We start from the raw sequence: 123,766 nt of genomic DNA on the forward strand, positions 1-123,766 counted from the left end.
AGCCTACTCCATCCTGCTGGGAGGTGATTAGTTCAGGCCAGGGCACATGACCCAACTCAGGCCAATGAGAGGCGAGATGCTTGCTGGGCTTTCTGGGAAAAGGATTCACCTCTCCTCTCTGAGGGTCTTCCATGGTGGCTCGGATGGTAAAAGAATCTGCCTACAATGCAGGAGACCTGGATTTGATCCCTGGGTGGGGAAGATCCCCTGGAGGAGGAAGTGGCTAGAGAGTTCCATGGACAGAGGAGCCTGGCAGGCTACAGTCCATGGGGGTCACAAAGAGTCTGACACAATTGAGCGACTTTCACTTTTCACTTTCTCCCCTCTGAGAGAGCTCCCTGAAGGGTGTTCTGGCTCCGCAGAGTGAGGGGGTAAGGAGCCAGGGGCGAAGATGACACTGGAGGAGAGAATGTCAGAGAAATGGAGCCTGACTGGACCTACCTTGTGGGTCTCAGTTCTCTGAGCCAGCAAGCTTCCACATTTGTTTAACCCATGTATTGTGCCTGTCAGTGCAGGAGACATAAGAAACATGGGTTCAATCCCTGTGTCAGGAAGATCCTCTGGAGAAGGGAATGGCAACCCACTCCAGTATTCTTGCCTGGAGAATCCCATGGACAGAGGAGCCTGGCAGGCTGCAGTCCATGGGGTCACAAAGAGTCAGACACAACTGAAGTGACTTAGTACATTGTTACCTTCAAGGGAAAAGTTCCTAACTGAAGCAGGGCATTTCTGGAGGAGAGACTTGGATAGAACTGGAAAAGGGGTGCCACAACCTGGGGTAGGGTGGAGATGGTCAGATCCTGTTTCTCTTTGATCCCATCTCCATGAATAGTACTTAGGAGTCAAGATCTTTCCCCAGAAAATATCCCCTGACCCCTATCACTGCCCTATGTGTGATGGACAGAGAAGCCTGGCATGCTGCAGGCCATGGGGTCGCAAAGAGTCAGACATGACTTGGCGACTGAACAACTACGTCACTGCTCTGACTCCTGGTCAGGGAGCCCAGGTGTCAGGAGTCCTGGGTTCCATCCCAAGCCAGCCAATTGCCTGACTGTGGGGCTCTGTGAGAATCATACTCCCTTTCTGATCCTCCATTTGTGATTCACCCACCAGCCCCTAGACTGAGCTCTGGGCGATGTCCAACCAGCCCCAGAGCCCAGGGCAAGCCTGACCAGAGCAGGTATCAGTTGTCTTGTTGACCAATCAGTATGGGAGCTGCACCTTCTGGCTCTAACCTCCTATGGAAGGGACCAGTTTTTCCTCTCTTCACCCAAAATGTCTCCTGGGGACCCCAGCCCCATCTTACAGCAGCAGAAAGAGATTTCACAGGGAGAGATTCAGCATGCAACCTGCATGGTTCAGCTCACACAGAACCTCTAATGCTATTGAAGGCTCACTGAAACACAGTTCATCTGTAGAGTGAGAAAACAAATTCCCCCAAAGCTCAACCCTTTACTTTCCAGCTGCAGCTGACCTGGGGCGGTAAAGCTCTAAGACTCTTTCCTCAGTCTGCTCATTGCAGGCAATGATGAAGAGCTCATGCTTTGGCAAGAGTCAAAGAGCAAAATAAATCAATGAAATGAGCTGTGTTTGGGGGGAGGCGGCAGAGGGTCAGCCTAGGTTTATTCCTTTGCTGGGTGGCATGGGTTGCATCTCAGAATGTAGGACATGTGTCTGTATTCACAGACAGGCTCAGAGAAGGCAGGGGTGGAGGAAATCATCTTCTCCCAGGAAGAAAAGCTACAACCCAAAGAGCACTGAAGGGTGAGTTAGAGGTTCAGTAGGATGCTATATATGTGTGGTATGTGTGTGTGTGATATGTAGCCCTTGTGTGAGATGTGAGGGTGGGGTGGCCGTGAAGTGGTAGAGGAAAAGGAGGAAGTAGCAGATGATGGTGTGAATTCCAAGATAAGTATCTTGAACTTCACCCTGTGAGCACTGTACCCCATCACACACACACACATAATATACTTGCCAGAGGAATTTTTCAGGTGCGCCTAGCAGTAAAAGAAGCCATAACATAGGCATAGGACATCTTCCCTCTGTTGCAGTTTTACTCTAATACATGAAAAATACCATTGTTTTGTATTTTGTATTTTTTTAACATTTATTTATTTGGCAGCATTGAATCTTAGTTGTGGCACACAGGATCTTCGTTGTGTCATGCAGGATCTTTCATTGCAGCACATGGACTCTCTAGTTGTGGTACGCAGGCTCAGTATTTGTGGCACATGGGCTCCAGAGTACTTGGGCTCAGTAGTTGGGGCACTCAGGCTTATTGATAGTTGCTCTGTAGCATGTGGGACCTCAATTCCCTGACCAAGGATCGAACTCGCATCCCCTGCATTGCAAGGTGAATTCTTAACCACTGGACCACCAGGGAAGTCCCTGTATTTTGTATTAAAACAATCATGGGTATAATATAGATAGCAAAATATGTAGATTTTTGAAATATTTAATTGGAGAATTCAAAGAACCTGTGATCCTGCTTCTTGATGAAGCACTGTCTGCATTCAGACCTTTTGGTAACCAGGGTGTTCCCATGTCATGCCATTAGCAAGAAACTTCCAATTCTTCTCTGGGGCAGGCTAGGGGGCGGGGCCGGGCTGTTGGAGGGCTCTGTCCATGGTGCTGAAGAAGGATTAAATCATTTCAACAGGTAAGTTCAGATCTTTAAGTCTCTGGTCTATCTCTATCTCGTGGAAGGGGATGAAGAAGGCAAGCTCAGATCTCAAGAAGCTGAGCAACCCTAAGGGCTGGGAGGTGAATATTCCTTACTGCTCACTCTTCAGTTCAGGAGACAGAATCCTCAGGGCAAGGTAGGGATGGAAGTTAAGGAGGAAAGCTGGAGAACAAGATTAAAGCAATTGTGTGTGGCATTCACAGACTTCAGGGTAAATATTTTATTGATTTTGGAGACTTTTCTCAGCTTCCTAAGAACCATCCAGGGTTCTTGAAGAAGCAAGAAGTCCAAAGTTGTCTGTGTGTGTGTGTGTGTGTGTGTGTGTGTGTGTACATGCATGGGTATGTATCTGACTAACTGCATGTAATAGATTCTCCAAGATGACACATCTCTCATATTAAACAACTGGCATCTCATAATTCAGTTACTCAAGAGGGAAAATCTAGGACAAATATTTAGCTGGAATTTTATCCCAATTCAAAAATGTAAGCATTCCATGATCATTTTTAAATGTATGAAAATAGCGAATCACTATGCTGTATAACAGGAACTAACATAGTGTTGTAGGCCAATACACGTCAAAAACAAGCAAACAAACTCATAGAAAAAGAGATCAGATTTGTGTTACCAGAGGCAAGGGATGGGGTGAGGGGGAACTGGATGAAGGCAGTCAAAAGTTACAAACTTCCAGTTATAAGATGAATAAATACTAAGGATGTAATGTACAGTATAATAAATATAACACTGCTGTGTGTTAAGAGAATAAATCTTAAGTTCTCATCACAAGGAAACATTTTTTTTTCTGTTTGTTTAATTCTATATCTATATGAGATGATGAATGTTCACTAAACTTATCATGATAATCATTTCATGATGTATACAAGTCATTATGCTGTACACCTTAAACTTATACAGTGCTGCATGTCAACTCTATTTCAATAGAACTGAAAGAAAATTTAATAAAAATAAAAATTAATTATTTATTTAAATGTGTTAAACACATTTAATTTTAACAGTATGAGTTTTTTCAGCTTCACCCATAGCTTTCTGGTCATAGCAACCAGGTAGACATGCTAAAAAGAGAAAGTTCTGTCATCCCCGAGAGAAGGGTTCCCCTCTTGGTGAGTGCCAAGGGGAAAGCCTGCAAGAGTTTCATAATCCCAGGAAGCTGGAAAACCCACAGCTCAGGGCATCCTTCCTTCTGGCAGGCACTATCCATGGTTGTACTTCCTGTCCAGCCCATCAGGACTACAGGGAAGGTCCCCTCCCCCCAGCCCCTCAGTCCTCAGCTGCTCTGCCCCCCAATCTTGCTAGGCCTTCGACTCCTGGGAAACTCCAGCCTAGAGATGTGGTGCTGGTCAACTCTGACGGGTGGTCAGAGCCTCAGCTTCAGACATCTGGGTAGGAGTCTGGGCTCCGCTCACCCCCTGGGGAATTTGGGGGATGTTGTTTCACCTGCTGCTTCTCGTTCGATATCAGTGCTGACTCCAGTGAGTGCCCAGGGTGTCTGCATATGGTCAATGCCCTGTCACCCCCTCTCCCATCTCTCTAACACCATACCCATTGTTAATACATATGACAGTCATTTGATCATTGACACTGATATTACTTCCTGATTGATCTAATGACGTTAAATCTGCCTTCTTGTTAATCAATTTAGCCATCATTAGCATATGAATTGCCCTTACTAATATAATTGCTGTTAACCAGATAAGAATAATTCCTGCTATAATCAGCACAATAAATATGTGTTAACTATATTTCTCTGCCTGTGTGACCTGAGTTTCTGTGCTTTTTCAGGCTTCTGTCAACTTGGACAAACCCACTTGCTCCTTTACTTGAACAAGGCTCTCGTCTTCCTGTATCCAGTCACTGGGATGGATTCTGCATCCCCTTCTGAAGAATAGTAATTTGTAGATTTACAGTTACTGCTCTGTTTATGTGGCCACTCTAGTTACTGTGTGTTGAGAACTTACTCTGGGCCAGCTGTGGTGCTAAGTGCTTTGTCAAGATTATCCCTAAGAAAGAGGCACCATTCTTATCCCCGTGTTACAGATGTGGGAACAGGTTTAGAATGGTTGAATGACTAGTGCAGAGTTCCTCCATATGATGAGTAGATGAGATGGCCTTTGATGTCAGGTCTTTCTGATTCTAGAGCCCACAGTTTCTGCTTGCATTTTGCACCATTGAAAGGAGATAGTCACCCCCCTATCCAGATACTCCATCTCCTCCTCTTTGCCCTCTTCTTCCTCTCCTCCTCTTCCCTTCACCCCTCTCTCTTCCTCCCTACCCCCTTGTAAATCACCACTTTCTCTGTTTCCCTTCCTTCAGCTCTTGCCTACAGCCCAGGCCTGCCAAGATCCCTTTTGACAGACACCCTGAGATTTGACATTCCACCTCACTTGCTGCAACAGCAAGAAGGAAATGGCTTCAGAGACAACCTCACCTCATGGGGAGGGAATACAGATTTAACCCTTTCCCTGGCTCCAGGGCCACTTGGGAAACCACACATGGGTTTCTCTTCCCTCCTTCTACAGACTAGATGTGGACCTAGCTCTATCCTCAGTATCACCTTGCTGCAGACGTGGGAGTGATGGTAACGCTGACCCTGAGGTTACTTTCACACGACTGTGTCAAGGAGCTTCTGGACATCAAGCGATTCTCATAGCACCCTAGGAAGAAGAGCACTGTACCCCTTAAATGAGGAAACTGAGGCTCAAAGTGATTTTTGGAAGCTGAAGGATTCTAGAGGCCATTAATCTTCTATTTAACAGATAAAGAAACTGAAACCAAGAGAGGGGTCACCAGCAAGAAAGAGGCAAAACCAGCATCTGATCCCAGAGTCTCCAATCTTCCGGTCAGTGTCTACAACAAAATGGCAGGCACAACCTGTGAGTCTGTCCAAGTGTTCGTGTTTCTTTGTTTGGTTGGTTTGGGTTTTAGTTTCATCATGATTTCCATCCTTCCTAATCTTCTGAGAAGTTGGGGGGTGGTTGGGGGCAGATCTGTGTGGATTCAGACTTAGGGGTCTGAGGTCTACCACCAACTCACTGTGTGTGACCTTGGGCAGCCTCTTCTTTGCCTCTGAGCTCCTCAGTTTTCTTATGTGTATGACAGAACCAGGTCGCCGAGTTTGAGTTCCCCAGGTATTCTGGATGTACTCAGAGCATCCCGTTCCCCCAGGGGTTTCAAAACTGGACATGGTCTCCATGAACTCTTGGCTTGGCAGCAGCTGCTTCACTTCCCCAGCCATGATTTTATTTCCTCCTGCTGGAAACTCAGTTCCATGCACTTGGGCTGAATAAGTTGATTTGTAGAAATTAACATTTCCTGGGGCTATTCACATCAGAAGCAGCAGGCAGTTGTTCTGAGTACTTCTGAATGAGCTCGGTAGTCCAGCCGGGACAAATTCATCCCTCCAGTGTGACATCTGCTGGACGGTGACATTGAATTATGTCACATTATAATAGCATCTCCCCAGGTTCCCGGAACCTTTATTTAACTGGAGTCGGAGTCTCCCACCAAGAGACCCACTCCGCTCAATGAGGACTTTTCCTGGCGGGCAGCTTCCTGGGAACTGATTGCAGTGGCATTATAGAGGGCAGAACAGGTGTTGATGGCAGAGGGAGGGGCCTCAGGACCCCCAGGAAGCAGGAATAGACCCCCCTGACAGGAGAGGAGAAGGTGGGGATTGAGAGGGCCACACTGATGGGATAATTCACTTCACAGGGTCTGTCATCCAGGGTAAGTGCCTTCGAGATTCATGTCCATCATTTACCCAATTACTTTCTCACTCCCTCAATCAGCAAATTTCTTGGCTGGTGATGGGCCAGGTAATGTGCCAGGTGAAGGGGACACAGGGGTGATGAAGAGCTTGCCTTTACCCTCAGTGGGGCTCACAGTCTGGTACAGGAAACAGAGGCACTGCCTCAAGAAGTGCAATAGGAGACCCCAGGGAGCAGGAGGAGAGAGCTCTGAACTTTCTTGGGGGGCAGGTAGGGCAGGCGTGGGTCTTACGGTGGGGGCTCCCAACTGGACCCTGAGGCGAGGGCTCTAGTGCCAGTGGTTCATCTGGGAGGTGGGCCCCGGGAGCACACGTGAGGACATGGAGAGGCTGAGCAGGACAGGGAGGGGGGCCAGGGAGCCTGGGTTCATGAGTGGGCTTGGTCCTGCTGGGGACCCTCTGAGGAAAGGATAAAAGAAATGCAGTCACTTGAGTGGGAAGCTGTAAGCAGGCCTGGAACTTTCTGTAGCTGAAGGAGAATTCAGAAAGTTGAGGGGGGGGGACGGTGGTGAGGTGGGAGATCAATAGCATCTGCTATGGCTTCTTCGAAAAGCTGACATTTGAGCTGGATTTGAAGCGTGACTAGGAGTTTTGCAGCTGGAGCAGGCGTGGGGAGCGGCTAATCCAGGCGACTTGAAGAGTATATGGATGAGAATGTGTTAGTCATTCAGTCGTGTCCAACGCTTTGTGAACCCATGGACTATAGCCCGCCAGGCTCCTCGGTCCATGGGATTCTCCAGGCAAGAATACTGGAGCGGGTAGCCATTCCCTTCTCCGGGGGATCTTCCCCACCCAGGAATCGAACCCAGCTGTCCTGCACTGCAGGCAAGTTCTTTACCGTCTGAGCCATCAAAGTGGCTTAAAGGGCCAGAGGGTTTCAAGAAAACAATTTATTTTAAAATTAATTATGGGGGAGATTTGAGCAGCCTTTATGCAGGGAAGCCATAGGTAGTAGAGTTGGGGAAGTTGACAAATGTGAGAGACAAAAATTACTCAGTAGGGACAAGCCCTGGAAAATGCAGAAAGGAATGGATCCAGGGGATGGGAAGGGATGCCTTCCATCAGAAGAGAATATTTTCTGTTTCTGAGATGGTTAAGAATGCTTTTTCTGAGCTGAGTGAAAATAGGTTTAGCTGTAGGAGCAAAAGAAGTACCCAAGAAACTCAGTTACCTGTTGAGAGTGAAAGAGTCGATGATTGGGATGGGTGAGGGCTTGTGAAGGTGGAGGACTTGAATAGTCCTTGAAGGTAGCAGAGTAGAGCAGACTATGGGAAGGCCAGAAGAAGGATGGACGATGCTGGAGCCAGCTTATGTTGGCACTTACTCCCTGGCAGTGTTGCCAGTACTCATTGAGTACAGTTTTCTTGATGGCTTCCTGGCAGCTCAGAACAAAAGTTGAGAAAGCAGATGGCTGCATTGGAAAATGGTTGGGATTTGGCAGGACAGGGTGGCAAGAAAAGAATGCCAGCCCCCTGCAGGCACACAGGATTCAAGGCAGGGGGATAGGACTTACTGGCTTCCTATCTCCTTTGCTGTCCTTGAACCAAAAAGAATGGGTGATAGTGGACTGTCATTCAAGTTCCGCTGCCCACTTTCTGTGTGACCCTAGGCAAATCATTTCGCTTCTTTTGGACCTCCATTTCTGTATGTTACTTCAGGACTTCTCAATCTCAGCCCTACTGGCATTTGGGGGCAGATAATTCCTTATTGTGGGGAACTGTCCTGAACATTATAGGATGTTAGCAGTATCCTTGGCCTCTATCCACTGGATGCCAATAGCAGAAACACACACCCATTGTGACAACCAAATGTCTTCTCAGAAGCAAACTGCTCCAGTTGAGAACCACTGTCCTAATTGGAATAAGAGACCTATGCAGTCAAACCATGTGAATTTATGTGTTCCCAAGAGGAACACATAAAATAATGGGAACTGAAGCCAGCAGAAAACCTTTGACAGCTGATTAGAGATGTATGAGTAGTTATTTATCACAACTTCTGCCGCATTTTCCCATGTAAAATACATGGCTCAGAGGCTGCACTGGGTCTAGAACCCAGGCACCCTGCTTCTAAGATCCAGGCTCTTTCTAGACTACCGGTTTTATGAAATTCCATCTTTTGGCAAGACATCCTTAGAGGATGCTACATCCTTGTCTTTGTACAGTGACTGGATGTTCAAGATGGATCTGAAAGAGGCAGAGGTGAGAAGAAAGGCCAAGGACAGAACAGAAGGGAGGGACTTCGCTGGTGGTCCAGTGGTTAAGACGCCATACTCCCAATGCAGGAGGTTTGATCCCTGGTCAGGAGTTAGATCCCACATGCTGCAACTAAGACCCAGGGCAGCCAATTTTTTTTTAATGTATTTTTAAAGAACAAAAGAGAGCTCATATCTTCCAAGGGTTAACATGGAGAGAGCAAAGGAAACCAGGGTGGCGTGTACTTGAGTAAGAGTCTGTTCAGGAAGCAGAGACCACACGAGTCATTTGAACATGGAAAATTTACTGTAAATAAATGTTAATTAGAAAAAGAGGGTTATCTACTAAAAGGAGTAAAAAGGATACTAAAGAGCAGAGAACAGCAAACGTAGGGAAATTTTACTACCTCTAGCAATGTCCGAGGGTGTGGCTGAAGCTGGTCTGGAAACACGGCTGCTGGGTGAGGAGAGCATCGCCATGGAGTTGGTCCCCGCGGCTGCTCAGGTGAGTGCCACCACCGGGCAGCTCCCACTGAAGGAGGGCTGAACCCAGAAAAGTGCCTTTTGATGCCATCGCTTGGCAGTATCCCTCTAGATATTGGCATTGCACCAGCTGGCAGAGAGAAATGTTAACAGGGTCCAGCTCCAGCATCGCAAAGCAGAGCAAAGAAGGGTGGATATGGAGCTGAGAGAACATAAAGTAACAGCTGCCACAGTCCTTACCTTGGGCTACCCAGCTTCCACATACACCTTCCATGCACTCCGGAACTTCCACTCGCAACACCACTCTGTTACCACCTAACGGCCCAGTTATCCACTGTATGAACACAGCAATTCTCACACATGCCTCGATGTGAGGAGATATATAGCTCCAATGTCATTGTCTCCATTACTGGCTATGTGAATGACTCCTCAAATACAGCACAGTCACACTGAATATTCTGTTTTCTACACATTAAATTGTACAGTTAACCTCCAATGACTTATATACAGATAATAATAGGAAGGAGAGAAGAGAAGAAAATGATTAACATACAGACATAAACTTATAAACATAACAAGCAAAGCTACTCTAGTCCTCATTTCTGTAACTAGTCAAGCTATAATTTATATTAATATCTATAGCTTCCTGTTCCACATTTCCTCCCCCCTCAGCCAGAACCTCAGCTAGTTGGAGTTTTGGCTTTGTTTTTTTTTTTTTAAAAGGAAGAGTAAACCAAAACTTCATTCTTGAATGGTATGACTCCTCAATTATTCTGCTTTTTTGTGTTGCTTTAAGTTTGTCAGTTATATTTACAAGTGGATGTGGAAGTATTAAGAGGTGCCCCAGACAATTGTTTGAGTTCTATACACAGTCCTCTGTACACTCACTGTGTAGCAGCAACCCAATTTCCCCTTGGAAAAGATCCTGATGCTGGGAAAGATTGAAAGCAGGAGGAGACGGGGACGACAGAGGATGAGATGGTTGGATGGCATCACTGACTCAATGGACATGAGTTTGAGCAAGCTCCAGGAGCTGGTGATGGACAGGGAGGCCTGGCGTGCTGCAGTCCTCGGGGTCTCGAAGAGTCGGACACAACTGAGAGACTGAACTGAATCAGGATCCATCCTTCTGTCCAGTAGAATAACCCTTTTTTGGCTTTAATGTTCATTCAGTGACACAAGGATCTCACATGGCTACATGGCAGTCTCCTCCTTCTGTTCACTGGAACCATCATGGCATCCTCTAGTATGCTCTCTCAGGAAAAAAGATCTCCAAGCTGGAAAAGCTCAAATTTGCTACAAGAAGAAGCAACAATTCTGCAAGTGGGTGAGCATGAGAGTGAGAAGTACCAGTCATCATTTACCGCTTCTCAGCTCCAAATCCACCCTTCAGGGCCTGCTCATGATACTGGAATAGTTATCCTTACAAACATAATGTTGATCTTTGTCAATAGATGGCACTGGTAATATACAGGACGCACTATCTGATTTCACTGCCCTCTGCTTCTTGCTCCTGCAGGGCTAGGTTGTGGGCAGGACACTCAGGAGGCCACACCCCTCATGGTATCAGCAGCAATTCCCCAGCTGGCTTCACAAAGGCAAAGTTGATGGGAGCCCCAGCTCATTTCCAAGAAGGTTCCCAGTCTTCCCTAATCCTAAACCTAATTCTGATTCTGTGGGAAACTTCTTAGCAGCCCGTTCCCCAGCTGGCTTCTCAGGGAGTTCAACAGCAGTTACCCACAGGCAACTTCAGAAATTCATCAGCACCCCAGCAGGCCATTCTCTACCCACTAACCTTGGCCTGCTTGCAGAGCCAGATCACCTCTGCCATGGGCAATCCAGTGAACTTTTCTGCCATCCAATGGGCTGCATCCACACTCCCCAGGGTCTAAATTCCACTCTTGGGGAGGATCCTCCCTCCCTCTCAAGTTTTATTCCTTGCATACTCTCCTTGCAGCTTAGTGGTATTCTTTAGAGTTCTTTCTTGTTCCTCTCTAGTTAATTTAATGTAGTTTACGTCTCCTGGTTGGACCTTGGCTGACACAGAACACTCCCATTTCCACACCTTGATTAATGGATCCATGTATTCTAATGATGAAGGAGGCAGCCTTATACAATGGTGTCTGATTCAAAACATATATTACATCCTTTCAGGATTTGTCTGCCAACTGGTGCCCTACCTGAGCCTTCAACATGTCATTCCACCTTTCAATTAGGCCATTCACTTCCAGGGGATGAGTTATACTGTAAAAACTAATGAATTTCATGAGGATGAGCCTACTGCTCCACTTCCTTTGTTACAAAATGAATTCTTTGAGAAGAGGCAATTCTGGGTAGAATACCATGATAGTGGTATGCTGCAAGTATTTGGATGATGGTGAGGACAAAAACATTACAGACAGAGACAGCATATTTATATCCAGAAAAAAATATTTTCCAATAAGAAAGTATCTCTGTGCTGTACATGATAGAGGAAATAAAATGAAATCAACCTGCCACCAGGTAAACAGCTGGCGTATCCAGGGAAAGGTGCCATATCATAGGCTTATGTTGGTCTTTTCTACTGAAAGACTGAGCACCCAGCAATGGCAATATTCAAGACAGCCACTGTTGTTGTTATTCAGTCTCTCAGTCGTGTCTGACTCTTTGTGACCCCACGGACTGTAGCACGCCAGGCTTCCCTGTCCTTCACTATCTCCTGGAGTTCGCTCAAACTCATGTCCATTGAGCTAATGATGCCATCCAACCATTTCATCCTCTGTCGCCCGCTTCTCCTCCTGCCCTCAGTCTTTCCCAGCATCAGGGTCTTTTCCATTGAGTCGGCTCTTCATATCAGGTGGTCGAAATTTTAGAGCTTCAGCTTCGGCATCAGTCCTTCCAATGAATATTCAGGATTGATTTCCTCTAGGATGGACTGGTTTGATTTCCTTGCATCCAAGGGACTCTCAAAAGTCTTCTCCAGCACCACAGTCCAAAAGCATCAATTCTTCGGCACTCTGCCTTCTTTATGGTCTAATTTTTTTGAGCCCATGTATGTCCTCCATTCCTGCTACTAAGGACACTTTATTCACAGTACCACTGGACAGGAACAGGGACAGCTAGGTAAGCAGGGTAACTGATAACCACAAAGCATGACATACTGTTCCTTGGATAATTGAAAGCCTCCAGGGCAGCAGATTCCCATCAGTGAGCATTCACGTGGGACACAAATCTTCACAGTCTGTACCCATCCTGAAGAGTCCATCCCTGTACTTCTTCCCCAGAATTCCTTGTCACCAATTTTCCAATCCCATTCCTTCCAAGTCCCTGACCATCCAGGCAAACCATACCATTAACAACTGCTCATAAATCTGTGTAGATTCCTACTTCTGCCATAACTAATCCCCAAATGGGCAACCAAATGTACTGCTTAAAGTTCTACTCACTGAAAAAATTTTCCTTTACCACTCTCCTTCAGGGTCACCCCCTGGTGGTGTTTTAATGCTGCCACGTTCTATTTTGAGGTGGTACTGACATATCATGGAACAGTATCTGTAAACCAGCCTTGAATCTGTATTCCTCAGCTAACTGGCCATAAGGCACTCCCCACAAAGCCATCAGCAGGATTTGAGAAAGAGGAGGCAATGAAGCAGGAGTCTGAATCATTGATTCATACAGCTTACTCATATCTCCCAGACTTGCCCAAGCGTGGTCTCTTTTATACCACTTCTATCTGATGATAGATTGCTGCTGCACAAAGTTAAATTTATGGCTAGCTGTGTCAAGAGATCCTAAATGGGGATCTCAGGCAGCATGGTCACCTGCTGTAGTCTCCTAAGCACTGTTGAGTAGAAAACTAGAAACTGTTTTTCAGAAAGAAAAGTGTTTTACGCAAAAGAGGGCATAGATTTACTCTAAAATCCTAGAAGGGACTTCCCTGGTAGTACAGAAGATAAGAATCCACTGGCCAATGCAGGAGAAATGAGTTCAATCCCTGGGCTGGGAAGATTCCTCATGCTGCAGAGCAACTAAGCCCGTGTGCCACAACTACTGAGCCCGAGATCTAGGGCCCAGAGGCTGCAACTACTGAGCTCCTGTGCTGCAACTACTGAAGCCTATGCACCTAGAGCCTGTGCTCCACAGCAAGAGAAGCCACCACAATGAGAAGCCCGTGTATCACAACGAAGAATAGCCCCCACTTGCCACAACTGGAGAAATCTTGTGATCAGCAACGTAGGCCCACAGCAGCCGTAAATAAACATATCAATACATAAATAAAAAAGACTGTGAAGGTGTATTGTTGGTCTTTCCAGGTAAAGGAAGACTGGTTTTGGTGGTCCTCACAACTTGGTTTGGGCAAAAAGGCAGTAACAAGGTCAATGGCTACATACTGAGTGCCATACTGAGTTGCTCCAGTAAAGATACTAGATCTGGGATGGCAGCTGCAATAGGACTTACTTCCCTGGTGAAGTAGATGAAAAACCTAGTCATTCTTCAAAATTCATCATATGTCTGCCCAGGCCAAACAGACAAGCTAAATGGGAATGGGATGGGAATCACCCCTTCTGTATATTTCAGCCTTCTTCAGTCTCTGAACTTTCCCCAGAGAGAGAGAATTGTTTTCAGTTTACTGTCACAGGTAGAGAGGAAGTTCCAGGAACTTCTACTGAGCCCTGCCTTTCACAGCTTCCCTCACTTCATGAGTCAGAGATCCAAAGTGGAGATTTCTTCCAGCTGCCAAGTGTGTGTACTTCAATTACACATTCTGGAAATGGGGAAGTGACCACTGGACACACCTGAGCTAAGGATCTATTGCCTGACTCCCTAAGTTTTCACCTTGACCGGTGGGCCTCAGTGGCATTTTGCATCCCCAGTGGCATTCTGAATTATCATAAATTCAGAGCAGTATCTAATAATCTCCGAGGTCTGCGTACCTTCTTTTCCCAAGTGCTTAGTCACTCAGTCACGTCCAACACTTTGCGACCCTTTGAACTGTAGCCCTCCAAGCTCCTCTATCCATGGGATTTCCCAGACAAGAATACTGGAGTAGGTTGTCATTTTCCTCCTCCAGGGGATCTTCCTGACCCAGGGATCGAACCTGCGTCTCCTGTGTCTCTTGCACTGCAGGCAGATTCTTTACCCACTAAGCCATGGGGGAAGCCCCTTCCCAAGTGCAGTCATCTAGTAAATGGCCACAGACCTCTCTGGTGAAAGCTTGGAGGAAGATTTATGGTACTTACTCAGAGCACTGCTGCAGGAAGCTTCTTCGAGGGGCCTGGCCTCCTCTTCAATCATGGGGCTCTAATCTGTCTCTAAACTGATGAAAGGCCACTACTCTCCAATGTGGTGAGTCAACTCAGGCTTGGGCCACCAGTCTCAGAGGTCGGTTGGCTGGTTTTTTTCTTTTATGTAAATCAAGCGATACTCTAGTAGCCTGTCCACCTGGCTCATTTCTAGGGCTGCAATGATCAATTAATTACTACTAATTGATCTCTATTGGCCAAGGCATTCTGATTACTGCTACATTTCTGCTTCCATTTATGGTAAATGCACTCACCTTGTCTTTGGCTGTTAAGTACTTAAGTTAAATACTGTCTACCACTCCAGGACCCTACCATCCCCGTGAAATCAGGGAGCCCATCTGACTATAGCATCGCAACATCTGGTCTACAAAGATGAACATCCACAGAGTATCTTAAGGATGTAGGTTCTCACCTATTAATACACCTTTCAAAGACTTATTTAGGAAAGTGTCTGTTTTGGAATGTTCATGGAACATAGGTTGAGGGTGGCTGTGCAGGTCACATATAATAAATCCACTACAAAATCCTATATCCTTAAGCCTTTGGATCAGAGGAAAACATAGGCAGAAAACTCTTTGATAGAAATTGCAGCAATATCTATTTCAACCCATCTCCCAGAGTAATGGAAATAAAAACAAAAATAAACAAACAGAACCTAATTAAATTCAAAAGCTTTTGCACAGCAAAGGAAACCACAAACAAAACAAAAAGACAACCCACAGAATGGGAGAAAATATTTGCAAACGATGCGACTGACAGAGGATTAGTCTCCAAAATTTACAAACAGCTCATGTGGCTCAATACCCAAAACACAAAAAACCCAATCAAAAAAATAGGCAGACAACCTAAATAGACATGTCTCCAGAGAAGACATACAGATGGCCAAGAGGCACGTGAAAAGATGCTCCACATCATTAATTATTAGAGAAACGCAAATCAAAACTACAATGAAACGTCACCTCCTGTCAGTCAGAATGGCCATCAGCAAAAAATCTACAAACAATAAATGCTGGAGAGGGTATGGAGAAAAGGGAACACTCCTGCACTGTTGGTGGGAATGTAAATTGGTGCAGCCATGATGCAGAACAGAATGAAGGGTCCTTAAAAACTAAAAACAGAGCTACCATATGATCCAGCCATCCCACTCCTGGGCATATAGTTAGAGAAAACACAGTTCAAAGGGATACATGCACCCCAATGTTCACTGCAGTACTGTTTATAACAGCCAATACATGGAAGCAACCAGCAGATGAATAGGTAAAAAAGATGTGGTGCATATACATACAATGGAATATTACTCCACATTAAAAAGAATGAAATAATGCCCTCTGCAGCAACATGAATGGGTCTGGAGATGATCATACTAAGTGAAATAAGACAGAGAAAGACAAATATCGTTTATCATATGATATCACACATGCGAATCTAAAAATAATGATATAAATGAACTTGTTTACAAAATAGAAACAGACACACAGACTTAAAGAATGAACTTATGGTTACCAGAGGGGAAGGGAGGGGTGGAGATAGATTGAGAGTTTGGGATTGACATGTACACATTGCTATATTTAAAATGGATAACAAAAAAGGATCTCCTGTAAAAAATTTAAAATAAAATAGATTATCCTTTTTTAAAAAGTCTTTGGAGTCCTTCTTCCAAATTATTCTTTGGAAACTCTAGTCTCTCCACTCTTTAAATGTAAGCCACTTTCAAGCCCAAGTTTCAGTCAACCAACTAAAATGTTAGAGCCACCTTCAGCTGCACAAGCTGACACTCTAAATCTCAAATCTACATCCATGAATTCAGAATGATTTAGTATTCTTCCCCACCCTTAGAATCAACTCCCATATACATTCCCCAGGATTATGTCAAATCTTGGCATTCTTCTATTGTATAAACCATCTCCCCCTGGATCGCAGTGTATACCCTTGGAGCATGTTGAGATTTGACCTTTGTGATGGATCTAATGACAACAAAGGATGCTTGTGTTATGTCTTCAGGAGAATGGTCATCCTTTTTCAAGGTATCTGTCCCATATCACAGGGTTTTCAAACAAAGGAAAACTAGTCTGTTCAGATACAAGAGGGAGAGTTCTTTCCATTGGTAAAGGGAGGCTCAGAGTGACTCTCCATTTCGTCTGAGTCCAACCAGATGTCTCTACCAGATGTTTCAGGATCCCATTCTTTCCTAACTTATGTTCAAGCTCTCATGTGAGAAACTTGGCAATGCTATAAATCTCACTGACATTTAAATTCCATGACCCACACCATTAAATTTTATATTTTCTTTTCAGCAATATCAGTCCTGTGGCTACATGAAATAAGATTTTTTCAAAGATGCCGTGGAAGCTCTGTGGTTCTCAAACCATGATTTGAGCTGAGAATTAAATGACCTGAACTTATTTTCTTTCGCGTAAGTGCTCCAGTGCCTTCAAGAATCCATCCCACATCACAGTCTTTGCAGTCATAATTACTGACATGATGGTCAAGTGTAGTAGTCAGTTGGGCTCCCCAGACATTTGCTTCAGTTAGCATTCCATCAAAATCCATCACAGGTGATCACATAATTATGATGCCACTACGCTGCTGATTAGTAGCATCCCAAGTCCCATTGGCAAGGTGCTTAGCGCTATGCTCAAGCCCAAGGGCACAATGAAACCAATCAAAATTCCACCATTGAAGGTCTGTCTCCTGGGACCACCCCTGCTCCCAATTCTATATCAATTAGAACCCAGTCAAGAGGCAGAGTTCAGAACCCATAAAATGAGCATGAAGATTTTTAATATAAAGAATTATTAACTAGCATAGGGTCGTTAATTACCAACAGGGGTAAAAGAGGACTCTAAAGGACCTAAAAGCTGCAAGAGATACCCAGAAGAGGAACTTCCCTGGTGGTCCAGTGATTAAGATTTCACCTTCCACTGCAGGGGGTGAGGGTTTGATCCCTGGTTGGGGAGCTTAGATCCCACATGGCAAAAACCCCAAATATAAAACAGAAGCAATGTTGTAACAAATTCAATAAAGACTTTTAAAATGGCCTACATCAAAAGAAAATGTATGTTTTAAAGAAAGAAATATTCAGAAGAAAAAGTGGTCTGCGGAAAGAAAGAAAAAAAGTTGCTAATGTAACTAGGCTGAGGGAGAGTGAATAATGATGGAACTAAAAGACTGAGGGAAAAGTCCTCCCTCAAGAGGGAAATTCAGACCGCCTCAGGGAGGGCGTGAGGAACACAAGCACATGCAGCCTCCAGGGGCTAAGAAATTTGTCAAGGAGTATGGGCTAGAACTGGAGAATGAAGCTTTGGGATATATCAGAGCTGGTCCACAAAGGCCACTGAGGTCGTGGCTCCTGTGCCTGAGGGAAAAAAAAAGAAAGATGGTGGAGGATCAGAACCTGAAAGAGTCGCCCAGGCCATCACCTCACAGTGTCCCCCTAGTGCCCCCTACTGGCAAAGCCGAGCATTGCTCCTGCTGGCAAAAGAGAACTCTTCACAGGGTCCAGCAGCAGTATCTCAAAGCAGGGCAAAAAAGGGTGGATTTGAACCTCAGAGACAAAAAAGAAAAAAAAAAATAGATAACTGGTATTGTGGGAGAGACAGACATGGAGGGGAGCAACGAGTCTGTCAGGCAAAGAGGCTAGAGGGGCAAGGGTTTCTCTGCCTTTGGCAGAGGAGGGGCAGACGGGGGCTGTAATCCTGCAGAGCAAACTCTGTCCCCAACCCACTTCAAAAGGAGAATGCAGTCACAAAATAAACACAGCTCAACAAAGCCACATTGTTCAGCTTTCAAATGAACAGAAAATAAAATTCCTGGACAGGTTCCCTCTTCCCACCCCTGGGAGCAAGTAGGAAGTGAGCTGAGATGCATTTCATTTTTCTTGAAGAGGCTTTCTCAGTTCCTTGGTTCCTGCTGACTCAGGCCACCTCCACCATCCGCAGATTCAACAGACATTCAAACGTTCATTCAACAGGGCTGTCAGCAGGCCTACTAGGTGCCAAGCAGTGAGTCTGGGAGGCTCTTTAACTGTGGGCCTCAGCTAGGCCTGCCTACATCTTTCTGTGGCTGAGCCCGGCTTGAGCGAGTGTTGAGAGGGGAGATTGATCCGTGGACAAGAGAAATTACAAGTTAATGTGGTTCAGCTTCAGACTCTCCAAAATGTCTATGAGGATTATAAGAGCAAGGGCTTTGGAGTCAATTGACATGGGTTCTCATTCTGTCTCGTTTCTCCTTTTTTTAACCACCCCACCCAGCCCCCCCGATACCCTCTGTCTTGGCTCTTTAGTGACTGTGTGACCTTAAGCAATTCACTTCAATTCTCTGAGCCTGTTTCCTCATTTATCAAGTGATTTTGGCAATATCTTCCTCAGGGTTGCTGGGAAGATCAGGGATAATGTCTGTATTAAATATAATCCAAGGACCTGCCAGCATAGGTGCCCAGGTCTATCAAACCAAAGCCCAAACCACACCCTAGGTTTCAACAGACCCACAGAGCAGATGCTTAGGCCAGGGGCCTGGCACCACCCCCAAACAATGCCAGCCCATCGTCTCTGATATTGAACCACTGGTGCCCCACCTAGTTCTACCTCCTCATTGGACAGATCAGAATACTGAACCCCAGAGAGGGCAGGTGATGATCCAAGGCAGCACAGCATGGTGGTGGCCAAGCCCACACTAGAACCAGGCCTCAAATGGCATCAAGCCACTTGACCATCTGAAAAACTAAAAATAATGTGCTTCAGGGTATGGACTCTGGAACAAGACAGGCCTGAGTTCAAGTCCTCTCTCTGAAACTTCCATTCATTCAACAAATATTCATTGAGTATCCGGTACAAGCCAGGCACCCAGGCTAGTACAGGGGACACGGGGGGATCCGATCTACACAACTCTGGCCCTTGCACAGTCTGGAGGGTGAGACAGTGAATAAATAATCAATGAATAACCAAGGTCCTCACCAACTTCGGGAGAGTGAGGAGGGACATACAAAGGGTGGGGCCCTGAGACGACAGGACAGTGGGGCAGGGGTCCCCCTTGGGGCCCATCAGGGAGGGGCTCGTGGTGGGGGGGTGGCATCTGAACTGGGACCTGAACACCAAGAAGGACCAGCCATGCAGAGGCCCAGCAGAGGGCACCCAGGCAGAGAGCTCGGAGCCATGAGAAGGGAGGCCCAAGTGAGCAGAGAAGCAGGAAGGACACACGGAGAGGAGGCAGAGCCCATCAGGCAGGGCCTCTGAGGTCACCCCAGGAGCTCAGCTTCGCCCACCGGGTGGTGGGAGGTTGCAGGGGGTCTGAGCAGGCCAGTGACGCGACCTGGTATAGTTGTTCGAGCGACCACTCTGGCCGCCACTGTCTGTCAGTCACTCCAGGGCTCTGTGACCTTGGGCAGGTCACTTAAACTCTCGGAGCCCCAATCTTCTCACCTCTAGAATGGGGATGACAATTCCCCCCTACCTCACAGGTCTCCTCGGAGGCCAACAGGACCGTCCACACAGAGCAGTTGGCAACATGCCCCGGGCCTTCCAAGCACCAACTGAAGCTTTGCTCTTTCATTTCACCACGTCCAAAGCTCTCATCCTCCACCAACAGGACATCACTTGGCCTGAACCTGTTGAAATCATAGGTCCCTCTAACCCTATGCACCATCCAGTCCCCCCTGCCCTGGGAGCACCACAGCCCCTGGTTGTTTCTTGTCCCATTTCTCAGATGAGGCCCCCGAGGCTGACCGAAGGTCAGGACCAGCCGCAGTTCCCCCACGGAGAGGAGGCCTGTGGACCAAGGGCCTTGGACATCAGAGTCTCTTCCACCACCGCATCACAGGGCAGTTCTGCCCACATAACGACACCTTTATTTCTGCACTGGCCTCCACCCTGAGGGTGTCTATTAAGCCCCTGTCCAGTAGAGGTTGCCAGGGGAGGTCAGTAGGAGCCTGGTAACAGGGAACAGCCAGGCACCACTCTCAATCAGGGCCTTGGAAATGGCCCTAGCATCCATCAAAGTCACGGCTCCATCTCCTGGGTGTCCAGGATGCATAACATGTCCCAATCAGGGCCCGGCAGAGAGGTAGTGAGAGGTAATAATTACCTTGGCAGGTTCCTACAGCCAGATTTATGATGACATAAAGAAAAAAATTTAGCTCGAGGCAGTAAATAGGCAGCTGGCCCCTCTGAACTTGTAGAGATTCTAATTACTGGAGTGGGACGGGCGGGGGCCTCTACCCCACGTCTGCTCCGCCTGCAGCCCTGGGCAGAGCCAGGCTGGCCCATTCAATTTCTTGTGCTCCAGGCCACCTTGTCCAAGAGGCCACCGCCTCTGACACATTTCACAGCCTTTGAAAGTCAGCGCCCAGGCCACGGATCACATTTGGCATTGCATCAAAGGATCCCCTGGTTTCCAACACCCCCCAGGCAGACCACAGCACAGCTACAGGCGCAGCCTTTGGAGTCAGCCTGATGTAGGTTCAAGTCTGAGCTCTGCCGGGCAAAGGCTATGACTTTGGGTGAGGAAACTGCCTTCCTGAGCCTCCGTTTCCTCATCTCTAAAATGGGGAGGGAGGTGGGTGGGGGGTCCAGGAAGGGGAACACATGTAAACCCATGGCTGATTCATGTCAATGTATGGCAAAAACTATTACAATATTGTAAAGTAATTAGCCCCCAACTAAAATAAATAAATGTATAAAAAAAAATAAAATAAAATGAAGGGGTGGCCTCTACTTTGAAGGGCTGTTGTGTGGATTAAGTAAGAGACAAAGCCTACAGGTGCTAAACAACAGCCATTGGCAAACACCTTTACTATCCGGGCATTTCAGGATTATGATAAGAGATGGTGACTCTGAGGGCCAGTGATGTCACGGGGGCTCTGCTAGTTCTTTTCAAACATTTTATCTCTAGACTTTGCAACCAGTCCTGCAAGGAGGTGATGTTATGTCCATTCTCTAGATGAAGAAACTGAGCCTGGGGTAGTTCAGGGACTCGAGCAAGGTCACCAGCCGGGGGGATGTGGGAGTTTGGCTTATTGATTCTGAAGCCTGCACTCCTCCTAACACACAGCCCACCCTCCCAGCTCCTCTGAAAGCACAAGTAAGGCCAGACAGACAGGCAGGACCTCCCTCTCTCCCTCCCTCCCTCCTTCCCTCAGGCCAACATTTCCTAAGCATCAGCTTCAAGTCCAGTCCTTTGCCAAGCAGAGGACACAATCAAGTGAACACGGAAACCCTTCCTGCCCTTAAGGAACTCAGCACCTGATGGAGGGAGAAGCAGGACCGCTGACCCACTGCACAGAACTCATATGTATTAGGTAGCTTGTGCTGCATAACAAAACAATCTCCAAACCTACTGGCTTAAAAGAACAATTTGTTATTTCTTCCAGTTCTGGGGGTCGGTTGAGCAGTTTTGGCTAAGCTTAATCATGTGGCTACGCTCACCTGACAGGTCAGCCTGACCAGAAGGCCCGAGATGGCCTCATTCACCACATGTTGGTTCTTCTCCATGTGCCCCCAAATCTCCCAGTAGGCAAGACAAGCTTCATTACATGGCAGAGTGCCAAGAGGGCAAAAGCAAAAGCTGCAATGCCTCTTGAGGTCTAGAAGCCAGAGCTCATGCTACATGCTAAGTTGCTTCAGTCGTGTCCGATTCTCTGTGACCCCATGGACTGCAGCCTACCAGGCTCCTCTGTCTGTGTGATTCTCCAGGCTAGAATACTGGAGTGGGTTGCCATGCCCTTTGGCAGGGGATCTTCCGGACCCAGGGATCGAACTCATGACTCTTATGTCTCCAGCATTGGCAGATGGGTTCTTTACCACTAGCGCCACTTGGGAAGCCCAAAAGTTCACCTGTTTTTAATTCTGCCACATTCTGTTGGTCAAAGCAAGTCCCAGTCTATTGCTTGGACAGTATCTATGATATATATTTGTGGCCCATCAGGTAAGTCTTAGTGGTCAGTTCAGAATGAATGGGAAGGTCAGCTTGTGCCCTCACAAAGTGGGATCATAACCGTCTAAAAGTTTTTAATTCGGATCAAAGGATGTTGAATTGTGAGGGTTTTAGAATGGGCTGTATCCTTCAACCAATGGAGAAAATGAGGCAGAGCCACTCAGTGAGGACAAAATCAGTATATCATAGAGCCAGTCTCCACATGAAGACACTGAGGCCCAGAAACCGAAAGAGTCTTGCCCACATCCTACAGCAAGTTTGTGACAGAGCCAGGGGTGACTCGGGTCCCGGCCAGGCAGCCCACTCCTCCTCTGAGACTGGGGATGGGCTGAACTCGGGCAGCTGAAGTGGGCCCACTCTGTGGATGTGGGTCCACCCTGTCCTGTCTGTGTTGTGTCTTAAATGGAGCTCTTTCCACACACCCGCCACCACACAGGCACTTAACCACTGTCTCATTTCATCCTAAATAGAACTGTCTCCATTTTACAGATGGGAAAGAAACCAAGGTCGGAAGAGGCAGCTGATTGGCCCAGAGTCTCACAGCCCTGGGGGACCGTCTGTCTGACACCGAAGCCTGAGCTTCTCAGGAAGGACCCAAAGGAGCTCAACCTGGATCCAGGCCCACAGGGGCTGAGAGGCAGCTCCGTGGCTGTCAGAGGTCTCAGGATAAAGCTCCCTTACATTGAGTAAGTGCTTCAGAGGCTTGGGTGGAGCCAGCTCTGCAAGTGCAAGGCCCCTGAACGATGCTCAGGTCCATGCCTCTCCCCCCATTTTATGGATGGAAATTCCAAAACCAGACCGGGGCCCTCCCATGGCACTGGGAGGCTGGGGGCAGGTTCCAGTCAGGCTGGTCAGACACACACAAGGCTGCTCGGTGGCATTCAGAGAGTATATTTATTTACAAAGCGCTTTACAAACAACCAGTTTATGCCTCCCCACAGCCCCCTGCGAGGTAGGTCAGTAGTCATATCTACAGTTTACAGATGGGGAAATTGAGGCACGGAATGGGGGTGTGGCCCGCCCCATTTTAAAGAGACCTTCCCACCCACCCATCAAAAAATAAACAGAAAAGCATTGATCTTCCATCTCAAAATATACCTTCTTTCTCCAAACCCTAGGGGGTGGTGAGCACCCCTGATTTAACAGCGCCCCAGGAGGCACCCTGACCAGGAGGCACAGGGACCTCAACCTCAGGGGCTGTCGTTCAGCCTTGCCGATTGTCACTGACCCAGGTGGATCAGGACCCAGCCAGTGAGGCCTGAAGTGACAGGCAGAGGGGGCTGAGGCGACTTCATTCTGCAGACATTGGGTCAAGCAGGGAAGGGACCCCACACAGGACAGGGTAGGGATGGGCAGATCCTGGTTCGGGGGAGCTCAGGGCACATTCAGGGAAGCAGAAATTCGGGGTTGGAGGGGGCGGAAACCATGAGCAAAATATCCCCAGGGCTGCAGGGATGTGGGGGGTGGAGAAGGGAGCTGAAGTTGCCCCTGCAAGGACCAGTCTGAAGTGCCCACTGGAGAATCAGGGCAGAGTGTGTGGTCTCCCCAGAACCCGCAGGGGCTGGCCAGATGGGATATTAGATACCAAGCCCCAGTGCACGCTCTCCCCATGTCGGGCCAAGCTGGGTGGAAACCCTGGCCTGCCATTTGCTCTGCAGGGCTTCACTCATCTCTGCCAAGGGCTGGGATGCAGTCCAGGGGCTTGGGCCTGGGTCCCCCTAAGCTGGCAGTTCCAAGCCGGTCACTCAGCCAGGCAGTGCCAGGCCTCTCAGCAGGCCTGCAGGACTCTGCGGAGGCGGGCTGGGCTGCAGTCCTGCTAAGCTCCTCCTTGGCCTGCAGCCTGCTCACGGCCGTGCTGAAAGGCCCTGCCCACAGTGGAAGGGGGCACCAGGCTGGCCCAGCACCTACTCCGGTGCTTTCCCTGGGGGCGCAGGTCTTCCTCTTCGGTCCGTTGGGGATGGTGGGCCTGGCCCTGAGTGCGCAGTGGGTGCCCCAGGCCAGGGGCCCCTGCTATCTTGACTCTAGCCCCTCCAGGTACTCCAGGGCCACATCATAGCAGAAGTGGTACTGATCCTGGAAGAGGGAGAGAAGGAGTCACCAGCCGGGTCCCTCTCTGCCCCATGGTTGTGGAGAAGGGGAGAAATGGGGGTGACATTTTCACACCACAGGACTAGACCCCAAGGCCCAAATGTGGGGCCCAGATACGGGAGAGGGTATCTGACGCGGGCCTGGTTGGGTGTGGACCGGGAAGTTGGAAGCGGACGGGCAAAGGGTACAGAGCTCCTCACCAGGGTCTCCACCATATTGGGTTTGTAGTTCCTAAGCGTTTTGGCAGCAAAGAAAACGTCCACCAGGTTGTGGCAGCGGATCATTTCCAGGACCGTGGCGCAGGCGCAGAAGGTGCCGCTGCGGCCGCCCCCATTTCTAAAGGAGAGACATGAAAAGATTTGGGGTTGGGCTTGTGGGATAGGGTGAACTCAAAGATGAAGGGCAGGGCCTAGGAACCCAGAAGAGAGGAGTCAGGGAACCCAGAAGGGGGGAGTCAGGGAACCCAGAAGGGAGGGGCTAGGACACCCAGAAGGGAGGGGCAGGGCCTGGGAACCCAGATGGGAGAGGTCAGGGAGCCCAAAGGTGGGCAGCAGGAAGCAGGCAGCTGGTTAAGGGGGCGGAGCCAGAGGATAAAAGACTAGCATCCGAAGCTGAAGGTATCTAGAACAGAACCTCTAAGAGAAACAGAGCAGATTCTGAGAACAAGGAGTCGAGACACACTCCAGGAGAAAGACACCCAGACAAAGCCAGTGACAGAGGAGCGCTGCAGAACAGCAAGCAAAAAACCAGACAGCAGAGTGGAAAACAAACACTGAGGTCACCCGTCACCCCCAGCATCACAGACACAGCCTCAAACACACAGAGACACTCCCAGTCAAACGAGCCTGCCCCCCCAGGCAGACCCTCTGATTCCCCCAGCCCTCTCCCTCCTCTGCTCTCTGTGACGCGGGGTGTGGGGCTCCTCTTGGGAGATGGGGGACAGACCAGGCCCTCTGTCCCCTTCCCAAGGAGCATCTCCCACTAAAACCAAAAGCCCTTGAGAGGGCCAGCCCCTGCCTGACTCAGCTCCCTGCCCCTGCATCCTGTGTGCCCAGCCTGGCACTGGGGTCAGTAAGTGCTGAAAGCATGAAAACGTAGGGGGCAAAGGAATGAGTGCACCCAGATGTGAGTGAATAGATGAATCTGTGAATGAAGCATGTAAATGAATGCATGAGGAAGGAAAGGAAGAAAGTACACGCATGCAGGCATGAACAAAGGCCAGGATTCCACTGGCTTAAAAAATGTACCACTACCGTATCACGGGTTCAACTATTTAGACAGGACTCTCTCCAATTAAACTGGCAAAGTCAAACATCACACAGAGGCTATACTGTTCACGTGTTTAGGATGGAGTCCACACCCTGGAAAGTGACAGGGCTCCTCCAAGGAAGGCAGGGTCAGCTTCACCTGGTCATGCTGTCTGGAAGCTCAGGGCTTGGGTGCCAGCCCTGAAGCCCTCTCTCACCCTGACTTCTGCCCCTGGTCCATGGCACCCCAAGCCCCCTTCCCAGCCGAGGGAGGGCCGACACTCACAGGCAGTGCACGATGGTGCGCCCGTCTCCGCTCTCCGCCTGCCACTTGTCCACCGCTGCCAGCAGGTGCAGGAAGGCCTTCTTGGAGTCAGGTGTGTCCCGGTAGGCGGACCAGCGCAGGAACTGGAAGTGTCGCACCAGTAGGTGCCCCTCCTGCATCTGGGGCGGGAGCAGTCAGCCAGGGGACGTGAGTGCCAGAGTTCCATGGTCCCCTGGGGACCTCAAGAGGGTCATTCAAGGCCACCCAGCCCCCACCCAGGTTCTCATCCTGGGGCTCCCACCTCACTCACCCGAGAGATGTTCTGCACCCGGAAAACTCGGGCCACCAAATCCTCGTCTGCTGTGCCCGACACGAACTCTACCTCCATGAGGCCATACTGCTGCCGGCCTGGCTCTGGCCAGTACTGCAGGCAGGGCTGGGAGTGTGGGACGGGGAGGCAAGCTGAGCTGAGCAGAGCTGGTGGGGCAGCTTCTGCTCATACCCACCCCCAGACCTCCATGCTTGCCCAGGAGCCCACCACTCACTCCAGACTCATGTTCAGTTCCCCCCCGCCCCCCAACATCCCACCGCTCACCTATCAAATCACAGTGCATACCCGGCCCGGTGTGTTTGTACTGATACACTCAAGTCAGCCGAGACAAACCTTTTGTTGTGGGTTCATTGACACCGCCTGCCTGCCGCTAGACAGCTACACCTAACACCGTCACAAGCACATACACTTCCCCCAGGCCACCTTCTTCCAAGGACAGGCCTCAAATGAGCCCCGCCCGCCCCAGCACCCCTGCTCTGTGGCCTTCTCACTCGCTGCCTCAGCCCTCCAGCATCAGCTCACAGACATGGGGTGTCCCTCTGCTGCAGCACAGCTTAGCACCCCCCTACTCCTGCCCTAGGACCCCTCCATGGAGTCAGGGTCCTAAAGGTACCCCCCTCCAGGTCACATTCTCAAGCCAGTGGAGGGACAGGGAAGGCACAGCCCCCTTACACACATATATGTGGGTCTTCCGGGGAGTTGGTCTGAGGCCCCAGCCTTCTAGTAGAGCCTTCTAGTGAGGCTCTTCCTTTCTCTGAGCCCCAGTTTCTCCAGCTGTGAAATGGTCCCCGGGCCCCTCCCAGACAATACCCTGCTCCATCTGCCTCCCTCTCTGACCACGAAGGGAAGATTACCTTCCTCTTTCTCCTGGGGTCCTGGAAACTCCTTGCATTCAGGCCTGAGCACATGCTGCTCCCTCCCCATGGACCACTTGTCCCCATCTCTTCACCAATTCAACTCTACCCCTCAGCTATTACCTCCTCCAGGAAGCCCTCCCTGATACACCATCCCCCAGGCTCCTCTGTGTACCTGTACCAGCTCCATGGTAGCCCTCTGCCTCTGTTGTCATGATCAGCTTGAGTACCTGCTTCCCCTAAACCATGAGATCTGGGAAGGGCCACGTGTTCCCCTTCTACCTCCCCACCAGGCTGACAGGGAGTGGCCCGTGAGCAAAGGTGGTTGAATGAATGAACAAATGTGTCACTAGTGAATGACATCTCTGTGAGACTCCCTCTGGGTCCCTCCTGTCCATCTTAGTAAGGGCAGGGTCCATGCAACATGGGATTCCCCTAGACCCCTGCCCAGGTCCTGGAGCCCATTACCCTGAAGTCCTAGGTCATTTATACCAACTGCCTGACTTGCAAGGAGCCCGGTTAACAATCTTCTCCAGGTGGTCATCTCCAGGCTGTCATGCCCATCTTATAGCAATGGTCATACGGAGCCAGAAGGTGGGGTGTCTGGACCTCCCAGGAGTTCCAGCTTTCGGAGCCCCAGAAAGAAATGAGGGGAGCTGCCTCAGGCCGAGATCACTGACTACCATCTGGACCATCCTCAGAAGTGACAGTCACCTTCATCATCTTCACCCCTGCCATGTACTGAGCACCTGCTACGTGCCAGTCACAGCACAGTGCTAAGCATCCCACGTACATCTCACACAATCCTGATAATAATCTCGTGAGAGAATGGGTGCTGAGATAGCCCCCATTCTCAGAGAAAAGGAGACTGAGGCTTGAAGAGGTATATTAACTTACCCTAGATCAAACTGTCAGAAAGTAAGGAGGCTGGACTTCTACTCTGCCTCAAAGGCCCCCATGATTAGCTGAGTGACAGAAAGCAGAGGCTCTGGGAGGAGGCAGCCCCAGGAAAGAGGCATGGCTCTGCCACTTTCCAGCTGTGTGACCTGGGAGAAGTCACTTCACCTCTCTGGGTCTTAATTTTCTCACCTGAAGCCCATAAGTGCAAAGCAGAGTCCCTAGTACACATCAGGTGCTCCATAAAGAGCAGCTACTTTTCTCCAGGTTGAGCCCTGTTTTACAGACAAGGAAACCGAGGCTCTGGGAGGGAGTAGGACACATCTGAGGCAACTCAGCAAGTAGCAGGCAGAGCTGGGGTCCAACCCCTGACTTTTGCCATGTGCCCTTGAACAGACTGAGGTTCTGGGCAGCAGGCGGCAAGCCTGCCTGGCCAGCGGAGCCCTCACCCAGGCGGAGTTGGACTGGTGCAGCTGGTTGAGCATGACGATGGAGGTGCACCCGTAGTCGTAGACCAGCCGCCAGAAGTCGGGAGTGGTGCTCTGCAGTGGGTGGAGGGTCACAATGAAGGCCGCGCTCCGGGTGTAGCTCTGCAGGGAAACCGGCACTCAGCACCCAACACTGCCTGCCCCACTGTCCTCCTGCCCTGCCCACCCCAGCTCCACCCCACAGGACCAGGCTGCCTCCAGGGACCCAATGTGGAGGTTGGCCGGCACAGTGGGGCCTGAATTGACAGGGTGAGCCCCCAGGCCTCTAAGGCCCAAGCCCACGGCCCCCCTGAGCTAAATAGCCAAAGGTTCCCAATAGGCGGCAATGGGAACTTGGGCATGGTAGGCAGAGGCTGGCCAAGCTTGCTCCCTGCTATTCCTGTTACCTGGAACAAATTTCCCAGGTGTACAAGGCTCTCTCCCTCACTTCTTTCTGGCCATTGCTTAACTTCAACCTCTTCAAAAAGGCCCTCTTTACCCATTCATCAAAAATAACCACATGCATACCCCAAAACCCACATTAAACACTTCCTCTATCTGGTTGTTTCTTTAAGAAATTAAAGTAACTGACAGTCTACTGTATACTTGTTTGTTGACTGTCTCAACCCATTTCCCCAAAGGCAATGTTCAGGAGAGCAGATTTTTTCAGGGTCTGGCCTGTAACCAGAACTTTATAGGAGTTCAGGAAATATTTTTTAAATAAACAAATATCTAGGTGCCTTCCAACTCCATGGATGAAGGGCCTGAGACCCAAACCCAAGCCCCTAGATCAGTGACCAGTACTGACCCCACTCCCCACCCCTGACGTTGCCCCACCAGGTGAACCAGCCACAGCCCTCCCCCCATTTCAGTACTCCAGGCCCAAGTCTCCTCCTGTACCCTGTGCCCCCCTGTGCCATGTCCCCTCCCTCTCCTGATGCTCTTCTCTTACCACCACCACCTCCCCAGGACCCACCGAAGGCTCCCCCTGATTGGCAGCTCCCCAACGCCGGGCCCAGCCAGACTCCAAAACTCAGGCCTGGGCGCCCAGTGGGGTTCCCTGCAGACATAACCACCAAAAACGGCCCCCACCTGGCCCCCAGACAAGCTCACCGCAATGCAAGTAGCAGGGCCTGGCTCACAAGCCTCAGGCCCTGCATGGCTGGGATCAAGTGTGAGATATCACGGCCCCAAGGAAGCTTCTCCACCTGATCAGGCCATTCCCACCAGGGACAAGGAGCTCAATGTGACCTTCTCCAGCTCAGGGGCTCAGGACCTCAGAGAACCTCCCCTCCATCGCCCCTATGTGCAGACGGGTACACTGAGGCCAGAGAGCAAGCTGAGAGTGAGGCCACAGATTCCTACGTCCCCCTCCAAAGCTCACCGGCACCCTAGGCCACCTCCCCAGGACCCCAGCCGCCTCTCCGTTCACTCCCTTCAGTGGCTGGGACTGCTGGCCCCTGCTAGCCTTCAGCTCACTCCAGGAAGCCCCCGGGGAAGGAAGTGTGGGAGCCTTCTCTCTTTAGAGAAACTCCACTGTCCCCTACACCGTTGTGCCAAGGGGCTCTGGCTAAGAACTGGGCCAAGAAAGGTCCATCTGCTTCATCACTGTGGTGGGAGAAGCTCTGTCCCAAAAGCTCTCATCTCCACATGGAGGGACATCCAGTGGTGACAGGCCTGGCCTCGGCCCACCTTCCTGTACTCCTCCCACGGGTGGGTTTGGGACAAGACCGGAAGTGCTCAGATTCCGAAGGGAAGGCCCTCCCCTTCTGTTTCCAGGCCAGCTCTTCCTCAGAAGCTGTGCATTCAACTGTTGCCACTCCCTGCCAGCGTGTAAAGGCCTGCCCCCTGCGGGGGGGGCTCCAGCTGGACCGCTGTGTCTGAGAGGACAGGTCTGCCTGCCCGAGGTTGAAGGAGTAGCTGTCCAAGTAGCCACACAGCTGAAGTCACCTTCTCCAGTCTCACCAGTTTCCTTAGAACAGTAACATCTTACCTCCACCTGTCTGCCCCCTGCACCTCTCAAACTGGTTCCATTTGGGAAAGAATAGGGGGACACTCACAAGACTTGTCCCCCTCAGGCAGTGGCACCCTGAAGTTATTCACTGGACCCTAAATCCCCTGGCTCTGTTTGCAAAGCCCAATAAAGGGGGTGGAGCCTCCTGAGCTGGGAGTAGAGGCTTCTAAACAGCTCCTGAGCCCTCAGACAGCTGGGCGTGGGAGCAAGTCGCTACTCCAGGCCAGGTTCCTGGGCAGACTCTAGCTCCACCACCCCAGGACAAGCTCCCCTGGCTCCAAATACCAAATCTCACGTTCCAACCCCAAACCCTCCCAGCCTCCCCAGCCAAAGCCCTTGAATCACTCATCCTACCCTAGACTCCGCTGGGCCTGACCCTGGAGAGAGCCCTGCCTGAACTCCACCACCCAGATCCCTACTCAGACCGAGGGTAAAACCTGAGGGGGAGCACTGGTTCTTGAGTGCCCTGAATAGAAGATCCTTGGGTGGCGGGGGGAGGAAGGCCACCCAAGGGGCCGCCCCAGACAGGCAGAGGGCTCCCCTAACCTGAGTCCTCAGCTCTGTCTCCCTGGCTCCTGCACCTTCCCAGACACTGGTGTCCCCGAGCCCGGCCCACCCCCGCGCCTCACGTCAGTCAGGGCCGCATTGATGTAGTTGTTGGGGTCCCCGTCCGTGGAGACGAGGAAGGGCAGGCAGCGGTCAGGCGGCAGGACATCCATGCTGCGGTTCTTATCCCGGTTCCGGGGCAGCAGGGCGATGCTGCACTCCTCCACATCCAGCGGCGGTGTGACTGAGTTCAGAGTCTACAAAGAGGGAGAGGAAGGGAAAGTGATGTCCCGTGTTTGTGGGGTCTCCTCCCCACATGAAGCCCCATGAAGGAGACTAGGCTGGGTTATTATGCCCATTTTATGGATGGAGAAACTGAGGTCCAGAAAGAAGAGAAAGAGGGAGGGACCCAGGCTCCCTGGGTTCAGGCTGTGAAGGGCCCGGACGGAGCTCTGGAGACTGGAGTCTACCTCCTCGCCACCTGTATACTGTAGACAAGCTACTCTAAGCCTCGTTTTCCCTCTGCTGTAAAATGGAATAATTATTTGCCTACCCCAAGGGATTGCTGGGAGAATAAAGTGAGATAACACCAAGCCTGGCATGTGCACCACCTTCAATACACAGAAGGCACCATGAGGATCATTACCAGGAGCTAAGCCCTGAAAACCCCACATCTTCCACAAAGCAGACTCCAGGGACCTGGCACAGGTGGTCACCTTCCCGGCCCTGTCAAGGAACACCTGGCACAGGAGCAAACCAAGGACTCTGGGCCACGTCCCCTCCCCTCCTGCCTTCCTGCCTCAGGCATCCTGATCCATGGGAGTCTCCGTGTCTTCCTCTTGTTCTTCTTGTTGTTGTTGTTTAGTCTCCCAGTTGTGTCTGACTCTTTGCGGCCCCATGGACAGTAGCCCACCAGGCTCCTCTGTCCGTGGGATTCTCCAGGCAAGAATATTGGAGTGGGTTGCCATTGCCTTCTCCAGGAGATCTTCCCAACCCAGGGATCGAACCCAGGTCTCCCTCATTGCAGGCGGATTCTTTACCAGCTGAGCCACAAGGGAGGCCCAAGAAGAATGGAGTGGGCTGCCACTGCCTTCTCCAGGAGATTTTCCCAACCCAGGGATCGAACCCAGGTCTCCCTCATTGCAGGCAGATTCTTTTCTGAGCCACCAGGGAAGCCCCCTACAGCACTCAGGGCCTCCCAGTATCACACACATGCTCACTCACTCACAAGCCACACCTGTACACGTACACTCATGCCCCACCTGGAACTCCTCCCGCAGCTGGGAGGAATTACTCTGAGGGTCAATGCGGATCATTTCTTTGTACGTGGCCTTGAATTCGCTGACAGGGATGGTGGTCTCCCCACACAGGCAGGCCTCCAGGATTGCATCATGGATAAAGATGTACTGCTCCTGGAACAGGAGGAGATAATATGAGGAACCAGGAGGGGAGCAGAAGTGAGAGACTTCAGGCTCAGGAGGAGGCAAGTTCAAAGTTGCGGCTGGGGTGCTCTGAGGTGGAATCCAACCATGTGTTACTACATGTGGGACCCACCATACTTGAAACAGTCTGCAGGGATATTTGCTCATTGATCTCACATTTCATCCCGTAATAACCCTATGAGAAGCTCTGAAGGTGAGGGGACAGCCCAGGGTCACACATCTAGAGAGGAGACAAACCCAATAAGCATTACGTCTTGACTGTAGAACTTATGACCTTGGCCCAGTGCTGTGTGACCTCACCCAAGTGAACACAGTGGAGTTGAGCTTGGGAAGACCCTGAGAGGTTGGCAGCTCTGCGATGACCTAGAGGCATGGGATGGCATGGGATGAGGAGGGAGGCTCTAGAGAGAGGGGATATATGTGTACTTATGGCTGATTCAGATGGTTGTACAGCAAAAACTAACACAACATTGTAAAGCAATTATCCTCCAATCTTAAAAGATATCCTATGATAAAACCATTATAGAAAACAACATTCAAAAAAACAATGTATATATGTATAACCAAATCACTTTGCTGTACAATAGGAATTGACAACATTGTAAATCAACTATGCTGTTGTTCAGTCGCCAAGTCGTGTCTGACTCGTTGCGACCCCATGGACTGCATGCAGCGTGCCAGGCTTCCCTGAACCTCACCATCTCCCGAAGTTTGCCCAAGTTCATGTCCACTGCCTTGGTGATGCCATCCAACCATCTCATCCAAATCAACTGACTTCAACAAAAATAAATTAAAAAATAAAAGAGGCTGGCAGGCCAAGTCCAGGGATGGGAAAGGACAGGAGGCCATCCTAGGACACCATTCTGACACCCTCCACCAGCTTCAAGCTCCTACACGAGGGACTCTTGTCCTGGAGGGGCTGTGGGGGGAGGGCCGCACCCCCACCTCGGTCTGGATCATGTTGACGCGCCGGGAGCAGAGGGTCTTCACACAGTTGTAGATGTCCACGACGCCCTCACACTCTGCCATGTCCAGCATCACATCCAGAACGATGTAACACCCTGTGCGGCCAGTGCCCGCGCTGGGGAGAGAGCACCCGGGGCCAGGTCAGAGGCTTGGGGAGGGAGCCCAGGACCTCAAAGAAGAACAGAGGAGACCTGGGGCCCTGGGCCATATCTACACCACACAGGAGATGGGGGACACTGGCGGAGCCTGGGAGGAGGCTGCTAGAAGAGTTCCGGGGAAATGTGACAGAGGACAGAGCGGAAGTTGGGCCTTGGGGATGGAGAGGAAAGAAAGGGTGGAGAGAATGCAGACCTGAAACCAGCTCAACTTGGCAGCCCTGACAGGGGAAGAGGAACAAAAGTGATGCTCAGCTTAATCCAAGAATGTTCTGGTCTCCTGGATGTCTGGAAATCTCCTACACATCCTTCAAAGCCCTACACACTTAAACCCACTCACATAGTCAGTGGAGCCTCCAGGAAATGTCAGGCTTTTGAGTTCCCAGAGCAAGCTGGGTGGACTCTTACCAAAACCCCTTCCCTGCTCCGTGGTCACTGTTTATGGGGCTGTCTCCCTACCCCACTGTGAGCTCCTTGAGAGCTGGATGGGGTCAGACCCACCTCTGGGATCCTCACAGTTAGCACCAGGTGGAGCAGAGTTGAGAGGAGAGGGGAGGACAAAGATGACACCAAGATCTCAAGCGTGAAAATGGTGAAAGCGACATGTTGGCCAGGACACACAGTGGTAGGTATCCCATATACCACTGATACGGGCTGGAATTAGTGAAACCATTTTGGAAAACTGTCCACAGTATCTAGTAAGGCTGAACAATCACAAAGCAATTCCACTCCTACGTACCTACCTCCCAGAAATGCGAGTGTGTGTGTCAGCAAAAAGACATGTAAGAGAATGTCCTTAGCAGCACTGTTCATAAAAGCTCAAAGCTGGAAACCACCCAAATGCCTACCCACAGCAGAACGGATAAACACATGGTGGTTTGTTCACCCAGTGGAATAGGATACAATATGGATGAACCTCACAAGCATAAGGTTGAGAGAAAGTCAGACTCCAAGGAGCACCTGGTGTGTGATTCCATTGATACAAAGTTCAAAAGCATGCACAATGAATCTCAGGCTTGGAAGTCAGGAGAGCGATCACTCTGGAAGGAAGGAGGTGGGGTACAGGCCAGAAGGGAGCTCCAGGGACTTCTGGATTCTGTTAATGTTCTGTTTCTTGATCTGAGTAGTGCTGAGTCCTTCACAGTGAATCTGGGGAAATTCCTCAAGCTTACTTATTATTATAGCAGCTTATAACAATAAGCTACACTTCTCAGTGTGCACAGGACGGTGCCAATCCCAGAGCCGAAGCTCAAAGGGCAAAGGGTGTCAGGGGGTCATTCTCCCCTGTCCTCTGTCTCTGAGCAGGATGGACTTGGGCCAGTCTCCTTTAGGGACCTCGAACAACCTCGTTCCCCACCCCCTTCCCCCTGGGCTCCCCAGCACCCCACCTGCAGTGGATGACCACGGGCCCAGCGTCAGGGGGTGTGGAGGCCTTCACACGCCGGATGAAGGCCAGCAACCCCGTGGCGTGGTAGGGGACACCGTGCTCCGGCCAGGCCGTGAAGTGGAACTGGCGGACCTCGTGGCGGGCAGAGTAGCCTCTCTGGAGAGACAACAGAAGTGACAGTCAGGGTCCCTGCCAGCATCTACCAGACACTTGCAGTGTGCCAGGCACGAGAGTGAGCGTCTCACCGCAGGAACTCAGTTCACCCCCAGTGAGACTCAACAGGTGGGTATTAATGACTCATTGTACAAGCAAGAAACCTAAGCCTCAAAGACGAGAAACCGCTTGCCCGAAGAAGACAAGACACACATTCGGCAGGGGTTTGGCATCTGCCTGATGCCAAATCTGCACTGTAAGTCACCCACTTCCGCCACCTGCTACACAACTGCCCTAAGAGATCATTTTGATGCTCCCAGTCTTAGTTCAAAGGGGAAAAACTATCTTTCCTCTGAGGATGTTATAGACAATCAAATAGGACTGTGGACCAGAAGACTTAGCCATCCCTCGCCTGTGGCCTTTCGTGAGTGATGTAACCACTCTGGGCCTCACTTTTCCTATCTGTAAAATGAGGCTAATGACAAAGGCCTAACCCACAGACTGAAACAGGGCTGAAACAGTACGCATAACGGGCTGAGAGCAGCGCCTGGCTCAGAGCAGGACCGACACCTGGCAGTTATCATCAGCATCCTCATCATTCTCTACATTCTCACCATCCTCATCATCTTGACTTCCTCTTGCAGTCACCAGTCAAGACGGCCACCTTTCCATCCTTTCACAGTGCCTTTCACAGTTACAGAGTGGCTGCCCTGCTTGGGATGCAGAGTGCCATCCCCACCCTCCACTCCTGGGCTGGGGTGGGTAGGGGGGTGGTGTGGGCTCTACCCCACCTTCTCAGGCACCCTGGAGGGGCCTGGTGACCACAGGAGACTCACCCGCTCCAGGGCAAAGCTGCGCACGACATACTCGGCTAGAGTCTCTGTCTTCACCAGCGTGATCTTGATGTCCCCGTACATGTCAGAGTCCTCCGGCCAATACCGCGAGCATTTCACCTGGAGGCCCCAAGGGGCAGGCTCAGCGGGCTCTTCACTGCCCCTGGCCTGCCACGCCCCCTCCCCCGGGGCCCCACTTACCCTGCCCACCTCCACCAGTTTGGTGATCATGACGATGCTGGAACAGTGCTCCTGCCATACCATGCGCCAAAAGTCGTAGACCATCTCAGGCTTTGGCCCTGGGGCACAGAGAAGGCTTGTCTCTAAGGCCAGGTCTCCACCCAGGCCCAGCACACCGCTGCCCCACACTACCGATGCAGGCCAGGAGGGTCCTGAGCCCCAGTGGGGGCTTCATGCTCACCCCTACACACCCCCCTCAACTGCCGCCTCATGCCTGCTGGGCCCTTGGGGTGGTCATTATCAGGGAGAGCCTGCCTGGAGACCCTGGTCATCCTGAGTGGAACCCAGGAGGAAGAGCTGGAGGGCCATGGCACAAGCCTCCAGGAGGGATGGACAGATGGACAGTAGAGAGGATAAGACACAGCCCGAGGGACCCAGGCAGCCCCCAGACCAAGAGGCACAATCCACACCCATGAGGACCGAGGCTGGCTGGCCCTTTTGCATGCAGACAGACAGGTGGACCAGGAGCTACACGCGGACAGCAGACATCGGGCGACACAAACACAAAGACGGAACAGATATGGGTGTCCAGATTCCAGAAGCCCCAGACAGACAGACAGATGGAAGGCAGACAGGGAGGGAGGCAGATCAGCAGGGAAGGCAGGCAGAGGGCACTCAGCACACTGGGGCAGGGGGTGAGGGGAAACACGGGCGGAGGTGCCAGGTACCTTGAGTGGCTATGAAGTGATTTGACCTGTGGTAACCCTGGAACAGGAGAAGAGGGCGTGTTAAGACCCCGGGGATTGGCCCCTCATTTGCTCAGGCCCCTCTGCCCTCCTCTCCCAGAAGCTGCACACAACAGCCCCCACTCAGGGAAGTGCCCACCCTCTTGACCTGTCCTCCCCATCCCCAAGTAAGGATGGAATTAGAGCCTGGATACCAGGGTCGTGGGTTTAAACCCATCTTTGCTACATGACCCAAGGGAAGACATGACTCCTTCATGGGCCTAGAGGGTCTCCCCTTTCATAACTGGGGATAATTGCCCTTAATCTGCTTCTAACCCAGCTGCTCTTTGGAGACAAATACATTGCAAGGTGACCCTACCCTGTTTCCAAAGCCCCAGAGACCCTAAGCAACCCCAGGCCCCAGGCTGGGTCTTGTCAGTTATCTCAGCCCTGCTCAGGGCGACCAGAATGGGCACCGTCCCTCCCCATGAACCGGTCACCCAGGGCTTGGGGTAGCCCAACGAAGGCTTCAGGTTAGGAGCGAGTGAGCACAGGAGTTGCTCATGGCCCTTAGATAAAATGTTTTTTAAAATCTTTAAAATCAATAATAATGATAATAGCAATAATAAATAACTTGAATAGTTATTTATTAAAATAATAATAAATGTTTGAGGCCCTGTTATGGACACATACTGTGCTAAGCACTTTACCTGTTTTATCTCCCACAGAAGAGGCCAAGAGTTACTTTCATCTTCCATCCCCAGAGCCCCCAGGCTGAGAAGTGGAACCAGCCAGACTCCACTCCCACCCTGAAGCAGGACCCACCCGTGAGATCTTGCCCACATGAGACACCCAGGGAATCAATGCAGGTGACACGGGATAAGTAAGAAGCACTGCAGAGCTGGTGCAAGAGAAACAACCAAGATCAGCTACTGGCCTCAAGTTCACACCCTCAACACAGCTCCCACCTTTGACCCGATGGGCTTCCCAGGCCCAAAGGGCCCTGCAGTCAGACTGCCAGAGTACAAATCCCAATTCTACACAACTCCTGCTAAGTGTTGGGCAAATTCCTTTATTTCTCTATGTCTGTATTTTCGCATCTATACAATGGGAATAATTATAGTATTTATCTCCTTGCGCTGTTGTGAAGGGTAAAGTTACACACATTAAGGGCTTGGCACATGGCAAACACAAAGCCAGTAGTCAATCAATAGTCACCATTATTATTGCTACCACTTTAACAAATATCTCTGAAGATCTCATTGGTGTGAACATCAAGAATTACTGGGCAGACAGCAGTGTACAACAGGAGTTAACAATACGAATCTTGGATCAAGTTGAGCTGGGTCTCTGCTGCCAAATAGTAACTGTGTGATTCTAGGCACTAAGCAGGCATGTCTCAGCCTTTAATGTGCATGCAAATATCCTGGAGATCTTGTTAAAAGGCAGATTCAGATTCAGACGGTCTGGGGCGGGGCCTGGGATTGTGCATTTCCAACCAGATCCCAGGTGGTGACAAGGCAGGGCCTCAAAACACACTTGGAGTAGCCAGGCTCTCTGACTCTCTAAGCCTTTGTTCTCCTCCAGAATATGAGGATAATACCAAGACACACACGTGCTGTATACCTACACGTTCCCATGAAAATGACCAAAACATAGTCAAAGTTACCAAGAATGAAGAGCCTCCCAGAGTCACTCAAGCCTCACTACCGGAATCTCTCCAGGTCTAACCTAATTCCTTCCCACTGTCTCCCCAGCTATGCCTCTGCTTCATGTCTTTAGGGGAGCTGCTGGGCAACTGGGGTCAGGGTTGCTCTGCAGAGGTGCTGCCTTTGTTGCCCTCCACCCCCAGCCTCAGTCAAGCTGGGAACAGGCTACTCCACCTAAAGCCAGTTTGCTCGAGACTCTCACATGAGAGCCAGAGTCTCCAGTGCCCAGCATATTGCCAGCACCCAACGGCTAATCAATATATACAGCAAACAGCTCAGTAATTTTTCAGATAGATGGCTTTCAATATCTGCATATTCACTTTTTAGTTGCACATGTGCATTATTGCACAATTACATCACACAGAGGACAGTGAAATGGAAAGTTTTAAATGATCAGATGTTAAAGGAAGATAAGGAGACCGCCTTGGGCACACCCGCTTTAGAGACCAGGATCAGAGAGCAGGGTGCTCCTACTCTGGGGCATCAGCATGTCCTAGGAGCCTGTTCCCGGGCAGACACTCACCCCTCCTTGGTGCCTTTGAGTGGGCAGAGCTAGGAGACTGACCACCTGCACAGTGGGCAAGGCCCCTGGGGCATCCTAATGCCCCCAAAGAGAGATTCAGGGTCTCATGTAAGGCTGGGGGTCTCAAGGGTGGAGGATCTCATGTATGGGTACAGGGCTCAGGTTGGATTTGAGGCCCCAGCTCTGCTAATCCAGAGCCTTGGGGCCATGAGTAAGCCACTCAATCTTTCTAAGCCTCTGTTTTGTCATCTGCCAAATGCAGGTCTCAACCTCATAGAGTGTGGCAAAGACGATATGAGGTGCCAGAAGTGCCTGGCACAGAGCACATACTCAGCCAATAATGTTTTTGGTAACAGGCATTTGAAAATGAAATAAGCCATGTCCCCTCAGGGTATTTCATAAGAGTCTGGCAACAATTAAATGAATGTGTTATATGGAGATTGAGATGTAAAAACGGATAATGATCTAGGAACTTGCTCAGCGGTCCAGTAGTTAAGACTCCAACACTCCCAATGCAGGCAGCATGGGTTCAATCCCTGATTGGGAAACTGATTGGGGAACTAAGATCCTATAGGCCACGGCGTGTGGCCAAAAAATTTAAAATAAAAAAAATTTTTAAGTAAAAAAAATATATAATGATCTATATTCATCACCTCCTAATGGGGTTGTTAATGCTGAGTACACCCATTGCCTTCTGTGGGCCTAATATTCCATGTAAGTTTAGCAACTTTACAAATCAACCGTGTAAAGAAACTCAAAATAAGGCGGAGGGTATCTAGGAGCACATGAGGAACAACTATCATCTCCAGCAGATGCGACAGCAGAGACCTTACGCTTTATATATTAGTGTAAGGTCCCAAGCATATACATGTTGTCTAAAAGTCTAATAATGAGTTGTATTTTTGCAATCATAAAAAAGCCAGACATACATTTGTCAAAGAAAAAAGAAGATAAAATAGACAAGGTACCCCCCACAAATACTATCAGGCATCAATTAAAAAAATCAAATGAGAGGACTGCTAGGTGAAATTGTTTTTTAATTCTTATGAGGCCCAAACATAGCACAGTTTTTAAAGATAAAATACCCAACAGCTCCCCCAAAATAAAACATTCAAATTAGGGCTAAATTTGAGGGCAAAGCAGTGAGGGTTGAATTTCAAGGAAACTGATCACATGGGGATTGGAACACAAGGGAAACTACTATTAAAGGGGAGTGCCCGGGGCCTTCCCTGCTTCCTGGAGGGCCCGGACTCCCAAGCAGTGGGGGGACAGGGCACCCAGGGCAGCTCCTCCCACCCCACCCCTCCCAGACCCACAGAAGGTAGGGCTAATGAGGACTCATCGGGCACAGGGAGCTGGGGAGAAGGGTGACAGAAGTGGTGGCCAGGGAGGTGGCTGGGGCCTGGGGAGGCACCTGGACACTGAAGGCCCCCCTCAGAGTAGAGGAGATGGAGGGCATTGTTTACAACAGGGGTCGTGTCAAACTTTCAGCCCCGGCGGCCCCTGGCCAGGCTCCTGAAGTGGACAGTTGGTGCTGGGCACACAAGTGGAGGAGAAGGAGCACAGAGACGAGAGAGAGAGAGCCAGAGACTGTGAGAGAGGCTGAGATATGGCCGGTCAGACAGACAGAAGGAGGAGGAAACGGGAGAGAGATACTTACTTCACGGTTTATCCGAATCTTAATGATTCCAGTGAGGGAACAGGACAAAGCAAAAGAGACAGATATTAGGCCAGAGGCAGATGGAGGTGGACGGCAGAGCACAGGAGTGGCTGGAATGGGTGATGCCCAGCAGGCGAGGCAGAGCAGAGACGGGTGGCCGGGCCTGGGCAAGAGAAGGGCAGGGGCCCCAGGAGAAGCCAACTAGAGCCTTGAGGACACCGAGGCGAGGCCCCTGTCTCTGTCCCCAAAGCTGCCCAAGTCTGAGAGGCGAGGCCAGGTCGGACCATACTGCAGCCCGGGGAGAGGGTGGGAGAGCGGGTGGGGGAGAAAGCAAGGGATTCTGGCAAATATGAGCAAGCGCATCTGGCCACCAGGAGGAAGTGAAGAAGGAGAGGAGAAGTCACCTCCACCGTCCCTGATTGCCCCCCACTCCCAGATACACGCCTCCTCCACCTCTGACCTGGCATGCTGCTCCTGCCTGAGATTACCCTTCCCTTCTTCCCTCTCCAGCCACCCAAAGCCAGTGCAAGCCCTCTGCCTCCATGCAGCCCAACACAGCTAAACCTGGCCCCACCACTACCTTGCAGTACGATGCTGAGAAAGTCATTCATTCCTCTTTCCTGGCCTGTGATTGCCCATCTAACCTGAATTCATTTTACTTGTATGTTTATGAGCCTCCCCGACTAGAATCTACAGATTCAAGGAAAGCAGGGACTGGCTCCTTTATCACAGGTGTATTCCCGGTGGCCAGCAGGATGCCTGGTACACAATAGATGCTCAAAATATATTTAACATCTAATGAATGAAGAAGTGGTTCTCTGCACATTTGACTTGCTGCCAGTCGGGGAGTCTGATCAGCATCCCTGGGCCTGTCCTGTCCCACTCTCATCCACACTTGGGAGCGGATTCATCACCTCTTCTTCACACCCAAGCCCAGGCCCCCTGGCTGCCTGCACTGTCTCCGGCCCCTCCCTCTGGTCCAGCCTGACCAGTGGCTGCTGAGGCTGGCAGGACAGACTTGTCGTCAGCAGCAAAGGCTCTGGAGACCCTGACCAGCTGAGATGCGGCTCCCTTCTTGACCACTCGCTAGCTGGTTCACCTAGGAAAAGTAGCTTCATCTCTCTGAGCCCCGGTTTTCCTCACCTGTAAAGTGAGGCCACGATGCTGACCACAGCATAGGGTGGTTGTCGGGATTATAGACGATTAAATATTTGGCATAAAGTGCTTAGCACAGTGCTTGGCACACAGTACATGGTCAATTAACCTGAGTTTGTCACAGTCCAACACTTCCAATGCTCCCTGATGCCCCTAGGAAAAAGCCCAGCTCCTCAGCCTGCCATTCGAGGCCTTCAGAGTCCAGCCCCGGCCTGACTCGGCCTCACTGTGTGCCACGAGAACCCCACCTCCAGCCTCGGGGCCCCTTACCGAGAGGGGACCTGTCCTTACGTCTAGGCCTGGCTGTCTGTCTCTTGCCTCCATTCTGCTTCACTCACACCCCCACCCTAGGGAAGCCCTCCTGACAGCCGCTGCCCACCCTGTCCTCCCCTCCGCTGAGCTCCCTGGCACTGACTGCAGGAGGTGGGGGCACCCAGAAATCCAGCCACGTGAACCCCAACTTCTTCCCTGCCGGGTCCAGCCCTGCCTGGACAGTGAGCCTGGAGCGGCCAGGGCTAGTCTGTGGACACACGGGGCGAGGCACTCACGTCTATGTAGTTGGCGTTAATGTAGTCGGCGTCGGGATCTCCCAGCATCGGATGCAGTTTCACTCGGTGCCGATCATCTGGAAACACAGAGCACATGGCCATGGGGCGGGCAGGGGCTGCACTGGGGAGCCCAGCGCTGGGGCAGCGGGGGGGAGGCTTCCTGGAGGCCAGAGCCGGGGCACAGGCAGGGCTGTCAGGGAACCTAGAGACTCAGGGCTGACCAGCAGGCCCTCCGTATTGCTGGAGGTAGGACAGGCCAGTGGTTAGTTGGGGCTGCAGCGTAAAGGAGGCCCGAGGCCCTGTGCTGATCCGGCAAGTATCCGCTGTGTGACCCGGGGAGGGGGGCTTAACCTCCCAAGCCTCAGTTTCCTCATCTGTAAAGTGGGAGTTCTACTACATCCCACGTCACAGGACGATGCTGCTACTGCTAAGTCGCTTCAGTCGTGTCCGACTCTGTGCGACCCCATAGACGGCAGCCCACTAGGCTCCCCCGTCCCTGGGATTCTCCAGGCAAGAATACTGGGGTGGGTTGCCATTTCCTTCTCCAGTGCATGAAAGGGAAAAGTGAAAGTGAAGTCGCTCAGTCGTGTCCGACTCTTAGCGACCCCATGGACTGTAGCCTACCAGGCTCCTCCGTCCATGGGATTTACCAGGCAAGAGTACTGGAGTGGGGTGCCATTGCCTTCTCCGTCACAGGACGATGGAGAACAGTAAATCAGACGAGAAGTGTGGTGCTCAGCACACAGCCCGGCCTGTGACAGGCCCTCCATAAATGGCTCACTCTGCTCTCCTCCTGCTTCCCGCTTCCTCCCACCCACTGCCCCAGACCGCAGGCCCTCCAGCAGGACTCACAGGCAGGCATGGGCTCCTGCCGGCCACCTTTGACCTTGTCTTTCTTCTTTGTAGCATCCCAGCCTTCAAAGAAGCTCTGCCAGAAGGGAAAGGGGTAGTTAGTGGAGCGAGGGAAGCCCCTCCCCTCCCAAGAGCCCGACCCTGTCGGAGGTAGGACCGCATAAGGGCCAGGTTCAGGGATTCAACTTGGGGCCTGAGATTAAGTCACTGTATATTCCCTTATATGTGAGGGACTAAGTTTAATACCGAGCAGCGGGGGAGGGGAAGTGAGAAAAAGAGGGGAAAAGAGGTAATTATAGTTCAGAGACATTTCAGAATGAAGGTCAGGTTTAGGTCAAATCCAGGTCTGAGCTGGGATGTAGGTAAAGGGTCAAATTAAGTCCAGACGGAGGTAGGATGGGACTCAAGTCAGAGTTCAAACGGAGCTTAGGATGAGAGTCAGTGTCAAAGTCACACTGGGGATTAGTTGGAGGTCAGGGTCAGTGTTGGTGGTCAGGTTCATATCAGGGATAGAAAAAGGATCCTGGCAGGGTCCAGATAAAGACCGACATAAGATTCAGACACTTTTTAAGTCAGGGTTAGGATGAAGGAGAAACCAGGTCAGCCTGAGATTAGGGTCAAGGTCAAGGTCAACAAATTAGCTTGAGATGAGGACTGTCAGGACAAGGATCCATCCAGGGACCGGCTGAGGGCTGCCAGGGTCCACAGTGAGGAGGAGCCAGGGAAGGCCCTGGCGAGGGGTCCCAGCTGGACGGGGCCAGGCACCTCGTACTCCTGCTTGAAGCCGTAGCCCTCGGCCGTCTTCATCTGGTTGATGTGCTGCAGGAGGTCGGCCACGCGCACCGCGGGGTGCAGCTGCCCCGTGTGATACGGGGAGCCCTTCCGGCCGCATGGCCGCCGTGGTGAGCCCCCCAGGAGGCTGCTGGCCTCAGTGACCCCACCACCGCGTTGGTCTCCTGCAGTCAGAGAAAGGGAAAAGGGGCTCTTGACATGCACAGGCCCCAGCTGGGGGAACCCCACATGGACTCAGGGGAGCCGAGGGAGGGATGGGAGCACAGCCAGCGTGGAGGATGCCCGGGCTGTTTGCTGGAGCCACGCAGCTGGCTGGGCTGCCCTGGATGACCCTGGATGAGCCCCTTCCCTGGGGCATCCTGGTCTTCCCATTGGTAGAATGAGGGGATCAGGTCACATGACCTCTGGGGGCCCTTCTGGCCCAGCCCTGGGGGCTGGCATCCCTGGTCCCCTCACCCTCCCAGGCTTCCCAGCGAGGGTCCCCTCTGTGACTTCACCCACTGCCTGCAGCAGGCAGCGCTCAGCAGAGTCCACGACATCCCCTCCTTCCTCCCCTTCTTCCTCCCAGGGCACAATCTGGAACACTGGCAACTCCCAGCAATCACCCCATTCAAAGACAAGCAAGTCCCGAAATTAGCTTCCGTCGCCACCCCCTCCATAAATGAACGGGAAGCACCTGAATAGAGGCGTTTCTCCAGCACAAGCATTTCCATTGTCAGCCTGTGCAGCAGCTCAGCCCATGGGGAGCAGGTGGAGAGGTTCATGCTGCCCCACATCCCAGAAAACCATCCCCTCCCTGCAGACCACCACTCCCCGGCTCTCCTGGCCAGCCTCCCTAAGGACATCCCACCCTGGTCCCCAAGATCAGGTCCTGGGATGGAGGAACAGTCCCGCTCAGCCACACTCAGCTTCCAACACTCCCACACACTCAGCCGTATTCCCTCCTCCTGGCCTGGCTGCAGTGCAGGGGATTTCTTCGCGTGCCTCACCACTGTTCTCTGCCCAGCTCTGAGCGGGCCAGGGTGGGTGGAGGACTCCCAGCGGGGCCTCCCTTCCCAAGCCTTCACACATGCTCTTCCTCTGCCCCACTCTCCCCTGATGCCCAGTGAACTCATATCCATCCTTCAGGTCTTGACTGTTAATTCCCAATCTTGACTAATGGGTGGAATGAATGCAATACCCGGACAGACACCGCCACCCCACCCCGGGCAGCTCCACTTCCCCAAACTCCAATCTCTGCCTCCTCAAACTGGGGAGACTGCAGGCCCTGCTTGGGTTCCACTTCCTGTGCCAAGGTTTGAAAGCTGCCTCCAGGTAGAGGGGCGATGCAAGGCAGGCACTTCAGTTTGTTTCGCTTTTCTCAGGAATCACAGTGGCAGACAGCCTGGTGCCCAATGTCTGCAAACAATTGTTTCACATGTTTTATCCAGATTTCCAGTTGCTTACAGCCGGAGGGCAAGTCATGTACCAGTTACACGTGTGTGTGTGTGTGTGTGAGTTACTCATGTCTGACTCTTTGTGGCCTCCCGATGTGAAGAGCTGACTCATTTGAAAAGACCTTGATGTTGGGAAAGATTGAAGGCAGGAGAAGAAGGGGACAACAGAGGATGAGATGGTTAGATGGCATCACCGACTCAATGGACATGAGCTTGGGTAAACTCCGGGAGGTGGTGATGGACAGGGAGGCCTGGCATGCTGCGGTTCATGGGGTTGCAAAGAGTTGGACATGACTGAGTGACTGAACTGAACTGAACTGACTCTTTGTGACCCCATGAACTGTAGCCCACCAGGCTCCTCTGTTCATGGAATTCTCCACGCAAGAATACTGGGGTGGGTTGCCATTTTCTTCTCCAGGGGATCTTCCCAACCCAGGGATTGAACCCAGGTCTCCTGCATTGCAGGCAGATTCTTTACTGTCTGAGGCACCAGGGGAGCCCACCCATTACACATTTGTGGTCAAATGCCTCAAGCCCTTCATTTTTCAGGTAGAGAAACTGAGGTCTGAAGAGGAGAGATTTGCCTAAAGTAGTGGCTGCCCAAGTGTGTTCCAGAAAATACTGGTTGTGCCAGATGACTCACGTATTCAACAAAGAGAAGGATAATGGGGAGGGGTTCTGTGTTTTAAAGGAGTTTGTGAAATTCTGGTTTAAATAAAAATAAGTAGGGTTTTTTTCCCCTGTGAAAGCTCCCAGGGTTTCCAACAAGTTAGTGTATATTTTAAATCTCCAAGAGATGGGTGGGAATAGCAAGGTTTCACCTCCGTCTTTCACCAAAAGCTTGCTTGTTTCATGAAATATCCTCAGGGGAATATATTATACTATGGCAATTAAGAGACAGGATCTGGTGTCAGACAGGCTTCAGATCAAACCTCAGCTCTGTATGTAACCTTGAGGATGTTATTTACTCTCCAGAAATTTCCCTTTTCAAATGGCAGATGAAGATTAAAACTGTTACTCTCCAATATGATGGTATAAATATTCAATGTGCATGCATGCTAAATCACTTCAGTCGTGTCCGACTCTTTGAGACCCTAGGGACTGTAGCACACCAGGCTCCTCTGTCCATGTGATTCTTCAGGCAACAATACTGGAGTGGGTTGCCATTCCCTTCTCCAGGAGATCTTCCCGACCCAGGGATCAAGCCCAGGTCTCCTGCGTCTCCTGCACTGCAGGCAGATTTTTTACCAAGATTGTGCATATACAGCACACAGCCCAGTGCCTGGCACATGAGCACCTGCAGATGGGGCTGTGGACATCATCGGGAGTTTCCAGGAAAATGAGGATCCCCTTGAGTCTCAGAAAGCCGGCCAGATGGTTCATAAGAGATGGCCTTTCTGCCTGGATCTTTTTCCATGGTCTGATCCTGGTCCAAGACATGACAATTCTAAAGAGCATTCACAACAAGCACACAAGACAAGCACACAAATTTCAAGCAAAAAAAGATTTCTGCTGGTTCAAAGATCTCAGAGATGAAGAGGTCCTAAGTGTTCTTCATGGAAACCATGTTGACAGCTCCATAGTGAGCCCTCCAGGCAGAGAATCCAGCAGCTCATCTCAGAGATCTTGAAAGGCTGAAAGCCCTGCTATGGCCTCACAAGTAGGCACAGAATCATCTGGCAATGGCTGAAGACAAGCAAATGCCCCCAATGGCTGGGAGGAAGTCAGAGCCAAATCTGGGCAGCTTCCAGGTGAGCCCGAGAGCAACACAAGCTCTTCTCCAAACAAGACCACCAGAGGTCAAAGGATGATGAATGACGATGTTGCCAAGAAGATGCTCCATTTCCTGGGCCCAGAGAAGACACGTCCTTACTCTTCTCACCCATGCATTCCCATGGGATCTCTCTCTCCCTCTCTCTAACGCGTGTGCACACACACACAGATCCTGAGGACTAGCTTGCCCACACAGCTGGAAGCCTGAAAAGGATGATGAGAGGAAGCAAAGTAAGAGCCAGCCCTCAGCTTCAAGGTGGGCAAGCAGGCGCTGGCCTTGGCTTTCCCCAGCTTCATGATGACTGTGGGATAATTTGGGGGAGTAACCACTGGACGCTTGCTCCTTGGAAGAAAAGCTATGACCAACCTAGACAGCATATTAAAAAGCAGAGACATTACTTTGCCAACAAAGGTCCATCTAGTCAAAGCTATAGTTTTCCCAGTAGTCATGTATGGATGTGAGAGTTGGACTATAAAGAAAGCTGAGTGCCAAAGAATTGATGCTTTTGAAGTGTCGTGTTGGAGAAGACTCTTGAGAGTCCCTTGGACTGGAAGGAGATCCAACCAGTCCATCCTAAAGGAAATCAGTCCTGAATATTCATTGGAAGGACTGATGCTGAAGCTGAAGCTCAAATACTTTGGCCACTTGATGCAAAGAACTGACTCACTGGAAAAGACCCTGATGCTGGGAAAGATTGAAGGCGGGAGGAGAAGGGGATGACAGAGGATGAGATGGTTGGATGGCATCACCGACTCAATGGACATGAGTTTGAGTAAACTCCAGGAGCTGGTGATGGACACGGAGGCCTGGTATACTACAGTCCATAGGGTTTCAAAGAGTTAGACACAACTGAGCGACTGAAATGAACTGAACTGAACTGAACCACTGGACAGCTGATGTTTTGCAGGGAGGACTGGAGGCCTAGAGGAAAGAACACTGGGTGTGGAGTCAGAGAAGCCTGAATGTGAATTCTGACTCAAGTCACTTGACCGCTCTGGACCTTGGTTTCCTAATTTGAAATGAGGATCCTCAGACTTCCCTCAAAGATAGGCACTCCCCCAAATCCCATCCACCCTTGATGAAGACAGGCCACCAGTTATGCAACCAACAGCACGCTATTCTTCTCCTTCACTATTTGCAATTAGCAAGCACCTTTAAAGAAACACAACCTGTAACAATAGCTAACAATATCTAATATACTGAGGGCTTTCATATGCCTGGCATGATTCTTAAGCCATTCAATCCTTAGAATAAGCCTATGATGTAGGTGTTATTGTTATTCCCCCTATTACATAGGGGCTTCCCTGGTGGCTCAGAGAGTAAAGAATCTGCCTGCAATGCAAGAGACCTGGTTCAGTCCCCAAGTTGGGAAGATTCCCTGGAGAAGGGAATGGCTACACACTCCAGTATTCTTGCCTGGAGAATTCCATGGACAGAGGAGTGTGGCAGGCTATACATGGGGTCACAAAGGGTCAGACACAACTGAGTGACTAACACTTTCACTTTTATGGGCTTCCCAGGTGGCACTGGAGGTAAAGAACCCACCTGCCAATGCAGGAGACATAAGAGACACAGGTTTGATATCTGGGTCAGGAAGATCCCCTTGAGTAGGGCATGGCAACCCACTCTATATTCTGAGGCCCAGAAGGGTTAAGTGACTTGCTCCTTAAGTGGCAGCATTAGGATTCACACTCAGGCCCATCTGACTCCGGGATCCTACTGTTTTCCTCTTCCTGATAAAAGGGCATTTGCAGTGTCAAATAAGGGGTATTTATTTGACAAATCATTTGGCCGGAACCCTCTGGTTCCCACTGTGGTCAACAGCTCTAGAAGGATAAGAACCCAGAGAGTTTGAGGGTTTCACGGCAGGATCAGGATCCACAGGGGCACATTCCAACAACTTGGGAACATCCCAGCTCAATATTTACTCAGCATGGGAAGTCCCTATTTAAAATTTCCATATTGAGGTTGCATCTAATCAACATGATTCTAAACCACAAAAATCTGGCCTCCCTGTTAGGAAAAGAAAAGTAGCAGCTAGACCAGGACGGGGCATAAAGAGAGAATCCTTAAGACTGAGCTTTAGTCTCCTGAATACGTCTTGAGCTTCCCAGCCATCACACCTTGCCCCTGTGTCCAGCATCCTGCCTTCAGTGTCCACCCCTCCTCACAGTTCATCAAATCTTATCCATTACAGCTGAAACCCTGACCTCCCCTGCCCAAAGCTGTGTCTTCTCAAGACTATGGCAACACTAACCGTCCCCACTACTCCCCCAGCAGTTAGCCCGGTGCTGACTTTCTTGGGTCCATCTCACCTCCCAACTAGTCAGTGAGCTCCTTGGGTGCAGAGTCCGTGTTTCCTGCCTCTCTCCGTCTTTCCCTAGGACTCAGCAGCAAGATGTGTGCCCACACCACCCCTACCTCCCACTCTCCACAAAACCCACTTGAGTTTTCAGCCCAAGCAGACCTCACCAGGTCGTCCTCTGTGCATTTACACATGCTGTTCCTTGTGCACAGATGCCTTTCCTTCCCGGTCTCTGCCAACCCAAATCCTACCCGGTCCACCAGGCCTGTGTGGTACAGCCGAGAAACAGCAATTTGCAATTCAAAAAGTCCTGCATTTAAACCCTGACTCTGCCACCTTCTGGCGGTTTGACCCAGACAAGTGATTCTCCTCTCTGGGTCTCTGTTTCCTTGTTTGTAAGATGAAGAGTTGATTAACAGCTTCTATGCAGGGCTGTAGTTAAATTTAATGAGGGAAGGTCACGAAGAACATCATGCAGAAATGCAAGTCAATGGACTTGAAAGCATAAATGAAATGGACACATTCCTAGACAAATATAACTTACTAAGAATGTCTTGAAAAAATAAAAAGCTTGAATGGCCCTTTATTCCTTTAAATAAATTGAATTAAAAGTTTTAAATGTTTCCATAAATAAAACAAAAAAAAGGACTGTTTTGGTTTTACAGATGAATTCCACCCAACTTTCAGGGAGTTGGAGTCAATGACTCCAATCTTCTGTGATAAGGAAAAAAAGAGATAAGACCCCTGTGCATTTTATAAGACAAGTAGAATCTGGATACCAGAAACAAGACAAAAATTACACAAAAAAGAAAATTACAGGCCAATCCCACTGGGGAATACAGCTTTAGAATCTTGAACAATATTATAATTATACTAAATCCAATAATTCATAAAAAAATATTATGCATCAATACCAAGTTGAATTTACCCCAGAAATGAAAGGTTATTTTAACATTAGAAAATCAATCAACACAATATTGTAAAGCAATTATCTTCAAATTAAAAATAAATAATTTTTTAAAAAGAGAAAAAAAGGAAAATCTAAAACTGTCACTCACCTCACTAACAAACTAAAGGAAGAAAAATGACATTATGAGTAGCATCTAAAGAGTCAAACAAATAGACAAATATAACAATACAGAAATAGACTCACAGACATGGAGAACAAACTAGGGTTTGCCAGAGGGGAAAGGGGTGGGAAGAAGGGCAAAATAGATGAAGAGGATTTAGAGGCACAAACTAGCAGTTATAAATGTAAAAAGCCACAGGGATGCAATATACAGCACAGAGAATATAGTCAATAATATTGTAATAACTGTCCATGGTGTATAAATCTGTAAAAATATCCGATCACTATGTTATATACCTGAAACTAACAATACTGTAAGCCAGCTATACTTCAATAAAAAAAGAAAGTTTATCAAGGTGTATGGATATAAGACCAATATCTATTCACGCAAAAATCAACTGCATTTCTCTATATGACCAATACTTAGAAATATAATATTCTAAAAATGTACCGCATGTATGCTGGGAAAACTGGACATCTATATGCAAAAGAATGAAGTTGGACCCTTATCTAACATCATACACAAAAATTAACTCAGAAAGGGCTAAAAACCTAAATGTAAGGCCTAAACATAGAGCAAAAGCTTCATGACATCAGATTTGGCAAGAATTTCTGGGCTATGACACCAAAGGCATAAGCAACAAAAGAAAAACAGACAAAATGGACGACATCAAAATATAAACATTTGTTCATCAAAAGATACTAATCACAGAGTAAAAAGGCAACCCACAGAATGAGATAAAAAATGTTTGTAAATCATTTATCTGATAAGGATTAATATCCAGAATATAGAACTCCTAAATCTCAACAGCAAAAGGACAAGCAGCCCAATTCAAAAATTCTCCAAATAAAGTACACAAACAGCCAATAAACACATGAAAGGATGCTCAACATCACATCACTCCAGCATTAGGGAAAAGAAAATCGAAACTACAAGACACCGTCTCACATCCATGAGGATGGCTGCTATAAAATTTTTTTTTCTTTAACAGAAAACAAGTACTGGAAAGGATGTGGGGAAAACTGGAACCCCTGTGCGCTACTAGGGGGAATGCAAAATGGTGAAGGCACAGTGGAAAACAGTATGGCAGGCCCTCAAAAAATTAAAAATAGAACTACTATATGATCCAGCAATTCCATTTCTGGGTATATACCCAAAAGTACTGAAAGCAGGGACCCAGAGAGATATTTGTATATACCCATGTTCATAGCAGGCTTCCCTGGTGGCTCAGACAGTAAAGAATCTGCCTACAGTGCAGGAGACCTGGGTTCCATTCCTGGGTCAGGAAGATCCTCTGGAGAAGGGAATGGCAACCCACTCCAGTATTCTTGCCTGGAGCATTATTCACAATAGCTAAAACTTGGAAACCACCCAAGTGTCCATCAACAGGCAAATGGGTCAGAAAAGCGAGCATATACATACAATAGAATATTATTCAGCCTTAAAAAGAAAGGCAATTTTGGAAGCTCCTTGGCAACCCAGTGGTTAGGACTCTGAACTTCCACTGCAGGAGGCACAGGTATGATCCCTGGCCAGGGAATTAAGATCCCTCATGTCACTCGGTGCAGCCAAAAACTAAAAGTTAACAAAATTAATTTCTTCAAAAAGCAATTTTAAAAAAGGCATTCCTAAAAGATGCTACGACATGGATGAACTCTGAGGACATTACGCTAAGTGAAATAAGCTAGTCCCTAAAGACAAGTACTGCATGATTCCACTTATATGAGACAGTAATCAAAGTCATAGAAAGTAGAATGCTGGTGGCCAGGAACTGAGAAGAAGGGAACAGGGAGTTTAATGGATGCCGAGTTTCAGTTTTACAAAATGAAAACCAATCCTTAGATTCAATACAAATTGCGCCAACAAAGTTTTCCAAGGAATTTGAAGAGATGATTCTAAAATTTGTAAGAAAAAGAACGAGGGCAAATATAGCCAAGACATCCTTGGTGAGGAACAAGGTTGGGAGGGCTTGATGTTTCAGATATCAAGACCTAGATACCTATGGTAATTAGCTAGTTTGGTACTGACACAGGAATCACCAAACTGGCCTATGATAAAGAACAGGAAGCCAAAACATAACCCACATATATATATGGAAATGTGCTATATGATACGGGGTGGCTCTGCAAATCAGTGGTGAAAATATGAACTATAATACCCGATGCTGGGACAGTTGGTTTTCTCTATAGAAAAAAATAATTTATATCACATACAAAAATTACCTACAAATGGATAAAGATGTAAAAGTGAAATGCAAAATATTAAAAGTTTTCGAAAAAAGTAAAAATGTCTCATGACCTTGCATACAGAAGAATTCATTAAACAAACACAAAAATAGAAATCAAAAAGGAAAAGACTGATGAACTTGACTAAATCGACACAAAAATCTGTTCATCCAAAGACACTATAAATAACCAGTGAAGATGAGCCACAAATTGGGAGAAGATATTTGCAATTCATAAGAGACAAATGAGTCTCATCCTAAATATATAAAGAACTCCTAAAAACCACTAAGAAAGCAACAGAAAACCAAACAGAAAATTAGGTAAAAGACATGAACAGGCATTTTATGGAAGAAGAAACCTGAATGGCCGATGATGATTTGCAAATATGTTCAACTTCATTAGTAATCAGAGAAATGCAAATGAAGGCTATAGAGAATTACCATCTTTATACAAACTAGTTTGGCAAAAGTGGAGAAGCCTGGCAAGTTTTGATCTCGATGTGGAGCGATGGAAACTCTTACACCCTGCTGCTAGAAATGAACACAGGCAAAGCTGCTTTGGAAAACAATTTGGCCCCGTCCCAGAAAGCAGAACAAGCACATAGTTTATAATCCAGCAGCTCTTATTTCCAGAAGCTGCTGTGCAGGTGGATCTAGAGATTCATTTAAGAACGTTCACAGCAGCCTCGTTTGTAATAACAGGAAAACTAGGAACAAATCAAATGCCCGTGGATGGCAGGATGGAGAAATAAATTGTGATATATTCATACAATGGAAAACTATACATCAGAGAAAATAAATGAACTATAGCAAAACATCCACCTGGGTAAATGTTGGAAACATGGTGTTGAGCTGAAAAATAGAGAGCAATTTCATTTTTATCAAGCTCAGAAATGAGCGAAATTATAGAATGCACTGTTTGGGGACGCATGCACACATGGTAAAAATTACTCCCCAAAAGCCCAGAAAGTTATAAACATAAACTTCAAGGGAATATTTACATCTAAGAGGGAGGTAGGGGCTATGAGAGACACATTCAGATGACTTTCAAATTCACCAGTGGGCTTCACCAGTGTTTATTGTATTGTTACCTCTTCATGGTTTTCATAAGTATTCTATTTCCTTTTGTACAAATCAGCACTAAGTCGAATAAAAAGATGTGTGATGAAGCGATTGATGACAAGCTCCTAGCATATACAGCTGACTCACTCTCCTCTCCCTGCAGGCCAGCCATAGCACTAAATGATGTGTACACCTTCTCATTTAGTCTTCCAGCAGCACCACCAGCAGAGATGATCTTCATCCTCATTTTATACATGAGGAAGCAGACAACCAGAGAGGTTAAGCCACTTGCCTCAGGTCACACAGCTCAGGGGACCTGAGATGCAAACTGAGGTCTAACTCCATAGCACTTCCTTTTACACAGCAAGAAGGAGGTGGCTCTGACCCCACAGCAGCGCTCCCTCCCGAGTCCCCAGAACACTTCTCACAATTAACATGTGAACTCACACTCCTTTTAGATGAATCTAAGACCTTGATTTTCATAAAGCTCCTCCAGTGCAAAGATAACACGGGTGCCTTCTCTGTATTCCCAGGGCGCATGCTGGTACCCAGCAGGATGCCAAGTCCTGTTGGTTCGAGGTGTTACAGAATCCGCTGATGGGGGGCTCTGTGTTGTTGGCTCAGGAGTCTGGGGCAGGAGCACCTGGGGACCATGGGGAAGGGGCAGGCACTCACCCCGGGGGCTGTAGCCATGGGCGTCCATGAAGGAGAGGCCCAGCCGCTCATCATCCTGCAGGGTGCTCTGGTCCGTGAAGCTCCGGTCCACGGCACTCATCATGTGGGTCTTCTCCTGGCGGTAGTTGACGGTGGCCTTGGTCATGTTCACTGGCTTCCTGCAGAGGAGGGTTAATGGGAGATATGGGTGCTCAGCTGGGCAGGACAGCAACCAGAGGTGGATGGGGAGACTGGGCAGCCAGGGGCCCTTGAGGCCAGGAGCCAGTCTAGAAGCATCTCTGGATGCTGAAGGGACTCTGGCCCCATCCTTTGCTCACCAGACCCGGAAAGCTGCCTCTTCGCCCAAAAGGGACTGGGTGGGGTCCCTGATGCTGGGAAAGATTGAAGGCAGAAGGAGAAGAGGGCTACAGAGGATGAGATGGTTGCATGGCATCACCAATTCAATGGACATTAGTTTGAGCAAACCCTGGGAGATGGCGAGGGACAGGGAGGCCTGGCACACTGCAGTCCATGGGGTCGCAAAGAATCAGACACAACTTGGGGACTGAACAACAAGGGTCCATATCCTGTGGACCTCTGCTGGGAGCAAGGGATGGAGCAGCAGTGGCCCCAGGCTGGGATTGGCCTAACTCTCACTGGGCCTGAGGGCTCAGGAAATGGGGAGGACAGTCACTCTAGGCCTATTTTGGTGTCACAACAATCACCACGTCCACAAGGAGGAAGATGACGGCCCAGCTCCGGCCCCTGCAGGCCCCACACGTAACCCTCCTTCCTCTGGCCTCACCAGGCAGCTGCCCTGGGGCCTCTGCCTCCTGCATGAGAAAGTATTGAACTTCTCCTTCAGGCAGAGGGTCTGGCTAGAGCTCGGCCAGTCTTAGTATCCAGTGGGCACAGAATAAATTCCAATCACAACTTTTTCTTACCCCCAGGATCCCCAGGATGGTCCTACACAGGCCACACTAGACTTAAGTAATCCACACAGTAATCCATATTCCTGTCGCTACCCACCAGCCCATCCAGCCGCCGGAAAGAGCAGAGGGAGAAGGCCCCGGGTCCCTCCCGAGAGGGGGAGCTTCTGGAGAAGACCCTGGGCAGCGACCCCGGCACAGCCCAGGTCTCCAGCCCAGCTTCACAGATGAGGATGGCAGTTGGCAACCCCAGGGAACTCGGAGGAAAGTGGGAGGGAGAACAGGGGTGGGGAGGCAGGGATCAAGGCTCTATGTCCGAGGGGCTGAAACACAGGCAAAGGGAAAGGACGTGGGAACGGCACTGAGACTGGAGAAGGGCCGGGCCCGATCACAGGGAAGGCTCGAGACCAGAGAGCCGTTCACTTGCCCAGCCCTACAGCATGCAGGACGCGGGGCAGACCTGAGAGAGGACTTCCCGGTCAGGCGGGCTCAGGGACACTGTCATCGTGGAGATGAAGAGGGTAGTGTAGGACACCCCCAGAGAGACAGGCAAACTCCACTCAGCCCGTCCTGGCCCCAGAGCTGCTGGGGGCAGGGGGAGGGACAGGATGACCTCTGGATGCCCCTCCTGCCAGGACAACAATGTGTTTCCTCTGGGAAACACAGGAAAGAGGGCTCTGTGTCCATGCTGGGGACCAGTGTGGCTATGCACTGCAGTGGGTGTGACTTTCCCAATCTGAGAGACGGCTCAGCGGGCCCACGCCTCCGACTCCCACCCACCCTTCAGGCTCTGGATATCTCTCTCACTGTGGCCCAGGGCGGAGCCAAAGACCCTTTGGGGGCAGATGAGGAGAGGTCTCTGGGGCTGTGACATTGACCATCAACATAAGAGAGAAGGCAGAGGAGGAAGGGAGGTGAAGAGGGAGACGGGAGTGGGGCAAGAGAATTAGGAGGACACAGAGAAGGGAGAGGGGGGGAATAAAGGAATAATGACAAGGAGAGAGGTGGGGAAGGAGACAGAGGGAGGGGGGACAGGTCAGACACCAGTGACCACAGGGATGACAAACAGAGGGCCTCGGACAGATGACAGCCCGTCAGGCTGGCTGGACCGTGGAGCCCCAGGAGGACCCGTCCCCAGTAGATCCTGGCCTAGGAGGCAGTCTGCAGTGGTGAAGCACAGGGCTCTGTTCCTGCTCAGGCCTCCTGCTCTACTTGGCAGAAGAACTTCAAACACCAATCAGCCAGATCCACAGACAAGAGCCAGGAGAGACACCTCTCACTGCGGCCTCCGGCTGACCTCAGGGTGAGATCAAGCCAATGCCATGTATTACGGACACTAGGAAAAGTTCTGCATTTAGGTTCAAAATTAGGTGCTCTGTGACAACCTAGAGGGGTGGGATGGGGTGGGAGATGAGAGAGAGGTTCAAGAGGGAGGGGATACATGTATACCAATGGCTGATTCACGTTGATGTATGGCAGAAAGCAACACAATATTGTAAAGCAATTATCCTCCAGTTAAAAATAATTTTAAAAAAAGAATATATATGTATGTGTAACTGAGTCACTTTGCTATACAGCAGATATTAACACAACACTGTAAATCAACTACACTTTAATAAAATTACTTTTTTTAAAAAAAAAGCTGCAGAGTAGAGAGAGCAGGCGAGCTGCCTTGTTAGGAGCTCGAGGAAAAGCTGAGCTGGAGGCTCCATGTGAGTTGATGGGGGTGTGGTTGCTGGAAAAGCCAGTGTGACAGTGGGTGATGTATATGCAAAAAGAGGGTCCAGGGAGGAGGTGAGACCACTGTCCTCTGGGCTGGCCCAGGGCCACCTGAGCCTGCTTTGCAAGGAAGGGACAAGCATGGGGGCAGGGGAATGACCTGGAAGGCTTGCAGGGTCAGAGATCCCAGAGGCAGAAAACAGAGTGGCATCGGCAGGCCATGGAGTTAGAGGGGGGCCTGGGCTGTAACCCCATCTCTGCACCTCCTGTGACCTCTAACAAGTCCTTAACGTCCCTGAGCCTCAGTTTCCTCATCAGTGAAATGGGGCAATCACAGGGCCTCTTCTCAGGGTTGTTGTGTGGTTTCTGTGTGAAGAACTGAGCCCAGGGGAGGCGCCCAGAGTACAGTAGGTCTGAGGAGCTAGGCCCAGCTGGAGAAAGGCTGGCAGCGCCCTGGGAGCCACGTGCAGCGTGGGGAGAGCTGCCGTGTGTCTGCCCTCAACACGCACACACAGGCTGTGGACCCAGAGTCGGACCGGGCGAGGACCTTCCTGGACGTGGACTGAGGTCTGATGTTGGGAGGTCCCGACCAGCAGGAGTGGCTTGAGATACAAAGGGCTGCCTCAGGGTCAAGAGGACAGGAGGCTCCAGGAGGTCCAGTGACTTGTCTGGGGCGGCTCAGAGAGCCGATTCTGAACCCGAGACTCTGAGCACAGAGCCCGCGCTCGTGACCTCCACACAGGAGGGCGACGGGGAGAGGAGAGACAGCAGAGGAGGGAAGCTCCGAGACAGGGTGGCCATGGAGGAGGGGCTGACCCCAGGCAGGGCAGAGGTGGGGCAGGGGCTCCCCAGGAGGGACAGGGCCCCCAAGCAGGGGCGCTACTTACGGGTAGTAGGAGTAGGCATAGTGGTTTCTCCTGGCAGCGTGCAAAGAGAACACACAGGTGGGCCACGGTTCGTGCACAAGGCGGGGCCCAGGGCAGCACCACCAGCGGGAGGGCCTGGGGCTTTCTCTGCTGGGGACCGGGCTGGCCGGGGACCCATAGGTCAGAAGGGCCTTCTCTGACCCAAGGGCTGGCCTAGCTCCTTCCAGAACCTTCCCCAAGGCCACTGCTGCAGTGAGAAGGAGGTGGGAAAGGGCCTGAAGGAAAGCAGAGCTTTCACACATATGTGTTCACAAAGAGAAATACACTGCACACTCACACATGCAGACACACTCACATAGAAGCACATGGACACACTCATGCACTTACAAACACAGACCTATGACATACATGCAGACACTCAGACACATGTACTCAAACACACAGATTGACACACACAGATATATACATACACATATATTCACAAACACACACTCACACAGAAACACATCGACTCACTCACGTGCTTACAAACACAGAACTATGACATACATGCAGACACTCAGACACCTGTACTCAAACACACACACTGACACACACAGATACATACACAGACATATATTCACAAACAGACACACAGATGCCTGCACTCACACACTCGAGATAACTGTGCACTCACCTTTGCAGACCACCCCACCACAGTCCCCATGCCACCCCCCGACCCCCACAGGCTCCCCTGCCCCTGAGGGGACAGCCCTCTGCAAGCTGGGAAGGAATGAGTGGCCAGGAAGGGGAGGTGGGCTGGATGCCAGGACCAACTGGGGCCACCCTCACCCACCCAGACCGCCCCTGGGTGTGGGGTCCATTAAAGGAGCCGCGTGGCCCCCTCACGAGCACCCGGAGCACAGGTGGGCCGAGACCTGACGGGACCTCGAGGCACCAGCAGTGGGGTCGTGGGGCAGGTCTGATCCCCACCTCCCCGGTGGGGACCGGGTCCCGGAGAGTCATGTCAGCCCATGGCTCTCGGGGGGTCAGCCAGAGTCCAGACCAGGCCCAGGACCCTGATCCCAGAGCCAGCCCCCTCCTGAGGCCCCATCCAGGCCCGTTCCAGGGTCCTCCACTCACCCGCCCCCACGTCACCCCATCAGCAGGGAGGGGAAGGCAGGGAGAGGGGAGGGGAAGACTGAGGCCCCGCCAGGGCAGGACACTGGCTCGAGGTCACATAGGACGTCTCCCGTCCCAGGGACAGAGGAGGGGCCTAAAGCCCTGAGCTGGTCATAGTGGCCCTGAGGGCAGGGAGATGGGCTGAAGGAGTGGCATTCTTCTGGTCTCAGCTGAACTGTCATAACTTCAAAAGGGCCGATCCTAGGGACTCCCCCACAGTCACCAACTACATTAGTTCCCCCTTTGATCTCTCTCTGCCCCTTCACCCTGACACCCTGGTCTTTTTACAATTTGTAACTATGCATTTGTGCTTTTTTTAGTTTGATGCCAGGCTCCCCACCCATACCCACAAAGCACAAGGGGACAGCATCCTAGTTGCTTTTGCCCACTGCTGGATCCCCAGGGCCCAGGACAGTCCCCAGAACCTTGTATTCCCTAGAAACAGATTTTATTGAACCGAGTAATCAATAAATGAAGAAAAATAACTAAAAGAACTCCACCTCTATGAGCTTCCATTTTCTCCTCTAAACAAGTGAGGTTAAAAATAATCCCCTCCCCAACAGCAAGCACGCACCCAACCCTTCCCTGTCCCCTCTGCTTGCTGGGTGAGGGCACGGGTTCAGGAGGACCCGAGTCATCCATAAGTCATACACAGAGGACCCGGGGGACACACAGGCAACAAGACAGAACTTCCTCTGCCCTCATGCAGTTCTCAGTCCAGCAGGGAAGAGAAACACTGAGCAAAGCCTGCAAGTATGTGAGTGAAGTGCAGGGTGGGGTGGCAGGGTGGGGGAAGTGCTGCAAAGGGAAGTGGGGAGGGTCTCTGGAAGCAGAACCAAAGGGTCCAACCAGCCTGGAGCACCCCAGAGTTCCCAGGGGCAGGTGCATCCAGCCTCACTCTCCAGGGGGCAGGATGAAGAAGCTGAAACCCGCTCCCAGCCACCTCCTCCCCACCCCAGGTGCCTCCTTCCTCCAATAGGGTGCACGGGGGCTCCCTGGGGGCTGCCCGCCCTCAGCAACCTCCTAATTTGTCCATTTCATCCATACCTGAGGTTGATCTGAACACCCCTATCCCTGCCAGAGCTGCTCTCCCTCATGGCACCCACGGTTCAGACTGAGGGAGCCCTCGGGAGCACAGTGAACCCAGAAGGCCAAGTAGGATTCAGGGGAAAGCAGCAAGGGGCTACAGAAGGGGACTGAATGGCTTTTAGAAGATCTAAGAAGGAACAGGGCGGGGGCAGGGGAAGGGATCCTAGAGGCTTCCAGTAGCAGCCGCATGAAGTGGACGGCTTCCCAGTGAGGGAGGCCCTGGTAGCATCTCTGACCCATCCATCCTCTCCTGGGCCTGGCGCTCTCTTTGCTGGGGTGGGTGACCTTCCCGACTTTGCCCGTCTTCCCTCAAGAGTAGATCTGTAGAGACTCAAAGACCACCTGCAACCCCCCAAATCTGACCTTTCCCCTACAGCCCTCTATCTGTGCCACTCCCCACCCCCCAGGGCCTCGTCCCCTACAGGAACCTACTGTGTGCCAGCCATAGTGAGGCCCTTCACATGCCCAGCCGTAAGGAGGAGGAGCTTTGCAGTCAGGCCTGGGTCCAGTCAGGACCTGCTACTTAAAGTGACATGGGTGAGTCACTTAATAATAGTTTCCTGACCTGTGAAAAGGAACTTAGATCTGCTTTGTGGGTCAGGATCCAGGAAGGAAAAATTCCCTGATGTCTCCCAAGTGCTGGAACAGCACCGGTACACAGTAGGTGATTAGTAACTATGGTTCTAATGGGTGATGTGTGGAGAGCTCTTGGCACAGTGTAATACTCATTAAATGATCATTTAAACAATTTTGCCTCAGGAAGCTTCACAGGGAACAATCAGGGCCTGATGCCCTGGACAGGCCATCCCAGCACCCCACTGCTGGCATGCCCCACCCCAAGACTCTCGGGGAGAGTCTCTCTCCTGCTGGTGCCTGGCCTCAGGAAAGGGGGGCCCTGCCCAGTTCTCCCTCATCTTCCTGGATCCTGCTTATTTGCTCCTGACAGCCCAGAGACCCAGAGCCAACCCACCCACGTGTGTCCAGCTTGGCAGCAGCAAGGGCTGCAGAAGCCAGAACCCAGGAGGAGAAAGGGTGGAGCAGGCTCTGCCTCTGGCTCCCGGTGACCTTGGGCAGGTCTCTGCCCACCTCTGGGCCTCAGCGTCTCCATCCCTCAACTAAGGGGCTTGGACCACAGTGTCCTGGGGCAGCTGGCTAGGGAATGAGGTGGAGTGGGGAGGGAGGTGGAGCACAGGGGTCTCAGAAGCCCACCGAGCTCCAAATCGAGACTCAGTCTTTAGTGCTCCATGTCCTGGGCTCCCAGGAGGGGTTTATCTGATGTTTTGAAGATAGGTTCTGCTGCTTTGAAAGATGGGAAAACCACTAGGCTAGACATCCTTGAACTACAGTGGCAGCTCTCAGTTTCCAGGCTCTGAGCGTCCACAGTTTTAAACTCTGAGATTCTCAGAATCTCACATCCTGGACTTCTAAAATTCCAAAACCGTTTAAGTTCTAGGTTCTAAGATAGGCTGGGATTCACTCCGCCCACTGTTGAAAGGTACCCGAAAGTACACCCCACACAAACACAAGGCTGGACTTTGAGGCCTGGGAGATGGCCAGGGCAGGAAGGGAGGTCTCCTCTGAGTCACGGGCCCAGAAGGACCTCCTCAGGGATCAACAGTAACAGAGTCCAGGGCAAGCTGAGCCCAAGAGAAGATGGAGCCTGGGAAGAGCCGCCGCTCAGGGTCCTGGGTGTGAAGGGGAGTGAGCCCCGCTCCCCCGGCTCAGGGTCAACACGCCAACCCCGTAGTTAGGGCAGACGTGATGGCAGAAGATCTCTCATGCACTGAGGATGCCAAGTCAGGTTACCTCCCCACCATCCCCATCAGGACAGCCCAGCGGGCACAGGCAGGTGGGGCCCACTCCCAGTGCAGCTCCTTGGCAGCAGGCACTGAGCGCCCTTCCCTGGACAAGGGGCACCTGGCACCAGCCAGACCTGGGCTCCAGCCAAGCCACTCTGGGGCAGCTCCATCTGCAGAGTCTCGGGCTTCCCCTCACCGGCTTAAGTTGATCCACAGGCCTGATGCCCAGGTTGGCAGCCCTCCACACACCCGCCAAGCGGCTGCCTGACCAGCCCTCCGCCTCCTCTCTGCTCACCAGGCCTCGGACAGGCAGAAGCCCCGGGTGGGCCAGGGCACTGGCCTCACTCACCCCTTTCGGATGATAACAATAATGGCCCCCAGCAGGAGGATAAGGACAGCAAGGCCTCCTGCACAGATGCCCAGGATGAGTCCCATCTCCTCCGACCTCTGGGACACCTCCAGAGGCTGTTTGCTTTCCTTGCAGGCAGCTGGGGAGAACAACACAGGACAGGGGATCAGAGGAGAGGTGGGGACCACCTTCCCCCTGCTTGCAGAGGTCTAAACTCCCAGAGTTGGTGATGGACAGAAAAGCCTGGCGTGCTGCAGTCCATGGGGGTCACAGAGTCAGACACAACTGAGCGACTGAACTGAAGCCCCAGAGAATAAACCAGGCTGCACAAACAGGTGCACAAAAATATCCGCCCATCATCCTCAGCACATGTCCAGCCTTTCAGTCAATCAGACTCATCTCTCACCGTCCCTCACACCTTCTGCGTCCCCCGGTCAGAGGCCTTACGTGCCCTGTGCCCCTATCTGGAATAGCTCCTCATCAGAACAGCCCAGCAGGCACAGGAGGGTGGTGCCCACTGCAATGCCCTCTCTCCTGCCTCAAATCCTCCTCATCCTTCAGTGGACGGGGGATGAAGGATGTGTGTGGGGCCTTTAGACCCAGCCCCCCGCCCTCCTGGGAGGCAACGAGGGGAGAGACTTATGTAGCGAGGGCTCGGTTAGGGCATCTCAGGACAGGGAACCATCCACATTCCCTAACTGGGAGCAGCGTCAATCCCGACACTACAGGGTCCATGCTGTCTCCCTTCTCCTCCCCACGGGAAAGAGGGCAGATACAGACCCCAGGACCAGGGTCCAGTACCCACCACTCTACTCCCGACCCCAATGGCTCACCCTCTGCCAGGCCCCTTCAGTGACCACGGTGGTGTGAGGGTGTGTGTCCCTACTGCCCAGGCTGGGAGAAGGAGCCCTTGAGATGGGGCACACAGGACTCAAGAAAGGAAATGTTTCCCGGCCCCCCAAGTCTGCCAGACCTCCCTCCTCTGCTCCCACAGGCCTGAGTGTCCAGCGCCCACCTCCCCAGCGCCCAGCAAGCAAGAAACCCGCGGCTGAAGAACTGAATCCAGGGGGACTTACCCTTCCGGGCGAGGCGGATACAATTCAGCCGGGTCTCCTGGAGGCACAGATAGGGCGGGTCTCAGGACCGCTGAAGCCAGGACCTGACCCTCCCCAGAGGCAACCTTAGACAGGCTGTCCTGGCCCTGGTCAGGGCGTTTCTGGTGTGAACTGCAACTAAACACACCCCACCAGCAGGACGGTGGAGGGGGAACCAGAGACGGAGGGGCCAAGAAGGGGAGGAGCCCACAAATAGGGCGATGCCTTAGGAAAGTGGAATGAGATGGGTGAGAACAGGAGAAAAAAAAAAAAGCACAAGGAGGGGGTAAGGAGGAGGTGCTCAGAAATGAGGGTAGAGCTTAGGTCCAGGGGTCCGCTTGGCCAGACGATAGCCTGGAAAGGAGCGATCCGAGGAGGGAGGAGCCTGGAGAAGGGCGGGGCTTCAGTGAGGAGGCGAGTCCTAGGCTTCAAGGTGAGGTGAAAGGGAGAGCCAGAGGAACCTGAGATGGAAGACCAGGGCCTCAGGAGGCGGCAGGGACCAAACTGGGAGCTTGGATAGCAATGAATCTGGGAAAAGCCCACCAGGCTCCTCTGTCCATGTGATTCTCCAGGCACGAATACTGGAGTGGGTTGCCACGCCCTTCTCCAGCGGATCTCCCCGACCCAGGAGATCAAACTCGAGTCTCCTGCATCGCAGACAAATCTTTTACTATCTGAGCCATCAGGGAAGAAGCCCCCTGGAAAGGGTTAGTACTGGAGAGAAGGTGCCTGGGGTTAGGAGGGCAGGGCTCAGATGGGTGGGCAGAGGTGGACAGGGCTACAGGAGGCCTGGGTGCAACGTGGGGAAGGAGAGGGGAATATGGCGGTGGGAGGTGGAGGGTGGAGGGGTGGAGGATGGAGCGGGGCCTCCAGCCTCTGTAGCAGCCTGCTCTGCTCAGACATGTCCTGAGCCTGCTCGCCCCTACCCGGACCGCCCCCACCACGACCTCGGCCGGCCCCTCACCCCCTTCAGGTGGCTTGCTGCTTGGAAATAGATGAGATATGCCTTCCTGGGCTCAAGCGGTGGGTTCCAGAAGCCGCGGTAGGTCTGGTTGTCACCCACGGTGAAAGGCATGGCCTCAGGCAGACTGCTGGCCGCCAGTTCGGCCCCGAAGTAGTGCACCAGGCCTCGGGCCAGCGCCACATCGAAGGTCAGCGGCACCGGGAAGCAGTCCTGGCCGCCGGGCTCCCGCCGGAGTCTCCGCGGCCGCTCCTCCTCCACAATCACCTGGTACACACTGGACATGGGGAGGGGACAGCGCAGTGGTCACGGTGGCCAGAGGACAGTGAGAGCCATCTGGTGGCGAAAGGCGTAGGCTTTGGGGTCAGGCCCAGGACAGCACTCATCTCAGCTCTGTCTCTTACTAGCTGGGCAAGTCACTTTCGCTCCCTGGGCCTCAGTTTTCTCCTCTGTAAAATGGGAGTGATTACAGGACGGCTCCATAAGGTAGAGGTGAGGAAGGAGGCACGTGTAACAAGCAGCCAGTGCCTGGCAGCTGTTATTACTGTAACTAAGGCTGAAAGTATGTGGGCCCTGCTCAAGTCAACCAAGCCCTGAAGCTGCACCCTGATTCTCAGGGCCTGGGAACCTCAAGCCCCAGGCTCCAACCAGGTTTGCAACTGCTTCCTGTAGGCCTCAGTAAATTCGAGTAAGACACAATGCATTCATTCATCCAGAAAGTTTTTACTGAGCTCAGACATGAGTCCTGTGCTGGGCACTTGGGGCTCTGGGCTTCCTGGAACTGGCCTCCAGTGGGAGAGCCAGGCACTGAGCAGGCAAACGAGGTCACACTAAACCTACATCTCAAATACCCTCCCAACCTGGAGGCAGCCCTGGGTCTGCAACTCTGAGCCTGCCATCTCCCAGGCCTGATGGCTGATTTGTGTTCCCTGGTCTCTGTCTCCGGATCCCATCTTGTGTGTTTCTATTTATTTTCATCACTATACTGAATGGCCTTGTGCTGTGAGCTCCTCCAAATCCTCCGTGGAACAAAGCCAATAGTAAATAAATGAATGCTGACAAATGTAAATCTTTCCACTCCCAGCCTCAGTCACGTCTTGGTGTGTGACACCCCATACTGACAACCTGTACTCTGGGAAAGTAGAAATGCCTTTTCCTTGCTCTCCAGCTGTTTCTTTTGAGCTCCCAAGTTAGGAGGGAATCACCCCAGCACCCTAGGATTTAGGCCAGACAGGTTCATCCCATCATTAGCCAGCCCAGGCCCCTCTCAACCTCCATTTCCCAGGCCGAGGTCAGGCCTCCCCGGCCCCAAGTCCCGCCAGGAGATGCTAATAATCATGAACCATGATCAAAGCACATCTTGATCTGGGACAATCCACACAAGGCACTAAGGAAAGGGAGGCTCATAGAGGTGAAGAGACATGTCCAAGGTCACACAGCCATCAGGCCTCTCCACTCACATGGTCCACCCCTCGCCCTGGCCCAGGCTTGCCTGGCCTGCTCACAGGATTCCCTAAGGGGACAAGGAAAGGAGAAAGCGCTGGATTTCCCAACTCCTCCCAATTCAGAGGCACCAGGGCCCTGAGGCTCCTGCAAAATGCCAAATTCCCCTGAATTATGCACACTTCTTCCTGCAGCTCTCCTTATGGTCCGGGAATCAGCCCAAAGCAGACGTTGCGGTAGCAAATACAGGGAGGCAAAGCAGGAGGAAAGAATGGAAGCAAGGAGGAGTGAGGAAGTGAGTGAGTGTCAAGAGCACCTGAGAAACCCCCTGCTTTCTTGGGAGGGGGCGTGCCTCAGTAGGACCCTCTCATGGCCATATGCGGCCTGTCACTCTCTCCCAGTGCCTGAGCTTTTACGGAAGGAGGGGGTGGACCAGAGGGCCAGGGAGGATCTGTGACTTCAAGGAAAGGTACAAGCTGTGCAGACAGACCAGGCTTTCAAATCCCAGCGCTATCGCTTACCAGCCATGTGGCCTCAGGGGCGCGTTATTCAGGCTCTCTGAGCCTGCTTCCTGATGCAGAAAATAAGGGTGCTGATACCCACTCCACCAGCTGCGATGAGGATCAAATGACTCAGGCAGGTAAAGTCCCTAAGATGACATCTGGCCATCAAGAAGTGTGTGCACACATTGCACAAACACACTCACACTCTCTCACATACACATCACACCCACATCACACCCACACACCCACACACCCACACACCCACACACACCCACACACACACCCACACACACACACACACACACACACACACACACACACACACACCCACACACACACACACACACACACACACACACACACACACACACACACACACACACACACACACCATCTTATCTCCAGCACCTTCTCCCCAACAGAAACAGTCACTGCAGCATCTGCTTTCTCTGCAAAGAAGTAGGGAAGCCAAGCTCTCGGCCACTCCAGAGAGATGACCCCATGTGGCCAGATGCCCTAGCCTTCCAGAAAGCTCATCCCTGTGTCTCCCTTGACAGGAACCCCCAGGGGGAAAGCTGGGGAGAAATAAGGCTCCAAAGTGTCAGAGGTAGGCCCTCTGGAGAGGTCTGAACAATCTCCTGTTCAAGATCTCATGACAATCACCACCAGACAGCCCAGGGCCTCAGAGGGGAGTGACTGCAGGCCTTCCACCTGCCCGGGATCACAGAACGTCCTCCTCCTGACATTCTGAACCCTGAGTGGGAGATTGAGGGAAGACAAGGGTGAGCAGGCCTGGGTGGGGGTTCTGGGTCAGATGACAGGCCTCTTCTTTACCGCCCTGACCTCCCGCCCCTCCGTTACACGCATGCCCACCTGATGGGCGCCCCGCGGCCCTGCGCCGGCCTCAGCAGCACGGTGATGGTGTTCTCAGACTCGCCCAGCGGCGACGGCATGTCAGCATAATCAAAGCTGGGCGCTGGGGTGGGGGTGGGGACAAGGACATAAGCCCAGAGCCTGGCCACTGCACCAGGAAGGCCAGGCCTCCAGGCTCCTTGACCTCCGCCCTCAGACCGCTTCCCCTTCAGCCTCCGCCTCCCTGTTCCCTCTGATCTGAGCTTCCCTGACCCCTGACCTCAGCCCTCGGATTCCACCAACCATTGCCAGAACCCTCTGAGTTAATCCTCCCTGGCCCCTGACCTCAACCTCTTAATGGCACATTTGTCTCAGCAGGAGCCCTCCATTGCCACCCCCAGAAAGCCCCACCTCCATGCCCAGGGGACTCTGGGCCTCCCCAAAGGGGCCAGGCTAGGTCAGGCGGGGCTCACCTGAGATGTTGGTGGTGATCTCGGTGAGTGCCGCCTGGCCGAAGCCTTTGCCTGTGCGGGCCCGCACTGAGAACAGGTAGGTGGTGCCTGGGTGCAAGTTGGAGAAGACGTGGTAGGTCTCGTTGCGGAGCTTGGAGATGGTACGCCGTGGGCCCGGCACGTTCACCGCCGGGTCTGACGACTCGACACTCTGGTAGCTGATCTAGGGGCAGAATGGGTAAGTAGGCAGGCTCAGGGATGGGGAAGTAGCCTCCCACCCATCATGGTTCAGGTGAGCCAGGGAAATGGTTGGGCAAAGGGAGAGGCTTGGGAGGACCGTGGATGCCCCTTAGCTCAGGCCTCTGGGCACCTTTGCCTTCTGCCTTCAGGTCCCCATCACCCACAGGGTATGGACCCCAGCCATAGTTGAAGGAACTCTAATGATCACTTCTGTTCTCCCACTCCACGCACTTCCCTCTCCAACCTGTGGGCCCACCATCCACCAGGGGCCCACCCACCTCATACTGAGTGATGAGGCCATTGGGTTCCTGGGGCTCCTCCCACTTGAGGAAGATCATGTCCTCCAGTGGAGTGAAGGTCAGGGACTCAGCCGCGATCCCCCCAGGCACTGCGAGGGAAAGGCGACATGGGGCAGGGAAAAGCAAGCTTTGGAACCAGATACCTGGGTTCAGATTCCAGCCTTGCCATTTCCTAGCTGGGACTCTTGGACCACTCAGCCTCTCTGAGCCTTGGCTTCTTCATCTGTGAAATGGGGATGATAATAACACCTCCTCCACCAGAATTAAATGATGTGATGTACATAAAGCCTCAAGGCAAATACCTATCAGCACTCTCATATGGTTTGGCCTGCCTCTGAGCACTCGAAAAGGGCAGCTGGCATTTTCATTACTGTGCAGGAGGCATTTCACAGAGAAGAATGACTGCTCCTATTTTGTTCCAGCTGAGTGGTTTTCAGAAAATATAGACATTTGCCAGAAAAATGAAAACAGTTGCCTTACAGTGGCAGGATTATGGGTGGAGATGTTTTCTTGTCTGAAAATTACTAATTACACAAACAATATGTTCAATGTAGAAAGTCAAAATAAGCATAAAGAAAATTAATGGTACCGACAGTTCCATCACCCAGAGATAAACACTGTCAACATTTCAGCAGAAGCCCTTTCAGATACGGTTTTGTTTTGTTTTTGTTTTAAGGTATCATCTTCACAGCTGGCTCAAGGAATTTCCTCTAGGAAGAGAATGGCCTTCTTTGTTTGGGAAAACTTTGATAAACCTCTGTGGGGAAGCTGAACTTCTAAGATAGGGGAAAGCGGAAACCAAGATTACAATCAGCGACAGCTCAAGTGCCTTGTGTTAAAATGAAGTTAACCAGGCAATACCACTATTCACCCACCAAAATGTTAAAAGGAAAAAGACAATTCCAAGTGTTGGTGAGGATGCAGAGCAACTGAAATTTTCACACACTGCTAGTGGGAGTGTAAATCGATACAACCACTTGGGAAAACTGGATATATCTCCTTATTATGAACACAAACCCTGAAACCTAGCCGTTCCACTCCTAGGCATAAACCCATCAAAACTGTGTAGATCTACCAAAAAAGGAAAAAAAGAATCTACAAGAATTTTATTTGCAGCACAATTTAAAATAGTTGAAAGCAACCCAAATGCCTAACAATAGTAAATAGGATGAATAAATATTCACATAATGGATTATTCGGCAACGAGAATAAATTCTCTAGAACTGTACACACAAGTTGGCTGAATCTCTCAAGCATAAAGCTGAGACAGAGAAGCCAGTCACAAAAAGAATTTACACTGATCCAGAAAAGGTAAAACCATAACTACAGACCTATTGGAAGGACTAAACTCCCCATGCTGACACCTCCTCCTGGAGAGAATTCTGAGCACCTGGAGCGCTCTGATGTTGCTGTTGTTTTTGTTCAGTCACTTAGTCGTGTCTGACTCTTTGCGATCCCATGGACGGCAGCACGCCAGGCTTTCCTGTCTTTCACGGGTGGGGATGCAAATGTATGGCCACTTTGGAAATCAGTTTGGCAATTTCTTATCAAGTTCCACATACACTTACACACAAACCAACACTCCCACTCATAGGTATTTTCCCAGGTAAACAAAAACTTAGTCCATTTGAACCAGCATGCCAATGTTCATACCAGCTTCATTTGTTTTTTTGTTTTTTGAATGTAATGTTTTAATTCAGTCTGGGTAGAACTACAAGGGTTGCTACATGAACATCTCATGGTTTAGGTTATTATATACAACAGGTGTCCTGAAAACAGGGGCAGTTTTATCCTCCAACTTACCAAGTTTCTAAAACGGCTTTCTTTTTTTTAAATTAATTTTTATTGGAGTATAGTTGCTTTACAATGTTGTGTTAGTTTCTACTGTACAGCAAAGTGAATCAGCTATATGTATTATAAAAAAAAAAAGATTATACACTGTATGATTCCACTAATACAATGTTCAAAACCAAGCAGAAATTAGTCTACGGCATTACAGGTCAGGATAACATTTACCTTTGGGAGCAGTGAGTGGGAGCGGGCATAAAGGGGGCTTCTGGGCTGCTGGTAATGCTTTTTCTTGGTCTGGGTGTGGGTTATCCTGATGTGCGCAGTCTAGGAGAATGCCAAGTTGAGCTGACCATTTAAGATAAGCACACTCCCCGTAAGTATTATACTAATACTTCAGTGAAGAGTAGAAAATATTAAATAATTAATTAATATTAAAGAGAGTCAGGAGAAGAGGGACAGAGGGAGAAAAAAGGAAAAACAAGGGGCCAAGTGAGGCCTGGCCAGGGTAGAGGGTAAAGCAGCCTCAACAGTGTACCTTGCAGGAGGAAGGGGAAAGGTCAACAGATTTTAAGAATGGAGCAGTCTGAGAGTCAACATGAGATTACTTGAGAAGGGTGGCACTACATGCTACCCCAAAATGTGTCACTTGGTATAAGAATTATTTTGACTTGAACTGAGAAGGCAATATAGGAGCATACCCAAGAAAAAATTCTCTGCCCTCCCCGTTTGCCTAAAAGTAGGACATAAATTTGCACAGGTGCCCCCCTCCCCTCTCTACCAGGTAGGATAGAAGTTAATCACTGAGAAACCTCTGGACTCTTATCAGCCCAGAGGAATCTACCTAACAAACTTTACTGACCACTCTTAGTTTCCACATACATTTGATTTCCCCTAATTTGCTGCCCCTAGAAGTTTGAAGTCCTTTTCCTTTGTCTTTTCACTTTTCTAAAAATTCATTGTTCTTTGGTTAAGATGCTATATAAACCCAAGTTCTTACCACCCCTTTGAGTTACTCATCACTGAGTACTCCCTATTATGTGCAAAGCACATGTTCATAAACTCCTGTTTCCTATAATGGAAAATAATCTGAATATATATATGTGTATATATATTTCACATATACATCATATAATCTTTGGAAAGATTAATAAAATTTATTTTATTATATATAATAAACTGAATCCCTTTGCTTATGCCTAAAACTAACACAATATTGCAAATTAACCATACTTCATTTTTAATATATAACAAAAAATAAAATTTATAAGTAAAATTTTTTTAATATTTTTATCTTATTTTTGTCTTTATTTTTATCTTGTTAATCTATCTTTGCTCAGTCAATTTACAGGATCCCAGCCAATGAACCTAAGATAGGTAGGAGAAAAAAGTTAAGTTTCTCCTCCCCTATATTTACAATGATTTGGGGTAAACCCTTCCAGACTTCATTTCCACCCCCAGCAAATCCTCATCAGTGCAGGGCACAGGGCATACACACTTCCTCAGGTGAGTGGGGTTTTCTGGAAATTGAGGATGGGGTTGAATTTTATATCTGGGCCACTGCTGTGCAGACAGAAAATTGCACATGTGAGGAAACAAAAAAACAAAAAAACTATTAACCAAGGAGCTTAGGGGTACCTGGGGATTTACAGCAATCTGGAGGAAGGCTTTGGACCTGTGCTGAGATTAGAATGTAGCTGTTAAGAAAAACAGCTCTCAAACAGATGGCCAGGTTTGAAACCCAGCTCTGCTACCCATCTGCTAGTGATGTGACCTCATCGGCAAAATGGGAATGGAGACAGTGAATAGCCAGACGGGGTTGTCAGGAGGCGCATGTGCACTAATATATAAAAAGCGTCCTGAAATTAATGAATGTTAGCTCGATACAACTGGAACAGTACACCCAAAAATGACAGAATGCACATCTTTTCAAGTAGATATGGAACATTTACTAAAATTTAACCACACATCGCTGGTGGCTCAGCTAGTAAAGATTCCACCTGCAATGCAGGAGACTTGGGTTCGATTCCCGGGTTGGGAAGCTCTCCTGGAGAAGGGAACAACTACCCACTCCACTATTCTGAGCTGGAGAATTCCATAGACTGTATAGTCCATAGGGTCGCAAAGAGTCAGACTAAAAGACTTGCACTCACTCACAACCATATATCAGGCCATAAAGCATGGATCAAATTTCAAAAGACCAAAACTAGACTATGTATTGTGACTACAGTGTAAGCTAGAAATCAATAACAAAAAGATAATTAGAGAAATCCCAGTTGCTTATCCCAGTCAGAAATCAAATAACATAATTCTAAATAACTCTTGGGTCAAAGAATGAATCATAACAGAAATCAGAAAATATTTTAAACTGAATGATACTGAAGATAGGATATATCAAAACTTGTGGGATAAGGCTAAAGCAGGGCTGAGGGAAATTTATAGCTTTAAATGCATATATTAGAAATGAAGACAGGCTCAAAATCAATGATCTAACAAGCTTCCATATCAAAAAACTAAAAGAACAGCTGATCAAATGCAAAGAAAGCATTTTTAAAAAGAAATAGAACATAAGTATACAATAAAAAAAAAAAAACTAGGCCAAAATTTGGCTCTTTGTAAAGATTAATAAAATTTATATCCCCTTGCCAAGAATGAACATGAGAAAAAAAGAGAAGACACAAATTACCAATATCAGGCATAAAAAAGGGGATAGCACAATAGATCCTTCAGACATTCAATAAATATAACAAGAGAATATTATAGCCAACTTTATGTCAAGACAGTTGACAACTTAAGTGAAATGATCAAATCCCTTAAAAACGCAGTACACCAAAACTGATACAAAGACTAGAAAGTCTGAATATTCCTATATCTATTTTGAAAATTAAAATTTTTATTAAAAACCCTGCCACAATGAAGACTCCAGGCCGAAATGACTTCCCTGGTAAATGTTCCCAGACATTTTAAGGAAGAAATTATACCAATTTTACCCAAAGTCTTCCAAGGAATAGATATGAGTATCATTACTCTGTTGTCATACAGTCGGCTTAATCCTAAGCAAAAAATCTCCTATGGCAATTTCAGTCTCAGACATGTAGCATCTGTGGGCACCAGGGACCAGGAGGCCTCTTACCGTCCTCGTCTGTCTGGAAGGTGACTTCCTTGCCCTCTTTGCGCCCCTCGGGGTTAGTAAGAACGAGCCGCACGTGGACATTCCGGTAAGGCAGTAGGTTCTTGATGGTGTAGTGGCTGACACCCCGCTCCATCTTCACACACTCCCGAACAGTCTGGTTGTGGCTGCTGCCCAGGGTGTAGTGATAGCACAGGGACACGGTGTAGGTATGGCAACGTGTCACGTTGTAGCCCAGCGGTTCCCACTGCAGGGTCAGTTGGCGGGCCTGGATCTCAGCAAAAGCCAGGCCTTTGGGGGCCCTCATGGGCTCTGGGGAATCCAAGTAACAGAGAGAAAAGGTAGAATAAATGGGGGGAGAAGCAGGATGAGAGAGAAAACATCAGGCAGCTGACTAGTATCAATCCTCATTTGCCCCCAAGAGTCCAAGAGACCCCTCAGTGCAGCAAAAAGGGAATAAAGTGTGTGCTTTGGAGTTAGGCAGGCCCACATCTGAATCCTGGCTCTGTCACTAGCAGCTGGCAACCACTGGCTAAGTCATTTTATCTCTCTGAGCCTTATTTTCCTCATCTGCAAAATGGGATAACAGGCTCGATCTCATAGGATGGCTGTGAGGTTTAAGGTAAAACATGCAAAGCATGTGTAGCAATGGCTAATACATAATGTGAAAGTGGCACAGTCGTATCCGACTCTTTGTGACCCATGGACTATATAGTCCATGGAATTCTCCAGGCCAGAATACTGTAGTGGGTAGCCTTTCCCTTCTCCAGGGATCTTCCCAACCCAGGAATTGAACCAGGGTCTCCTGTATGGCAGGCAGATTCTTTACCAACTGAGCTACCAGGGAAGCCCCAATACACAGTAGGCCATCAAAACTACTAGCTATAATTTTTTTAATAATACAATTCACTTCCTATTCCAAATTCCTCCTGAAGGAAGTCAAGACAGTCTGAATCAACCAACTGTTGTATTTTTCTTCATTCTCTGTTGATTCCAAACTTGTTCTAAAACAGCTTACAATAATATGTACAATATAATAATACAGAGAAGTCAGGATAATGGGGGAAATGAGAGCCAAATAGCTAAATAATTCCAGAGAATGTTAGGAAAATAGAAATGTATGCCATTAGGTCCCGCATGGAGCTATAAATATAAGGCTCAAATTAGGTGATGAGTTCCCTGGTTGCCAAAGCAAAAAAGGAAAATACAATCTGTTCTATAAAGATGATGATGATGTAAACATTTATTGGGGGCTTTGTATGTGCCAATCATTGCTCTACAGGCTTTAAAATGCTTTATCTCATTTAATCCTCTCTGTAATCTAATAGAAAGCTGCCATTATAAGCCTTGTTATGCAGATGTAGAAATGGAGGCACACGGGAGAGATTAAGTAAACTTGTCAACAGTCACACACACAGTAAGTAGTGAAGCTGGAATCCAAACCTGGACAGGCCGGCTTCAGAATCCACACTCTTAATCACCACTACTCTGCCTCCCCATGAGGAATTCACTGTCCAAAAACTAAAAATAAATAAAAATAAACCAGGGAACTTTCTTGATGGTCCAGTGGATAAGACTCCGTGTTCCCAATGCAGGTAACCGGGTTCAATCCCTGGTCAGGGAGCTAGACCTTCACATGCTGTTACAAAGATCAAAGATCCCACATGGTGCAACTAAGACCCAGCACAGCCAAATAAATAAAATATTTTTTAAAATAAACAATAAATGAATAAAAGTTCAACTCAGTTGCTCAGTTGTGTCCGACTCTTTGCAACCCCATGGACTGCAGCACGCCAGGCTTCCCTGTCTATCACCAACTCCCAGAGTTTACTCAAACTCATGCGCATTGAGTCAGTGATGCCATCCAACCATCTCATCCTCTGTCGTCCCCTTCTCCTCCCGCCTTCAATCTTTCCCAGCATCAGGGTCTTTTCAAATGAGTCAGCTCTTTGCATCAGGTGGCCAAAGTATTGGAGTTTCAGCTTCAACATCAGTCCTTCCAATGAATATTCAGGACTGATTTCTTTTAGGATAGACTGGTTGGATCTCCTTGCAGTCCAAGGGACCCTCAAGAGCCTTCTTCAAATGAATAAAAAGGATACCTTTTTAAAAATTAATTAATTAACCACACCAATGCCTCTGGAGAGGCAGATACCCAACATAAGGCAAGTGCATATTACTGTGCTTCATAGCCTCTTGAGGATTTCATAGGACCAGAATGTTATCCTCATTTTATAAGTAAAGAAATCAAGGCTTCTTTACTCAGGGGCTCAGGCCCCAGTCCTGCATCTGCACTGAGCAGCTGTGCAATCCTAAGTAAATCTCTGGGCCTCGATTTCCTCATCTATAACATAATGGAAGAAGCCACAATTACAAATGATCCTCTTCTCTCTCGTCCCCAGTTAGAGGGTATCAGGGCACACCTTAATGAACAGGAAAGAAAGTCCTACTGCTTGGCCTCTTAAGATGATTGAGTATGACCCTATTATCGTTTTTGTGTGATTAATTTGCTCAGAATGCTCTTTACAAAGACAATGCAAAGAGAAACATCAGGCTGCTCTTCACTTGCGAGTGGACGGGTAGGTGCACAGCTTTAGACTCTGGACAGCACAGTGCAACTTTCCTTCCTTCCCTGGACCAGAGGCAAGTGGCCGTCTCCAGTCATACATCAGAATGTCACAGAGAGATTTCAGCACCTGAGAGTAAGGCTCACCTCTTGACTTCTTACAGAGAGCCTGGCTCTCTTATCTCCACAACAAGGCAGACCCGATCCTCACCTGACAAAAACGTTAATAGGCTGGTTCCCTGCTCACTGCATCGTGAGGGCTGCTAACTGCAAGCCCACTTACCACACTTGTCTTGCCTCTGCTGTTCCTGGACCATGGAGATTTTCCTAATGTTTTTCTATATAGTTTTAACTCATTGTTCTTATCTGTTTAGAAAGGAATGGGTGAGTTTTGTGTGTGCTAACTCTGCAATCACTCTGCCATCTTGTTCAGAGGTCTTTGCTTTATTTCCTGAGACTTTCTGGCTCTGGTCCTGGCTGCCCGATGTGTCCTGTCCCAAGATGTCTATGTCTATGTCTGTGTCTATGTCTACTAAAGCCAAGTGCCATGGATTAAATTGCACTAGTGAGAGTGGATCTCGGTTCCCTGAAGCTCTGCTCACATCATCCCCACCCCTGGGAATACCTACTCCACATCTTTTACCATCCTTCCAGGTCTGGCGGAAACACACTGCTTCCTTCACCTTCCTGCAGCATTCAGACAAGGACACAAAACATCAACTGCAAACCGGTGACACAGGCTGGGTTGGGACTATGACAAACGAGACGGTAAGTATCTCATCCAAAAGGAGCAGCTGCCACTCAGTTCTGGGCTATGTTGCCAGATCTTCCCATTTATGATGCCAGAAATTCCAGTTTTTTGTGTGAAATCTCCAGATTTTTAAATACTGGCAACCTACTCAGGTTTCTTTCCAAACCACTTTGCCAGGGGACCTCCCTGGCGTTCCAACGGTTAAGACTCCACGCTCTCAATGCAGGGGTGCAGGTTTGATCCTTGGTCAGGGAACTAAGATTCCTCACAGCCAAAAGAATAAAGAAAGAAAACAACAGTTTTCAGGGCACAAAATGGTAACCTCTAACTTGAAGAATGAAACTTTCACCCTCATGCTTAAGTGTCTCATTCTCCACCAGTTGTGTTAGCCCCTTTCCCCCTTGCGAGACAGAGGGGTCTCTGCAAAGAAAGCGCACTTTTCTTTCTCTCCCCACCCCGAACAAATTTGGGCAGATCCAGAGGCTCAAATAGTTTGTTGACTACAGGCTGATATGTTGATTGAGGGGTGTGAATTCATGAGTCTCTCTGTGTTTCCAAAAACCATCTGGCACCCAGACACACGCTCTTCAGCTGCCAGCACACACTGGCAAAACAGAACCAGGGGGCCTCAAAGCCCCAACCCTCTGAATTCCACACGGCTGTAGGCCACTCAGAGGTCAAAGGTCTAAATGCACTTTTTTTTTTTTTTTAAACAAGAAGGCTAACAGTTAACATCTGTTAAATTAGAAATTAGCCCCCAATGCATTGGTTTTAATGATTCTAAGGAGCACTCAATAACCCTGAAATATTAACTGTTGCTTGAGGAAGGGGAGTTGGAGTGGGGTTGGGTACTGCAGAGTCCAAATCCTATCTCCACGTCTCATTAGTTCTGTGACTTCAGGCGAGTGATTTAACTCCCTTTGAACATCAAGTTTTTTGACTAAAACATGGAGATATAATAACACCTACTTTGAAAAGCAGTGTGAGAGTTACATGAGATGGTGTGAGTCTAACTCACAGCAGTTAATTAATATGTGCATGCTAATGGTGAGATATGGTGACTGCAGCCACGAAAATAAATGATGCTTACTCCTTGGAAGAAAAACTATGACAAACCTAGACAGTGTATTAAAAAGCATAGACATCACTTTGCTGACAAAAGTCCATATAGTCAAAGCTATGGTTTTCCCAGTAGTCATGTACAGATGTGAGAGTTGGACCATAAAGAAGGCTGAGTGCCAAAGAATTGATGCTTTCGAACTATGGTGCTAGAGAAGACTCTTGAGGTCCCTTGGACAGCAAGGAGATCAAACTAGTCAATATTAAAGGAAATCAACTCTGAATATTCATTGGAAGGACTGTTGCTGAAGCTGAAGCTCCAATACTTTGGCCACCTGATGCAAAGAGCCAACTCATGGGAAAAGACCCTGATGCTGAGAAAGAGTGAGGGAAGGAGAAAAGGGTGGCAGAGGATGAGATGGTTGGATGGGCATCATCAACTCAATGGACATGAGTCTGAACAAACTCTGAGAGATAGTGGAGGACAGAGAAGCCTGGAATGCTGCAGTCCATGGGGTCTCAGAGTCGCACATGACTTAGCGACTAAACAAAACAAGGGTAAGATATACCCTTATATATCGCAGCACCCTTTATAGCAGCAGTATAAATTAGTACAACCATTTTTTAAAGCAATATACGTCAAAGCCCTTCCTTAAATCACCACTGACTACTTACATGAAAGAAATAATTCAAGGAGGGAACATAGCATGATCAGCACTAAGTTTTTCAATACACTATTATTCACAATAATAAAAATCTAGAGACAAATAGCTCAGCCATATGGAGACACTCAGTGGACTCCTAAAGCCAATAAACACAATTATAAACAACATAACACAAGTAACAACACCAAGAAAAGGAAGTAGAGTACAGAACGGTTTCCACATCCCAATGACAAGGGTGTGAAATGTGTACTGTAGGCATATGGGCAGAGATTTGCAGGAGGCAGGAAAACTAAAACAGCTGTTGGGCTAGGATGTGAGATTTAGAGTGATTTCTTTTAAATGCCTTCTACTGGTGTTATATTATTGTTTTTACAGTAAATAATATTGTGGGAGGGGAGTTTCATGGAGCCCAAAGAGATGACAACACAGCTGGCCAATAGCAAAACAACTATGGGTCAAGGCGCCTAAGCAAAGAGGGGGTAGTGATGCAAACGAAGAGAAACATGTGATTAAGAGGAGCAGGCTGAGTTGTTTGGACCCTATCTGCCTGGTTCCTGCTAATTTACACAGCTTCCATCCCAGCCAGGCCATGTAAAGTGTTTAGCAGTGCCTGGCACAGAGTGGGTACTCAGCCCACGATGGCAGCTGTGCAGCTGTTACTGGTAGTAAGGTGGTGGTGGTGGTTTTCAACATGAGACTAGAAGTCAGGACATTCAAACCTTGGTTCTGACTCTGCTATGGACTCACTGTGTCGATTTGGGCCAGTGACTAAATCTCGAAATTTCAATTTTCTCTTCTGTAAAACAGGAATGATCAACAGCCATCACCATGAAACTTGGGTTCTTAACTTACTGTATAGTCACAGGCAAGTACCTTCCCATCTCTGGGCTTCCATCCCCTCATCTGTACACTAACAGGAGTGAAATAGAGACTCTCTGCGAACCCCAGGCTCTGACTTCTCTCATAGCAAGTACCTGACCAGAACTGGCTTTGAAGAGTTAAAAACACCATAACAATAATAGTTGTCATTAACTGAGTGTTTACTGTGTGTTAGGCACTATGCTTCACAGGCATTTAGTGCATTTACATGCATTTACTTGCATTTAATCCAAAACTAGAGGGTCGTATGGTTCAGGCTTCACTGCTCCTCTCTTTTCCATCTACATTTATTCCCTAAAATCTAAGGACTAAATCAGGGGTTCTCAACCTCAGCATTATTGACATTTTGGACTAGATAATTTTTTGTTGAAGAGGCTGTTTATACACCGTAGCATGTTTATTACCCTCTCTGGCTTCCTCTATCCCTAGGATGCCATTAGCACCCCACCCCCAGTTGTGACAACCAGACACTGCAGATGACTCCTGGGAGACAAAATCACCCCCACTAAGAACCACCAGCATAAAAGATCTCATCCAGTGTCATGGCTTTAAATATCATCTACACCATGTCTACACTGACAACTTTCAAATTCATATCTGCAGCCCAAACCTCTTCCCTAAACCCCACACTCGTTAATCCATCCGCCTGATGGATATCTCCACTTGAACGTCTAATAGGCATGTCAAAGTCAACATTTCCAACACAGAACTCCTGATCTATGGCACCCCATCACACCTGCTCCTTCCGCAGTCTGCTGCCTTGCAAGTAAATGATAACTCCATTCTTTTGGCTGCTCAAGCAAAACACCTTGGAGCCATCCTTGACTTCTATTTCCCTCTCTCACTGCATATCCAATCCATCAACAAATGCAGTTAGCTCTACCTTCAAAACAAACCGAGAATCTAACCACTTTTCACCATCGCCACCACTTCCTCCCAGTTGCCAGCCTCCACCATCTCCCAGCTGACTTGTTGCAGTAGCCTCCTCACTGGTCTCTCCTCTGATCCCTTCGCCCTCCTAGAATCTGTTCTCCACAAAAGGACCAAAGTGATCCTCATAAACATAGGAGGTGATGTCACTCCTGCTCTCCAAACCTGCAATGGCCCCCCAGCCCACCCAGAGCAAAATGGCTCTGGGTCCCATATCCCCAGTACGACTTTGACCTCCTCTCCTGCCAGCTCCCCTCAGTCACTCAGGTGTGAAGTTGCTCAGTCGTGTCCGACTCTTTGCGACCCCATGGACTGTAGCCTACCAGGTTCCTCCGTCCATGGGATTCTCCAGGCAAGAATACTGGAGTGGGTTGCCATTTCCTCCTCCAGGAGATCTTCCCGACCCAGGGATTGAACCCGGGTCTCCCACATTGTAGGCAGATGTTTTACCGTCTGAGCCACCAGGGAAGCCACTAGACCACAGTTATACTGGTCTCCTTGCTGCTCCTCCATATATGCCAAGCATACTACAGAACTCCCTGCTATTAGGTCGGCCTAGAACGCCCCTCCCCCCAGCAATTCCTCCAGCTTCCTGTGTGTGGCGCTCTCCCTTACCTCCTTCAGGTCTCTGCTCAAATGTCACCTTCTCTGTAAAACAGTCCCTGAGCCTTTCTGAAATAACAGTTCTCCGAACCTCACACCCCAGCCCCCGTCCTGCTTTGTTCTTCACAACCCTGATCATCAACTGACAATCTATATCTTTCACTTGTTTACTACTTCCTCCTGCCAGAAAGACAAAGAAATGCAAGAAGACAAAATGGCTGTCTGAGGAGGACTTCACAGCTGTGAAGAGAGACCCCGCATCCAAGGTAAGAGAAACCCAGGTAAGACGGTGGGCACTGAGAGAGGGGATCAGAGGGCAGACAGGCTGAAACTACAGTCACGGACAGCTAGCCAGTCTGATCACATGGACCACAGCCTTGTCTAACTCAATGAAACTAAGCCATGCCGTATGGGGCCACCCAAGATGGACGGGTCATGGTGGAGAGATCTGACAGAATGTGGTCCACTGGAGAAGGGAATGGCAAACCACTTCAGTATTATTGCCTTGAGAACCCTATGAACACTATGAAAGGGCAAAAAGATAGGACACTGAAACATGAACTCCCCAGGTCGGTAGGTGCCCACTGTGCCACTGGAGATCAGTGGAGAAATAACTACAGAAAGAATGAAGGGATGGAGCCAAAGCAAAAACAACACTCAGTTGTGAATGGGACGGGTGATAGAAGCAAGATTCGATGCTGTAAAGAGCAATATTGCATAGGAACCTGGAATGTTAGGTCCATGAATCAGGGCAAATTGGAAGTGGTCAAACAGGAGATGGCAAGAGTGAACATCGACATTCTAGAAATCAGTGAACTAAGATCGACTGGAATGGGTGAATTTAACTCAGATGACCATTATATCTACTACTGCGGGCAGGAATCCCTTAGAAGAAATGGAGTAGCCATCATAGTCAACAAAAGAGTCTGAAATGCAGCACTTGGATGCAATCTCAAAAACAACAGAATGATCTCTGTTCATTTTCAAGGCAAACCATTCAATATCATGGTAATTCAAGTCTATGCTCCAACCAGTAACGCCGAAGAAGCTGAAGTTGAACAGTTCTATGAAGACCTACAAGACCTTCTAGAACTAACACCCAAAAAAGATGTCCTTTTCATTATAGGGGACTGGAATGCAAAAGTAGAAAGTCAAGAAACACCTGGAAAAACAGGCAAATTTGGCCTTGGAGTATAGAATGAAGCAGGGCAAAGGCTAATAGAGTTTTGCCAAGAGAACACACTGGTCATAGCAAACACCCTCTTCCAACAACACAAGACAAGACTCTACACATGGACATCACCAGATAGTCAACACCAAAATCAGATTGATTATATTCTTTGCAGCCAAAGATGGAGAAGCTCTATACAGTTAGCAAAAACAAGACCGGGAGCTGACTGTGGATCAGATCATGAACTCCTTATCGCCAAATTCAGACTGAAATTGAAGAAAGTGGAGAAAACCACTAGACCATTCAGGTTTGACCTAAATCAAATCCTTTATGATTATACAGTAGAAATGAGAAATAGATTTAAAGGACTAGATCTGATAGACAGAATACCTGATGAACTATGGATGGAGGTTTGTGACATTGTACAGGAGACAGGAATCAAGACCATCCCCAAGAAAAAGAAATGCAAAAAAGCAAAATGGCTGTCTGAGGAGGCCTTACAAATAGCTGTGGAAAAACAGGAAGTGAAAAGCAAAGGAGAAAAGGAAAGATATACCCATTTGAATGCAGAGTTCCAAAGAATGATCCTTCCTCAGCAATGAATGCAAAGAAATAGAGGAAAACAATAGAATGGGAAAGACTAGAGATCTTTTCAAGAAAATTAGAGATACCAAGGGAACATTTCATGCAAAGATGGGCTCAATAAAGGACAGAAATGGTAGAGACCTAACAGAAGCAGAAGATGTTGAAAAGAGGTGGCAAGAATACACAGAAGAATTGTACAAAAAAGTTCTTCACAACCCAGACAATCACGATGGTATGATCATTCACCTAGAGCCAGACATCCTGGAATGTGAAGTCAAGTGGGCCCTAGAAAGCATCACTATGAACAAAGCTAGTGGAGGTGATGGAGTTCCAGTTGAGCTATTTCAAATCCTAAAAGATGATGCTGTGAAAGTGTTGCACTCAATATCCAACAAATCTGGAAAATTCAGCAGTGGCCACAGGACTGGAAAAGGTCAGTTTTCATTCCAATCCCAAAGAAAGGCAATGCCAAAGAATGCTTGAACTACCACACAATTGCACTCATCTCACACGCTAGTAAAGTAATACTTAAAATTCTCCAAGCCAGGCTTCAGCAATATGTGAACCATGAGCTTCCAGATGTTCAAGCTGGTTTTAGAAAAGGCAGAAGAACCAGAGATCAAATTGGCAACATCCGATGGATCATTGAAAAAGCAAGAGAGTTCCAGAAAAACATCTATTTCTGCTTCATTGACTATGCCAAAGCCTTTGACTGTGTGGACCACAATAAACTGTGGAAAATTCTGAAACAGGTGGGAATACCAGACCACCTGATCTGCCTCTTGAGAAACCTGTATGCAGGTCAGGAAGCAACAGTTAGAACAGGACATGGAACAACAGACTGGTTCCAAATAGGAAAAGGAGTACGTCAAGGCTGTATATTGTCACCCTGCTTATTTAACTTATATGCAGAGTACATCATGAGAAATGCTGGGCTGGATAAAGCACAAGCTGGAATCAAGATTGCAGGGAGAAATATCAATAACCTCAGATATGCAGATGACACCACCCTTATGGCAGAAAGTGAAGAACTAAAGAGCCTCTTGATAAAAGTGAAAGTGGAGGGTGAAAAAGTTGGCTTAAGGCTCAACATTCAGAAAACTAAGATCATGGCATCCGGCCCCATCACTTCATGGCAGATAGATGGGGAAACAGTGGAAACAGTGGCTGACTTTATTTTTCTGGGCTCCAAAATCACTGCAGATGGTGACTGCAGCCATGAAATTAGAAGACACTTACTCCTTGGAAGGAAAGTTATGACCAACCTAGACAGCGAATTAAAAAGCAGAAACATTACTTTGCCAACAAAGGTCCGTCTAGTCAAGGCTATGGTTTTTCCAGTGGTCATGTATGGATGTGAGAGTTGGACTATAAAGAAAGCTGAGCGCTGAAGAATTGATGCTTTTGAACTGTGGTGTTGGAGAAGACTCTTGAGAGTCCCTTGGACTGCAAGGAGGTCCAACCAGTCCATCCTAAAGGAGATCAGTCCTCGGTGTTCATTGGAAGGACTGATGTTGAAGCTGAAACTCCAATACTTTGGCCACCTGATGTGAAGAGCTAACTCATTGGAAAAGACCCTGATGCTGGGAAAGATTGAGGGCAGGAGCAGAAGGGGATGACAGAGGATGAGATGGCTGGATGGCATCACCGACTCGATGGACATGGGTTTGGGTGAACTCAGGGAGTTAGTGATGGACAGGGAGGCCTGGCGTGCTGCAGTTCACGGGGTTGCAAAGAGTCGGACATGACTGAGCAACTGAAATGAACTGAGGAGGACTTAAAATAGATGCAAAAAGAAGGGAAGTGAAAGGCAAGGAGAAAGGAAAAGATGTATACCCAACTGAATGCAGAATTTCAAAGAATCGCAAGGAGAGAGAAGATCAGTGATCAATGCAAGGAAAACAATGGAATGGGAAAGACTAGAGACATCTTTAAGAAAATTAAGAGATACCAAGGGAACATTTCATGCAAAGATGGGGACAATAAAGGAGAGAAACAGTAAGGACCTAACAGAAGCAGAAGAGATTAAGAGGCGGCAAGAATACACAGAAGAACTGTACAATAAAGGTCTTGACATAGATAACCACAAAGGTGGGGTCACTCACCTAGACCCAGACATCCTGGAGTGTGAAGTCAAGTGGGTCTTAGGAAGCATTACTACAAACAAAGTTAGTGGAGATGATAGAATTCCAGTAGAGCTACTGAAAATCCGTAAAGATGATACTGTTAAAGTGCTGCACTCAATATGCCAGCAAATTTGGAAAACTCAGCAGTGGCCACAGGACTGGCAAAGGACAGTTTTCATTCCAATCCCAAAGAAAGGCAATGCCAAAGAATGTTTAAAGTACCTCACAATTGCACTCATTTCACATGTTAGCAAGATAATGCTCAAAATCATCCACGCTAGCTCTCAGTACGAAACTGGGAATTTCCAGATGTACAAGTTGGATTTATAAAAGGCAGAGGAACCAGAGATTAAACTGCCAACTTCCACTGGATCATAGAAAAAGCAAGAGAATTCCAGAAAAACATCAGCTTCATTGACTATGCCAAAGCCTGTGACTGTGTAAATCACAACAAACTGTGGAAAATTCTTATAAAGATGGGAATACCAGACTACCTTACCTGCCTCTTGAGAAACCTGTACGCAGGTCAAGAAGCAACAGTTAGAACTGGACATGGAAAAACAGGTTGGTTCCAAATTGGGAAAGGAGTACATCAAGGCTGTCTATTGTCACTTGGCTTATTTAACTTATATGCAGAGTACATCATGTGAAATGTCGGGGTGGATGAATCACAAGCTGGAAACAAGACTGCCAGAAGAAATATCAACAACCTCAGATATGCAGATGACATCACCTTAATTTCAGAAAGTGAAGAGGAACTAAAGAGCCTCTTGATGAAAGTGAAAGAGGAAAGTGAAAAAGCTGGTTTAAAACTCAACATTCAAAAACCTAAGATATGGCATCCGGTCCTATCACTTCATGGCAAATAGATGGGGGGAAAATGGAAACAGTGACAAACTTTATTTTCTTGGGCTCCAAAATCACTGAGGACAGTGACTGCAGCCATGAAATTCAAAGACGCTTGCTCTTTGGAAGAAAAGATGACAAACCTAGATAGCATATTAAAAAGAAGAGACATCACTTTGCTGACAAAGGTCCATATAATCAAAGCTATGGTTTTTCCAGTAGTCATGTATGGATGTGAGAGTTCGATCATAAAGAAGGCTGAGCACCAAAGAATTGATGCCTTCCAACTATGGTGTTGGAGAAGACTCTTGAGAGTCCCTTGGACTGCAAGGAGATCCAACCAGTCTATCCTAAAGGAAATCAACCCTGAATATTCATTGGAAAGACTGATGCTGAAGCTGAAGCTCCAATACTTTGGCCACCTGATGCAAAGAGTCTATTCATTGGAAAAGGCCCTGATGCTGGGAAAGACTGAAGGCAGGAGGAGAAGGGGGCAACAGAGAATGAGATGGTTGGATGGCATCACCGACTCAATGGACATGAGTTTGAGCAAACTTTGGGAGACAGTGAAAGACAGGGAAGCCTGGTGTGATGCAGTCCATGAGGTCGCAAAGAGTCAGACACGACTTAGTGACTGAACAACAACAACCCACCAGAATGTGATTTCCATGTAGTTCCGGCATGAGGAACTCATACACTAGTGGCCTTTGTCTGTCTTGGTCACAGTCTTATATCCCTAGCAACTAAACAGTTCCTGACACATAATAGGCACTCAATAAACATGTGTTGAATGAATCTTCACATTTACCCTGTAAACGTTATTATTATTCCCCCTTTATAAAACAATGGGACTAAAGCTTGGAGAGGTTAATCTGACACAGGTCCCTCAACTAGAAAGTAATCTCCCCTAGAATACTCTTACCTACCACCCAAGGGTCTCTCCAAGTGTGGCATTAAACTGTATTTTAGATGGTTCTCAGATCAGCTCTTAAAAACACAAGAATATTCATTGGCAAAAAAAATAAACCTCAACCAAATTCTGTAGCTTATCTAAAAATTAACTCAAAATGGATCATGGACTTATTTGTAAACTATAACACTTCTATTTTTAAAAAAAGAATAGGAGAAAATCTTCAGAATCTAGGGCAATGCAAGGAGTTTTTAAATTTGACACTAAAAGCATAGTTCCTAAAAGGGAGTTTTGATAAATTGGCCCTCATAAAAATTAAAAATGATTGCTCCATGAAAGCCCAGGTGAAGAGAAGAAAAAAGACAAACTAAAAGCCAGGGGGAAATATTTACAAACTACATACCCCAAAAAAGGACTAGTATCTAGAATGTGTAAAGAATTCTCAAAGCTCAACAATAAAAAATGAATAATCCAATTAGAAAATGGGCAAAGACATGAATAATTCATGAAGAGGATATACAGATGGCAAACAGCACATGAAAAGATGTTCAACATCACTAGGCATTGAAAGTGAAAGTCGCTCAGTCATGTCCAATTCTTTGCAACCCCATGGACTATATAGTCCATGGAATTCTCTAGGCCAGAATACTGGAGTTGGTAGCCTTTCCCTTCTCCAGGGGATCTTCCCAACCCAGGGATCGAACCCAGGTCTCCCGCATTGCAGGCAGATTCTTTACCAGGTGAGCCACAAGGGAAGCCCACTAATGTCACTAGGCATTAAAGAAAGGCAAATTAAGATCAGGATGGGATATTCCTACACACCTTGCAGAATGGCTAAAATTTTTAAAAATAATAATAACAATGACAACACCAAATGCTGGCAAGGATGTAGAAAACTGGATCACTCATATATTGCTGATGAGAATGTAAAACAATACAACCAAGTCTGGCAGTTTTCAATAAAACTGCAACAAGTATGCAATTACCATATGATCCATCATTTGTATTCTTAGGCATTTAGCCAGTCCAGAAAAAATGAAAAATTATGTTCATGCAAAAACTTGTACATGAATGTTCATGGCAGCTTTACTTGTAACAGCCAAAAATTGGGCCCGGTTCAGGTGTCATTCAACAGATGAATGGTTAAACAAACTCTGGGATAGCCACATCATGGGATGTTACTCAGCATTAAAAAGGGATGAACTATTGATTTATACAACTTGGATGAATTCCCAGGGAACTACACTGACCAAAAGAGTCAATCTCATTGCCGAGACAATTCAGTGGGAAAAGAATAGTCTTTTTAATAAATGGTGCTGGGACAACTGGATATCTACAAGCAAAAGAATGAGATTGGACTCCTACCTCACACCAAATCCAAAAATTAACTCAAAGTGGGTCAAGGACCTAAATATAAGAGCTAAAACTATAAAACTCTTAGAAAAAAAATAAAAGCAAATCTTCCTAACTTTGGATTAGGCAAAGGTTTTCTAGATGTGACATCAAAAGTACAAATAACAAAAGAAAAAGTAGATAAATTGAACCTCATTAAAATTAAAAGCCTTTGTGCTTCAAAGGACACCATCAAGAAAGTTAAAAGACAACTCACAGAATGGAAGAAAATATTTGCAAATATATCTGATAAGGGTCTAGTATCTGGAATATATAAAGAACTTTTACAACTCAATAATTAAAAGATAAAAACCCAATTTAAAAATAAGTAAAGTATCCGAATAGACATTTATACAGAGAAGGCATACAAATGGCCAATAAGAACATGAAAATTGTTCGATATTATGAACCATCAGTTCAGTTCAGTCGCTCAGTCGTGTCCGACTCTTTGAGACCCCATGAATTGCAGCACGCCAGGCCTCTCTGTCCATCACCAACTCCCAGAGTCTACCCAAACCCATGTCCATCGAGTCGGTGATGCCATCCAACCATCTCATCCTCTGTCGTCCCCTTCTCCTCTCGCCCCCAATACTACCCAGCATTAGGGTCTTTTCCAATGAGTCAACCCTTCGCATGAGGTGGCCAAAGTATTGGAGCTTCAGCTTCAACATCAGACCTTCCAATGAACACCCAGGATTGATCTCTTTTAGGATGGATTGATTGGATCTCCTTGCAGTCCAAGGGACTCTCAAGAGTCTTCTCCAACACCACAGTACAAAAGCATCAAGTCTTCGGCGCTCAGCTTTCTTCACTGTCCAACTCTCACATCCATACATGACCACTGGAAAAACCATAGCCTTGACTAGACGGACTTTTGTTGGCAAAGTAATGTCTCTGCTTTTAGATATGCTATCTAGGTTGGCCATAACCTTCCTTCCAAGGAATAAGCGTCTTTTAATTTCATGGCTGCAGTCACCATCAGCAGTGATTCTGGAGCCCCCAAAAATAAAGTCTGACACTGTTTCCACTGTTTCCCCATCTATTTCCCATGAAGTGATGGGATCAGATGCCATGATCTTAGTTTTCTGAACGTTGAGCTTTAAGCCAACTTTTTCACTCTCCTCTTTCACCTTCATCAAGAGGCTCTTTAGTTCTTCTTCACTTTCTGCCATAAGGGTGGTGTCACCCGCATATCTGAGGTTATTGATATTTCTCCCTGCAATCTTGATTCCAGCTTGTGTTTCTTCCAGCCCAGCGTTTCTCATGATGTACTCTGCATAGAAGTTAAATAAGCAGGGTGACAATATACAGCCTTGACGTACTCCTTTTCCTATTTGGAACCAGTCTGTTGTTCCATGTCCTGTTCTAACTGTTGCTTCCTGACCTGCATACAGGTTTCTCAAGAGACAGGTCAGATGGTCTGGTATTCCCATCTCTTTCAGAATTTTCCACAGTTTATTGTGATCCACACAGTCAAAGGCTTTGGCATAGTCAATAAAGCAGAAATAGATATTTTTCTGGAACTCTCTTGCTTTTTCGATGATCCAGCGGATATTGGCAATTTGATCTCTGGTTCCTCTGCCTTTTCTAAAACCAGCTTGAACATCTGGAAGTTCACGGTTCACGTATTGCTGAAGCCTGGCTTGGAGAATTTTGAGCATTACTTTACTAGCATGTGAGATGAGTGCAACTGTGCGGTAGTTTGAGCATTCTTTGGCATTGCCTTTCTTTGGGATTGGAACGAAAACTGACCTTTTCCAGTCCTGTGGCCACTGCTGAGTTTTCCAGATTTGCTGGCATATTGAGTGCAGCACTTTCACAGCATCACCTTTGAGGATTTGAAATAGCTCAACTGGAATTCCATCACTTCCACTAGCTTTGTTCGTAGTGATGCTTTCTAAGGCCCACTTGACTTCACATTCCAGGATGTCTGGCTCTACGTGAGTGATCACACCGTCGTGATTATCTGGGTCATGAACCATCAGAGACGTGCAAAACCATAATGATACACCACTTCATATCCACCAGGAGGGTTATAATCAGAAGACAGATAATAATAAGTGTTAGTGAGTATGTAGAGAAACTGGAACCCCCATACACAACAGATGAATGTAAAGTGGAATGGCTGCTTTGGGAAGCAGTCCAGCAGTTTCCTAAATGGTTAAACATAATTACCCTATGATATACATGCTATATACTCAGGAGAAATTAAAACGTATGTCCATACAAAAATACTCGTAGCAATACCATTAATACTCATTAATAGTATTAATGAGTATTAATACTCATAGCAATACCATTCATAATAACCCAAAAGTATAAACAATGCAAATGCCTTCCAACTGATAAATGTATAAGTAAATTATTGTATGTCTACCCAATAGAATATTATTCAACAATAAAAAGTAGTAAAGCATGCCACAACATGGATAAACCTTGAAAAAGTATGCTATGAGAAAGAAGCCAGTCACAAAAGACTACATATTATATGATTCTATTATATATGAAACGTCCAGAGAGGCAAACCTATAGAGACAAAAAGTAAATTAGTGGCTGTCTAGGGCTGGAAGTATTTACCGGACATGAGGGGAGGGGTGGACTGCTAAAGGATACAAGGTTTCCTTTGGGAGAGGGGAAAATGTTCTAAAATTTATTGTGGTGATGGTTGCACAACTCTGTGAATATACTAAAAACCACTGAATTATACACTCTAATGAGCAAATTGCATGAGATGTGATTATATCTCAAGGAAGCTATTACCAAATTAAAAAGGCAATTCAAAAGGTTATATACTGGGACATCTCCAGAGGTCTGGTGATTAAGAATCCGACTTCCAATGCAGGAGACATGGGTTTGATCCCTCGTCTAGGAAGATCCCACATTCTGCTGGGCAACCAAGCCCATTCGCCACAACTACCAAGCCTGTCCTCTGGAGCCTGTGCGCCACAAGAGACACCACCACCATGAGAAACCCTTGCACAGCAACTAGAGATTATCCCCTGCTTGCAGCAATTAGAGAAAGACCGTGTGCAACAATGAAGACCGGTGCAGCCAAAAAGAAATAAATATGTGTAAATAAAGTAAATAAATACATGTATTACCAAATAAAAACAAAAAAGGGTATATACCATATACATATAATGTATGATTTTATCATCTCTATAACATTTTTTAGAAATGAAGAACAGATTAACATTTCCCAGGGGGTTGGGGTGGAGGGACAGAAATGATACAAAAGAGCAAATCAAAGGATCCTTAAGCTGATTGAATTGTTCAGTATCTTTTGACTGTGGTGGTAGATACACAAACCCACACTAAAATAAGCTATATAGAACTAAATATACACACACACACACACAAATGAGGACAAGTGAAACTGGGTAAGTCTGAATAAGATCTGCAGATTTTGTCAATGTCAGTATCTTGAGAGTAATATTACACTACAGTTTTGCAAAATGTTACCATTGCAGGAAACAGGGTAAAGTGAAAAGGAAAATCTCTTGTATTTTTCCTTACAACCACACATGAATCTTTTATATGGCAATAAAAATTCAACAACAACTACAAAAATGCTGAAATCACAGAGCAAGAAAATCATTCTGTTCTCAGTCTCTCTTCTGATTAAACAAAAAAGTCTCCTCTGGTGCAGGTGAGCCATTGCTCAGAACAGATGCTTCACCCTTTTAAACAAGAAAAAGCAGACCTCAGGCTTAAATGCCCAGATGAGAGAATCCAGCTAGAATTTAATAACACGCTTTTATTTTATGCTGTTTAGTTGTTTATTTTATCTAGATGATATAGTGTAGAATTAAGAACACAGATTCTGAAGCCAGCCAGTCAAGGGTTCTAATCCCTTACTGCTCTGCTACTTACTAGCTGTGTGACTTTGAGCCAGTCACTTAACATCTCTGTTCATGATAATCTGTACAGAGGTTACAGATTTTACACCTCATCTGTAAAATGGGTACGACAAGAGTACCTAGATCATGGGGTTGTTCTGAGTTTTAAATATGACACACACACGTGTCCTTCACAAAGTAAAGTGTTAGCCATCATCCTTTTCTTTACCGTAACTGGAATGGAGCGAAAATCATGATGGTTTAGAAAGTTTGAGAAGCACAGAGCGAGGCCATACTAGCACTCAGAATGTGCCCTTCGCCCCTAGGTCGCCCTGAGTCCATACCTGGGTATCCGGAGGAGGGAGTGAAGCCAGGAAGCACCCACCTGCGCACTTGGTGCGGCTGACAAGAGGAGGCCCCGGACGGCCGGTGCCACCGTCACCCGGGCGTGTGAGCAGCACGCTGATCTCGTACTCCGTGTCGGGGTCGAGGTGCCACAGCTTGTAGGTCTGCAGGCTGACTGCGTGCACCTCGGCCCACGGGCCGCGCGCCATGCGGTACTCAATCTCCTTTCGCACGATTGGCCCGTCGCCAATGATGGAGTTGGTGTTGAGCTGAATGATGAGGTAGGTGGGACCTGCGCGCAGAAGCTGCGGGGGTGCAATGGGGGTAGGGGGCTCTGCAAGGAGATGGGGGAAAGACGGAGCCAGATGGATCCCGCTATGAATCCTGGCTCCTAGCTCCTCATCCTGCAACACCCAAAACCCCCTGAGCCCTTCTGGTCCCCCACCCCCACCCTCGCCCCAGGCTCCTTATGCAGCCCCTCAAGTCCTCGACTAGATTGCCTCCCCTCACTAAATCCCCAGGCCCTAAGAGACACCGAACTCCAAAAGCCGACCTTGCCCCTCACCTCTCGGCCTACACCTGCCTCACTCCCTTCCAGATCCCGGAGTCCTCGCCTCTAAGGGCTGACCGCTTGTTCGTTTGGGTCAACCCTGGGAGGCCCACAGCCCGATCCTGCCTCGCCTGGGGTCACACCTTGACCCAGTCTCCACGCGGGCCCACCCCTCAGAGGGACCTCCTCCCCACCCTGACCTTCAATTAGGACCCAATCTCCCAGGAGATGACGCCCCCTCCGCGAGCCCCGCCCGGGAGGTCAGAGCACAACCGGAGTCAGACGCGGCCTTCCCAGCCCGTCCAGACTCCGCCCCCGGTAGAAGCCACGCCCACCCCACTTTCGCCCGCCCCGCCCCTCGGAGGCCGACAGCTCGCTCACCCTTGACGATCAGCTCCGCGAAGTTGGAGACGCCCGCTCCACGCGGGGCCTGGGACACGCAGCGGTACAGGTCCTGATCCTCGCGGCTCACGGCGACCAGGGGGAAGGTGGCCAGGAAGCGCCGGTGGCTGATGTGCCGCACGCCGGCCGCAGGCACCAGGGCCCCGCTCTGTCGCTGAGCCGGGAGAGGGGCCAGTGGGTCAGGGGCGCCAGGGAAGAAGGGTCTCCGTCTGACCCGGGCGAGCGGAGTGGTAAACTGTCCCGGCCCCATTTCACCATCTCTAAACTACCCAGGGATGCGTGGGATTCCTGGAACCAGCCCTGCCCCAAGAAGGTGTGGGGCCGATTAAGGGAATGTGGTCCCTCTGCCTTGGTGGCGGGGTGTGGCTGGGGACGCGAGGTGGGGGAGCGGGGGAACCTGGAGCCGCGCTCTGATGTCGAGGGGACGGGGCACTCAAGAGGGCAGAGAGCCTAGGATGAGCCAGGACGCGTGTGTTTGGGTGCTGGAGGACGGAAGGCCTCAGCCCTCCGCAAGGGAGCTTGAACTTTTAGTAAGAAGCTGGCCAAGGTCCCCCCGGCTCCCCTCTCCCAGCACCCTCCACCCCCGCTCACCTGCAGAAGGAACCGCTCGGCCTCCGCTGCTCGGCCCGCTGCCATGCACTGGAACGAGGCGTTCTGGCCTGCGTTGACCTCCACATCGCCCAGGCGGGAGAAATGCGGGGCCTTTGCTGCCGGAATAGAGCCCTGGAGTTAGCTGGGCCAGCGCCCCCCTGTCGGCAGGAGCGGCAGCCGCCCGCCCGTACCCCTCACCCTGAGCCCTACGGGGCCAGGACTCACCGCAGGGGTAGCTGAGAAGCAGGATGTCATCTAGGCCCATGTAGCCCCTGCGGTCTGGGGAGACGAGGGCCTCAAACAGCACCTGGGGGAGGCGTGAGGGTCCCTGTCATCTGACATCTCTCCAGCCCTGCCTGGGGAGGTGCCCACAAGAGCCCCCTTTCAAGCTCTGCTCCAGCCCTATCCTCCCCAACAAGCAGAGGTCAGCCCCGCCTGACAATTACCCTCGATACCAAGCCAGCTGGTTGTGGCAGAGGGTGTCAGCATGCAGAGCTAACAAGGTCAAGGCCAGAGGTTCCATCCAATCCCTGATGGATGTTACCTCAAAGCCCCAAAACTTGGCAGCCAAGACAGGGTTTCCAAGTCAGCACTATTCCAACTCACCCCTTCCCCAGCCACAAACTGTCACTGTTAACAATGACCTCTGATAGCTGAACGCTGACTGAACCATTACTGAAGAACCACAGACTGGCCACTGACCTTGACCACAGAAGGACTCCTGATGCTGAACACGGACTAACTCCAACCTCAGCCACTTGCTTACCCTGACCTCACACTGACACCCCTCTCTGCCCACACCCCTAATCACAGACTGACCGCAGACTGAACCCAGCCCACCTGATATTCATTAGGCCAGAAGGTGCTGACAGCCAGTTCAGCCTGGTGCCACTGACGGCCGTGGGATCCAGTCATATTCCAGACAGCACTGCCCAGGGGACCCCCATTGACGCGCACATAGATGCCCAAGGTGCCCGGGCTGTGCCCATCCCGGCTGTACAGGAAGTAGCTGAACTGCACACAGTGGGTGTCATTCTCGCTCAGGCTCTGGAAGATGACATGGGCCCGCTGGCCTGGAGCGTGCTGCGAAGCGTTGACCACCAAGTAGGAGCCTGGAAAGAGAGGAGGAAGAGGCAGGAGCTGAGAACGTAGGGGGGGACCAGGGTCAGGTAGGCACAGAGGAGGAGGCAGAAACAAAGGACTTCATCTGGAGTCGGGGGGCCTGAGTTCTGGTCCCAGTTCTGACTCATGGGATAAGTGCCTCCATTTCCCTGCATCCCTTTCCCAAAGGAAAGGCTTGGAGCAGCAAAAAACACACAAATCTGGCTTTGCCAAAACCCTTTACTGCTCCTCGCGTCACCCCTTATGACCTCCGTCCAAGCTCGTGTTGGTCCATGTCTTTTCCCACATACTGAGCTGTCCTGGGAGGCAGGGACTACGACCGTCATCTCAGTAGTAAAGAGTCTGGTGCATGACAGGCCCTCAAAGTCCACCTCTTCTGAAGCAGCCCCCATCCCTCTATGGGATGTCTACGGGTGTCCCTCCTGGCACCTGGATCATTAATAAAGTGTGTATCACTCTCCCACCAGCCTGTGATACCTCGGGGCTCCACTGTGTCGCCAGCACAGGTCTGCAAGCTGAACGAACACACAGAACCGAGATTGAATGAAAGGACTCTAACTTCCCTTTGGGCCCCCACCCTCCTGAATCTAAATTCCTGGGATACAATTTCTGTTGATTTCAAACCTGCAGAAAGGCAGTCCTGTCCCTTCCCCAGAGATCCAGGCTGTGCGCTGGGAGCGGGGGAGAGGGCGGAGGGGGAAAAGGGAGCTGGACTCCTTCGGACCTGGCTGGGGGATTATGGCTTCCCTTCTGTGGGGAGAAGGCCCCGGCAGCTGCCAAGAGGGTGCCCGAAGCCACGCAGGGCTGCCTCTTCCCAGGCTTGGCCGCCAGCCAACACAAGCTCATTCAGATCCCAAACCACGAGGCTCCCTGCTCTGGGAGGGCTCTCCAGGGACTCCGCTGGAGGGAATCGCATTCATCTGCGGGAGCCAGAAGCCTGTGAAGAAGGCAGCTCCTGCATCAGTCCTGATGGGGTCGTAAACAAAACTCCAGATACCCATCCCCACCCAGGAAGGGACACATCCCAGCCCCCAGCGCAGTCTCTCTTGGCCCATGCCTCCATCCTCTCTCCGCTCCCTGTGAGCAGCTGTGTGTGTGTCTCTCTCCCCCTTTCAATCTGACACTTTGTTCTTGCCTCTTCCTCCTGCTCTGCCTCTCTCTTCTTTTCCCTAGTTTTTTCTCACTCTGCATCCCTCCTGCTTCTCTCATCCACTCCCTTCATCTCCATCACTGCACCGTCTCTTCTCTCCTGCTCTCTGACTTCGAGGATGAATCCCCCCTCCTCCCTTCTCTCTCCATCCCCAGCTCCCTTCCCTAAAATGTGAGCACCAAACACAGCAGAGACTCCATCCATCTGGCTCACCACTGCATCCCCAGGATCCGGCCCAAGGCCCTTACTGCATATGAAATTTCTCATCCCCTTTTCTCACTGGGTCTGTCTCCGGTGGTGTAGGGGAGAGAGAGAAGCAGAGCCTACACAAGGTGGTCAGGACTGTAAGAGGTGAACTCAAATCAGCCACCTTGGACCTGAAGGCTAACCCATCTCAGGCCAAGGCTGGGCCCTGGGGATACGACGTCGGCCCACTCAGCATCCCTGCCGTGGTGGGAACCTTGACAGTTCACTGTCACCCAGCTCAGACTTTGACACCTGCCAGGACAGAGGTCAAACAAGGAGCTAAGAGTCCTATGAAGGCAGAGATAAATGTCCCATGGAGGGCAGAGTGTGAGCAAATGCACAGAAGCGGGGAGGCACCGGAGGCCTCCAGGGGTAGAAGGCCAGGCTGCAGAGGTCAGGTCGTGGAGGGCATCCCTCTTGTTGGCTTCAAGTCCTGGCCCCACACTGAGAACCTTTGCTGTCCCTCCCATGCGCTCTTGACAGCAGATGCTATCTTGGCCATACTGTGAGCTGAGCAATAAAGGCTCTGGCATCCTACTGTGACAGGGCCAAGGGGAGGGGACTCAAGCTATCCAGTTCTGGGTTCCCTCAGCAAGCCCATTTGGTTCTCCTACCATGTTATGTCCTCCGATCTAGCCTTTATCAGTATTAAAGGTGACAACTGGCCTCCATCCATCTTATCCTCTTCTTAATCCCCAGTTGATTTTTTACAATGAGAAGGGGGGGATCTTAATAGTTGGGCCCCTCAAATATCTCCAACAATTGTTACTAAGCATTCACTGAACCCTTACATGCCACCCCATGTTATGTAGATTACAACACTATAAAATGGATTATTCTGTGCTCCATTTTGCATTTAAGGAAACGGAAGCTCAGAGAAGCTAAGTGACTTGCCGGAAACCACACAGCTGGTAAAGTGATGACGCCAGGATCTGAAGCCCAAGGTTCAGGACTAAGTGCACTCAAGGCCATCATCAGGGCAGAAGGGCCAGGACTAGGATCTATGCAATCAGTCTCCTGACTCCCAGTCCAGTGTTCATGATGCCAAAGCCATCATCAGGGCAGAAGGGCCAGGACTAGGATCTATGCAATCAGTCTCCTGACTCCCAGTCCAGTGTTCATGATGCCAAAGCCATCATCAGGGTAGAAGGCCAGGACTAGGATCTATGCAGTTAGTCTCCTGACTCCCAGTCCAGTGTTCGTGATGCCAAAGCCATCATCAGGGTAGAAGGGCCAGGACTAGGATCTATGCAATCAGTCTCCTGACTCCCAGTCGAGTGTTCATGATGCCAAGGCCATCATCAGGGTAGAAGGCCAGGACTAGGATCTATGCAATCAGTCTCCTGACTCCCAGTCGAGTGTTCATGATGCCAAAGCCATCATCAGGGTAGAAGGCCAGGACTAGGATCTATGCAATCAGTCTCCTGACTCCCAGTCCAGTGTTCATGATGCCAAAGCCATCATCAGGGTAGAAGGCCAGGACTAGGATCTATGCAGTTAGTCTCCTGACTCCCAGTCCAGTGTTCATGATGCCAAAGCCATCATCAGGGTAGAAGGCCAGGACTAGGATCTATGCAGTTAGTCTCCTGACTCCCAGTCCAGTGTTCGTGATGCCAAGGCCATCATCAGGGTAGAAGGCCAGGACTAGGATCTATGCAGTTAGTCTCCTGACTCCCAGTCCAGTGTTCATGATGCCAAAGCCATCATCAGGGTAGAAGGCCAGGACTAGGATCTATGCAGTTAGTCTCCTGACTCCCAGTCCAGTGTTCATGATGCCAAAGCCATCATCAGGGTAGAAGGCCAGGACTAGGATCTATGCAATCAGTCTCCTGACTCCCAGTCCAGTGTTCATGATGCCAAAGCCATCATCAGGGTAGAAGGCCAGGACTAGGATCTATGCAATCAGTCTCCTGACTCCCAGTCCAGTGTTCATGATGCCAAAGCCATCATCAGGGCAGAAGGGCCAGGACTAGGATCTATGCAATCAGTCTCCTGACTCCCAGTCCAGTGTTCATGATGCCAAAGCCATCATCAGGGTAGAAGGCCAGGACTAGGATCTATGCAGTTAGTCTCCTGACTCCCAGTCCAGTGTTCGTGATGCCAAGGCCATCATCAGGGTAGAAGGCCAGGACTAGGATCTATGCAATCAGTCTCCTGACTCCCAGTCCAGTGTTCATGATGCCAAAGCCATCATCAGGGTAGAAGGCCAGGACTAGGATCTATGCAATTAGTCTCCTGACTCCCAGTCCAGTGTTCATGATGCCAAAGCCATCATCAGGGTAGAAGGGCAGGACTAGGATCTATGCAATCAGTCTCCTGACTCCCAGTCCAGTGTTCATGATGCCAAAGCCATCATCAGGGTAGAAGGTCAGGACTAGGATCTATGCAGTTAGTCTCCTGACTCCCAGTCCAGTGTTCATGATGCCAAATGCTCCCCATCCTGAAATAGGGACTGGGCAGGGCAGAAGTTGGGAAAGACCTGGGACTTGTAGGAAGAAAGGGGCAGAGGAAAGAAGGATTTACACACATCCAGCCCCCAGAGCGACTGCTCTGTCAGCATCTTGACGTCCTGGGAGACCAGGATTCAGTCACAGGGAGAAGGAAGCCTCCCTGAAGGTGGAGGATTTAGGAAGACTTGGCAGGAGTAAGGAGGATCCTGAGCTAAGCTACCCCAGGAATAACGGGAGGTGGGCTTTACCTTACAGTTTACAAGGGTCTTTGAGGACTTGAACCTGCACCCATTTTACAGGTAAAACTACCTGATATACACAACTGGTCTGAGTCCAGAGAGCTCCACATTCAGTGTCATCTGTGTCACTACAGAGCAGATAAGGCCCAGAGAGGTTAAGAAATGGACCCAAGGTAACACAGCCAGTGGGTAGGCGGCATGGCCCTGGAAGGAGACGAAGGAGGAATGGTGACTGAGGGTAGGCTCACCGTGGGGCAGGTCCGCAGGGGCCCGGGTGCCGGGGTGGATCCGCACCTGCTCCCACTGGAAGTCGTCGTACTGGGCCTGGCTGTACTCGCAGGGCACCGCTGGGTCACTCGTCTCCTCGAAGGTGCAGCCGGCTGTGAGGGCAGTGCCTGCTTAGCCCAGGCTGGAGTGGAGGTGCTGGCCCAAAGGGCTCCTGGGGCTACCCTCCAGGTGTCCCCACGGTCCCCTCCTACCCAGGCCCACCCTCCTCCTCTCGGCCTCCTCAAGCCCTCCCCCGACTGCTCCCTCCAACAAAATGCTCCCTCCCTCACCCTCTCCCTCCACCAAGGCCCTCTTTCCATTGTCTCCTCCCCATGCCAAGACCTCCCACATTGTCCACCCCCTTCCATAGGCCCCAAACCCCTATGGCTCAACCACCCATTAAAGACCCTCCTCAGCAAAAACTAGTTGTTATTACTCTGTGTGTGTGTGTGTCTTTGTCACTCAGTCGTGTCACATGGTTACAGTCCACCAGATTCCTCTGTCCATGAGATTCTCCAGGCAAGAATACTGGAGTGGTTGCCATTCCCTTCTCCGGGGGGGACCTTCCCTACTCAGGGACTGAACCCAGATCTCCTGCGTTGCAGGCCGAGTCTTTACCATCTGAGCCACCAGGGAAGCACGTTATCTTTATTGTGCTGTGCTTAGTCGGTCAGTCGTGTCTGACTCTCTGCAACCCCATGGACTGCAGCCTGCCAGGCTCCTCTGTCCAGGTGGATTCTCCAGGCAAGAATACTGGAGTGGGTTACCATACCCCTCTCCAGGGGATCTTTCCAATCTAGGGATTGAACCCACGTGTCCCGCGTTGCAGGCAATTCTTTACCATCTGAGCCACCAGGGAAGCCCGTTATCATTACTATCCATTAAAGTCTCACGACAACTCGTGAGATCAGAACTAGAATTATCCCCCTTTATAGGTAAGGAAACTGAGGCCCGAAGAGGCTGAGTGACTTCTTTAAGGTCAATCAGCAGTCAGTGACAGAGGCGGGGTTTGAACCAAGATCTCCTGACTGCTGGTCAGTATTCTATCACTGGCCCCTGCATCTTTGCAGAGAGGACAGACAGTGGGCCCCAGGACTGGCAGAATCAATTGCCCTAAGCCAGCCTTGATGGCATCTCCTTAAAAATAACAACAACAACTGATCACGTGACTTACAACAAGCCCAGCACAATGCTAAATGCTCTGAGTGTGGAGTCCCATTTAGGCCTCGGCTTCTGAGTAGGCACCACTACTGTGGTACTTCTACTTGATGGATGGGCTTAGGGGATGCACACCACCCAAAGTCACCCAACTGAGGTCCCTGCCTGCAGGAACATGGCAGGCCAAAACACTATCATGTGAAATACGGGCACCCATGACTACAGGAAGCAAATTCCCAAAATTCTGAGCCACTATGCACAGTTTAAATAAGGAGAAGGGGAGGCAGGAAGAGGGGATCGAAATGGATGCTAGTCCTTCGGTTGGTAATGAGGTCCATGTATCTTAGCTGGCTGATCAAAGCCCTGAGTTGGACCTAATACACCTGAGAACACCACTGGTTCAGGAAGTAACTGGTGCCTGCATTCTCCCCTGAGCTGGTGCAGTGGTAAAGAATCCACCTGCCAATGCAGGATCCCTGGGTTGGGACGATCCCCTGGAGGAGGAAATGGCAACCCACTCCAGTATTCTTGCCTGAAGAATCCCATGGACAGAGGAGCCTGGTGGGCTACAGTCCATGGGGTCACAAAGAGTTGGACATGACTGAGCACACATCACCACCACTACCAGGGGTAAACTTAGGCATCTGAGATGCAGGAAAACGCCTGGATGAGCGGCCAGGCAGCAGACACAAATCATGCCAGGCCCTGTCCTAGGTGCCTGCCAGTCACTAGTACTTCTCTCCACTTGACAGAAGAGGCAACTGAGGCTCCGAGCGGTGAAGGGATTTGTCTACAGTATAAGGTGGTAGATAAGCAAGTGGGCTTTGGCATCAGACAGGCTTGGGACTGAATCTTGACTCTGCAATGTGCCAGTCCTGTGACCATGACCATTTCTCATCCTCAGTTTCCCTATCCACATGGGGGTTTGTTGAGGATTCAGCACAAGGGTCTGCTTAGCACGATGCCCGGCACATGCAAGCACTCAGAAGACAAGAGCTCTGCGCCTGAGCCACCTGAGTAACAGAAGCAGAATATGAATCCACGGAGCTCAGAGGCTGAAGTCCACATTCCCCACCAGGAAAGCCTTCACTCTGAGAAGAAGCAAATCTGAGCTACTTCCCAGCCTCAAGGAGAGGAGGGATGAGAAACAGAGAGTAACAGGGAGTGAGTGCCACGTGCCTGGCACAGCGGTGGGCAGCTGCATGCACAGCCGGTGACCTGACTTTCAGGAGGCTCTGCTGTTCCCTCTGCAGCAGGGACCTCTCCAGGTTGCCACAGACCACGTGAAGCAGCCTCTTGAACTGACCTGCAAAGCCAGGCACGCACAGGCTCACCACTGTTGGGGGTCGGGGGGGTCTCCCTTTCCTCTTCACGGACCCCATCAGAGTGTAAAATAAAGTGGACATGAGGCTGGCACAGAGTGGATGGGACAAAATAATAGCAGCCTCGCTTCAGAGCTGCGGTGGGACCTTGGCTGAGCACTTTGCCTCTTTGTGTGAAGAACTCTGGTCAGCATGTGCCCTGTAGCCTGTGGAAGGTAGGTTTTAACCCCATCTGTGCTGGGGAGGCCTTGGCTCTCCCCCTAGAAAATGACCCATAGCACAGCACAGAGAGAAAACAAGGCCAGTAGAAATAGTCAGGGAGGGCTTCCTGGAGGAGGAGACAGCTGACTTCATTCACCCTGAGCTGAGTCTGTGCCTGAAGGTTTTAGTCAAGGCCTCCCTGAGCCAGATGAATTGCCATAAAGGGGACTCCAGGACCCAGAGTGCTGCTGGGATTCAGAAGAACCTGGGGTTCAGGTCCTTCCTGTCCCCTCACAAGTAACAAGGCAGCTGTCCCAGACGTGTCACCCATGGCCCTAGGGTGAGCCTGAGAATGCCAGCCCCTTTGCTTCCTCCCATACATTCTAAGCCAGGCTACATGAGCTGTCAGGACTCCCAGACTAAGTGACCTGGTCAGAGGGACCCCTAGACTGTCTGACCTTAGCCAGGGTAACCTTCAGACTGCCTGACCCAGGTCAGTGACACCCAAACAGACAGACCTGAACCAATGGCCCCATCCAGATGACCACCAACCCATCTGACTTCAACCAGACTGACTGACTGACCTAAGATCAGCTGACCACGGCCAGAATGACCCCTGACTGCTATCAAATAACTCCAACAACTGACCCCACCAGGCTGACTGACCCCAGCTGACTGTCACCACTCGGAGCATCCCGTTCCAGAGGCAGAAGGATTCCTCTCCCTGACCCGTGTCCATCCCCCGTCCTGAGTTTCTGGGCCAGGCCCATTCCAGCCATGGTCTTCAGAGGGTAACATATCTGGGGCCAGGCTCTCCAAGGAGAGCCCCACCCTGACCTGGTCCCCAGCTCACCCTGGGATGGGAACAATCTGCCCTCCCAGATTCTGGGAAAAGCCCCCATCACCTCCAGTCTGGATGGCTCAGGAGCTAAGAGTCCCAAAGCTAGGTCCCTGATTCTGCTAGAGATCCAACTCCTGCTAGGGGCCTGCAGCCCAGAGGGAAGAAAATAGATCAGACTTTGCATTGAGAGCAAGAATGGTCAGGAACTCCCTCTCAGCTCCATCAACCCAGACTTGGGCACCAACATGCACCCACACATATCAATGCCACCACATGAGGGCTGCCACCTACCACCAGGACCTGCCGTGCCACTATCCCTCAAAGTAACTCACTAGGTAGTTACTATGATTATTCCTATTTTACAGATGGACACCAAGGCACAGGGAGGTGAGGTGGCTTGCCCAAGGCCACATCTTAAGTCTGAGAAGCTGGGATTTAAGCCATCTATCTTCATTCAAGAAGACTGGCCACATGTGCCAATTCAGTTCCATTCACAGGCCATTCGTTCACTGACAGTACAAAGCAGGCCCTGGGTTGCCACCAGTAAAGGCACAAGGATGGTTAAGACTCTGCTCTGCCTTCAAGGACTTCCTAGTCAGAGTGGAGGTGAGGGAATGAGACAAAACAGAGAAGAGTCAAGGCCACGGTGGCGGGGATGGGGAGGTGGTCAGGGGCGGAGGGCAGGTGCAGGGGCAAGGTTTCCTGGAGGTGGGTGCATTCTGGCCAGCAGAGATGGAGAGGGGCATTTGAGGCAAAGGGCCCACCAAGAGCAAAGGAAGGTAGTGGGTAACACAGTTCATCCAGGACACAGAGAGGAACCCAGACTGGCCAAAGCAATGGGAGATGAGACTGGCAGGCAGGAGGCTGAGGCCAGATCTAGGAGAGCCAAGTGCCAGAGTGAGAGGTCAGGCCTTGTTCTGAGTGGGGAAGACACAATTCGTATTGGAGGAGAGAAGCTCCTGGATTCAGATAAGACAGGTGATGCATCCTATCAGCCAATGGTCTTCAACCTTTTTGGGACCAGGGACCAGTTTCGTGGAAGACAATTTTTCTACAGACAGGGCGGGAGTGTGGGGGCAGCGATGGTTTTGAGATGATTCGAGCACATTACATTTATTGTGCACTTTATTTCTATTATTATTACATCAGCTCCACCTCACATCATCAGGCACTAGATCCCAGAGGTTGGGGACCCCTTCTATAAGCCATGAGGAGGGCAGGGGGCTTCTCCAGAGGACACTATAGGCTCAGAAGTGGGATAAGTCATTAAGGGGTCTGGAACCAGATGTCAGGAACTGGTGAGGAAGGGACCTCAAGTTCCCATCCTGGACACAAACAGCACACGTTTCAAGCACATCAACAGAGATGCACAATGCACACCCACGCTCATGCACACATACACATACACACACACACACACACACACATGCTCAAATGTTCACACTCTCTTCCCCCAGCCTCATCCACACCTTGGGGACAGAGTCTCAGCTGGGGAAAGGGAGAAAACCAGACCCTTCTGCAGGTACAGCATCTCTGCCAGGGCCTCCCTGAGAGGGTAGGCTGAATCAACCCAGGACCCCCAACAGCTCCCCCAGCCTCAGCTCAAACTGGCCCAGCTACATTCCTCAGCTAATCTCCCCAATCTGGCAGGCGGTTGCCTGAGCAACCGTCAGCCACAATTTGGGAAGGGAGGATGATGGTTTATCCACATCCGGCTGGGCCCTGGATGGGGTGATGTAAGGGGCAAAGCAACCTCTGCAAGAGGAACCAGAGTGCAGGAGGGGGTCTCCACCCCTCCATGTGCATGTATTACCACGTACAGACATGTGTGTGTGTGTGTGTGTGTGTGTGCGTGCACACACGTGCACACGGCAGTGAGAGTGATGGCCGGGTACTGACTTGTGAGCACTCGACTGGGAGGCAGGAGGCCTGGATCTAATTCCCGCTGAGCCTCTAACTCCCTGTGTGACCTTGGGCAGGTAGCTTGCCCTCTCTGAAGCCCCACTTGCTCACCTATGAAATGAGAATGAAGATCTAGGTGACTTCTAAGGCTGTTCCACCTCTAGAATTCTGCTTCCATTTGTGTGAGCATGCATGTGGGTAAGAATAACTTGAGGGCAGAGAGACGCTACGGGGGACAGGTATGTGAGGGGGAGCACCGGTCTCAAAGTGTGAGTCTCTCAGGCAGTGCGCTGTGAAGTTGTGGGTATGTAGGCATTTGTTTACATGCAGAGATATAGGGGTACAGTGCCTAAGGGGAGGTGAGCGTACATGGTGGGTAGAGAAGAATGGTGCATGTGTGTGCGTGTGTGCCTGTGCGTGTGGGCACCACAAACGTGGAAGCACCAGACTTCCTCCCCACCAGACAGGGAATGGTGCTCTGTGCCAACAACGGCTGCCAGCCAGCATCAGTGTTTTCCAAAGACCCTAGGTAAACAGAGTCTGTTTGCAATGAGATTTTTGTTCCCTTTGGTTTGTCAATAGAACATTCAGTTCCCAAGGGATGGCCCCAGGAGAAACAAAACTCCTCCCATTGGATTACAAATTTAGGGGCTGGCCTCATACCCTACCCCTGGCAGAGCCACAACCCTGGCCTGGGGAACTCAGATACAACCCTAAGGATAACACTGGTTCATGCCATCACCTGAAGCCACACCCCCTTTCTAGGTAGCCCAACACAACCCTGAAACCAACACAGACTCACCCTTGGACATTCTTGCCCAACCTAGCCCATCCCATGTTCTCCACCCCAACAATAGCTCCATCTCAGGCCTGTCTAACCTCCACCTCCTCCCTTCTCGAGGTCTCTTTTACCTTTGAACACCATCCCCAAGCCCTGTGTATAGTAGAATACCAACCAAGGCTGGACTTAGTGACCGCACAATCCCAGCCAGTTCCTTTTTCTCTAACTTATTTTTAATTGGAGGGTAACTGCTTTACAAAGTTGTGTTGGTTTCTGCTGTACAACAATGTGAATCAGTCATAAGTATACATATTAATACATCCCCTCCCTCTTGAATCTGCCTCCCACTCCCCATTCCACCCCTCTAGGTCGTCACAGAGCTGAGCTCCCTGTGTTATACAGCAACTTCCCACTAGCTATCAATTTTACACATGGTAATTTATATATTTCAATGCTACTCTCTCAGTTCGTCCCACCCTCTCCTTCCTCCACTGTGTCCACAAGTCCATTCTCTACATCTGTGTCTCTATTCCTGCCCTGAGGATAGGTTCGTCAGTACCGTGTTTCTAGATTCCATACATATATATGTTAATAAAAGATATTTATTTTTCTCTTTCTGACTTACTTCACTCAGTATAACAGGCTCTAGGTTCATCCACCCCAGTTCAACTGACTCAAATTCGTTCCTTTTTATGGCTGACTAATATCTCACTGGAAAAGACCCTGGGAATGATTGAAGGCAGGAGGAGAAGGGGACGACAGAGGATGAGATGGTTGGATGGCATCACTGACTCGAAGGACATGAGCTTGAGCAAGCTCCGGGAGTTGGTGATGGACAGGGAGGCCTAGCATGCTATAGTCCATGGGGTCGCAGAGTCGGACACGACTGAGCGACTGAACTGAATATTCCATTTTATATAAATATATTCTTCTGATCCTGACCCACCCCACCCAGACTCAAAGACCATGACTCCAGTCCAGAAACCTGGCCCAGCCCACTTCAGTGCTCTCCTGGCCCAGATCAACACAGTGAGACCTTAGCTAGGGCTCCCTGGCGCTGCCCTCCAGAGCCCTAAATAATTGATGATCAGTTAATCAAGGGCAGGGCTGGCAGCAATATGCCCACTTTCTAATCACACAGCATTCAGCAGAGCTGCAACCAAGAAGATAACCCAGGGCCAGGCCACGGGTGAGAAAGCTGAGCTTTACCCCCTACAGGAGCCAATACAGAACCCAACAGTGCCAGCAACCTTCCAGCTCTACTGAGAAGAGAAGGAAGTCAGCTACAACAGAGGAAACTTCAGCCAGACCTACTCCCCAACTCCTGGATCAAATGCACAGGAAGCCCCAAAGTTAACAGCAGGGCTGCCATATTGTTTGTTAATGTAAGGGGAAGAAATGAAATTAAAAGACACTTGCTCCTTGGAAGAAAAGCTATGACCAACCTAGATAGCATATTAAAAAGCAGAGACATTACTTTGCCAACAAAGGTCCATCTAGTCAAAGTTATGGTTTTTCCAGTAGTCATGTATGGATGTGAGAGTTGGACCATAAAGAAGGCTGAGCACCGAAGAATTGATGCCTTCCAACTGTGGTATTGGAGAAGACTCTTGAGAGTCCCTTGGACTGCAAGGAGATCCAACCAGTCCATCCCAAAGGAAATCAGTCCTGAATATTCATTGGAAGGACTGATGCTGAAGCTGAAACTCCAATATTTTGGCCACCTGATGTGAAGAACTGACTCATTGGAAAAGACTGATGCTGGGAAAGACTAAAGGCAGGAGAAGAAGGGGACAACAGAGGATGAGATGGTTGGATGGCATCACCGACTCAATGGACATGAGTTTGAGTAAGCTCCAGGAGTTGGTGATGGACAGGGAAGCCTGGCGTGCCAGAGTCCATGGGGTTACAAAGAGTTGGACATGACTGAGCGACTGAACTGAACGGAAGGGGAAGACATGGGGCAAGGCTGGACTTCAGAGGCAAAGGGCTGAAGGGAGGGCTGTTCTGTGCAGAAGTTCAGTGGGCAGAGAATCCGCGGACGCCAGTAGTGCAGACACCCTGTGTCATATAAAACCACAGTGCAGTCCAGTGCTTAAGACCCCACACTTCCTATGCAGGGGATGTGGGTTCGATCCCTGCCTAGTCAGGGAGCTAAGACACCACATGCCACATGGCGTGGCCAAGCTATTTTAAAATAATTTTTTTTAAGTGCAGAGTAGAGAGGCAGAGGGCTATGCACAAACATGTGCAGTGCAAAGATCTGTCTTTCTAATGGTCCCATGGAGAGAGAGGGCTATGTGACCCCAGTGTGGGCATTGGGGTGCAATGCAGCAGTTCCACACTGCGCAGAGGCGGAATGCAGTTACACAGTACACAGGAGCAGAGCCAGGGTGCACAGACCTCACACAGCACCAGACACAGCACAGCAGGACTGGTCGGTGCCACGACGCAGTGGAGAGGTGCCCCATCCATCGTGGCCATGACTCCGAGCTGCTCGGAGGCACGGTGCACCAGTGAGCAACTTAGAGGTACACTGGGCTGGAACTGAGCACCAAGGGATAGGTGTACCTATCCACCCAAGCTTCACTAGGCTTGGCACATAATTGGCGTTCCATGAATTCTCACCAAAAGGATGTCTAGAGGAGGCAGGCTTAACATGTAGAGATTTGGCAAAGAGAAGGACATTGTGTGGTGCAGAAGGAACTGCTGGGTGCTCCACACAGTCCCAAGGAGCACAGAAAGTGTAGACTCAAGAGCAGGGCGAGAAAGTGGCACCGAAATGGAATGTCGTGAAGACACCGGGTGAGACAGGGAATTCAGTGCAAACGCTCTGGATCTTGAAGCCCAGTAGAGCGCCCGAACAGGTGAACAGGTACAGTGCAAGACAGAGGCCCAGGCCCAGGACCGTGAAGGCGTGCAGGGCACAGATGCATCACCAGGTGCTGGCAAAGGTAATGTAGGTAAAAACCCACACCAGTTCAGAGCCCTACAAAGTGGCCTCGAGCTGCAGTGTAGCTCCCGACTTCTCAGGCAGCGTGCAGTGGGAGCCAGAGGAAACCTGCAGTGAAGCCACTTGAAGCAAAGACATTGCTCATCTGGGGCTGCCTACAGAACCCCAGGAAGGACACTGGCTGGCACCTCAGTGGCTCTACAGGGAAAGGCCGAAATAACACAGGGGTGGCGTTACAGCGGCCATGGTACAGGGTGCAGGGCCGGGCCAGGAGAAGGCGCACCTCCAGGGCAGTGCAGCGAAGCAACGGGACAGAAGTGCTGTGCTGGCAAGGGATGCTGTCCTGGGACAGCAGGATGGGGGACCACAGACAGGCTGTTCCCAGCCATCCCCGATGCAGGGCAGATGCCCACAGCGACCATGCAGCGCCTACAGAGGCCACGTGACGCAGATGCAGCGTCGTGGTAGCATGCCATCTGTTGGCACAGTGCAGGGGTGCGTTGCCAGGGACCATGTCCGATTCCAGGAGAGTCCACAAGCCTGACACAACACTGTCATCCAACAGTCATGCAGCACAGAAGACACAGAAGAGAGACACAAAAGGCAGCACAATGACAGGACACAGCACAACGGGACATTGCAGATGGGGCGAACAGACACGCACAAAAGTCCACACAGTCAATGCAGCGCGGAAACCCACAGAGTGCAGCCATCTCAGTGTAGAGCTGAGATGCAGAGCAGTGCATGGATGAAATCCAGTGGCCCAGCCCTGAGGGGATGGGTCCAGGAACCCCGGAGAGCACACAGCCAGAGCAGTCCAGGGCCGTGATGCAGGGCAGTTCTTAGCATGAGGTCAAAAGGTGGCACATGCCTCCCATGATGCTCTGGACAACAGGGGAGCCCCGGCCCCAGAGACCCTTGCGCCTACAGCTCTGCCAGGCTGGGCTGGCCACACCACAGGTTGGGGGCTGAGGCCCCATCCACCCTGCAGGCTTCCCCCTCTCGCATCTCCCATCTCCAGCATCTTCCACCCCAGTGATTCTCCAAGGGCACAGAATGAAGCCACCACCACCCGCGGGGTGGGCAGCCAGAACTGAGCACATGGTCCAGGTATTTCTATCTGAGCAGGGCCCCAGAGCGCTGGCAGGCGAACAATGAATTCAGATTCTGCTGAAAAGCTTTTGGACAATTAAAGCACATCCCCTGGCCCCCAGCCCAGGGCTGGGCAGTGAGGGGCAGGAGGAGAGAGAGACAGAGAGGGACACCTATTGGATTAGGCCCTGGCCACGGGTGGGTGGGAAGTGGGATGAACAGGGAGGGAAGCGGACGAGAGGCTTTCCAGACCCATTGAACCTGGATCGTCCCTCCAGCAGCCCCCCTCCCAAGCCTGGATTTCATCAGAGGCCAAAAACAAGCTTTTCTGAGCACATGAGATGCTGCACCACATACACACACACTTAATAACAGTTTAGCACTCCCAGGGCTTACCACATGCCAGAACCTGTTCTAAACTATATATGTACGTGTATAAAATACATCCTCACTGCAGTCCCATGCAGGATGTGCCATTATCATCTCTCCTCTCACAGATGAGAACACTAAAGGGTCAGAGAGGTCAAGCAACTAGCCCAAGGGCTACGTGGCTAGCAGTGGGAGAGCCAGAATCAGAACCTAGATGGTGTGGTTCCCAAGCCACACTTCACCACTACACTCTAGGTACACACACACACACAACCACTAGGGTGTACACACACACACACACACACACATGGAAACACCCACATGCACACATCCTGAGCAATGTATGGCCCACCCTCTCAGTTGAGGACCCCCTCCTCCACTGTGTCCTGTCCAAATAGGTTTCTGATACTTTCCAGTTGTCATGCTTTGTCCCTCAGCTGTCCCACTTCCCCTTCTAGCCATCCCCCATCTATTCCCCCACCCTCAGTTGTCCCCCCAACACCACCTGTCCCCTCATTCCCAGCTGTCCCCATTCCCCAGATATAGCTTTATTGCAGGTTATTTCCCATCCCCCCTCATGGTTCCCTGCCCCACAGCTGTCATTCCATTCCTGGCTGTGATCTTGCCCATCAAATATCTCAACACGCCTTCCCAATCTCCCTCTCCCAATCCTTCCTCCCCTCTACTATGCGTGCATGTGTGCGTCCTCAGTAGTTTCAGTCATGTCCGACTCTTTGCAACCCTGTGGACTGCAGCCAGCCAGGCTCCTCTGTCCATGGGATTCTCCAGGCACGAATACTGGAGTGGGTTGCCATGCCCTCCTCCAGGGGATCTTCCTGACCCAGGGATAGAACCGGCATCTGGGAAGGGCGTTCTTAGCAGAAGGCACAGCATGTGCAAAGGTAGAGAGGTGTGAAAGGGCCTGGCAGGTTCTGGGATCAACACTGGCCTGGTGAGTCTGGAGCCAAAGGCGGATTGGGAGGAGTGGGGTCAGGGGAGGAGAGGTATAAACACAAAGTAGTCATGGAGAGCAGGGACTGGGTCATACAGGGTCTTCTCTGCCATCTCAGGCTTTGGCCTCTGGGCGCTGGAGAGCCTTCAGCTTAGAGCAAGGGAGTGGCAGCATCCTATGTCTGCCTGAGAGGCCATTCAGATCTCGGGATGGTGGAAGTAGGCAGATGGCAGAACGGAGACCAAAGAGAGGCCCGCTACAATGGTCCAGGCAGGGAATGAAGGGGCTGCAGAGAAGGGGACGTGGATTCAGCAAAACCTTCTTCAGTGGCCACAGAGTGACAGTCCATCAATTTGGTGAGGTGTCCAGGCCCCACTAAAGATGCTGTAGGCCTTGCACCTCTAGACCAGCACTGTCCATGGAGTTTTTTGCTGTGATGGAGATGCTCTTGACCAATACATAGCCTGACCAATACAATAATTAGTAGCAAGAGGCGACTCTTGAGGACTCAAAATCTGGGTGGTGAGACTGAGGGACTGAATGTTTATTTAAATTAAAACCTAATAACCAGGGACTTGCCCAATGGTTCAGTGGTTGAGAATCTGCCTTCCAATGCAGAGGATGTGGGTTCGATCCCTACTTGGGGAATTAAGATTTCATATGCCACAGGGCTACCAAGCCCCGGAGCAACTAGAGAAATCAGCGCAAGGCAACTAGAGAGAAGCCTGAAAGCTGCAATGAAGAGCCTGTGCACCAAAACAAAGACCCAGTATAGAAAAAAAATAAGCAAACTAACAGCCACCTGTGAAGAAGTAGCCACCAAACTGGAGAGTGCAGGTAGAGAACATTTCCACCATTTGATAAACTTCTAGTGACTATCCATTGAGAAGCAGAACCACAGGGGCTTCCTCCAGAGGGCCCTGGCACTGGGTACTGTCTGAAGATCAGGAGGCTGGCCCCCTGGAAGGCAGTATCACAGGCTGGGTTGGCACAGGCCCAGGCCCTGGTCCACAGTGGAGCAGAACCACACAGACACTCCCCACCCAAACATGCACACCCCTTTCCTGGAGAGGCAGACACCTAAATGTATACCTAGACACACTGACCACAGAGCACCCTACAGCCAAGCCCACCAACACCCGGATACTCCAACACAGTCGCACCCCATTGCTGGATACATAGATACCCCACACCCAGACACATGGGTACCCACACCCAGGCCTCTGGGCAGCCCCATAGCCAGGCACAAGGCAGTCACAGTCCCCCACACCCATTAACCTCAGGACTCCCAGTCACCGGAGTATACCCAGCTCCGGATCCAGAGACACTGGGATATTCTTATGTTGACACACCCCAATCCTCCCACATCTGGGTCCTGGGACACCCATGCCCAGATCCTGAGATGTCACCCACCCAAAGAGCTCTGTACCCAAACTCCAGGGCTCTGACACGTGGATACCCGGACACCCAGCATCAGGCTTCCTGGGATCAGAGCAGCTCGACTCAGAATTCAGAGTCTGCCACACAGGGTGACCAGATGGCTAGACCCCCCTGAGAAGCCACACATATGTCCTGTGCCCCAGGCTACAATCATACAATCATAGCCACACGCAAATACACACACACACACACACACACACACACACACACCATTCTGACTGTCCAGATGTCAGGATGGCACCTGCACACACCTCCCCCGGCCCCCCCAAACTCCACCTCCAGGGTCACCACGGGGAGCAGCACTCCCCGCTTCCTGGGTTCAGGGGCAGCCAGGACAGAGGCTGAGCGGAGGACAGAGGACTGAGGAAACACCCGCCCTCCACCCCCCGCCCCAGACCAGCCGCTCAGAGTGACGGTTGGGACTCTGATGCCTCTCACCAACTGCCGAGCCTCCAGGACAAAGAGCTGAAACCAGGGGTGACAATAGGCCCTGCTAGCTGCTGGGGGGCAAGGATGATTGCGGGAGAGGGGGTGGCAGACAGCGGAGGGGGGCGGGGGGCTGGCAGGCAGAGGGATGACCTCTCCAACTCCCAGTTCCCAGATGACACGCTCTGTGTGGCCTTTTCATACAACACCACCCCCCACCCCCACCCTAGCAGAATTTTCCAGATTCCTGAGGGAAACCTATTTCTTCAATCTCTACTTTCAGTGGAGTAGGTGCGCCCCCATCTGGCATCTCCAGCTCAGAACTTGACCCCCTGGACATCACTCATTCTTTCCTGCCTGATGTATTTACTCAGCAGGAGTGGGCCAGGCCTTGTACCTGGCAGTTAAGATCCAAAAGTGAGCTAAATACCCAGTCCCTGTTCCCACAGAGCTCATGGTCTCTAAGGGAGAAAGGACCAATAAACCGTAATTACAATAATTACAGTGCTATGAAAAATCCAATCAACCCCCTCCTCCCTTCTTGGACTAGAAGAGGGAGTAACCAAGGAAGGCTTCAGAGAGGAGGTGATGTCTAAGAGGAAACCTGAAGGAGGAGCAGGAGTTCACTGAGTGAGGAGGTGGAGTTAGAGAGTTCTGGGGGGGAAATACAGCTTGTCCAAAGGCCCAGAGAGAAGATGGAGGGCAGTGGGCATTTAGTGGGTATTGGGAGGTGGGTTAAACTGGTCAGAGCATAGGATGTAAGGCAAAGAGCACAAAGCTGATGGGACTGGACAGGCAGGCAGGGGTCAGAGCAGGCAAGAGGACCTGGGAAAGAGACTTAACTGGGAGGTAATGGTGAGCTTTCAAAGGGTTTCAAACCAGGATTTCAAATGTGTTTTAGGAAGATCCCTGACACTATGGAGGGAGGAGTGGAAGGAAGAGGCTGGAGCCTGCCTGCACATGAAAGATGGGTAAGGATGGCGAGAAGGGGACAGATGAGAGAGATCCTGAGGCAGCATAAGGGTCGGGTGCATCAGGATACAGGAGAACAGCTTGGAGGAGGGAAGGGTTTTAAAAGAAAAAGGAGGGCACAAGGCTGCCCCAACGACTCTAGCTAACCCAGTCCTGCACGACCAGCCTGGCGGTCATGTTCCACGATGGCACAGCTGGAACAAGCAGGGCATCCACCCTGGGTTTCCCCTGGCACCAGAGCTGGGCAGGAGGCCGCCCAGGAGCTCAGCACCCCAACTCTGGCCACTCTCACGTCTTCCTGCTGAGTCCCTCCCCCACCAGAGGGAGAAGGGCCAACTGCCCAGACAAGCCTTTATTGCCCAACCTGAAACCACTGGGCAGCCTCTCCCTCATTCCTGCTGTCCACAGCGCCAGCAACCAAAAGGACAAAATGAGCTAGAACGCAACGGAATAAATTACTGCCAGATTTGCATGGCTCAGAGACATCACCACCCACCCTTTGGGGGGAGGGGTGACTCAGGAGGCCCTTTCAGGGAGCTGGGCTGACTCAAACCAGTCCGGGGACGCAGGGGGATCACATCCCTTCTACTGAGGGCCTCTGAATGAAGCTCAACAGTAATAGCTACAGGTGTCAGGAACTGTGGAAGAGAAGTGACTTGCCCAAGGACACAAGGACAGCAAGTGGCAGAGGCAAATTTGAACCCAGGTCCCCCTGGCTGCAAATCACAGCCTCTGGGGCTCTGTAGCCACCCTCAAAACCGTCTTTTGTTCCCTGACACTCACAGACAGAGGCTTACTTTACAATCTACCAAGTGCCATACACCCTTATTATGAAGCCCATGGGACAGAGCAGATCACTGGTGCCCCAGGAATGGAAGCAACTGGCTCAAGATCGCAGTCCCCAACCTCAGCCGTGGATAGCCCTCCCTGTTGGAAAAAGTGGGGTGGGGGGGCGCATCTGAGGGTTCTCGGAATCGAGGTGATGGAGGTAGCGATGGGAGAGCATGTAGTACCCTCGGTTTGATCTCAGGGTGGGGGAGGGGGCAAAGTCGCTGCAGGACAGGGGGAAGGGTTGGGGGAAGATAAGGAGGGAGGTCGCCTTAGGGGTCCTTTCCGGCGCTCAGGTGTCAAAGCTAAAGCTGTGCGAGATGGCCTGGGGCCGCAGGGTCCGGCTGACCTTAGAGTCAGTGGCAGGAAAGGCTGCAGGCGCCCTGGGAGCTCCGCCCGAGGGGCCGGAGGGGGCGGGAGGGCAGCAAATGCGATCGGGAAAGGCCAGTTCTCGGAGACCGGCGGCCTGAAGGAGGCTCCCTGGGGCCGAGGTGGCTCTGCCTGTGTCTCGGCTTGGAAACCCGTCTGGGGCGTCTCCCGGTTACTCGGGAGCCCCGGGTACCAGACTGGAGCCGCCCAACCAGAGGGGGCGGGGACGCTGAGGCCGCCGGGAGGCGACAGGCCACCCCCGCCCCAGAAAGGCTATCAGACGCAACTCCGCAGGAGGGGGCCCCCAGTGTGGCATCCCAGGCCTCTGGGTAGGATGGGGGGTGGGGGAGGCGGGGACAGACACATGAACACACACAGCCACCGCCGACACACGGTCCACAGCACACACGGATACACAGCCACAGCTCTGGATACACACATTCAGAAACGCGATCACATGTACAACTTCACACACACACACACGCACACACACACAACACACCTTCAAAAGACTCCACTCTCCGAAACACACTCAGAGAGACAGCGCGGTCACACGGCACCCAGAAGCACGGAGACACACGCTCACACGCGTACACTCACACCCCGCCGTCCCCGCCAGCGGGGAGGCGGCACAAAGTTGCGGAGTCGACGGAGTGGGGGGAGTCCCAGGAGACCCCGGTGTCCGCGGCGCCTCCCGAGCGCAACGGGAGGGGGCGCCGTCCGGCCGCCCAGAGCCAGGCCCGGCCCACCCGGACGCACCCCTCACCCCGCCCTGCCGCCTGGGTGCAGCCGCGGCCCGGTCCCCGCACGATCGCCCGGCTGCACGGCCCTCCCCTCCCGCCCTCCCCGGCGCGCCGCGGCCGCCCCTAACCCCGCGCTGGGCCCTCCGGGCCCGGGCCCCGGCGCTCCGCAGACCCGGAGCCGTCTCGGATCCGCCACCAGCCAGGTCCGCGCTGAACTTGCGAAACAACAAACAGCCCGACATGTCGGAGTCGGCGGCCGCCGGGCCCCCATCCCTCGCTGCCAAGCCTCAGGCCCGGCCCGACCGGGGAGGCAACGGGGCGCCGCCAGGACAACTTGTTCCGGGGCCCGCCCGCCCCACGCGCACACCCGAGGGACACAGAACCTGCACCGCCCCCTCGGGCGGCCCTGGCCCGGGGCACACACTCAGCCGTGCCCCAGGAGCGGACCACACTCGCAACATTCCTGGACACGCAGCCAGCTTGCACGAACACACTCACATCCGCTCCAGACACGCTCCTACACACGCATTCCCGGCACACTCGGCATTCACTGGGACCCACGCAGCCCCCGGCGGAGCACACCACCGGCCCCAGACACTCCCACACGTACACACCGCGCACACGGCGCGCGGACACACTCGTTCCGGACCCGTTCCCACGCCTTGACACACGTACACGGATCTCACAAGCACACACATCGCACACGCGTCCTCTGCTCCACACGCGGGCAGAATCCACACAGCACTCTTCGCCACACGCAGAACACAAAACACACAAGCCATTCTCGGACACACAACAAACAACACTCCGGGCTGGGGCACACACAAATGCCCACAAACGCAACACATCAGCAGAAGCAACTCCCGCCACACAACCGAACTCGAATGGACACACAACAGATATACAATCCTACTTGGCCCCACACACACATTACCCAGCGGCAGACACGACAGTCAGCGCACACCCCATGCCTTGATGCACACAACATTCACCCCAACATACTCATGGACACACAACACACACAGCACCTTTTCTTGCACATCCCTCAGGACACATTCGCAGGCACACAACCCCCTGAGCACACGATCGTACATCGAACACTCAAGACACACCGGGAGCAGGCTCGCCACGTCCGGTCACCCAACACTCCCACTTTCTTTCGAGATACGCCACCGGCGCCGGGGCTCGGCGGGGCAAACTGGGTCCGACCGACGCGCGCTTACCTGCCGGAGTCTCGGTCTCGGGTGCGCAGAGCTGGAAGGTGAGCGCCAGGACGAGAGCCTGGGCGCGGGCCATGGTGCGCCGCCGCCTGCCCCGGGGCCCGGCGCGGGGGGGGCGCCGCCGCCGGAGCCCGAGCCGAGCCTGAGGCGAGCCAGAGCCGGAGCGAAGCGGCGCGGCGCCGAGCGGGACTGGCGCCGAGTCCAGAGCGGGAGCCCAAGCAAGCGGGGCGCTGACGTCAGGCTCGGCAGCGCGTTCCTCGGTCTCGAGGCGCCCCCTACTGGCAGCCGCGCGCGCCCCTGCCCAGTCCGGTCGCCCGCGGCCCTGACGCGCCCCGCCCCCACTCCCGGACCCCTGCCTGGCGGTCCTGGGCTGGGCCTGGATTCCCACCCGCCTCTGCACCCGCCCGGAACCGACGTTCTTAGGTGAACAGATCCACTCCTCTTCTCATTTCTCGCGCCTCGCTCGCACACAGCTCTCCAGGACAGAGACCCAGGGACACAACGGCCTCTCGGTCCTACCCAATGCTTGAGTCCCCTCTACCTAGATCCCTTTCAATGCGCATCTACACTTCTCTCCAAGGACAGGGAGCTCACCACCTACCAAGGGCAGGTGATGAGGTCTTGGAAACGCTAGCTTTTAGTTGTTAGTAGTATTCCTTTCAGTTCAGTTCAGTTCAGTTCAGTCGCTCAGTCGTGTCCGACTCTTTGCCACCCCATGGACTGCAGCACGCCAGGCCTCCCTGTCCATCACCAACTCCCGGAGTTTACTCAAACTCGTGTCCATTGAGTCGGTGATGCCATCCAACCATCTCATCCTCTGTCGTCCCCTTCTCCTCCCTCCTTCCATCTTTCTCTGCATCAGGGTCTTTTCCAATAAATCAGTTCTTCACATCAGGTGGCCAAAGTTTCAGCTTCAGTTTCAGTTTCAGCTTCAGCATCAGTCCTTCCAACGAACACCCAGGACTGATCTCCTTTAGGATGGACTGGTTGGACCTCCTTGCAGTCCAAGGGACTCTCAAGAGTCTTCTCCAACACCACGGTTCAAAAGCATCAATTCTTTGGCGCTCATCTTTCTTTATAGTCCAACTCTCACATCGATACATGACTACTGGAAAAACCATAGCTTTGACTAGACGAACCTTTGTTGGCCTTTATCATCCTTTTAATGTCCATGGGATCTGTAGTGATGTCCCCCCTTTCATTCCTGATATTAGTAATCTGTGTCCTTTTTCTTCTTTTCCTAGTCTGGCTAGAGACTTTTCAATTTATTGATCTTTTCAAAGAACCAGCTTTTGGTTTGGTTGATTTTTCTCTATCGATTTCCTATTTTTCATTTACCTGATTTCAGCTCTAATTTTTATTATTTTCCTGCTTCCCTGGCATTCAGTTTGCTCTTATTTTTCTGGTTTGTTAAGGCAGAAGTTTAGACGATTAATTGCAGATCTTTCTCTTTTCTCATAGATGCATTCAGTGCTATAAATTTCCCTCTATGCACTGCTTACCCAGCATCCCACAAATTTTGATAAGCTGTGTTTTCATTTTCATTTAGTTTTCCTTTATTAATATGTCAAAAAATTTAAATTCCTCTTGAGATTTCTTTGACCCATGTGTTATTTACAAGTATGTTATTTAATCTGCAAGTATTTGGGGATTTTTCAACTCTCTGTTATTATTTCTAGTTTAATTCCACTATGATATGAGAGCAATCACTGTATGATTCTTTTCTTTCAAATTTGTTAAGTTGTGTTTTATGGTCCAGTAGGTGGTTTATCTTGGTAAAAATTCCATGTGATCTTGGGAAGAATGTGTACTCTGCTGTTGTTGGATGAAGTAGTCTTTATTTATATAACTGCAGCATGTGGGATCTAGTTCCCTGACCAGAGATCAAACCCTGGCCACCTGCAATGGGAACTCAGAGTCTTAGCCCCCAGACCATCAGGAAAGTCCCTGAAGTAGTTTTTAGATGACCTTTATCTTTAGTTGATTGATGGTGCTGTGGAGTTTAATTATGTCTTCCCTGAGTTTCTGCCTGCTGGACATGTTTATTTCTGAGAGAGAGCTGTTGAAGTCTCCAGCTGTAATAATGGATTCAGCTATTTCTCCTTGCTATGCTGGCTGGCTTTTAAAAAGTTCTTTCTCTTCATGCCATGGAATCTACCCCACTCCCTGACTCTCATTGATTCTAGTCTATCTCCGGGGTACACAGGTTAAGTTCATTTGGGCTTCTGCCCAGTATAAACCCTTGTACAGTGACTACAAACTAATTGTCCGTTTCTACATAAGACCAGGTGCCTTCTATGTGTTTCACCTATATGGACTCATTTAATCCCTACCACTATTTTTCCCATGACACAGTTGAGAAAATTAAGGTACAGAGAGAGAAAGTGACTTTTCCAAGATTACGTGTAATATGCAGCAGACTTGAATCAAAGCCATCTGGCTTGAATTGAATAGAAGCTGAGGCCTGTCTCCATATGGAGCAAATCAACAAACACTAGATAATGATTTATCTGTTCAACAGTTACTCTAAGCCAAAGTGAAGATAGAAGGCAGATAAAAATCCCTACCCTCATGGAGCTTATATTCCAATGGAAAGATAAGAGCAATAAACAACCAAAAAAATGAAAGCAAATTCTCTGGTGTGTGAGACAGTGGTACACTAGAGAAATGGGGGAGATGGGACCTCCCTGGTGGCCCAGTGATTAACAACCATCTGCCAATGCGAGAGACATGGGTTCATTCCCTAATCCAGGAAGATCCCACATGCCAAGGAGCAACTGAGCCTGTGTGCCACAGCTACTGAGACTGTGTGCTGCAATTACTGTAGACCAAGCACCTAGGGCCTGTGCTCTGCAATCAGAAGCCGGTGCACCACAATGAAGAGTAAGCCCCCGCTCACTGCAACTAGAGAAAGCACATGTGCATCAACAAAGACCCAGCACAGCCATCAATAAATAAATAAAAGAAAGAAACGGAGAGAAACAGTAGGGGAAAGAGGATTATTGCAGTTTTAAATAGAGCACCTACTCTTATGGCATATTCATTGTGTGTCTGCAGCTTTAGAACACGAGCTCCCTAAGGGCAAGGACTCTGTCTTATATCCCACTGCCTGGTATCTGGCCTATAGTCAGCACTCAAGAAATATTGAATGGATGAACAAATGCAGACATGGTTCTTGCCTTCATGAAGCTTACATTTTCCCGGGAGAGACCAACAGCAAACACACAGAGAAGAGACAGAAAGGACCATCCAGAAAAGGAAACTCAAGGAGAAAAATCTGATGAAAAAGAAGAAGCAACCAGGGATGCTACCGCAGAGGACAGTTGCAGAGGCCCCGTGGCAGGAGTTTACCACTAGTCCCAGTCTGGGGGGATGTGGAAACTGAGAAAAGCAGAAAGGTTTTTGGGTGTCTCAGAAAGCGTAAGACACTTGCCCAAGATCACACAGCTAATAATGGTGGGTCCAGAGCTCAGACCCAGGTCAGACTGATTCCACAGCCCTCTTTGTGCAGAGGAAGACTATGGGCAGAGACTGACCTGGAGAGAGAAAAGAACTCAAGTAATGGATGGACAGATGAAAAGAGAACATTCTGCTCCACTTGAAAAAGACCACAGGCTTCTCTAATCCTTGAGAGAAGAAGGAAGGGAAACGGAAAGTCTTGGCCTGAAGTGACCAGCCCAAACCTAGGGAAAAGGAGATGCTACCACTGACAGGCTCAGGCCATGAGGAAATTCAATTACTTTCAACTCATGGAATATTCATGACACCTACCCTGTGCCAGGCCCATATTGGGTGCTGGTGTCATGGAGATGCACTAAACGTGGCCCTCCTCTTGCCTGGAGGGGGAAATGGGCACATAAATAAATAAGAGACTATGTCCTAAAGGTCATAACACCAGCCCAAAGAAAACACAAAGGCATCAGGGATTGACTCAGCCAGGGGTTTGGGAAACAACATCAAAGAAATGATACCTGAACCTGGAGTTTCCTAGATAAGCAACGCAGGGAAGAGCATTTCAGGCAGAAGGAACAGCCTGAATAAGGGCACAAGACATGGAAGAACTGGGAAAGGTTGGTGTCAGGTATGGTTGCATTGTAGTCTCTGCCTGGTCCAACAGCAGAAAATAAAGACAGTGTGGAAGTCGAGGGACAAAGGGTCTCGAATGTAAGACCAGGACAATTGGACCTGGTCCCCTCAATCAGTGGTTCTCAAATGGTGCCCCTGAAGAAGCCCAGGTGTTCTTCAAGTCAAGCTGAGGGATCCTACAGTTGAATTAAAACCACAGTCATGTTTTTCTCTTTTTTTTCTAATATTTATTTATTTATTTATCATGGAGGATCTTTTAGTTGCAGCACTCAAATTCTTAGCTGTGGCATGTGGGAACCTAAAGTTCCCTGGCCAGAGACTGAACCCAGGCCCACCGCATTGGGAGTGCAGAGTCTTAGCCACTGGACCACCAAGGAAATCCCAGGCATGTTTTTCTAATTCACAAGAAGCTAGATTAATTACAATCAGTAGACATTTTTTGTTGTTATTTTATTTTAAGGCGCTTTTCCTCCATCTATTTTTCTGAAGATTTTAAAACATGTCAGTAGTGTGAGAGAATGATAAAATTAGCATAGAACCATAGTTTTGTTTACAAGTTTAAGTTTAATATATCAATAGTTCACAGTTTTCTAACACAAAGAACTGTAGCTTCTGGTTCTCCCTGAGTATTGAGGAATCATGGAAGGATTTTAAGCAAGGGAACAACAAAATCTGGTCTTTCTCTTAAAAAAAGAAAGTAATTCTGGAGGCCTGAGAAAGAAGGAAATGGAGAGAGAAAGAAGGGAGAGAATTTCAGTTAGGAAGAAGATTGTTGACATAGTTCAAACAAGAGCTGAGGTCCTGGGCCAAAAAATGAGGGCTATCATGATGGACAGGGGGCCACGTCCAGCCCCCAAAGAGGAAGACTGGCTGGATGAGGCTGGGTGACTCTCCAGGCTTCCTGGCTGAGCTGCCCAGGGAATTCACAGGAACCAGTTTCATAAAGAAGATAAAATCAACAGCTCAATGTCACCTAGAGAGTCTTCCAACAGAAATAGAACTGTGGGTTACTGTGAAAATAGAAGATAGGCAAGACTGTGTGTGTGTGTGTGTGTGTGTGTGTGTGTGTGTGTGTACCGTGGGACCAAGTCTTCCTCCCACTATGGAACACTAATTTTCTCTAATAATAAAAATAAGTAAGGGCTTCTCTGGTTGTCCAGTGGTTAAGAGTCTAAGTCCAGTGGTTAAGAATCCACCTGCCAATGCAGGGGACACGGGTTCAATCCCTGGCCCCAGAAGATTCCTCATGTGGTGAAGCAACCAAGCCTGTGTACCACAACTATTGAGCACATGAACCGCATCTACTGAAGCCCACGAGCCTAGAGCCTGTGCCCCACAACAAAAGAAGCCACTGCAATGGGAAGCCCAGGCACTGCAACAGAGTAACCCCTGCTCACCACAACTAGAGAAAGCCCGAGCGCAGCAACAGACATCCTATGCAGCCAAAAATGAGTAAATAAATAAATAACTTTGTTTAAAGTACAAACACTTTTGAGCATGTACTGTAAGCCAGTCTTGGGTGTTTTACAGATGATATTTCTCATTTAATCTTTATAATAACCCCCAATAACAGTTATCAAATGCTTTCATGCCAAACATTGTGTTAAATGCTTTGAGTACATAGTAGCTCACAATCACCCTGAATCAGATTATTTCCTTCATTTTAAGGATAAGGAAATGGAGACACAGAGAGACCAGGTGACTTGTCCAAAATCGAATGGCCAAACAGGGGCAGAGCCAGGACTCAAAGCCAGGTTTGCCAGAATGCAGCATGTGCACCCTTTGACCTGACACTTTCTTTTCCTCCTCAGAGAAAAAGCTCTAAATTGGCCACTTTGAGGTCAATAAAACCCAATGAAAGGAATTCTTCTTATCCTTTTAGGTCCTGGCTCAGTGTTTCTCAAGTTTGTTCCCCAGGCCACCTGCATCAGAATATTCTTGAGAGCTTATAAGAAATGTAGATTCAAAAGAAAAAAAAAAAGGAAATGGAGATTCCTGAAGAATTATGGCAACTAAATGTAACATGTGATCATGAATTGGGTCCTGAACAAGAAAAATGATATTCAAGGGATAATTGATTAAAATGTGAAGAAGATTCAGTGATTGTGCAGACTTGTTAATTTCTTTATTTTGATCATTTTGTTATACATGTTATACATGATATTAATTTCTGGGGAATCTAGATGAAGGTATATAGAGAATGTGATAATTTTACAGATCTGGAATTATATGAAAATTAAGTTAAAAATTAACAAATAAATATAAAAGATGTAGTTTCCTAGATCCCTCCCCAAGATTCTAATTCAGGTCTGAGATGGGACCTCAGGTGGTTTTCATGCATATTGAAGATTTTGAGTCATAGGACTGTCTCCAACATCACCTCCTCCAAGAGCCCCCAGCCCCATCTTGGTTCCAAAACACCTCTTGCCTTCAGACTCCAGAAGTGCCCTCTGTCATGCCCTAATATTCAACTAGGGTTTTAGTTATATTCATGTTTTCCTTCCACAAATAATGTGATAAGCATCTTTCCTGGGTTCACCTCTTTACACCACACTTCCACAAAGGTCTGTTTAGTCAAAACTATGGTTTTTCAAGTAGTCATGTACAGATGTGAGAGCTGGACCATAAAGAAGGCTGCACACTGAAGAACTAATGTTTTCAAACTGTGGTGCTGGAGAAGACTTTTTAGAGTCCCTTGGACAGCAGGGAGATCAAACCAGTCAATCCGAAAGGAAATCAACCCTGACAATTGATTGGAAGGCCTGATGCTGAAGCTGAAGCTCCAATACTTTGGCCACTTGATGTGAAGAACTGACTCACTGGAAAAGACCCTGATGCTAGGAAAGAGTGAGGGCAGGAGGAGAAGGGGACAACAGAGGATGAGATGATTTGGATGGCATCATTGACTCCATGGACATGAGTTGGAGCAAACTCCAGGAGATGGTGAAGGACAGGGAAGCCTGTTGTGCTGGAGTCCATGGGGTCGCGAAGAGCTGGACAGGACTGAGTGACTGAACAACAACAAGAAGGAATGAGAAAGCTGCCTCACAGTTTCAGTCACTTGCCCGAGGTGGCCGAGCTAACAAGCTG

The 123,766-nt window shown here is 49.9% G+C and overlaps 1 protein-coding gene across 12 annotated transcripts; it reads right to left on the reverse strand.

Moving 5' to 3' along the window:
• Positions 1-23,224: 23,224 nt before the first annotated feature.
• Positions 23,225-116,860, reverse strand: PTPRU (protein tyrosine phosphatase receptor type U). Of its 12 annotated transcripts, XM_081586288.1 has the most exons (32): positions 116,594-116,860; positions 99,003-99,134; positions 94,388-94,659; positions 93,773-93,854; positions 93,548-93,663; positions 92,936-93,110; positions 92,045-92,338; positions 73,341-73,649; positions 68,399-68,508; positions 67,902-68,103; positions 67,450-67,552; positions 64,634-64,907; positions 63,652-63,688; positions 62,576-62,714; positions 58,199-58,228; positions 57,575-57,577; positions 54,685-54,842; positions 44,112-44,302; positions 43,347-43,422; positions 42,495-42,571; positions 36,903-36,939; positions 36,196-36,293; positions 35,998-36,114; positions 35,010-35,164; positions 33,446-33,581; positions 32,321-32,470; positions 31,142-31,315; positions 28,481-28,621; positions 26,260-26,385; positions 25,971-26,128; positions 24,638-24,773; positions 23,225-24,422 (listed from the first exon to the last, which is right to left on the reverse strand). In XM_081586288.1, the coding sequence occupies exons 1-32, from the start codon at positions 116,664-116,666 to the stop codon at positions 24,360-24,362; spliced, it is 4,344 nt and encodes a 1,447-aa protein (XP_081442414.1). In that variant the 5' UTR covers positions 116,667-116,860; the 3' UTR covers positions 23,225-24,359. The 12 variants fall into 12 exon arrangements, with proteins under 12 accessions (XP_081442414.1, XP_081442415.1, XP_081442413.1 ...); XM_081586289.1 differs by lacking the exons at positions 57,575-57,577; positions 58,199-58,228 and adding an exon at positions 40,792-40,809 and having other exon boundaries at positions 25,971-26,122; XM_081586287.1 differs by lacking the exon at positions 57,575-57,577.
• Between the last annotated feature and the right edge of the window lie 6,906 nt (positions 116,861-123,766).

The sequence above is a fragment of the Giraffa tippelskirchi genome, chromosome 3 (genome assembly GCF_054371585.1).
Source record: "Giraffa tippelskirchi isolate mGirTip1 chromosome 3, T2T-mGirTip1v1.2.pri, whole genome shotgun sequence".
NCBI classification, from domain to species: domain Eukaryota; kingdom Metazoa; phylum Chordata; class Mammalia; order Artiodactyla; family Giraffidae; genus Giraffa; species Giraffa tippelskirchi.

What these genes read in the sequence shown, in the direction of transcription:
- PTPRU (XM_081586281.1), bottom strand. Translation starts at nt 116,666, where the DNA reads ATGGCCCGCGCCCAGGCTCTCGTCCTGGCGCTCACCTTCCAGCTCTGC. An exon ending in CAGCCGCACCAAGTGCGCAG is followed by an intron (nt 73,650 to 92,044) that starts GTGGGTGCTTCC and finishes TGGATTCCCCAG; the next exon opens with AGCCCATGAGGGCCCCCAAA. An exon ending in CAGCAAGCCACCTGAAGGGG is followed by an intron (nt 63,689 to 64,633) that starts GTGAGGGGCCGG and finishes CTGTGCCTCCAG; the next exon opens with GAGACCCGGCTGAATTGTAT.